Source organism: Solanum stenotomum, chromosome 9 (genome assembly GCF_019186545.1).
Source record: "Solanum stenotomum isolate F172 chromosome 9, ASM1918654v1, whole genome shotgun sequence".
In the NCBI taxonomy this organism is placed as follows: Eukaryota; Viridiplantae; Streptophyta; class Magnoliopsida; order Solanales; family Solanaceae; genus Solanum; species Solanum stenotomum.
In genome coordinates, this window is record NC_064290.1 from 4890353 (window position 1) to 5017964 (window position 127612).

The following is a 127612-nucleotide window of genomic DNA, read 5'->3' on the forward strand; positions in this document are numbered from 1 at the left end:
TTCATGACTGAATAATAACACATTGCTCGCATTCTAACTACACCACTAAACAGTAACACATTACTACAACCAAAACATTGTACATAAGTTTATCAGATTTACTTGGCGGAGTTTCTCCTGCTCTGATACATATATGTAACTCCCCTTCCCCTCCTTCTCTATATCTTTTATATTATTAGGGTCGAGAGGAGATCATATTCATCAAAATATGTAAATAGCATACATTAGTGACTAAATGACCAAATGTCCATTGAAAATATAGTTTGTCTATTTCTAAATGATCAAATGTCCATTGAAATAGTTTGTCTATTTCTTTTATATTATTAGAGTTGAGAGGAGACTATATTCACCAAAATATATAAATAGCACACATTAGTGACTAAATGATCAAATATCCATTGAAATAGTTTATTTATATTATGTGTCAATCTATAGATGCACTGATTCGTGAAACTATTTAGTGATAGAATTAAAATAAGTTAATATTCATCTAAAATCACTTTTAAGGAAGTTGTCTCAAAGACCTACAAATCCCTGAAATCAATACAAATTTAGCTACAGATAGGATATAGTAAAGAAAAAAAGCTTCATAAAAAAATATTTTTAATAATTTGAAATATGTTTTAAACTTGTTAGAAACTTATATTCTTGTTATATTATTGTGTTTTGTGTCTTATTTTTATGATGATACAAATTGAACTTAAATGAAGCAACCCATGATCAATATTCAATACTCCAATTTATTTGTAACTAAAACATTGTACTAATTATTTTCCCACATTTGCAATAAAAAACAATTGATGGAGCAACCCCAATCTCCAGTTTAATCTTGAATCATAAGTATCTAAACTTAAGTAGTCCATTCATTAGGCCCATGACAAGTGATAGACCAACAAAACTGGGCTTATCAAATATACTAAAATACACATGGTTTAATGTATGGGCCAAGCTAGCAATTGGCAAAATTTCCAAGGGAACTTTCAAAAACATCAAACATTAGGCCTTTAACAAGACTCTTTAGCTATAGTTTCACTATTTGCAATTCGTAGCTACACTTTAGTTTGCTACATATTTGTATTCATTGATTATTTTTCCACGGAGTTCGGAGAAAAATACAAATACTAATTGATTTGTCTCAAAATGAATACATATTAGGAGGAGAGAGGCGAGCGAGATCTAGGGAGGAAGGAGACAGGTGAGTGAGATCGAGAGAGGGAGGAGAGAGGATGAATACATGTTGTATTCATTGTATAACGAATATAGTTGATACAAAATACATATAAAGTTGAATACAAATTTAGTTTTTCAAATACAATCGATATAAAATACAAATATCTCACATATATTTGATTGGATAAAATTGATACATAATACATTAGTCAGAGAGGATGAATGCATATTGTATTTGTATGAATACAAATACAGTTGATACAAAGTACAAATACAGTTTTTCGAATATACAAAACGCTCACCTATATTTGATTTGAATACAATAGATACAAATTTAGCTACAGATAGGACTCTATGTATACAATTGATTTGAATACAATTGATACAAATTTCGTTTGGTAGGGAGTATAGGTCGGAGAAATACTCTATGTATTATTTAGTATTGTATTTAGTAGGGATTTTGGACCTATGTATACACCCTACAGGGTCGTTTGGTAGGGAGTATAGGTCGGAGAAATATCTATGTACTTATGTATTGTATTATTTAGTATTGTGTTTGGTAGAAATTTTGGACCTATGTATACACCCTATATGGTCGTTTGGTAGAGAGTATAAGAGAAATAGTCTATTTATTATGAATGGTATCATTTAGTATTCTGTTCGGTAGGAATTTTGGATCTATGTATACACCCTATAGGGTTGTTTGGTAGGGAGTATATGAGAAATGGTTCATGTATTATGTATTGTATATTTGTATTATTTAGTATTATGTTTGTATTATTTAGTTTATGTTTGGTAAGAATTTTGGACCTATGTATACACCCTGCAAGGTTGTTTGGTAGGAAGTATATGAGAAATAATCCATGTATTATGTATGGTATTATTTAGTAGTACTATGATTTGGTAAAAATTTTGGACCTATGTATAACTAATCTATGAATAACTTATACACCAAATGACCAAATGTGGCTTGAACTAGTTTGTTCATGTCATGAAGGTATTTCAATTCATATATGTAAAACTATGGTCAATGATAGAATTAAAATAAGTTAATATTCATCTAAAATCCCGTGGAAGGAAATTATCTTTAAAAACCTGTAAATTTTTGGAATCAATACAAACTTAACTACAAATAGGACATAGTGGGGAAAAAAAGGTCCATAAAGATGATATTTTAAGCTTGTTAGAAACCTATATTCTTATTATATTATTGTGTGTGTCTCATGTTTATGATGATACAAGTTGAACTTAAATGAAACAACATACATAATCATTGTCATGTTGCATTTTTCAAGGATAATTTGACTAATTTTTAAAGATCAATTAGATTACATTAATTTGATATTTTGAAATAAAATTTTAGCTATTCAAAATCTAGACGAAAAGTATTATAAATTGCATTATTTTGCATATCAATATGATTAAAAAAAAAAGTACATCTTAAGATGTTAGTCAAAATTCATATCATTTGACTCTAAAAAAAAACTATGACAGTTAAAAATGAACGGAAGCAAAAATCAATTTATTTGAAAATGAGACATAGTAAATATCTTCCATTATTTGCTATAATGACAACAATTGATGGAGCAACCTCAATCTCCAGTTCAATGTTGGGTCATATGTATCTAAAATAAAGGAGTCCACTCGTTTAGCCCATGACAAGTGAGAGACCAACAAAATTGGGCTTCTCAATCCAAATTGATAGAGATGCTCAATCTAGTAGGTAATTTTATGGGTATTTTATTTATCGCGATAAGATCTCTATTTAAGATCATGTCCTGTTTGGGTAGTTGTAAGATTGCTGCATAATGTAGTAGGGAAGGGTAGTGTGGGTGGTACCTTATGTGGCCAATCATTTTAACCGTGCGTAGGTCAAACATGTGAAACTCATCACTATTTTACAAGGGCATTGAGACCATAACATATTACGCTGAAAGCACCACTTTTTTTTGTAATGTTATCACACAAATGTCCACTTAGAAAAACAATTCGATTTGTAGTATTGTCACACTAGATAAAGCGCACACGTCGCAACCTATAGCAATTAAGTAACAATGACAACAACCAAAAATTCTAGTTCATGAGTTATCTTTGTAGGTTATAATTAGTTGTCATTTCAAATCTCACCTAAGTGCTTTTCCTCATAGAGAACATTAGCTAGCCCTTATAGTAAAAGAGAAAATTTTGTTTAAACAGATATTGAGTTTACATTAAAGCAAATAAAATGTGATATATTCACAAAGAAAATGACTGGCTATTTTTAAAAGTAAAGTGGCTGGCCCCCAAGAAGGCAACTTATCTTGTAAAAGTATTTCTAAGTGGGAATAATATTGGAAAATTCCAAAAGTATCACTCTAACTGTTAAATGATCATAGGGAACCAACATGAGTTTTGTGGTGTAATGGTTCACTCTTAATTAGAGATCTCAAGTTCGAGCCTTGAATATGGAGAAAATCTTTTTGGGAGCGTCGCCCCCGAATGAGCCTTGTAATACGCAATCCAAATTTAATCGGGACTCCAATGTGGGCTCCGAGTGGAAAACAAAAAAAAATAAAATCAAAGGAATAAAGACACATTTCACAAAAAATAATAATAAAAATAATATATCTATATATGGACCTACCTAATGATAACTTTAAAGAATAACAAGCTAAGTCGCTCTGTTTCTTAGTTGAAACCATTTAAGTTTTAGCACAAATGTGAAATGCCATGTTATGCCACTCTGTCAAATGCCATTATTATATGCTTTTCTCATATTATAAAATTTGTATTTTCATCTTTGTAGTTTGTATTGCTACTTTGGTTAATTGGATCTGGTTCTTTTTATTTCTTGCCTACACTTTTTTTTTTAATTCATTATTTTTTTCTATTAAAGTCAAGCTTGATCTTTTAGTGCATTATTACAATGTTAATTTCTGTAATAATCAGCTGACAAAGAGTGATTAGTACCCATTAACTACTACTATTAGCAATTAAAGTGCCTCCCATATTGGTTAACTAGACAATTCTTATCTCTTAAACTAGTTTTTGAGGTTAAGTTCAAATTTCATTTTCTTTACATGATATTAAAGCCAAATCTGTTTATGTTGAACTCACATGTTATTATATTCACGCTCTAGTTGTTCAATCTAGACATGCCAAGAGGTTTCAAAATGTCACGCATTACTTGTCTTGATGTAATGTTATTTCACGCTTTGGACTCGAGTTATCCATGGTGTGAGTTAGTGTTCAAATTGTTCCAAATTAGTTAAAGGATGTGGACAATGCTTATTTCATGAATCTAACTTTTGACATTGAGTTAAACCAGACAGACACAATATCTAACTTTTGACATTGAGTTAGACCAGACCACACACTTTGTTAACATTAATATTGATTGATGGAAAAACAAAGTGTGGTTTTGGGCTTTGGGATTTCTTAACTACTACTATATTTTATTCTTCCTAGTCTTTTCATTGGTTGTTATATTTTCATTTTCTCAAATAATACCTATTTGTCTTGATGCAAGTTCATATACAGCTCATTCCACCAAGGATTAGCCCCAAAACTTATCCCATAAATTACACCACAATCCTCTCTACAACTCCACACACATCATATCACAACTCCACATTTCACATTTCTCTTCCAACAATGGCTCATCAAAAGCCTCTTCCTCTCATTCTTCTATCTATAATCCCACTTTTCTTCATTCTTACTCAAGCTCAATCACCAACAGCACCAGCACCAGCACCCACAGGACCAATTGACATCTTTGCAATCCTCAAAAAAGAAGGACAATACAACACATTCATCAAATTCCTCAATGAATCACAAGTTGGAAACCAAATCAACAACCAAGTCAACAATTCCAACCAAGGCATGACAGTGTTAGCACCATCAGACAATGCATTTAACAACCTCCCAAGTGGCACACTAAACCAACTAAATGACCAACAAAAAGTACAACTCATTTTGAACCATGTCATACCAAAATTCTACACATTTGATGACTTACAAACTGTAAGCAACCCTGTTAGAACACAAGCAACAGGGCCAAAAGGTGAGCCTTTTGGACTTAACTTCACTGGAAATAACAATCAAGTGAATGTCTCATCTGGTTCTGTTGTTACAAATATTTATAATGCTATTAGAAAAGACCCCCCATTGGCTGTTTATCAATTAGACAAAGTTTTAGTGCCTTCTGAGTTTACTGATCCTAAAGCTCCATCTAGTGATGATGCCCCTGCACCTGCTAAAGCCAAGAATGGTACTAGTGGTGACAAAACAACAGCTGATGAGCCATCACCAGCAAGTAGTACTAAGCCAAATGATGCTAAAAGGATTAATGGTGGAATTCTTGGATTGATTTGTGGTGTTTTCTTGATGGGAACACTTTCTTGAAAGGGCAAAAAAAAAAAATTAAATTATGATCTTTTTGCTTATAAAAATTCATTCTTGCTGCCATTTTGTACTACATTATTTTCTTCAAGATTGATTGTTGTTGTGTTCATTTTTATGATTTCATTCTTTTTGTGATGTGATTTCTTTCTTCATATAAGTGTTACAGTTGTACAATCTTGCAAATACAGTTGTGTCTTCTATTGTTATTTCTTGTTGTCTTGCAGACCCCACTCAGTGTCTGGAGTCCTCATGATTAAATTCGGATCGCACATTGCAAAGTTCATTTCTCCATTGGGTGGGGGTTGGGGTGATTAAGGGCGTTCGTTTGACCATGAAAATTACAGAGTATTGAAAAAAATATAGTTTTTGTTTTGAAAGTAAAAAAATGATATTTGAAAATTGGAGTTGTGTTTGGATATGAATAAAACTTCTTTGGTGTTCGAAAATTTTATGACCAAATGTGTTTTTCGGAGTTCAACAGTTCCCTAATGCTTTAGAATATCTTGATGCTTCTCTATGTAATTTTGACAAACATGTTTTGATTCTAATTAAGAGAAGATAACATGCAACCTTGACTTTAGAGGATTAGAAAATGTCTACTTGTGGTTTAGTTGGGATATGAACTTAGAAGTCAATTGTTTAGTCTTACAGATCAAACTCCACTACACAATTTAATTAATTAATAGTACTAAATAGCTTAACTATACAAATGGATATTTAAAACTATGTAATATAAAGTCTTGGCCTTTGGAAGATCAATGAGTCGGCTTAGATGAGATTAGCTCCGCGTGCGACTTCAAGATGGAAACTCATTTATTAGATAGTGAACGAACTGCAAGCACCTATTTTTATCAAAATACAAAAGAACACTAAAAATTATGTGCTCGTCAAATTTAATTTTTTGGATCGATTCTTTTAATTAACGTAACGCAAAATAGAAAAAAGGGTCAATCGACATGATGAGTGCTTATAAAGCCTTTATTTAGAAGGCTCTCATGTGAAAGTAAACATGTTTTACTAACTATAACATAAGGAAGTTCAAGTTCTAAGTTCAAATTTGGTTGAGTATATACTTTGTGTCTAAAGTCTGAACTTGTATATTAGTAGTAAAACACTATCAGTTTGCACAAATAGGTATTAAAAAAGATTTAAGTTATATATTCTAATAATATAAAGAATCTTTTACATCATCGATGAGTTATAACTTATAATAGCAAATTAGGGAATCATTTTTTATCATATTACTAAATAATACTTATGAAATGATTTATCTCTTAAGTTTTCGTTTCATAAAAAAAGACTGACTTATAATATGATCTAATAAAGAACACTCATCATACCGTTAGTGTATAAATCTTAAAACTCATTTATAAATATCTCTTGCAATCTCTCTTCAATAATTATGATATTTTTTTTTCAAATAATCAACATAATAATAATGTTAATGGATTCTTCTGTAAACACAACGGAACAATAATTGTGGCCAAGTGGCCATGTGGTCAAGATTTTCTCAGTGGTATATCATATCTAAATATTTTTTAATTAAAATTCATTTTAATGGATAATTATGTAGACATGACACTTCAAATTAATACATTTGGGAATGTTGATATTCTGAGAGATTATCTCACAGGTTGTCAAATTAATGGTTTTAAAAATCAATTTTCTAAAAGATATTGTTGAGTTAGGTTAAATGTGATTGAAGATATCATGAGTTTTCTATAACNCATTTGGGAATGTTGATAATCTGAGAGATTATCTCACAGGCTGTCAAATTAATGGTTTTAAAAATCAATTTTCTAAAAGATATTGTTGAGTTAGGTTAAATGTGATTGAAGATATCATGAGTTTTCTATAACTTCAGGCAATGTCTTAATTAATTTTTGAAGTTTGGCTTTATCAAGGCTTTAATTTTAGACAAAAATGTTCGAAATCAAATGCGAATTTTCAACTCCAGTTACTTACATTTAAAGTTGTTTCCAAAATGGATAATCTTGAAAATAAAAATAACTTTATATATGGACAAACAACACAAATTCCACTAGTATAGGAGTAAAATAATTACTTCCTTACACGTGAGTTTTCAATATTACAAATCTTACCAGAATTCGGACTTTGTATACATGTATCTTGGATACATAAGGTCGAAATTAGGTGTAGTTTGTTCCAGATACACTGCATCCACGTGGATTCACATGTGTCTGACTCTCTCACTCGCCTCTCTCTTTCATCGTATTTGTTTTTCGATATGTATCTGCTATCCCAGATACATATATCTAGTGTGATTAGCATATATATGGGATATGCTCTCTCTCTCTCTCTCTCTCTCTCTCACCTTTCTCCATATGAATAAGAATTTCAAAGTGTATTTGATAGCAAAAATACACGTATCTAGGTGTATCTGGCTTGAAATCTAATATGAAATTATTAATTAGTGAGAGGATATGTAATCTTCTCAAACTATAAGAAAAATTAGTAAATATGGTATCAATGTCTGTGTAATTAGGTAGTTTTTCCAAAATTCAAAAAATGGCCCAAAAACATATATATGTACAACTTCTTCCGGTTGGTAAAAAAAAGTATTTAGGTGCATAGTAAGGTAGTCCAATAAAACTGGTAAACTAAGCTAATAGCCAGCATTCCAAAAGCTTGGCCCATTCTTTTACAGATAACGGGCTTGAGCTATATTTTACTTTTGTTCATATAGGCCCAATTTTACCGATTTAATTGGTCCAGTCAAATCTGTCTGATGACAAGTTTTTTTTCATAAAATATTTTTTAAAATTTAATTTTTTTTAACTTTTTTAAAAAAAAGTTTTACCTTCAAATACCATTTGAAAATTATTAGTATCGCAACGTTAAAGAATTATGTCTTGAATTTTCGAATATGAAAAGTAACGGGTCATTACCACGAATACCTCTATTTTGAAAAGTGGTCTTTAATTTTTAGTTTATAAAATTTGTAGTTTATATTTTTTGTTATTCAACATTATAATTTATAAGTAACAAAAAGATAATCGAAAATACTTCTGATATCGAAAGAAAATAATTCACAAGGCAATATTCGTAGGACAAAAAGATTTGCAAGACACGCATAACTTAGATCCTATATAAAATGCACGTTCAATTAATGTTATTTTAAATTTCAAAAATTACAATAATTTTAATTATATATAAAAAATATAATTTTTCACCAAAAAATATTCAAATAAACCCCTAATCATAAACTGGCTCCACCGCAGAGTGCATGGCTACACTAAAATGGCGTGTGTAATTGGTCGCCGACCAATTCCAAAAGAAAAATGCAAAGACTACAACTCGTAGTGGAAAAATCAATTATTATTATTCGGCGGCCGTTTACGTTTACTTTGTACCAAATTATGAAATACAAAACATACCACGTTTTTTCTTTCCCTCTACAAATAAATGTGGATAGTATTACTCATGTTCACGCTCAGTTGATTGATTATATGAATTTAACATTTATAATGAAAGATTAATTCCTAATATTATAAATTTCCTCCTTACTCTCACATTTTAGCATAGAATAACATCTTTTAAAATTTAAATAGACATCAAATCACATTTAAATAAAATCAAGATAAAATATAGTAATAACAAAATTATCAATAGTCTATGTTGTTGGACAGCAAAATTCATAGAATTTCTGGTGTGCAACGAGTCACCCTTTTAAGAGGCATAAATATTTTTACAAAAACCTTCCATGTGAAAAACAATGCATGGAGGCTAAAATAGGGCCATCTCCCAGTTTCCATGTGTTATATTTTTTAAAAAAAAATAACACTCTACTACATGTTAACTTTGACTGTACAACTCCACATATTTAAAAATATTATTATTAAATAGATAGGCAATAAGAACTAGTCATGTTTTTTTTTTGTTTTTCAAAAATTATGTTAAAAAAAAATATTCATAGTGGGACTGCTGAATCAATCTTTACGTAGTCAAAAATCCAAATTAAATTTGCCTTCCTTATCTTCTCATTAATTAAAATAAAAAAAAACAACCTGTTTAAAAAGATGACAAAAACATCAGCATTGACTAAATTCTACTATATTAATTTTATTTTTTTATTTTCATGTTTTAATTAGATATACAATGACGTCATTGGTGACTTGTTTAGATTAGATTAATTAGAAAAAAATGGTTTACTTGTGGGAATAAATAATTGAGTCACTGTTTTATAGCACAATGTATAACAGTAAGACAAAAAAATATCCATAGAATTTAAAACTTGTCTTTTACCTATATCTATGTGCCAATTAATGCAAAGAATAGTAATATGTCAATTTACATATAAATAACGTAACCCCACATATTTAATTATATAAATTGCGCTTTACGCTTCATATTTTTAATGATATAATTAAATCGGGGAGAAAATGGAAAAATACCATATATTTCAATATATCTGACAAATCGCACTATAGTTGACGCATGCAAATTGCCAACATACATTTAATATCTTGTACTTACAATAGATTAATATGGTAACTAGCTTCGTGGAAGGAGTAAATAAATTATAATTATAATGCCACGTTTAGAACTTATGGAACTAATTAACTTTTGAAAGAATAATTTATTCATATTAGAAATTATATACACTAGAAATCACATACTTTTTATTTATATATAATTAAACGATTTTAGGAAATGTTAAAACGTAAAATATGTCTATTTCCAAATAGTAATGGTACACTATCTCTCCTCTCACTAATTTTTTTTCCGCAGGACGTTTGTTATTTATATTGGATCTTGATTAAATACGGATTCACACAATATTACATTATCTAGTTTTGAAGGCGACATTCTTAACTTATTTATTTCCATAAGCTCAAACTTTCAAATCTCTAGTTAACGAAGGAAAAATCTCAAACCTTCTACCATAATCCACGTTGATAATGTCATTTTCTTGTACATCAATGGGATTAATGTTGGAGTACAGAAATCACGAGCATCACGAGATGAAGTTCAGTTTATTATACACTTGGCAGAAATTTTGCTTCGTCATAACTTAAATTTTGTCCTCATTATTTTCTCAATTATTATTATTAATTATTCGAGTTTTTTTTTAATTTTCTTTTTTAAAGAGACAATTTAATTAATTCCTGTGACAACTGTAAAGTTAAAGATGAGAACATTAATTTTGTGGTAATCAAGTTACATTAGTTGGCTTAAATAGAATCTTCAGTTAACTAATGCGTGAAGCATGTTAAAGAAAAACAATTGGGAGAAAGTACATTACAATATAACTTGTCAAACTCGTAAACCATTCCAGAGAAATTAAATATATTAGGCAGATCTTGTACGATGAACTCGATCGAGAAAGTATATACAAGATTTCAAACCTGAACGCTTTATTTGAGAGGTCATCTGCTCAACCAATTCGATCACCTTAAGTTTATGTGGATAATTAATCATAAGAAAATTTAAAAAAGCTTAATGGGACATAAAATATTATTGAAACAATAAGAATTCTAATTTGTAACACTATAATTCTAGTTGGTCTATTACATACCACTTGACTATTCAGTTACAAGTTCATGTTTTTAGAAAAGTCTATAAATTTCTAGAAATAGAAATAGTAAGAGAAGCTTTCTAGAGAAGGAGCATTATTGTTAGGGGACTAATGAAATTCCACTTTGATGAAAAAAAATAAGAGGAAAAAAAATTAATTTTATGTTATTGTTTTTATATAGCTTTTCATGTATTTAATTATTTATATTTTTAAATTTCCTTGGGGATTAATTTAAACAAAAAACATAGTTTTCTTAAGTTACTTTTGGCCTTTTATATTTTCTCTTTCAATAAAGAAAGAAGAACACACGCTATTATTCCTTACAAAGACAAACACATCAAAGTATAATTTGAGGTATTTCTATTTATATTTTCAAATAATTACGTATCTTACTACTAATCAATATTTTTCTATCATATATTAAAGGATAAATACACCTAAATACATATATTTTGCTGCTACTAAATACATCAAAATAAGAGAGGCGAGCGAGATAATCATGTACCACATATAATGTGAAATCACACTAGATGCATTTATCTGATATGATTCACACGTATCTGAGATATCAAATATGTAGATGAGAGGCGAGCTAGATAATCATGGATCACATATAATGCTGAATCACATTAAATACATGTATATGATGTGATTCATCATCCACATGTATCTAAGATAGCAGATATACAAGAGAGAGGCAAGCGAGATAATCATGTATCACATATAATGGGGAATCACACTAAATACTTACTAGATACACATATATATTATGATTCACATGTATTTGAGATACATAATACAAATGGATGTCCGCGTTATGTGGCGGGCGTAGTTTTGTCGTTATAGTTACGTCCATGTCAACACCTACGTGGTACGTCACATTATTTTTTAAAATAGTTTTTTGGGACAATATTGTCAATGCCACGTTGTAGGGCCCACTCTACCTCTAGATCCTATCTATTGCTTATGTCATCCCCATTGGTGATGACGTAGACTATTACATTTTGTTTCCGGTATAAACGCTGTCGTTTAGCTGACGTTTTCATTGGCGCACCGTCCGCTTAATCACTCTACTTTGTTTACGTCACTCTACACCTCTTTTTTAATTTTAATTTTTTTAAAAGAAAAAAGATATATTTTTTAATATATAGTCAAAAGACTTAAAAAGGGTAGGATCAATATTCCTTGATTCGTACAAAATCATCATGACTTAATTGATAAAGACTTATTAACAAATCCAAATTATACAAGCATTTAAAGATAAATCCATTTTTCATACTTTTTTTTATTTTTTAAGAATTATTTAAAATAAGTTTTAAAAAATTAAGAGAACTATTTTTTTGGTGTATGTGTGTGTGTCTTGGTCGATTTTTCAAAAATAACCACCCTTTTATCCTACAAGAATAAAGGTAGCGAAGATCTACATATACACTCCATGCCTTTTAGATCATACTTATATGAGATTAAACTGAATATGTTGTTGTTGTTGTGTTGGTTGAAATATAAGCCTAGTTTAATGACTCTTATTTTGGAGGACTGATTTTAGTAATCTTCCTAATCATAAAAAAAATAAAAAAATAAATAAAAAATAATAATAATAATAAAAAAAATATATATATATATATATTATTTTGTTCACATTCAATGTTTGATATTGTTGGAGTTTTAAATAATTCAGATTTTTATTAATGCTCGTCAAAAAAGATAACACTTCTATCAAAAGTTTTTTTAATATTTACATCCTAAAACTTGCAAATGAAATATCTTATAAAAGATAAGAAAGTGTTATATATATCCAATTGTTGATGGTAAGTAAATGATATAAGTGGATACCAAAACAATATCTCGTGCAAGTTGCAACGTAAAATAGGGATCACAATCCAAAATTANATTTTTCAAAAACAACCACCCTTTTGTCCTACAAGAATAAAGGTAGCGAAGATCTACATATACACTCCATACCTTTTAGATCGTACTTATATGAGATTAAACTGAATATGTTGTTATTGTTGTGTTGGTTGAAAAATAAGCCTAGTTTAATGACTCTTATTTTGAAGGACAAATTTTAGTAATCTTCCTAATCATAAAAAAAATTAAAAAAAAATAAAATAAAAAAAAATAATATATATATATATATATTATTTTGTTCACATTCGATGTTTGATATTGTTGGAGTTTTAATAATTCAGATTTTTATTAATGCTCGTCAAAAAAGATAACACTTCTATCAAAAGTTTTTTTAATATTTACATCCTAAAACTTGCAAATGAAATATCTTATAAAAGATAAGAAAGTGTTATATATATCCAATTGTTGATGGTAAGTAAATGATATAAGTGGATACCAAAACAATATCTCGTGCAAGTTGCAACGTAAAATAGGGATCACAATCCAAAATTAGAGAAGTGTTACAAATTGGAATATGTAACAAAATAAGCCAATTAAAGTAATAAAAACGAAATAAATGACGTCGAGGAATGATGAAACATCATCCTTTGTAAAAACTAATAAACCATTTAACAATATTCACGACTCTTATTTCATTTACTTAAATCAAAAGTTTAAAAATAGTTTTTCTATTTTTATAACGTAAAAATTAAAATTACGTACACATTACCTTCATTATCAGATTCCACTTATGAAAGATGTTGTCTACAATTTCTTACACACATTTATTATGTAATTTCAAAAATTTAAATTCTATACTAAAACAAGAAATCAATATCCAAGTTGAATAATTCTTTTTTAAGTGTATTAGCTGTTTTTTTGGTCTTTTTACTCAACCTCTCTTCTCTCATCTGATAGGGAGAGATATATCATCCTTATCTAAAGTTATAATTATATTATTGGGTATCTTGTATGTCACAATTAAATTTGAATGGGGTAAATAAATTGTAAATCAGTAAATATTTACCTAACTTTATACCACCCTTTTTTATTTTTGAGATTAGGCCAACAAGTTTTATTAAGTATAGATTAGACAAATTAGCAAGTCACTCAAAAGTAATTAGTACGTGCACCAAACTTTAGGATAAATAAATCTAACATGGTAATTAATCCCACATAAAACCTTCAATTCTAAGATCGACTGCAAAGAATATATTATAATTCACTCACTCTTTAACCATAAACGAAACTACACGTAATAAAGTTAAATTCCTCATTTATTAAAGTATTTGAAATTGAAGATAGCATTTTTTTATTTAAAAAAAGTAATTGTACTTGGACAAATTAAGTTTCATTTGAAAAAAAAAAACTTGAAAAGTTGCGAGTAAAAACAATTATCTGCTTGAGATATTCCTCAACCAAATCTTTTTTCACTATTTCACCAACATTTGAAATACTAAAGTTCAATACCTATGAATTTACGTTTGTTTATATACATTTTTAGTTTTTTACTTGCTAATAATAAATCAAGAATTTTAGTTTATCAATGATAAACCATAACTTTTATTACTTGATAAAATTTAAACCTAAATTACTGAGTTTTACTCGAAAATTTAAGGTGTGTTTCATTTATATATTTATACATGTTAAAAGTAACAAATATATACTATTTAATTTGCATCACATAGAAAGTTTTTTTTAAAAAAAACTAAAATCCAACCTAGTGGTCATAATCAATATACAATAATGGAACCAATATCATGAATTGTGATAAAATAATTAAGATTTCTTCATCTTTAACTAGATGTTTTAAGTTTAATCTTCTAATAACGGTAAAATATTCTAGTGAGAGTAACACTCCATGAAAATGAACGTTATAATATATGAAATCAAATTTAATTAATCTTAATATAATCTCAACGTACCGAGTGGGAAACCAAATAAATAATGGGACAAAGAACGTAATCAAATGGTACCCACTTAGATACACAAGAGCATAGGCTGGTGATGACATATTTTAACGTAAGCCACAACTTATATTACGCGTAACATATCGTAACTGCCGTTGACACCCCCACCCCCTACTACCCACCCCACCTTTTACCCCCTACCCCTACCTACAACCATTTTACACATATATATATATTTCCTATATGCACAATATCTAAGCTACACAATTCACAAATATAAAAAGAAAAAGAATTTATATAGCTACAATTATTAATTTCATGATGCAACAAGCACTTCCTTACAAGTCATCATGTATACCTATAACACCAAGAGTTCATCCAAATGATCGTCATCATCGTGTAAGTACCAGCAATTCATCATTGTACGTTAAAGGTTCAAAAGAGGAATTGAATAACGTTGTTAAGGATAACGCGGTTATAGTTGTGGGAAGACGAGGTTGTTGTATGAGCCATGTTGTCAAGCGTTTACTTCATTGTCTCGGAGCCAATCCTGCTATTTATGAAATCGAGGAAGAGGACGAAAATGAAGTCGTTGATGAGTTGGAGAATATTATTGTCGCCGGAGGTGGTGATCGGAAAGAGACAGGACGGTTGCAGTTTCCGGCGGTGTTCGTCGGAGGGGAATTGTTTGGTGGATTGGATCGGATCATGGCGGCTCATATTACCGGCGAGTTGACTCCTATATTGAAAAAGGCTGGAGCCTTATGGCTTTGAATTATTTATTTCTCTTTTTTTTTTTTTTTTGGTGTTTTGGGAAATAAATCAAACTTGGTAGATGTGGAAATACAAGATTTTAGTTAAGGGTAGGTTCAATTTTTATAATTTGGGGTTACTATTATGAATGATTTTTCGCTCAGTTCGATATCTACTTTGAAATTTGATTAATTTTAAAATATGAAATACTTCTTACTAAAGACGACTTTATACTCTTGTTAGTTGTTGAACTTGAAAATTTTGAACTTTTGATCATTAAAATTGGCTTGTGGCATATGCTTTGCTTCTGAGAAAATGTCGGTTTCTGGTTGTATTTGATCTAAGTTTCATAATTAGCCACCTGGTTCAAAGCTCGTGTTTGAGTCCCGATTAAATTCAATCATGATTGAGGGTGAAACAGTTTCACCACAACTAAAATTGATTACTATCTCAGTTTCAATTTAGGTAAACCTAATTACTTAATTCGCATTTCACAAAAAAGATAGGCAACTTTTTTCTTAATTTTTTTAAAATAATGTAATTTAAACGTTTCCTTTTTTACTGTCACATAAATATATATTTAAAATTATAAGTTTTTGTACGAAATTAAATAAATTTAAAAGAGATGGACTGTATTTATTTAAGTTGACTAGTACTTGTTCATAGGTCTACTCGAAAATAGTGTCATGGATTACGTTTTCCACAACGCTGTCTGCCAAAACTAAAATAGAATAAGTGGAAAGAAAAGAAAACCTAACAAACACAGATATTTGATCTTCCATCTCTTACCTTTTATTTGTCAAATATACTAATTGTAATTGTTGAGACAATTATTTTTTCTTTCCAAATAATTGAAGTACTAGTTATCAAATTCAAATTTTCAAAGTATCATTAATAATAATAAAATAATTAAACTTAGGGGTAATTTGATAGCTGATTAGAGTTATGCAGGTATTAATAATATGTAGATTAGTTATGAGTGAATTTATATATTATTGAAAAAACTACATAAATGAGCCATAAAATTTAAAATAATTACATGTTCATACCCCAATCCAAAGTAATTCAAGAAATACCCATTCTCTCAAAAAAAATTTACAGCCCATACCCCCATTCATTAAGGCTGATAATTTTTGCTTAAATAATCAGTATCATATACTTTATTGATATTATTAAGACTGATAATTTAGCTTAACTGATACTATATATATATTGTATTGGTATCATTAAGATTTCTTGTTCAGAAATTACTCATTAGTTAATGATACTATAAGAGAATATGTATATGTTGTGGTATCATTAAAGTTTCTTGTTCATGAATTATTCATTAATCAATGACACATAGATTCTCTCATAACTTACACATTTATTAGTTCTGTTGGTTTCTCAATTGTCAACCAAACATCGTATTAATTTTATACATAAATAACTTATTTTATATCTACCTATCAAATGTCTTATAAGTTATACACAAATTAATTCATGAATAGCTAGTTTTTTTTTATCCAGCTACCAAACAACCCCTAATGTTTCTTAACGAGAATGTGATAAGTAAAATGAACAAGGGAGGGTACTATTAACAACGGAAGAAAATGAGCCCCATTCAACTTTAATGGTTGACAATTGAACAAATTATTTTCCAATTTCAAATTAAGTTGGAGTCGATTATATGAATTTTTTCGATTCCAATTGATTGATCAATGTCAAGAGTAAAAATTACAATTGCTTAAGGCTTTTAACTTCTTGTTGGTTAGAGTTATATAGAGTTGAGTACGGCAAGATTTAGTTTTTCCATTTTCTATCGTGCATAAAAAATACATAAATTTCTTCTGTATTAACGCGAGTTGACAAGGTTAGATTTTTAACACGAATGGTAGAAGGCTAACAGCCTAACACGCAGAATTACACAATTTGTGCTTAACATGGAATTTTTTTCCCAATCTGTGGTTCAGTTACAATGTGTCAAACCATGAATCAAAATCATCGATAATTTTGGACTTGGAGACAGGTTGAGAAGCAGAGGGTGTATGACCAGCAATGGAACTTACCTCAGTAGGTAGCGAATGCTCGTTTTTGTTAGTCACAGTGGATGTTTCTTTGAGAAGATCATCCAGTGTATCGTCCAAACTGATATCTGATATTGCAGGTTTGGGTAGTAGATTGTGGCCTCGCCTGGGCAGGGTGGAGACCTCGTGTGTAGATGAAGTTCCTTCTGCTAACGGAGTTGGTGTTCCTGCTTGTGTCACGGGGTAAGGACGAATAGACTGGTCAAGAACATTCGTGGACTCACAAATTTCAATCTCGGTGACTGAATCAAGAAGCATGTCAAGCTCTGCTTCTGCAGCTGCTGCCTTAAATGCAGACGGTTTCTTAGAAACATACATCAGTGTATCATTTTGTCCAGCCTCGTCCTTGAATGCAGTCAAAGGGTTAGAGGATTCATCTGCTAAAGTTGGATGTCTGCTACTGCTGCTTGTGGTGCCCAGATGTGAATGTTGATGCCTGTTTTCGTTGCTTTTGTTAGTGGAGGTTAATGAATTGAAGTCTTTTTCGGCTGTTGAACTCTTGCTTGAAGCTAGATCGCTGTCATGTTTCTCTTTAGCTGCTGATTGCGACTCCTGATCGCTCTGCCAGTTTTGCACATTAAGTACATGTATTAGACTATATTACAAGATAGTACAAAGACATCCTACAGGAGTTCACAAAATAAAATTTTAAACAAATATTGAGCATTCTGAATAAAGGCGAATGCCACTATTTGCAACGAGCACACAGTATTCTTCAGTAAAAGGCAAAAGAATAATTTGCTATGTGCTCATTGTGTGGCTGCATAAGAGGAAATTCTTTAGACCTAAAAGCCTCGCAAAAAAGAATAGCTCGAGAGTCATAGAAGGATTGCTGTTAGACTGTTAGTTAAACCTCACTAAAACTAGATCAGTAATCTGGATTCTCGAATCTCCGCAAAACAATAAAGTGGCTTGACAGTCGAGGATGAAACCTCACAAGTTGAAACTCCAGTTATTTCAGTAAAATTGACTTTCAGACAATTCAGAAGTTTCTCACTATCCTCACCCAATAATGAAACACACATACCTAAATGTACATGCTATATAAAACATGAAATCATTTTCTACCATTTTAGCACACTGAAGCGGCAACATAATAATTTTTGTGGAGTAGCTGGAGAGGAAACCGCCTATTTTATTAGATGATTCATCTGCATCATATATGTTGGTGCGGTTTGATGCTTTTAGGTGCACTACCGTGCGACAGCCAGTGTTATCAAAGGCGCTTTAAACCTTCAAGCGAGGCTCAAAACGTGTTGAGCGCTTCGCCTCGCTTTAGGTGCACTTCAGTGTCGTCATCAAAGTTCTAAGGCAAACTTTTCCTTGCCAATGAGCCTTTTATGAAGAAGTGACACTAAACAATTGATATTTCACTTATCACAAATTTTTTTCAATCTTTTTGGTCATATATTTGCCATTCATGTTTATAATTATTAATCTTGGACTAAACATGTATATTTGTATTTTTTTCTCCCTTTGCGCCTTTTTCATTAAAGCCCACGCTTTATTTGCGCTTAAATCCCCCACGGACCTTAGAGCTTTTTTGCACTTTTCGCCTTTGATAACACTGGCGACAGCTATGGACAGAAGGTCTAAAAATCATTTTAAGCTCAAAGCTCATTTTGCAGGCCTTTTTCTTAAACACACACTCTCGCACCTTAATTAAATGAAAGGCCCCATGTTTCCAGCATATAAGCATTAATCAACATTAAATTTTGGGAGATACGGCATAGGAGGAAATCATAGATACATTACATACCAGTACCAAAGGAAGTAAATCTGGTTCAATGAAAAGTCTCTCTTGTAGACTTGCTCTTTCAAGCTGCTCTGAAAGAGCTTGCAGATCAAGTGAAAGAAATGATGCCTGCAAATACAAGAGTGACATAGTTATTAATGAGTTTGACCATATGGTAGCCTAGCAATCTAGATGGGGCACGTCGGCATTTAAGGAAAATAACAAACCAAATCACAAATCAGAGAAAGCGTAATAAAAAAAAAAATAAAAATGGTGTTCAGCAGGATTTGCAATGAACAGATGCTATTGCTTCCTAGACAAAAAGGGATTAGACGTGCCATTAATATGATTTGCTATCAACACAAGCAATAGTTCACTTCAATAACCATCACTTCATTACCAGAAGAAAGAATAAACATATGATGTTAATTAATACGGAATCATCAAGAATAGCTAGTAAGAAAGCATCTTGCACATCAACACCTTTCTTGCCTTCATCAGCTGGATAATAGTACTGTCAACTGATTGATCCAAAACACATAACGCATGTCTAATTTGACAGTTCACTGAAAGACTGATGAGTTTTTGCAATTATTTATAAGGCAGCTACACTAACTGTAAGTAATTCTAATAACGCATAGTTAACTTAATGCATACAAGAAAATTTCTGATATATATTATCCTTTTGTAAATAAGAGGAGTCATCGTATGGTAAGTTGGAAAATACTAGTATAGCAAAAGGAACATATTATAGAGTCATACAGTAAAGGAGTGGGTTTTATTCAGTCTTAGCTTGATTTAGGAGGCTATGCAAATATACCCCTCCTTCAAATTACAACTTCTGTTTCTATTTGCTTTCGGTGAATCAGCAGGGGCTGAGACTAACCCACCAACTATTAGGTAGATTGGATTCAAAAACAAGTCTTGGTGATTCACATAAATCTTGCTAGGAGTTTGTCTGTATGGTCTGACATGTGTGTGTATTCCATAATCAGGTTTAAAAAGGAAATCAGACCTTGCTGTTCACTGAAAGCAGGTTACTCCTCAATCCACAATGACTAGTAACGATCCAGCACCTCAATCATCCGATACTAAAATAACTAGTAACGATTCGGCTCCTCACTCCACAACAACTATTAACGATTATTCTCTTCAATCGTCCAATATGGACAGAAAGATGTTGAGGTATATATGTTTGTATGGACTAATTCAAGAATCAGGTGTAAAAAGGCATATATGTCGCATGTTGGGTAAGATAGTGAAGTATTTCATATGCCATTAGAGCTTGGGTTCAAATAATATCATCACTCATAAAAAAAATAAAATCTTCATGTGCTTGGCTCAATTACCGAAAAATCTCCTGTGATAGTTGGCCCGACCTCAGTCACTGACGCACAAGAGGAGCCCACCCATCTACCCTTCCTACACTTAGTACCAGGGTCCTGTCAGCAATTCACACATTATGTATAGTGCTTCCTTACTACTGAACCAAATCCCTCATGGCAACAGAGTTTCTGTATGTATATTTTGATAATCTAAAACGAGATGAATCAGAATTATTTCGAAGGACGAGTTCAACCAGTACATAGGCTCAAATAAAAGTTCCTGTATTTTTGGCTTAAAGAGTAAGTCTCACATGTCAAATCTATGAGACTTAGACACTTCACTTGATTCATCCATACCCATTGATTAATGTAAGTCACGTGATAAATGTTGAGCTAAGTTCTAGTAACTATAGATATAATGAAGTGCTGTTTGAGGAATAAAATATTTGCTAACTTATAAGAAAGGGTACGGTTCATTTGTTCCTTCCCATGGTTTTGCTATTAAAACAATAGAATCAAGGGAATCATTTACTTCTTACACAATTTCAAAGAAAAGACTGAATCATCAACTAAAGTCACAGCATGTTTTCTACATGTTGTTAATATTACCGTAGTGTTAGAAGTTTCTAGTCTAATCTTAATGTTTGTGTTATTGAAAGCAGAGATAAATTGTAAATAAATCACTGGTATCAGCATCCCATACTGCTCTCCTTATAATACCAGAAAACAAGAACAGAAAATACGAGCAAAGGAAACAGACAACCCCTTGGATTGAGAGTAGAAAAATCACCTTAGTGGGAGGAGGTGCCTTATCTTCCATTGCAAAATTTTCTTCTGCTATCCACGATAACTTGCTTTGCCCTTTTGCAGAGAGTAATGCTCCTAGGCCCTGATAAAAGTCTAAAAATTATTGAGTCAATACTATAATTTTGGTCAAAATTATCTAGACTGGCATAGCCACAGAAAAACTTGGAAATACAGCAGTCTGCGAAAATTTTGTAGTGTAACAAAAATAAGCAATACGTTTAAGCTGCAATGAACCTGAATCAACACATTTTCTAGCAAGAATCAACAACTTAGACAAAGTACAGAGAATATAATATTTCAATGTTGAATTATTGATGCAATCACTTCTATAACTATTTTTCTGAATCTAAACTTGTGCGAGACTACTCCTAGTCATGCCTCACCCCTAACATTCCCCTACGCTCGGACTAATCTGAATCTAGTAACCAAACAGCAGACAAATAACAGTAAAAAGGCTATGTTCAATATTTCAAAAAACATTTATGGCCAACTTGAGTTTGAGAGAGCAACAGTTTTCTAAAAGCAGAATAATGAGCAAGTTACCAGTTACAATTGTTATACAATTTCGACAGGTTATGAATGATAGCATCAGAAAACAATTCCATATAGCTAAAAGTTCTGGGATAAAAGCATTACCATCTAAAATATCATCACCAAAAGAAACATCCTCTGAAGAATACTGAAGCTGATCCTTAGCCTCCGAAAGCAAGTATGCATAATCTGCCCCTTTACTTTTTGGCTCGACCACATCACTTGCATTACTTGCGCCTGCCGGGGTTGCAGTTTCAGAATCAGAATTTTCTTCTTCATATCGATCCCAATTCGATGGGAGCTTCGGTTTAGGCTTTTCCTTAACTTGCTTGACAGCAGCCTTCTTATCACCGGCAGACGTGCCAGAAACAGCAGAAGAACCCTTAGATGCATGATGTGGATTATGCTTCTTATTAAGATGTAACGAATGAGCTCTCTTCGACTTTGCCAACGCTTTTGCATCCATTTTCTCTGTTCAGAACTCTTGATTAATCACACCTGTAGAACCAAAGAATATCCGATTTCAGTTGATGGGTCAAAAACATTAAATTCGCTAGAAAACTGATCTCCATGTTAACCATAGCATACATCAAATATTTAAACCAGAAGTCCCTATGGATTTGAATCACAGTGGCTGCTTAGTTGGGCCTTAGTATATTTGTATGAATAATTTTATTTATTTTTATAACACTAGTGTCTGAACCAGCTTGCGCACATCTCGACTAATTCCATCCATCCAGTAAAAGTATGCCAATGTCATACCTACTCTTCCTATTCCTACTTGTATTGAATTAGCATGTCAGTCTAATCTAACCTTATAGACTAATTCCACGGAATACCTGTCACCTCCCACCAACAACAAGGATTCTACTCTTTTTGATATTATTAAATGTAACTCCAAAACTTGAAAAAACACCATTTGAATCACAATGTCTGCTTAGTTTGGCCTTTCTATATGTGTATGCATAAAAAATAATAATTGATAATCGTACCAGCTTACGCACAACTGAACTAATTCCACGGATATCACCTCCCATCCATAACAAATATCAGGAACACTATCCACTGAGGCTAAAACATCTAAGAAGAAATTACCAAGTGTGAGCGTAATTGTTGTGTATATGCTAAACAATCACAATCGAATGCAAATATATAGATAGAAAAAATTAACATATACTAGTAGATGAATTTTGTTCATAACAAGGAACGATTAATCTGAAAATATCAACTATAATCTATGTCAGAAATTCATCCCAGTTTTAAATCGAGAACAATTAATCAATATTGACTTACCGCAATCAAGCTCGAAATCAAAATGGTGCTAATGATAAATATAATCGAATTAAGATTTCTGGAACATGAAAGGGAACTCACAGATACTTGAATTCTGGATCGACACTTGAAAAGATTATAATAAAGTGTAGTATAATTGTTGGATTTTGGGGTTTGAAAACTGATGGACTCCCAATTGAGAGAGGTTGGGCCGGGTTGTAGGACTTTGGGTTTCAAAACTAATGGACACTAATTTGCTTGTTTACCAAATTTGGCCATATTTTGTGTGCTGGTCTTTAATTTATATCCATCATAATAAATGATTTTTTCGCGCAATAAATTTAATTTATATTTCTATATCATAATATTTAACAAGTTACCTTGGGGCATCATTTCAATTTTTAGAGAACTTATGTCCTATAAAATATAAGTTCGATTACTAAAGGACAAACATTAAAGATCGATCGATCAATCAATTTGAAGCACAAAGCATGCAATTTTATGTTATGTTATCCGATAGTTATTTGCAGCATCTCTTTGAAATTATAACTTAGTGGTTAGTAGGTCATATTTGGATATGTACATTCAAATTTATAATTTAAAAAATATAATAAATATAATGCTAAGAACCTTAAAGGCTGAATTTATAAAATTTAAATTTTGAATTTCTGTTTAATAGTGTACCAAAAATTCTAATGGATATTGATAGATGAATTGCAACGAGGTCTAACTTTAGAGACACAAGTGCAAAACGTTCACATATGGGAAACTATAAGCAATTGCTGAACGATTTTTTTTTTTAATTATATAAATTCAAAAGTTCTTTGAATCTTACCTCAAGTTTTCTCTATTTCTTTCTTGTTCTTTTTTCTCTCCATCTTCTTTCTTGTTCTCTTTTCTTTCTGTCTATTAAAAATAACTAATTACACACTTATTTATAATATTAAGAAATCAAATTAAATTAGGACTAAAAAACTTATTTCTATATAAATTAGGATAAACAAATCCTAACTAGATAATAATTAAATAAATACCAAAAATAACAAAAAATTCTAAACAACTTAGTATTCCTACTCCAATTTTGAATTACCGTTGCTGAAAATTTTCATTAATTAGGAGTCAAATTATAAATACTTTAACATAATTTTTAAAAAAAAATGAATTCAACAATATATATACGTAAATTTTTATTTATTTTTAACTATCTCTCTTAATTAAAAAGACATTTTTATAGCTAGCTCATAGTGTGAATCTAGATTAGTTGAGCCGTAAAAACAGATATAGATATCAAACATGGAACGCAAAAACCAAAAAAATAAAACTAGATATAGCCCAGGTAGCTAGTCCTTGATGCCTAAAACATGAAGATATATAATTGGAGTATAGGGGTAACAAAGAGGAAGATTTCTGAACAAATTGTCAGCAACCAATTGACAGAAATTAGTGTCCATATTTTTAGCTGAAAAAGGGAGGTAACTAAAACCTCAATCACTAAGAAACTTCTTGAACAATGCACATGATGTTAAGGATTCTGTGCACGAGTAGAGAGACCCCAGCCTTTGCAGTTTTCTTTTGTCATATCAACTCTTTGTACATAATTCATAACATATCCCCACCACTACTTTGCTTTTTCTCAAGCACTAGTCAAAAGGAAAGCATCAACACATTGATATAGAGTACTGCTAGCTTAATAAGAAATTTCGAGTTTGAGCTTCTAGAGATAGATAAAAGTTTGTAGGAAGTGGTATCTTTAAAGATGAACTCTGCAATAAGTGAATCTGAATTTAGTTAATCCTAATGCAGGTGTATACACTAATACTAGGTGGGAAACAAAAAAAGAAAAGAAAAGAAAGATATACTAGCTAGACTAGTAGTATTAATAGCTTACCAATTAAGGTTGTGGTCGAATGGTTCGAGAACTCTATTCACTCTTAATTAGAGATTTCAGGTTTGATTTCCTTGAGATAGAAAAAGTTTTATTGAAAGTGGTGTCCCTAAAATGAAACCTGCAATACATGAATCCGAATTTAGTCGGTCTTAATGCAGGTATACCCGAGACCAAGTGGAAGACAAAAAAATAAAGACCATATACTAGACTAGTGGTAGTAGTTTACTAATATGAGTTATGGTGGGATGGTTCGAGATTTCTTCACCTTTTGACAAGAGATTTCGAGTTCGAGCCCCTGAAAATGGAAAAAATCATATTGGAAGCATTGTTTCTAAAAATGAACTCAACAATGCATAAATTCAAATTTAGTTGAAATTCAATCTGGATATCTGACACCGGATGAGAAAGAAAGAAAAAAGATATAGGAGACTAATATAGTAGCTTTCTTTTTAGCCCCTACTCTGGCATCACTCATACATATTGTCTTTTGAATAATTGTCCCTTTGGCAAATCTCTAGCATATTATAAGGTTTTTTGAATTTTGGAACATTTGGTCGTGTACATATATATGTGGTTCATGAACTAATGTACGTACATTTTTGTTCCAATTATTTTAGATTGCTTACCCTTTTAGATTCTCTTCAATCATGTCATCACAATAATCTAAAAAGTACATAAAATGCTTGAAGCAATAGATCACTTTAATTGTATGATCACTTTAATTAAAGTTGAGAGACCGTTTTATTTACTTAATTAATTATATCATCAGTAGATATAAAAATATTTAAACTTTTGACCTATTAGGAAATTAATTACCAGAATAACTTTCCTTATTTTACTTTCTTTGGTTGGAAAGAAATATTCAGATTTTATGAGTATCAAAGTTAGAATTGAATCACATCACAACATAAAACCCACTATGTCCACCTAACCATTTCAAAAGTGACCTTATTATATAAAATATAAAATATAATCATGCAGGAGAAATTAGGCACAAGGAAAATTAACCAAAGAAAAAAAATGAAAATAAAAAGTTCAAATCCTTTTGTATGTGGGATCAAAGAAAACTTTAATCAACTTCTATTCATTTGCATGCAACTTAATAAGTTATTAATTAAACATAATTTATCTTATTTTAATTAGCTGCTGTAGGCTTTTTGCCATTAATTATAAGTTCTTTCAAAAGCATTTTTGAGAAGATAATAACTAGAACAAATATGAAAGCTATATCAATAATGGAGTTGAAAAAGGGTTATCTTGCTTTGCCCCCACTAAGCACCCCACTTCTATAAAAAAAAATTTTATTAAAATTAAAGCCACCATTTTTATGTTCGGTCCCTATATTGGAGTCTGACTAAATTTGAATTCACATTGAAAAGTTTCATATTGGGGATAAAGTGCTCCTTAACAAAGAGGACTTTATAGTCAAGGGAATTCAAACTCGAAATCTTTGATTAAGGATGAAGTAGTACTTACCATTCCAGCACGTTGATAAAGCCACCATTTTAAAAGTGAACACATCTCAGGGTTCAACAGAATATGCACGGATCTCCTCAAGCGCGCTCTTTTGATCATATTGTAACATTTTATTTTTCAGATCAACTTTTTAACTTTCTTCAAGCACTCAATTGCTACCTTTTCTTCACTGCAAAGTATGCAAATACTAAAATCCCTCCACCCAAAAAAAATAAAATAATCCACTTTATTGCATCTTAGCTTTTAACATTAAAAAGGAAAAATTATTACATGGAGAAAAGAGACCGTGAGAATCAAACTCACATCTATTCTGTAATAGACTCTTATCGATATCACTAGACAGTAAGACCCTGGTGGTTAGACGTAATATTAAATAAAATAAAGTGAAAATACTCAAATTTAATCATATCCATCCATTGATTGATGAAGGGTGACAAATTGATTGTACTCCAACTCCCAAAAAATCCCTAGTTTGTCCTCCTTCTCCTGCTCCTGATCCTGCTCCGCCTCCGACTCCTTTTACACTATCTTCAATGTGAATGTGACGGCGTTTTGAAGGGGGATACATCTGTATCGGGTGAATAGTAGCGGAGAAATCATTTACTGATGAACTCTGATCTACGTCACTTCCGAGACTAGTACTGATTGAGTTATTCGTAGTAGGAGTACTAACATAAAATCCACAAAACTTGTTGCTATTGTCATTGTTCTTGTTGTTGTTGCAATTATTCATGGTGAAATTTCCGAGGAATATCGATGGATCGGTTGCAGTTGTTGTTGTTGTTATTGCTCCGATCTGAGCTGCTTTTTGGAGTAAAGCTGTTGCAGACATATTTGTAGTAGAGGCAGAAAGTGCAATTTGTTGTTGAGCACTGAATAATGACGGAACGCTAATGTTTGCAGATGAGGTGTTTGATAATTGTTCAGCATTGTTAATTGGAGAGATTTTGCTCCCCATGAACTGATCCCAGTTGATATGGTTGTTATTATTATAACTAACTGGTGGAGCATTTGAATTACGTGATGCAAGAAGGGCATTTGCATCATAAACTGTTGTTGGTGCTGGTGAAGTGTGATGAAGAAGGGGACTAATCTGATGGATTTCGCGGAGATTATTGATATTGATACCTATTTGGTCTTGCTCTTGAGCCACGCCTATATTATTCCAAAGCGAGAGCTGATCTCTTCTCAATGGATCCGAGTTCTCATTGTTGTTTGAAACTGGTTTGAAGAGAGAAGAGAAATGTTGTGCCATGTTTGGCCCTAATGGCGCGCCGATGAAATGGTAGTTGATGTTGTTTTCCATGGCCAATGGGTTGTACATGTTAGATGCTGCAGTAACTCTAGCCGTCTCCTCAGCTAATGCATCGCAAAACGCCCTATGAGTCACAAAGCTATCTCTCCTGCTCAATCCAAGGTGAAAATTTAGATAGTCAATCATCTGAACAACTAAGATAACGTTTTTTTTTCAAATACAAAGAGCAAGAAAAACAAAATAAAGACTTTTTAATGAATATGAGAATGGAGGAAAGTGAAAAATAAAAAAGGTGTACTAGTACTACTCTATAAGATCCTAGTAGTAATAGTACCAATTAGGTGAAGAAAAATATTAACCTTATAAGATAAGGAGCTTAAAAAAAATGACTTTGTAGTGATTACAAACAGCTATTTTGTCTTCATTAAACTACCCACTAAAAAAAAAGAAAGTGAAGAAAACAAAGATGAAAAAAGATTAATTTCAACTCTTTTTCAAGTTCATGTGTAAACAGACAAACACATCACAATCACAAATTTAAGCATAAATAGCTAGAGTTCAAGATCATTTAAATGATTTCTACATGTAACACTTCAGGAAAAGATGAGATTTGTAATCTTGAAAACAAGACAAGTTATCTGTTACAACAGATTAATAAATTTACCTTGAGAAAATAGTGCCACAATCACATCTATATTCCCTAGTGCCACAAGTCTTAGAGTGAGCTTTCCAATCTGATTGCACAGCATATCTCTTTGAACACTTCTCACATTTCCACTTCTTTTCTCCATGTTTTCTACAATAGTGTTTCTTGATCCCAGTTAGATCTCCTAAAGCTCTTGAAGGATGATGATGCACACACACCTTTTCCGGGCACACGTAAACTCTCTTTCTCACTTCTTTTGAAGTTCTTTGCTTTAACTTCCATGGAAGATTATGTCCTCTTCTATGAAGTTGTAGATTTTGATCCCTTTGAAAACCTTTCCCACAAATTTCACACAAAAATCTATTTGTTGCCATCAGTGTCTTTGGTGACAAGGCAATCACTTCTGCTTCAGGATCTGGTGATGATGATCATGATAATATATTAGTGCTAAAAAAACGTGAATATTCATATGAACATAAATACATGATGATATATAGCTTGTAAACCTACTGTAGCGACTAGTGACAGAGCCAGAATTTTCACTTAGCAGATTTAGAATATAAACTTGCCTGGATTTCCTGGAAGATTTCTTTTTTTCTTGAGAGGAGGAGGATTAGATCCTTCAATTGAGTTATCATGAGTAAATCCATTTGATATCACTTCATCAGTCATCTTAGATGAGATTTAATTCAATCTACAAAAATATATTTATTAAAATTGTTAGCTTATTGCTAAAACTTGATCTCTAAGCAAAAAATATTTATATATATAGAAGAAAAATTACCGTTGTTTATGATGCCAAGAAAGATATATAGCATAAGTTTGAAAGATTGATTATTTAGATCTGTGTATATGTTGGTTGAATTTATAAGAGGAGATGAAAATGAGACAATATAAGAGTAAGAGTCTATAGGAAGAGAAAATATGAGATCTCTCTCTAATGCACACATTCTCATATACTGCAGTCTTTTAACTGCTTATTGTCGGAATTTTAATATTACTATAGTAATATTAAACATGGGAGGTGGTGAAAATTTAAAAATATATGTGGGGTGGGGGTGGGGTACTAATTAAATGTATATTCTTTTTAAAATAAAAGTAGGTTATGATTCTTTTAATTTGTACTAATTTTGGTGAATAGAGTTATCTGATACATGTTATTGATGAGAGGTGTTAGATATCCTGTGAAATTAGTTGAGGTCTTAACTTTAGGGAATAGAGTTATCTGATACATGTTACTGGTGAGAGGTGACAGATATCCTGTGAAATTAGTTGAGGTGTGCAAAAATTGGCTCGGAGTTATAATTCTTAAAAAAAAAAGTTAAGTAAATTATGTTTATGTAGAAAGGAGGGGGGGGGGGGGGGGGGGGGGGNGGTGGCAAAAAACACAAAACAAGGTGCATGATGACACATATGATGAGGACTGGAGAAAGGTGAAGACTCCATACTTTTCATTGGAATGATTATCCCATAATTGTTTCCTTTTTGTTCTTTTGATATCTCTTATTAATAATTCATAATACTATACTCCAATTACCATAGTTAAATAGTGTATATTAATATGATTAATATATGTTCTTAAATGCTTTAATATTTGCCACAAATCCCACCCACCCCAAATATATATATGGTAGGATCATGAACTTAAGTTATATATTCACCATAGTGTATGATGAATTTTAAAAAACTAGATTTAGCGACGGATAAATTTTATAGCTAAACACAAAATCCATTGTTAATTCTATGTAGCGATTAATTAACAATAAATTTTTGTTAACTACGAATAAAATAGTGACGCACCAGCGACGAAGTTATGTTGGAATGACATCAATTTGAGCAACTTTCACATATAGTAAACACAAAATTCATATTTGTATGTTATAGCAAAGTTTGCATAATTCCACTCCATAGCAAATATAAATATGTATATTTCTCTATACATATACAAAAGAAATCAGTTGTATAATTTGCTTTGGTATACATATACAAAAAGATCAATTGTATAAAGTGAGAGAGGCGAGTGAGTGAACGAGCGAAATCTGGGAGAGGGGAACGAAAATATATGTATATATACAATTTTCTCTCACTTTATACAAACACAAACACACTTTATACACTTGTGTTTGTATAAAAAATGAGAGAGGCGAGGGAGAGAACAGGAGTGGCGAGCGAGATTCACCAGGAGAGAGGTGAAATAACAACAGTTTGCTATGTGGTACAATTAAATCAAACTATATTTATAGCATTTAATTTGAATTAATAGTTTGCTATTATATACAATTTTCCCTTTTTTTAACAGTATATATCAAGTTATTGAGCAAATATATTTATAAGTAAGTTTACTTAAGACAATGTGAGGCTTCTAATTTTGAAAATAAAATATGCTACATGTTATAATAGGTAAAAATGACCTAATTATGTTAAATTTCTTAAGTTCATGGACAGTACTATAACTTAAACTATATTAGGATATGTCTGTCTTCAGTTTGATAGCTAATGTACAAATGTTGGATGTTGTTGTTGTTGTTTTTAACATGGTTAGATTTTGTGGTAAAAGTTGAGTTTCCTTGTTTTTTTTGTCAGAGGAAAATATATATTTATGGTCTTTTTATTTATAAGAATAGTAAGTTTGAAAAATAGGTGACAAAAGTGGTTTTCTCACCTTTTTTGAACTTTTCTTTTGGACACATGGATGCTGGAAAGATATGACTTTTAAGATTCTTCAGACTGCAAACAAAAAACTTCAACTAGTATATCCTCTGAATTTTTGACTTAATTCTATCAATGTGTAACTTATTTATTTACTTAAGAAAGGGGAAATAATATGTTTGAAACAATTGGGGAAGGGATTACAATGTGGGAATCAAATCCTCACCAACAAGATGGGAGTTCAGATAACCAACCACCTAAGCCACTAAAATTCTCGGGAAATAATATGTCTGTTACTCAAAGTGCATATATTCATGAATGAAGGGCTATCTTTTTTGAATAAATTGATAGAAAAGCACCACATCTTAAATGGTACTTGGATTTGGCCATTAATTAATTTAAAGTGTTCATCATGACTCATATATTTTCCTTTCTTGTAGTGTCAATGAAAACCTTTAAAGGTTACTTTCTCTTGTTTATATTAAGTGGTGTAAATTTAAAATAAGCAGTATTACACATAATTCTTATTTAGATTAGTGAATTTTTATGTAATTATAATCCAGAAAATATATTAGATATTACTATTTAATTAAGGACAAATTAGTAAAACCATTTCTTATTTTTAGGAATTGGGTAAATTTATACTAAAATGGAGAGAGTAAATAACTTTTAAAAGCTAAGATATTTTTTTTAAAAGCTTCTTTAATTTGCTATTTTTTGAAAAAGAAAAGTGGTAAGCTTTTCCTAGTCCTAGAAAGATTGCAAGCTAAGTATATAAAAGTCTTAAATAATTTTACCATAACTTAAAACAGTAAATTAAATCTATTAGGAGTATTAGATTAGTTGGCTGGTTAATTAAGTACTAATTAAATCAGATAGAGGTAACTCCAAACTTAACTGATCAAATACTAAACGACACAACATTGACTCTTCCCATAATATACTCTACAAGTAAACAACTTTAAAATCACTAATAAGAAAAAAAATATAGAAGTATTGTAAACCCCCCTAAACTTGACGTGAATTATTAGTTTCATTTCTTAACTATTTGACAGCCTTAAAAACACAATTCTACTTGAACAACTAAACTTAGATACATCCCCAATCTGCCACATGACATATCAAGTGGTCTCAAATTCTTGTTGGAGAGCATAGTGCTCTTAACAAAAAGCCGAGTGAAGTATTGAAAACACCCCTAAACTTGACGAGAATTTAGGGGTGTATTTCACTCATGTTGCAAGATCAGGGGTGTATTTAAGTTCAGTTAATTAGGTATAGCGATATTTTTAATGTTGTTAATAGTTTGAACATGAAACTAATAATTTACACCGAATTTAAGGGTGTTTTCAATACTTATCTTAAAAAAAAATATTAGTTACGAACAATTTAACAGTGAAGTTTAAAGTTAAATTTATTTTTTTAGTGAATTGATTTTGTATCTGTAATAATTGATGAATGTTTAAAAAAAAAAAAAAAAAACCATGCATGTGGTAAATTCCAAAAGAAGAAAAAAAAGATATAAATTCCAAAGGAAACGACGAACACACACACAAACATAAAAGGGAATAACCGTCCTTATAATGAAAAAATTGACCATGACAGTCCAACCATGCGTTATAAACAGTAGCTTGATCTCTCATCAATCGTGTCCGATATCAGAGACAGATTCAAAATTTAAATTTAATGAGACGTTCAAGCATATTTATGAGTTCAAATATATTGTTCGTTGAATTTAACAGATTTTTACGTGTATATATATAAGAGTGAATATAGGGGTGCAAGTGGATTCATCCAAATCCGTTGTTGTTTGGATAATTACGCATAACGGTTAAATTATTTTCTTCTGTGTAAATATATTGAATCTCTTTGATTTTGATGCATTTATTTCTTTATATTAAATTTTCTTTATTAAAAATTTTGATTGCGCCACTGGATCGAATACTAAGGAAATTGAGTCAATACATTTAATTTCTGCTCTCTTTTTTTTCTTTTCAAAGAATTAGTTCAAACTGGATATATCTAGTAGTAGTTTGATTGTTGGATGATTTTGTTGAATGTTAGATGAGTTTAAATAAAGGCAAAAACTTTATGGCTTTTTCTTTTTTATGGATGTGAATTAAAGTGTATATGTCTTTATTCATTTTTTCCTTAAAGGAATATTTGTAATATTGTGGTATTCTATTTCTGACACAAAAAATAATAATATGAGCTCTAAATTCTCAACTCTACTCAAAGCTAAGGTGACACAAATACTTTGGTATCAATTATTCTAACTGTATGTGAAGAGCCTTATTCATATATTCCTTCTGTGTTTTTTTTGGGCAACTTTTCAATTATTTTACTTACATCAGCTTTCAAAATGTACAAATACTTTAGAAACAAAGTTTTTTTTTCATTACTGATAAATGAGAAATTTGTGTTTTACAGTATAATTTATCTATCGAATATCACCGAAAATACACGGTGGAAACAGATTTCATTGAAATATTGGGAAACTTTCTAATATATTTTTTTTAATGATTCAATCAAAATATCTGTGGAAATAATTAAATGAACATTTTTTCGTAAAAAAATATTGTTTTTTAGTAGTATTTTATCATAGCAATTTATTTGTAATTACCTTAAAGCTAAGGCAACTACTTGTATTTTTCTTAGTATCGTTAATTAGTACTATGCATAAAACTTGAATTTATTGATAGTTACATTTTTAAGTTATATACATTGTCATATGCATGTGAATAATTTGTGATAAAGGAATTATTCATTTTGGGAAATGTATAAAAGAAGTTCAATTTTGAATCAACAAAATACCTTTTTAGTAGTTATAATAAGTTTGAATATTGATTAGTCATGTAAAAAGAATTTCATTGACTGGTATATGACTAGTAGTAGGGTTAGGGTTAAATATAATATAATAATAAAAATTAGAAGAAGTTAATAAAAAATTAAAAAAGACAAAGAACTGACAAAAGCAGTGAATTTTTAGAAGTATGAGCAGTCGTCTGGTTGTGGGCTGACTTTTCCTGTTTAATTAAACTCTTAATCATAATCTAATGATGTTTTCACTTTATATGTTTTGTTTAATATTTAATCTTTGGAATTTAGTTCTTGAACTTTCTTGCCTATGGAATATTCTCACACACCTCTCAAAGGCTTCAACTTTCAAGGTCCAGCTAATTAATTACTCCTCTTCTTTATCCCTCAAAAATTAGATTCCTTATTTTGTCGCTCGAACGATAAGAATGACTTTAAGCTCGTAAGTTCGAATTATCAAAAAAGTAAAAAAAGTGGAATATTATAACTATAATTACACTTCTATATAACAATCATCCTATCTATATATATGTAACAATATTTCACTATATGTAACATCCAAATTTCGTTTAATGTGTAATTAATTATTATATTATATGTTTTCAATAATGACATTTTTACTGTAGCAACCCCAAAAAGTATTGAGATAAACAATGTTGTTATATATTGATAGTCCATTTACTTTTACGCTATTAGGTAATCTAGAAGATCATTGACGGTGTTTGCGTATTATCGAGAGGTCAAGAAAGTTGGTGACCTAATGATAAGGAAGACCACGACTAAAAGTCCTGGTGGAAAACAATTACATGAATCATAACAATTTTAACGTAGCAAAATTGCTTGTTGAGTAAGTGTTCGACCTCAACGAAAGGCATAACATGTCTGAGTGTGTTATTTCAGAAAGAGACTCGATGATAAATTCATAAAATGGTGAGATTAGTTATAAAATAATTAATACAAAATAATATGTTACAACAAGTTAAAATATAGTGATATGTATATAATAGTGGTAGTATATAAAATTGAGATTTTTGAAAGAGAAGGGGTGTGGGAAAAAGTAAAACGTTGTCACCAAGGGTATGTTTGTTTCTTTGTTTGTCTTTTACTTTGAAATTGAAGGAAAATCTAGTTATTTTTACTTTTTTATAGCTTAGGTAGATTAATTAAAGTATTTCCTAATTTCAAGAATTAGCTTTGTCTATATGTTCTTAATCAAAAACTCAGTCAAATTTCATGTGAGATTTTCCTCTATTTTTTAAAAATATTTGGTTTCAATGATCGATGAGAATTAGGAATGGAATATATGTCGTTTAGCATAACTATGAAGTAAATCCAAATAGATATGGCACAAGATTTCTTTTTGGTTAAAGGGATACATATGATGTTACGTTATTGTTGGTAATTTAGTTCAACACAATAAGACAAATTGCCTACACAACTTTTATGCAAATAAATGAGTTTGAAAATAGTGAAACTTTAAAAAATATATATATATTTTTTTTATAAGTTGTGAATTCAAAACTAAAAGGGAGTGTCACGCGATGACGGAATCAAAATTTTGATTAATGAGTCTTAAAATATAAAGAAGTAAAATCACATAGAAGTCAAGAGGTGTCAACAGATAATATATACATAAAAGATTTTTTTACCAAGCTACACAATGAAATTTTTCAATGAAGGAACGTCGGCGACAACCCTTATGTATTTGTGGGAGGAAATATAGAGTGAAAGATTTGTCGGATGTGAAATTCCATTGTATTCAAGGAGTTAATGATTTGCTGGGGAAGAGCATCTCAAAGTATTTGCTTTTTGATTTTGTCTCCCAAAATCCACCACATATTGGGTTTGAGAGGTATCGTGCATAGCACCTGATCCACGAGAAATAAGCAATTCTAATTAATCATTTTTTAAAAAAGAAGTTCATTCGGTAGAAAAAAAAGAAGTAAAAAGACCAATCCACTACATAAGAAAAAATGGGAATTCGATCTTAAAAATAATCGACTAACTTATCATAACTTTTTTTGTGACTCGACTCAAGCTCATCCGTAATTGGTGTCACTTATTTTAATTAAGTTATTTATTTTCTTAAAATTTGTTTGACTACTTAATTTTTATTTATTTATTAATAATTATATATTACATATCAAATAAATAAATAAAAAATCTAAAAATATTTTTATAATATTTTTCATGGATCGAATATTTGGACTATGTATTAAACCCAAATCAACTTAATTTTTAGATAAACTAAATTGTATAGATCAAAATGGATTGACTTTAGTAAATATGCAGACCATTAATAACCTGTTAAAACTTAAACAAATTGAACAAATCATGTTTTATAGGCTACTTTACCATCCCTAATCACATCCATTTGAACCTGCTTATTTTCTTAGAGTTGAAACAAGAACCAATTAAATTTGAAAAGTGAACAATTAATAAATAAATACATGATATATAATTTTGCAAATTTATACAGAAATAATTAATTACTAAACTTCCCCGGTAAAAAGAAGATTCAACTTTATTTTACCTTTAAAACTACATACTAGTTAGATAAATAAATAATAATAGATTTGGATCTAGGAATCTAGCTATTAGGGAAACCCAAAAAGTTTTTCACTTATCAAAAGGTGGAGAATATAAACCTTTATAGAACCCCATATTTAATATAATCCTAATTTCTTCATTTTCCTTCACTTTTTATTCCAAGGGATTTCATTAATGAAAAAAATATATGTTTATTTATTTATTTGGCGTTCGATATTGGTAGATGGAGCCAAAAATTTATTAAGATGATCTAAAATATGAAAAGTAAATACATAAATTAGTCAAAAAGGATTCAACATTCACTATATATACATAAAAATTAATTTTAATCATGTATAAATAATGTAATTTCTTTCAAAGAGGATTCGAATGAACTTCTTGATCCTACCTGATTTCGCCTCTGAAACAAACTATCTAGATTAGCGCATTGCAAGCCCATTTATGAAAATCAGTGTTCCTAACCAAAAAATATATATATTCATAAGCTCAAATTTGAAACCTCTGATTAAATAAGGAAAAGAAGTCGTGGTACTTGATGAAGCAAAGTAGCTACGTGGATGAATATTCTTTTGGTCTTTTATCAGTTAATTTATTCAAAGCTAATTAAGTAAAGTTTGAATATGCTGTTTGCAACTCAGCCATCCAGGCCACATTTTGTTGCCCTCTATTTTTGCATATTAATTAATAATTATGATGTTTAAGTTATATATATCGTCAGCATATGATTAATTAGAAAAATGTAACGACTTTACATAATAATGCATATATTTTGTGTAACATTTGTTATTATTAAAATTTTGAACTTTATTATCAAAAATAATTTTTGACTTTGATTTACTTTGATCTATCAAATATTTACTATCTCGTAACTTTATGAAAAAATATTTGATTCCTGATCTTTCATGATTTTCATCCCGCTACACATTAACCGCTAGGCTATAATGCTACACCCTTAGGCGTTTTAATTTGACCTTTAAATTGTACTAACCTTTATAGGCTCTACAAAGTGTATAATTTCGTTTCGATGTCTATTCAATGCATTCATCAAACACAAATTAAATATTTAGATCAATTAAAAGTACTATCTTTTATTTTTTATTTTTTATTTTGGTATAGAATTAAAAGTGTTTTCTGGTGATGAGAACATACACCACTTACAAAATTTCAAATTTACAATTTGCAATATATGAAATTGGAGCATGCACCGTAATAGTTGTAATTTCTTTTCTTTTGTTTTTTGAATAAATAATTGTAATTTCACTTTTTAGTCAAATCCTTTCCTCTAGCAATTTGGCACATTCCTCTCCCAAAAGAAAATAAAAAAGACAAATAAAAATAAAAATATTGGTATTACTTCCATTACATATAATCTTTATTTTAAGGTGATTGCGAAAGTATTTGTCTAAATTATATATGTTTTATTTTTAACACAATTAGTTAACACGTGAAAGATAGATTTAAAGAAAAAAAATATAATAATTGAATTTTTTTTATTAAGAATATTATGAAATAGATGAAATTTTTGAAAACAACTAATATTTGAGACCAGAGGAAAATAAATATCATGTAAAAGACCCTCTTTTAACAAAAGCTATCAAAGTGGTCCACCTAGTAAATTCAACAATAAGGTTCATATTTTATTTTTGTAGATAATATCCACTTATACTTTAATTTAAAGTTTTGGAAAGTGACACCTAACTCCTTGAGGTTTTGAGAAAGTGGTATCGTAATACGCTAAGATATCTTAATACATTACATTAAAACTAAATGAATTAAATGTCTTTTTTTTTGTTTCTGACCTGGTGTCCGGTACTCACATTAGAGCTCAATTAAATTCGGATTCGTGCCGAGAAGTCTTACATTGGGGGCAAAGCGCTCCCTAACAAAGGCGACTCTGTACCCAAGACGACTCGAACCCGAGAGCTCTTGGTTAAGAATGAAAGATTACTTATCACTCCACCACAACCCTTATTGGTAAATGAATAAAATGTCACTTTTCATAATTTAGGCGATTCTCTTGCAAATGAATTAATAGGGTTGGCATAGTCTTAACAGGTCGGAGAATTTGACCTAGCCTTTAACCGAACCATGAGTGGCCATAGGGTTGATTGAGACTGACCTTAGTAATTTCAAGTTTAATACTTACGAGCTAAAACTTCTTAGCGTGCTCAATCCTATTTATTTGGCCGGTTGGGTAGAACTAGTCTCCCGGAGTACTCAGTCCCATTTTGACAGCTCTATATGGACTGTTACTATTGATGCAAATGGCCATAATATCCCTCGACTTTTATCATAGGGCCTTAGTGCCACTTCACAAATCTTAGGGGTCTAATTAAATTTTATGTTTTTTTATTTGTTTCACCTTTGTCACCAGCCAATCATCATTCTATCTGATTGAACTTGTAATAGCGTTCCGTCCCAATTTATGCGACTTACTTTCATTTTTAATCAATCCCAAAAAGAATGATATATTTCTATATAAAGTAACAATTTAACTATAAAATGTCTATTTTACCCTCAGTGAAATGATTTACAACCACATAAATTTATATCTTTCATTTTGGACCACAAGTTTTAAAAGTCTTCATTTCTTTCTTAAACTCCATGCCGAGTCAAACTATCTCACATAAAATGGGACGGAGGGAGTAATAAATATTCCTTATCTATTTCAGAGCTAGCTTTATATGCATATGTCATAGGTAAGATAACTTTATAAACGTTCATATGCCATGACTAATAGTAAGTCCATTTATCAATGATTATAAAGAAGACCTACAAATTGAAGAATTCAAACTTACTTTTTCAAAGATGAAAATGAATTATTGAGAGATAAGATCTGTTAAAACTAGAATACGTTATAGTGTCTTCTTGTATACAATAATGGAATTGTCACTTTGCTTCAAACATTGGCACCTAGCAAACCTAATAATATTTCCCTTTTGTCGAGATAGCTACTGTATAGTCGCTCATCAAAATAATAATTGATTGATATGTGTATATATACATATGTTATACAAGATAATATATATTATTATTTGTATTTTTGACTAGTCGATATAATTATTTTTGGACACTCGATCAAATGTACTGTAACTTCCCATGTATGCTTGATTGCTGCTGGTCAAATATGCAATAGTTTGAAGCATATAATATAAGGTAGGTGTCATATATAATTAGTTGAGTGTGACAAATATGAGTGTAAAGTTTCAATAATGAAAATTCCTCCCACGTACGTCTGATTTTGAATGTGATTTTGTGTGTACTGTTTAATCATATTGGCTAAAAAGTTGTCAAAAGGGTTTTCAATGGCACAAATAATTTTATTGAACTACTTTTTATTTTCTTTCTTTTTGGTAGATAAGAGTTTGTAACAAAGATGCTAAATATTGCTCTTTGGTAATTTCTTTTATGTGATGTAATGTAAATTTCGTAGAGACTTGGGATATATATAGGATTTTCTCGAGAAATCGTAATTAATTAGTACTCTACAACAACAACAAAAAGCAATGATTTCATTGCTAATCCTATTCAATGATGGACTAGAGATGTGTTGCGATTTTCAATTCTAAAATTGCAAGTTTAAATCACTAAAGAAACAAAAGAATAGAGCTAGCTTCGGAGGAGTGGTTATATAAAAAATAAAAATTCCTATTTAATAACAATTAACGACTAACTATATGCTAAAGACTATTTACCTATGTACACTAATGAATATTTAGTGACAAATTAGCGATAAATTTCATAACTAATTCATATTTTTTCTTTTTATAGGATGATATGTCAAGATCTCATAAAAGGTTTATATATTGGTAATATGCTTTAAGTGAGTGCTAGGAATGCAATATATGGCCCAAAAATTAATGATCGGCTCAATTCACTCAAAATTTTATGAGTTGGACACAAAATAATTTCATATTAGATTAATTCTTAATCTGCTCAACATAACTTATTTTTAATGTAATCTCTATTTTACTTCAATTCTAATAACTCAATACATTTTGACTTGTTCAATTTTTCAGACCAACTCGTCCATTTGACACCCCTATCGAGTGCCATGACTAATAAGTAAAGAATCTTTTCCTTAATTAAATTTCTTTCGAAAAGCAAAAGTTAGCTAAAAGTATCCACTCTCACAAATTTTCTATCTCTATTTTTTTCCTTCTCCAGGTGTATTGGATGGTCCCTATATATATATATCCATTGCCTAGTAATCCTATGATTCACTTTTTATAAATAAGACAACATTCATTCAATTTGATAATGAAATCTTTCAATCTTAAACATGATATTAATTAGCTTAATTAGGATTTAGCTCACCTTAACAGGAATTCCACTAGCTAATAATGGATGCTATTATTTTAAGATAAATAAATCTTGACAGATAGATGATAGGAAGAATAAAAGAGAAAAAAGGCTAGTTTGTAGGATCAAAAAAGGGGGTTCAAATGTTCAAAGTAGGGTCCTTATTCCACTTTGTTTGCCACTTTAAAAAGGAAATAAAATAAAAGATATGGGCTTTTTTAAAAAAAAAAAATATTAACCTATAGTGCACAATTAACCTAATTGTGGCCTATTTGCACATTGGATAATCAAAGTTTTATGTTATAACTAACGAAGATATTTTGCTTCATGCATGATTGCGATGTGGACAAAATACTACTCCTACCCTCTCATTTCACGCGGCTTTAAGAAAATTAAAGGCTTGAAAACTTGTAATCACTAAATTAAAAGGATAGATTAAGTTAAATTTGTGTAGATCAAAATAAGTTGAGTTAATAAATCACGGATCAAAAAGTGAGCTAATATGTTATGATTATTGGATTAAAAAGTGGGTCATAATACAAACCGTCCAACTTTTACTAAGTTTCAATATCTTTCTTTGCTCTTTTATAAGATTATGAGTACGAGATAAACTTTTTTCCTTTATTATTACTATACACAACATATAAAACAAAAAAAATTGTCAAAGGATTCACGGGTCAATTGGATTACTTGATTGGTTAAAATAGACTAAGCCAATAGACTAAATCAATTACCCACCCAAAATAGAGCTAATTGGGTGAATCATGTCTTCATGAGCTAATTTTATCATATTTACTTGTAATTTAAAACAAAATATTTTATATATATGGGGGTTTGGGAGTGGGGGGGGGGGGGTACATGCTTTTAAATCATTTCACTAACGATAACATGAGCTTTTTAAAGTTCAATTAACCTTATGCATTTTATAAAGGAAGTGCATATAGTCTTTAAACATTTTTAATTATACATGGGGAAGGAAAAGGAATATGAGAAGTGGGATTAGAATGTTTTAATTATGAAATAAAATCCTCACTAATAAGATAAGAGTTTGTGACTTTGTGTAGTCAATCAAATGAAATAGTAAGATTTTTCAGTGATTTAAATACTAAATATGTATAAATTTAGATACTATTACGTATTCATGAAGATATTAAGCTCCTGCTTAGTCATAGATTTTGAACCGGAAACTTAAAAATTTGAGTATTTTAATTGTAATTTTTTGAAATTTGAAGTTATGTTTGAATATGCATTTTTATACGAAAGATTAGTGGTTATGTAAGCCCAAAATTCAACACTCGGGTCGCGGCCCAAAATTCTTTTGTCTGGACTAGACCTTGCATGTTCTAATCGTTTGGCCCATTAACCCACTCACATTTCAATTAAGTTCCGACTCGCCGCTGCCGTCGCCGGTCATCGACCCTGAAGATATAATGAAGTTCACTGACTCGCCGGTGATCGATCTTAAAGTCCTGGATTCTCAGCTTGCTTTCCATCAAGACAATGGATCCATGCATGTCGGCACCAGCGTATGGCCCTGTTCACTAGTCCTCGTCAAGTTCGCCGAACGGTGGCATCCTCAAACATGCGCCGTCACCCCAAATCCCTATTCCGACATCCTTAACTTTCAGAACAAGCGCGGCGTAGAGCTCGGAGCCGGCTGCGGAGTAGCAGCCATGGGGCTTTTCTTATTAGGTCTGAACAACGTCGTTATCACTGATATTTCTCCGGTTATGCCGGCCCTAAAACACAATCTTAAGCGAAACAAGCCTGTTTTGAAGAAGAGTTTGAAGACGGCGCAGTTGAATTGGTCCAATCAGGATCAGATAAAATCCCTCGGCCCGCCGTTTGATGTCGTCATCGCCGCCGATGTGGTGTACTTGGAGGAGACGGTGGGTCCGTTGCTGTCGGCTATGGATGCTTTGGTGGGAGAAAATGGTGTCGTTTTGTTGGGGTACCAGCTGAGATCTCCTGAGGCGCATGAGAAGTTCTGGGAGCTTTGTGGAGAGATGTTTGATGTCGAGAAGGTTCCACACGAGCATTTACATCCAGAGTACGCCTATGAGGAGACTGACGTTTATATTTTCAGGAAGAAGAAGAAACTATAGGATCCTCCTTCAAATTTTGTAATCTAAACAGGTGATTATTGACAAGTTCCAATATGTGTGTTATTTTTCGTATTCTGCATTGGCGTGAGATCTTTTGTGTTGAAATTGTTGAGTATTGCGATGAAATGGTTGAGATGGAGTGAATTGATAATGAAGATTCATATAGTAGACATCAACTAGCTTGGAATTTGTAGTTGTTGAGGAATCGAACTTCGCACTAGATATGCATACTTCTAGTGATACGAAAGAGCAGTGTTCTCTCTATAAGAGTAACATATATTGTACAATCTTCCACAAGCATTGAGGAGAATAATAATATTGGTTGAAGGATTTAAGCTTTTAGTTGATAAATAAGCAAATGAAGTGTCAGCTTCAACTTTCAAGTCTCAACTATTTTTCCTAAGAACTTCTTTACTGGATGGCGTTCTTGGCGCAAGAGCAATCACTTGTCCAGCTTAGAACACCAAAATAAACTGCTGCTACTACCATGCCTCATCTTGAGATAGTTGGGATCGTTGTATGAATCCTTAATATTATAAATGCATGCTCTGCAACTTTCCATTGTAAACCATTTGCCCCTGTTAAGGATTGGCGGCAGAGCTCTTGCCCTGATACAATTAGATTTCTGTACAAGATCCCTTTCTTGCAACTGTACCTACTCCTATGGTACCTAATCCCCCAACTCCTTATTTCATCATATCTGTTTTACTTGTTTGGAATGGCATTGAAAATAACCTCCAACCGGTATGACTCCACCATATATATATATGAGATTTTAGTTACTAGACCAGAAAATAAGAACCTTATTGATATTGTTTACTAAGAATGTGAGACTGAGAGAACTGTTATCGTGTCCTGTTTAGTTCTTCCTAGTTCCTTGTCTAATGTGACCCTTCTAGCTGTAGATACGACTTACGAGACCAACCTGTGTTGCAGTCTCATTTTCATATAGGTGTTCTTTCTTACCAAAAAAAATAGCTACCTTCATTTGAGGGGTTAGTACCCCAACATGTATTTTCGAATCCAATAGATATATACATGTAGGATGGGAGGGTGGTTCTTAACGTCTATAGTTACAATTTGAGCTGAATTTATTTCAACTCTGCAATGTAAATTTGTGGTGTTATGCATTTTGTTCTCCTATTTTAAAAAAAAATTAAATTCTGATCATAAAGAATAGGTATTGATTTTTTCCAAGTTGGGGATAGCCCGTAGTATCATGCCAGAGCTCCTTACAGTCACCATAGGCTTGACAAGAACTAACTTGATGTCCATAGGGAGGTCTTGATTTCCTCGGTATAATTTTCTGGTCACCAGTTTAAAGTCGTTGTTCCTTTTACTGCTTTGGAGAGTACACCCTTTTCTTTAAAGATCCTCTATTGAGGATTCTTACACCACCATTTCATTTGAAAAGCATGGCTGCACCTTCACATTGAACTAGTACCTCTCTTGAACCGATCAAAAGAAGTAGTACCTCTCCTGAAGTAATACACTATGCCATTAGTAGTTTTCCTTTTGAATATCTTAAGGTTCCTTCCTTGTTGATAGGTTTCTCTAAAGCTTCTTTCTCCTTTAATATGAGAGGTTTCTCCCACGTGAATCTCTTAATTGTTAGTGATGTATCCTAATTCTCCACCCAAATAGTTTCGTCCAATCCGTACAAAAAGGTACATGTGCCAGGGAAATTGCTTGGGAATCGCTCTACCTGCATGATGCATACATGTGCTCAACAAGGCAATTGACTGTTAACTTTTATTTGAGGTTCGCTCCTTTGCATCTTCTCCATTTTTTCACTTTCAACTGGCTTTCCTACTCTCTGAACAGATCAGGGAAGTTCAGCTGAAGTTGCACTTGCTAATATATATCCCCACACATTTAGTGGTAGCAAATGGGCAGGTTGAAAATGGGTCATACCCTAACCCACCCATATTCATGTGGATTGTGGGTTAAAATGGGTTGACCCACATTATACATAAGTGAGAAACTCTTCTATTTTTAGTGAAAAATGTATCACTTAAATAAGAAAGAAGAACTATTTTGGTCAATAGGAAAACTTAGGAAAATGAATTCATGTCAAAAGCCATAGTAGATAATTTGGCTTGCTCAAGTGGTTGAGCAACTCCACAATCAGAACACTATTGATCCTTCTGGGGGTAGGTGGAGGGGAGAGAAGATAATTTGCTTTTGGAATTATATACAATTTAGAGTGAGGTTCAGTCTCTCTTCTTCTTTTTTTCTGTAATAAAAGCAAGCTTGCAGTTTTCTCACAGTGTCTTCGTTTGGAGATGCTTGTTTGCCTATATGAATGAATGTTAGTTTGCTTTTCTATGGGTTCTTCAGTTGGTATACCCTTCAGAACAAGGAGGTTTCTATATATACCATGAACAGGCAATTTGATTTGGTTGTGCCACCAGTGCTGGCTGCTTTGAGACCTTGAGCGTCAAAGAACAATGGAACGGATTAATGAGAGAGAGACGCTGCAGACTGATATACGTACAGTTAACTGAACTTTCTTATTGCGTACATGTAAAAACCTTTTCACATCGATTATTTTTCTTAATGTAAAGAGAGTACAGATTCAATAAGTTTTAACATATAGTTGTGCAGCAGGTGAAACTTGCAATGCATTGTACTCCCTCCATCTAACAAGTCTGATATGTGTTGTTGCAGAAAGGATGGTCTATCTAGTGTCCGGCCAACTGCAGAACACCAGGCAGGAAGATCGTCTCACATCACTGCTGGCTTAGTGGCTTCACAATGAGAAGCTGTTTGCATGCATATATCATTATAGTCGAAGACCTATATATATATATATATATGTATTCTGAGAGATAGCTATTCTGCTGCGACAATAATTGGATAGCTATGGTTATACCATACTTAACGATATCTTGATGCCAAAGGATAGCAAGTACAATCGTCAACTATGTAATATTTCACTCTTATGATGAAAATGCATGTCCCGGAGCTCAGTTTTATACACTATATCAACACAATTGTTCCTGAGTACTATTTTGGGCCTTCAGTTTACTATTTGCAATGTCAGTGTACTTCAACTAGATTAGTACTTTATTTCACCAGTATAATAAATAGAAATAAAGATCAGTACTAGTAAAAAGAAAATAATGAACATGAGTTTATATATAGATATCTTTGTACAGTTGAACTTTGATTAATTAGTTACTCTCCCAGTCAAGAGCCAGTCACTGTACAAAGTAAATACCATTAATAATACATAAAATAGCCACATCAAAAATATAAACATAAAATTAAAACTGAAAAATCACAAGAGAACTCTTCTTTATTCTTCCTAGTCCTCCTGTCCATCCTACTCTTTGTTTCGATAACTTATTCAGTGTGACTGTCTCATCTAAAAGAAAAGGTCAGGGAATAAATGAAGCGTCAGGGAGATTATTGAAGTTCGGAAGACGAGCAGTAGTAGTCATCGTCGGATTATTATGTTCAAAAGATATGAGAGTAGTTGGATTGAAATTACAATGAACAAATTGAGATCCAACTTGACCAATACTTGTTCTAACTTGAGGAAGAGGAGGACAATTATTTTTGATGTTATTGTTACCACCACCACCACATTGTCTTGGTTGAGTTTGATAAAATACTTTTGAGACAACAAGTTCACCTTCTTTTTCATCTTCATTATCACCAAGATGATATTGATGCATTACCCAATTTGTTTTCTCAGGTTTTCTTTGTTTACCATAATTTGTATAGAGAACAAGTATTTTCTTGTGGCCTTTCACTTTGTTTTTTAACACAACTGGCCTAGTTTTGCCTGTTTTGTGCCATCTTGTTTCATTGCCTTGTATATCTGTGTGTACTTTTCTTCTTTTTCTTGTCCCTGTTGTATATGCTTTTGATGGTCTATGAAAGAAATGTCTAACTAAGCCATCTTTTGTCACTCCTGCATGCACCATCCATCAATAATCAACAACGACAACAACAACATATCCAGTGTACGTGATCTTATAATTGTGGTCGACTGAGAAAGGTGGAATTTACGCAAACTTTATCCCTAGAGATATTGGCGATAGACCCTCGTCGTCTCAAGAAAACCATTCATCAATAATAATAATAATCAATATTTAATTAAGTTATATACACATATAATATAATTTTTTTCGTATTATATAATATCAATATAATTTAACATGTGATAGTAAGGTAGTTACTTATCAATTTGAGTTATTATTATATACATCATGAGATTAAGGAATTATTACACCATCAACCTGTCACCTTTACATGTCGTACCAGATAACTTGACTTGTTTTTAAGATTGCCATTCTCATATTTAAAGAAGGCTTATATATAGATATTCTTTGAGTGATCTGATAATATAAATAATTGCTTATATAAATTAAAATTTTTGTCAATTTTACCAAATGACGAATTACTAATACTTATTCTAAAATAATATGTAATTACCTTTTAAATGACCTGATTATGTATATATCTTTTTACTCCTTGATCACATTAAACTTAAACTCATTTGATAATCCAAGTAAGTGAAAGTGCATATCTTAAGGAAAACAAAACTTTATAATAACCTCGTGATCAAAAAACCATGCATGAAAAAATTATATTTGTCTGCTTATAGAAGATTTTGGACATCAAACTAAAAATCAATTCACAATAAATCAGTAGAAAGAAAAAAAAAACTCTCATTATTTGTCTGCTTATAGAAGATTTCATTCACAATAAGATAAATCAGCAGAAAGAAAAGAACTGAAAATTTGCTCTTGTATATTCATAGTGAAACTATCTTATTAATTTGTTATCAACTCAAAATTTCTTGAATTAACTTTGTGATGTTGTATAACACTATCCATGTATTAACTTGTTTTAGTAGATAACTTGTCTTATTTTTTCGGTTATTATCCACTTATATAATAAACAATTACATGCACATATTTATCTTTAATTTTAGACGATCTAATAGTATAAAAGCCAGTTTACGATTTTAGTATATAAAAGTTAAACTCATTCAGAATTATATGTTTTGTTCCATCTTACAAAACACTTGAATTAGCTACGAACTTTAATCCGTAACTAACATAATTTTTAATATCTTGTCGTCAATTTTGTTGTTTAGCTACAAAATTTGTCTGTCGTCAAATGAATTACCTGGTAACTTTTCTGGATGAGTATAGCAAATCCCATTTTCTCCCTCTAATGTTTGAATAAATTCATCAATTAGTGGATGAAGTTTGTGTGCATCCAATTTCACTTTTGCCTCAAGATGTTCAAGAATCTCTTGATCACTTGGATCAAACTTCACCCCAGCTGGTAATCCTGGAAGATTATGAATCCCAGCCTATAATTAAATTAATTTTTTTCACAAAAAATAATAGAAATCATTAATCATGTTATATATATAATATAATAAATAACCAAAATCAAACAATAAATTAAATTAAAAGAAAGAAAAAATTACTAACCTTTTCTTCATATTTGATCAAATGACCACAAGAAGGACAAGTCCTAATTATTTTTGTAACACTAGTAAGAGAGTCAATATTGATACAAGTCATTTCTTGATAATAATTAGAGAAAAATCCTTTTTTTGGCCACTATTGTTGACTAAGTACTATTACAAAAATAACAAAATTTGTAGAAGGAGAGACAAAGGGTTAAAAAGAAAAAAGAGGAAAAAGTAGCAATATCATGTTCTTCCCTCAACCTAATTGTTCATCAAAGTTGGGAAGGTATATTAATATTATTGAAATTCTACTTTTTGTATTCATCTTATAACACTTAAAAGATTAAAATTAGATGTAAAAAGTTGAGTAATATAATTAGCTAGTATTAGTAGTACCAAAGATGGAAAAATAAAATAAAATTCAAAAAAGGAAGTGTTTGCTTGGGATTCACTTCTTCTTTTAGCTCATTTAAGTAAGGATGCTTCATGTGGAATAAATGTATATCTTTGTGAAGAAGAACCAAAAGGGTATATTTTAATTGATTATTTTATTGACAAGGAACATTTTAATAAAGACAGTTTACCATGTATTGGTAAAAATTAAATAATAAAAAAGGAAGAACAAAACTTAAACACTGCTAAAAATTTACTCCCTCCGTCTCAATTTATATAAGTTAGTTTGATTTGACACGGAATTTAAGAAATAAAGAAAACCTTTTGAAACTTCTGGTCTAAAATGAGTTACAAATATTTATGTGGCTATAAATCATTTCATTAAGGGTAAAATGACATTTTGAAGTTGAATTGTTACTAAATATAGAAAGCATCAATATGTCATTCTTGTTGGGATGGGCAAAAAAAGAAAGTAAGTCATATAAATTAGGACAAGGAGGGTATTATTTTCCACAAAAATTTCCCACTGGAAAATATTCGGTGGCTATTTGCATAAATATTTTGATTGAATCGGTGAGAAAGAAAAATTAGTAATGTTTTCATGCGGAAAAATTAGAAAATATTCCACTATTTAAGTGAGTTTTTCATCATGCATTTTTTCAGTGAGCTTGAATGTAAAAAATCATGTTTTATAGCATAAATTTCTCGTTGATTCGTCATAGAAATTTTTTTATGTTTATTGTGAAACTACTTGAGTGCAAATAAGGCAACCTAGTATTACCTCCTTCCCCCNCCCCCCACACACACACACACACACAGAGAGTTAGTTACGGCTCTAATGTCACCCTAGAGTGTACACAAAGACAACAATTTTGGTTAGAAAAGAAACAAAAATAAGAGGAACTTTAACATCCACCAATAATGACATTGCTTCACTTAAACTTCTCATGCAACGCAAGAGATAAAAGACAGAGTTAGAATTTAAATTTTATGAGTTTTAAATTTTAAAATAACGACTAGCGATATTAAGTGTAGGTTAATTGAGTTTGAGTTTTAAAAAAAATTGTACATATCTAATGATCAATTTCTCAACATACAAAATATAGTTTAGATTAAAGCTATTGAGTTCGATCAAATATGTAGGTGGTACATAAGTAACCTTTTAGCTCCGCACCTCCACAGAGAAAGCTTTACGGCAGAAGCAGAAGTGGATTTAGAGTGCGTTCTGATGGGTGCAATTGAATTTATTATATTCATCTCGAGTTTTATACGTATAATACTTATATGATCACACTAACTAGCTAATTAGTTCGTCTCAAAAACACATTATTATTATTTTTTTTAAATGGTTTCTCTACCAAACAAGCTTTTTAATATTTTTTTTGTATTGAAACATTATTTTCATCACTGATAAATAATATATTAAGAGAAACTAATGTTCTGAATTTCCTATCTAGTCAAATATCCTTATATAAAACGAGACAAAAGGAATAATATTTCTGTTTTAGATTCTTAGTGATCAAATTGTATGATATTTCGAACTAGGATAATGGTAGTTTAACCTTATCTTATATATTTCATTCAAAAGTTTTATAAAGAGTTTTGCATTTTCTGGTTGCTGAATTTACTATCCAAATTTGTCAAATCTAAAGTTGTTGGCTTGGTACCAAACGGTCACAATAATTGTCATATCATTTGTGTAGATTATAATAACATTTTACTATAACAACGCTAAGTACATTTTGGAATCGATTTTTTCATGGTATGTAATGTTATATGTTTTATATAATAGCATGTCATTATATAGCAGTCAAAAAACATCTAGATAAATAACGCTATTATATAAAGATTTGAGTGTATAAAAATTAAAGATATCGATCTATGATCGAACCACCGATTTCCTTTTTCTTTTTTTTTTCTTGTAGTTATGGAAAACATAGATTCTTAAAGTGTTCCTCAACACTTGAACTATTATTCAGAACCAAACTTTTGTAATCTTGAAGATTTTGGACATGTGATAATTAAGAACAATAATAATTCTCCACTTATAGCTTCATCAGTCATCACACAATAAGCCAAAAAGAAGTACAAATAAAAATAAAATAAAACCTAAAAAGTCTTCAAGTGAATCTCCAACCCCACCCCACCCCACCTAAAATGAGATTAGGGGCGAAGTCACAATAAAAGTTATGAGTTTGATAAAATTAAATAATTTTAAATTAAATTATATATTTATAGTTAAATCCCATAGTATATATAATAATTCAAAATTCATAAATTAAAAATGTTAAATCCGCCTGCGGACTCAAAAAGAGAGAAGAGAGGGAAAAGAAGCAATTAAGTAGTGATGAATGATTATCTTAAAGGGTTGATGGTGATTTGCAAGAAAGTTTAATTAATAATCAACTTTTAAGCAAGCATGATTACTTAATTATTTTTCATAATCTATTTTTCTTTTTGAACACGAGCAAGTTTTTTATAGCCTGTTATGATAAACTACGAACCTATGTATTTATTTATTTCATATTTAGACATTTTATCAAAATTTTAATATCAATTTAAACCTTTGTTATTGTAAAACTAAAATCTTTACCAACAAATTGATGGCCTAAATATAAAATTCAATAAAAAGACCTTAAAACTCACTCGATGAAATTCATATGTATTCTTTTAATTTATTACTCATTTATAAAATCGCTTCAACCTTTTGATGGCAAAATGAAACTGTTTAAAATCATATTATTATTTTACAGTTCTTATATATTTTCATTTATAGGCCAATAAATTATGCATTATAGCAAATTATTAATTCAAAATAAATGATATAGATACAGTTTAATTTAATTCTGATTCGCAACAAACTTCTTGCTATTCGTCTCTCTTCCCTCTCTCTGGTATTTCGCTCGTCACTCTCCTCTTTTTTAGCCTTCTCTCGCTCGCCTCTTCCACTTTATACAAACACAAATGTATAATTTGTGTTTGTATAAAGCGAGAGAGACTGTATATACAAATATAAATACATGTCTCTCCGTCCTATACACTTATAATTATACAAATACAAATATTTCTCTGTCAAGTTCTTTTTTGCCTTTCTATCTCCCTCGCTTTATACAAACACAAATTATACAAAATACAACGTATAAATTGTGTTTGTATAAAGCGAGAGAGAGATTTCATATACAAATACAAATGTTTTAACTCAATTCAATTATATACGAATTCAAATTTTATGCAGATATATAAACACAATCATTGATACATATACATAGTAGTTACATATATACAATTATCTAACCGATATACATATACAATTCACTTCTCTCCACTCTCTCGCTCGCCTCTCTCCTCTCTCTCCAATCTCGCTCGCCACTCTAGCTTAACACAAAGAACATATACACACACAAACACAATTTTCATACCATCGCCGCAATTTATACAAATCAGATACTCCATAGCAAATATAATTTGGGTATGGAGCACAAATAACAAAACTATAGCTATAGAGCGCTAATATGATTTTTGTGTTTGTTATTCCTAAAATTTACTCTTCTTATAATAAATAACTTTCATGTGAAGTGAACTGAAAGCTAAGCTTCAAGTAACTTGTACAGCCAAAAATGAATTGGGCCGTAACCTACAATTTATTTGGGCCAAAGGAATAGTAAAATTTGCAAAAATAGGATATTATATGCGTGAACTTGAACTTTTGACCCTTACTTACCAATATCGAGTTAGCCATTGTCCCTTATCTATGGAAGTACTGAGTACGTCTGTTTCGATTCCTTAAATATAATTTTGAGCATCGTTAGTCTTTCGCAATTGCTTAAGTGCAGCACATTTGATCCAACTAATAGAATTTGTTTTAATAAAATCAACAAAATTATACAAAGATATTTTATACATTTCACTATATACAGCTTAAATTCTGTCATTATAAACTTTATGGTCCCTCAATATTGCAATCCATGAATATCAAGTCACATAGTCGGAAGTTATTTTCAATGTGTTTCTCAGTTCCCACTAGCTCAGGGCAAAATTCAAACCAAAAATTCCTTTCAGCCAATGATATTAACTTATTTAAACTACTCATGCTGCCTCAATAAATAATCATGTGTTCCTATTTTAATAATTGAACATCCCCACTCACTGTCACCAATTCTAAATATCTTTGAATTCTTCTTCTCAAAACACAATTTAGTCAAACCACATAAGTCCACATAATCTATCAATGTCATTGAAAAACTGGTGCTTTGTCTGTATATTTACTTCTAAAGGCCCCAGCTCAGTGAATGATGGACAGCAAAGTAGGACCTAAGTTTAACAAACTTAATCAAAGGCATTAGTTAAGAATACTTACAACTTTCAGTACCCCATCTGTGTTGCGGTAGGCTGACAGCTAGCGTAAAATTTGTTAATTCAGGATGAATCCTCGTAATATAGATTCATAAAGGGTTGTAGAATTCAAAGAGTACAATATGCTTAATTCTTGAAAAAGACTACTAATTTTTCATTATGCAGCTTCTTCCTTGCCAATTCTTGACAAGAAACACTCCTGCTCTATTACTTGATCTAATATATTAACTAGACTGACTTTGGAAAGTGAGGGGAAAGTTTACCATTCTTGTTTTCCATTTCTGGCACATTATAAGGAACTGATTCTTGGATCATTTTCACCACTCTGTGCATTGAGGGACGATTAGCTGGAGTTTGGTTAAGACAACGTAGACCAACATCAAGAACCTTGCATATATGTTCTTTGAAGCTGGAGTTTAGATTTGGGTCGAGCAACTGATCAACTCCTTTCTCGTTCAACGTAGTGTGTACCCAAGTAGCTAGATCTTTCTCCCCGAATTCTGGACTGACTGGTCTTTTGCCTGTCACCAGCTCCAAAATGACCACTCCAAAGCTATATATGTCACTTTTTTCATTCACATGAAGAGTATATGCATACTCTGCAATCAATGAATTTCACTAATGTTAGTTTTGGCTACTTTAAAATGAAATTGCAATCTTTCCGAAAATATAAGCTAGATGTGCCAATATATCGGTAAAAATGACTAAAGCCAGTGATATAGTTTTGAACAAATCAATACCTGGCGCAATGTAACCACAGGAACCAGCAATTACAGACATGGATTCAACGTCACCTTTGCTGCCTGCTTTAACAATTTTTGCCACACCAAAATCTGAAATTTTGGCTCGAAACTCATCATCCAGCAATATGTTGTTTGACTTAACATCACGGTGAACAATTGGAGGAACACAACCATGGTGCAAATAAGAGAGCCCCTCAGCAGCATCTAAAGCTATCTTGAACCTCAACGGCCAATCCAACAATTTGGCCTTGCAACTGTGCAGCAAATCGCCCAAACTTCCATTTGGCATGTACTCATATACCAAGAGCTTGCTATCCCCAGTATCGCAACAGCACCACAATCTCACAATATTCTTGTGCCTAATTTTACCCAGAGTTTCAACTTCAATTTCAAACTCGTCTTTATCAGACTCAAGAGCACCATAAGGGGTTTCATCTTTAACTGTTCTCTCCCATAGCTTCTTGACAGCTACTGCCTCACCATTGCTTAGGACAGCTTTGTACACTCTTCCTGAAGCTCCATTGCCAATTACATTAGCTTCATCTAGTCCAACGGGTATTTCAAATTCACTAAATCCAAGCTTATGGAATGATGTCCACTTTGTCATAGTGTTTCCTTTCTTAATCTTCTTGAATTTCTGATACTTCCAAATGAACATAGCAATCCCGACAAGGAAAACGAAGCCAGCAACTGTATAGATAGCTCTCAAAGTCCATAAGTATCCTTCATGCTGTCCTCTACCTTTGGTAGGACAAAGACCAGCAACACCTTGACACAAACCTAGATTACCTCGAAAGCTGTCTCTATAAACACCCTTATCAAAAACTGCAGGAATCATCCCTGACAGCTGATTATTAGACAAATTTAGCTTATTAAGCTTCAAGCTTTGCAGACTGAGTGGGATTTCCCCTGAGAAGTAATTCCCAGAAAGATCAAGATAATTAAGCACTGGCAAAGTCCCAATTTCCTCCGGAATTTCCCCAGAAAATCCATTGTTTGCCAAGTCAAGCTCACTGAGTTGCTTCATTGTGTGAATTCCGAAGGGGATTTTCCCTGATAGCTCATTGAAACTAAGATCAAGGGTTCCTAACTGCCCTAGCTGCACTAATGTGTCTGGAAGTTCTCCCGTTAGCTCATTATGACTCGCGGAAAACTCAACTAAGTTCTTCACCTTTCCTACTTCACTAGGTATAACCCCTGAGAATTTGTTTCTTGATATTTGTAGGTTAGACAAATTTTTGGCACCAGAAATCATGTGTGATATATTTCCTGAAAATGCATTGCCAAAAAGGTCTAAGAGATAAACCTGAGGCAAACTCCAAAACTCAGTTGGGACTTCCCCGAATAGCTTATTAGCCCGAAACCTGACCCTAAGTAAACTCCGGCAGTTGCCAAGACTAGCTGGAATACTCCCAGAGAACGAATTATATATCACTATAAGATCCTCTAAAGCTCCCATCTCACACAAACTTTCAGGAATTTTACCAGAAAATGTATTGTATGAAACATCAAGATACTGTAAAGCCGAGTTCTTCCCCAGTTCACTAGGCAATGAACCAGAAAATCTGTTAGAGAATAACTTAAGCTCGTACAGATTCGGAGAGTTAGCTATACTTTCTGGAAGAAACCCCTCAAATTGATTCTCAAATAAATTGAGTGACTCAAGTGGCAACTCACACAACTCATCAGGAATAGTCCCATTTAACTTGTTAGTCGACACATCGAATCTTCTCAACCTGGTCAAGTTAGACCATCCCGAAGGCAATTCTCCGGTGAGGGAATTATTGTAGAGCTCAATTTGAACAATACTATTAAGCTGGAAAATTGCACTTGGTATTGACCCAACCAGTCCATTATTGGACACATCAAAATTAGTCAATCGACTCAATTTCTCAATACTTTTTGGGATTGAACCAACAAGACTACACATGCTTAGCCATAATGTCTCAAGATTAGTCAAGTTACCGAGTTCAGGAGGAAACTGACTCGATGCAAAAGGGTTGTAAGCAAGTTCAAGTGTCTTGAGACTCGTTACATTACCTAATGCAGCAGGAACTTCACCAGTAAGTATGTTCTCAGTCAGAATAAGAGTCTCCAGTTGCCTGAATCTTCCGAAACTTGCCGGAATATTCCCCGAAAAATAGCATCCGCTAAGATCAAGATACCTGCAATAAAAGCTCATAATATATACTAATGAAACAAGAAGAATAACAAAATCTGCAATAAAAGATCATAATAGTCATTTCGTTCCATCTGCATTTTTATTCAAACAATGAATAGTAATTTAGAGTTACTATAACACCAGCAAGCAAATCCGGGCAGGTTATGTGGGTTCAGCTGAATCATTGCTTACAGCCCCTTCCCCGGACCTTGCTAATGCGAGATGTTTATGTTATATACACTAACTATAGATCTTATATTCACCTTAAAACAGACCCAAATACGCATATATGGCAAAATTTTAGTCCCAATTAGTTGATATTTTTCGAAAAACTGAGAGAAAAAGAAAACAGGGGATATGCAAAATTGAGCTTCAAACTGAGTTACCTGAGGTAAGGAAGATCAGAAATAGTGTCGGGGATAGTTCCACCGATGAGATTCTGAGAAAGGTCAAGGTACGTGAGGCTACGGCATTCAGAAATAGAAACTGGAAGAGTAGAATTGATAAGATTATTCGAAAGCGAGAGTGACGAAAGCGAAGTAAGATGGCAGAGGAAAACCGGAAAGGGTCCGGCAAGAGAAGCACCGGAGAGGTTAACAGCGACGACGGAGGGAGAATCTCCGGCGTCATTACAGGTGACACCTGTCCAGTTACATGGGGTAGGATCATTTTCATACCAAGTAGAAAATACCCCTTGATCTGAGCTTGACAAAGAGTGTTTCAGTTTTTGTAGATACAACCCATCTTGATTTAAAGCAAAAATCAAAGGGAATGTACTTAGAAAGAAGAGTAATAGTTTCATTTGCATGGTTTTTCATGCACAAGAAGAAGATACAGAGATTTTTCTGTAATAATGGTGAAATGGGTGTTTGCTGAGCTTGTTAAAATGGTGTAAGCTTTGAAGGATGAAAAATGGCGAGAAAAAAATGGTGTTATGTGGGACGATGAGGGTCGGTTTAATGTGGACAAATAGTCCAACTTGTCTATTTGTGATGTGATATCATCTTTCATTATTTGACTGGGATGAGTGTTTTCCCGCTATTATCGGTGACAGCTCTCGTCGTATTAGTCTGACTTCAAAATGGATATTTTTTTTAACATCATATGTCAAAAGGATCTTCTCTAAAATATAGATCAAAATGGATAATTCGCCCTTCTGATTGAGATTCCTTGTGTCTAGGAGAATCCCTTTTGATATGTGATGCTTAAGAAGTGTCATTTCGAGCTGGACTCACGTAACAGTCAGAGGCGGACCAGACCCACAGTTATATGTAGGATTGTACGTGCACCTTGGTCTCATGAGTGGTTCCTTTAGTATTAATTAACAGTGCACTCATGAGGAGTATAAGAGTGTCCTTGTGCTATAGCTACAAGCTGGAGGAACCAATCATGAGACCAAGATTTAAATTCAGCTAGAGTTCTATTTCTTTATTTTTATTTTAAGTTTATTGATGCACTCAAGTAGAATAGTATTTTTGTGCTTAGTATCCATAAGTCTTTACCCTATAAGTAACTAAAACTTTGTGCTTAGTATCCATAAGTTTGTGCTTAGTACTCATATAGAGAAGCGGAGTTAATGGAGGGAAACTGATTCATCTAAACTTCTCTTTTCAAAAAATTAGGATCTACATAATATGTCGAATCTCTCCAACTTTTTGGTAGGTATATTTTGAATTTTCTTAATAAAAGTATTGACTTCGTCACTATTATATGGTCCAAATAAAAAGGGAAAAAGTTTGAAATATATCTGAACTTTGATCAAAATTTTTGTAATAATCTCAAACTTTGGGCAGAACCTATATTTTAAAGATATATAAATATCTAACTGGACAAGTTACTATTTATAATAATGCAATATTTATAATGTCCACGTGAGCACATATATATTTTTAAAATACACTATTAAACAATGCAAAGAGTAATAGGTCATGCCCAAAGTTTGTAATTATTACAACAATTCGGTCAAAGTTCGAATATATTCGAATCCTTTTCCCAAACAAAAATAAGTAAATTATAGTAAGAGACATAGACCATTACGAATATTGTTTTGAACCTTGAAAGGGATATTTTGAAAATTACAGAAGTTATTAGGCATATAGTTGATTTGGACTTGGTGATTAATTAAAGAAAAAGGACTTATAATAATCTTTTGTGTTTTTTACTAAATAAGCAACAAAACAAGTTACAATTTGGTCAAATAAACTTTATAAATTTATTATACCCAATACCTCTTGGCTCTTACAAATGATATTGACTCAACTTAAGAATATTTAGAAAAAAGCAAAATTCCTTTATTTCGCAAATGGAATTAGATGACATAAGATTCAGTTTCTTTTGGCTTTGGGAATGGGAAGAAATGGAAACATTGTTTTTCCCTATGTCAAAATGAAACATCTCGTTTTTATATAAGGATCAGGTAAAATAAAATGAAAGTAGCAAAAATATGGTTAGTGACTTAAGGGGTATGTTTGATTAGGAACAAGTTATTTCGAAGTAAATTATTTCAGTATGTATATAAGATAATGCATCTCATCACCATGGTATAAATGAGGAGATAGATATAGTCCAAGAACTGACTTACTACCTTTAATCAAACGCAAAATAAATTAATCATGTATTTTATTTCAAAATTACCATACTTTATATCTCATGCCAAACGACGGATATAAGAGCATTAAAATGAGCATGTACGTGTAGTCAAATTTATAGGAAAATAAAGCACAGTATTGTTAGAAGAAATTTGGTGTATATGTGGGGACTCTTTGAACAAAAAAAAAGTGAACTTTGAAATTTCAAAAGGAGAGCAGTCTTCCACAAAGACTCATTAGTTTACTTATGTTTTCCCCATTTGTAGTAAATTTACCAATAATAATTAAACAATATATCTACATTTATTTTTTCAAAAGCAGTCAATTTTAACACAAAGTCCCAAAAATATTTGGTAAACTCTCAGAGTTTAGGGTTTTCCTTACATACACGTCTTTTAACCTGGCTCATCTAATAAATATAAGTAGATATTTAAACTTGTATAAAATTAAATGAATAGATACACGTGTCTTGTATAAGTTGAGTGGATTTTTAAATGACCTTCCATGTTCGTATTACTCAAAAGTCGAATAAATTTGGTAGAGAGGCTGCTAAATTAATTTGAATTTTGAGGTGTAAAAAAAAAAGTTAAAATTGAAAATCGAAGTAATGAAAGACTTAAACCAAACAATATTAATAATTTGAGTCTTGTCACACATGGTCCAGTTTGATAATCCAATTGTTTGGGGATCAGAATATGGACCATATATTAATATGAAAAAAAGTTTATGACTCTCTATCAAAACAAAGCTGCTATATATATGTACTGACTGTTTTTTTAAAAAAAATTATAAGCGTGCAAATATATATTAGGTCAAAGATTCCAAGATAGTGAATTTGTGACTCACTCCGCAGTGGAACAAAGAATATTCAGAACTATAGGTTGCTCGAATTCTTCAAACATATTGACGGGTGAATTGAATATCGAAGGTAGATATTACTATATTTTTATAAAGTTCGAACAATATTTATAGCCAATTGGGATTACGGGCACCACACAAACTCGAGGAGTCAGTCCATGACATTTTCCTAACTAAAATGCTAGACTATATATAGATACATGCGTCTATGCATGGAGCTAATTAATGTATATGTATAATGTATTGTGTGTTTACTATTGAACTTATGGGTTCGACAGAATTCAATAGCTTTAGTTCAAACATTTTGTTTGAAATAAAAATTAGGAGTACTATAAATAAATATTTTTTTATAATTCAATACGTGATGGTTTCAAAAATCATAAACTTATAAATCTTTGATTGTGCCTTCGGAAATGAAAAATAATTGGCGGAGACAAAAAGTTCCAAGCACTAGTTCGTATGTGTTAGCAATCTGTGTTAAAATCAATATTACTGATTCAACAAACTTTGCAGAAACACGAAGTTACCAAAGTTTATCCGAACCAGTGAAGAAACAAATGAACATAAATTAATTCAAAAGAAAACTAAAATATGTAAAACATATCAGAATCTGGAAAAGCAGAACGGAAAAAATCAAGCCCACTGAATGCATAGTGTCCCCTTAAGGAAATTATTCCCCTCTAGTATCCGAGGTTTGATTTGGAATATGTCCTCTCATGATAGAATGATCTCAATCACCAGTGTATTGATACCCAAAACACTGGTGTCAATGAACCACTCAAGTGCAGTACCAGTAAAGTACACGAAGAAATTTGTGCAGAAGAAGAAGAAGAAATCAAAAATTTTCGTAAGTAAAAAATCTGAAGAATAACATGTATTTATAGGCAAGAGGAACTGGTTCCGAAAGGTTGCAGCGGCGAAAAATTTAAATAAAACGGGAAAGTAATTTAAATAAAACGGGTCACTCGGATCCGAGTCAGGTCGGAATGTGTCGGTTAATTAACTAATTAATTGAAATGTTTTTGCCATTTAATTTTATTTAATTAATTAAAAAATTAAATAATTAATTAAAATAAACTTTGTCCAAAAATAATATCTCGATCGATCATTTTTCAAAGCCAAAGCCGAGCAACGACGACAGCGCTAGGGGTTCCTCTTTCAAACCCTTTTAACAATTAATAGAAGTGTTTTTCTATTTAAACTCTTCTATTTTTCTTCCCACCACCGATGAAGGACAAATTCCTTTTTACTAAAGCATAAGAGGACTTTTCAAGTTCCTCTCTTTTCATCTTCCCTCTATTTCCCATTAACTCTTGCTATATACCCACCAGTATGAATTCTAACATAATTGTAATTCATAACATAATTGTAAAACCTTACCTTCAATTATTTATAAATTCTTTTCTTTGTACAAATATTTATAGGCAAAAAGGTTATCATAAATTATCTAAATTTCGATGCTTATTTCTTTTTTTTTTAAAAAAAAAAAAAAACTCCCTCTATTATTGATAGACAAAGTACACTCCCTCTATATGTGTGTATTTATATTTAAGATAATATTAGGGTATAAATTATGTATATACAAGTTACCCAAAAAAAGATACTCCTTATGTCAACTTATGTAGCATAGTTTGAATTTCGAGAGTTAAACAATCTAATTTTGTTCGTGAATTTGAAAATGAAATCTTTAAGTTTTTTAAAAATACAATTTACATACTTAAAAACTATGTACACAGTATCATAAGACAAAATAATTGATAATTCAAGATATGAAAAAATTTACCGTAAAAAAAAAAACTTATTTAAATCTCAAAATTTAAAAGGTGTCACAAGCGCGCATACAATCATTGTGCAACAATCATTGACGCTCCTTTTTATTGACAAAACACATTATATTATAGTCTATTCTCGACCAAAACACTAATTAAATTTGTACCAAATTCAACACATATATACTGTGGGATTGAGGTTAGGTGCTCACTTTACATATATAGACAGCTGAAATATTTGATTTTTGTGGCCGTTTAAACTTATGTTATTTCAAAGTTCAACTCTGTGCCCTCATGCGATGATGACTATTGTCAAATTAAATATAAACGGAATCCATAGTTAATTTCTGTTTGCTGATAATGTAAATTAAACGGAAAAGGGTCAAATTAAAATAACCCTCAACGTATTGAAAATGACTCATAAATGCCTTCAGTTATGAAACTGTAACCTTAGAGTTAGAAGTAGAGAGTATTTACCATCCGAACAACCCTTTCTCGTCGCAAGGAATCAAAATTTTTACTTAAAAAGTGCCATGAAGAAGAAGAAGTAGAGGAGGAGCAGGCAATGTCTTATCTTTAAACTTGTCAACAGTGGCTACAAGTTAAATATTTTGAAAAAATTGATACTATAACTTAAATAGTACCATGAAACTGGCCACCACATGAAACTATTACTTAAAAGTGGCCATTTGGTGCAATTCATCCACTTTCAGGCCCAATGGGTATGCAAGTCTAGGTCGGGCCACTACGATGCTGGATCATTTGTCCTAATTCATACGTACTTCATTAGTCTGGGAAAAATACTTCTCCACACAAGAAAAAGGAAATTACTTAAATAAGTTTTCTATATAGAATTCAATTAAGTTTTTAGAATTACCATAAAATGATGTGGTGCAGTGGATGAAGTTGTTCCTTCCTTAATTAGAAGTCTCAAGTTCGAGCCCTGAGTATGAAAAAATATTGATAGGAAGCGCTACCCCCGAATAGGACTTTGCCCAGCGCAAATTCAAATTAGTTGAACTCCAATGTGACACTGGATGAGAAACCCCCAAAAAGTCGGATGTTCCAAATGTACTTTTTGGCACAAACAATAAACTCAAAGTACTACTTATTAAATGTTTACCAAACATTTGAAATAGTTATTTTAAGTGGTTAATCCCTAATCTATACTACATGTTCAAAACACATATATATAAAATTTCTCATTTTCTTAATATTTTCATTTCATTTATTCTTTTAGATTCTCCTACGTGCTACAGTTCACGTGTGTTTGAGTAATATTTTAGTCTTAAGTGATCGATTATGTAAAACACTTAGAATATAATTAGAGACAATCTAATTTAATATCCTTGATTTGGTCATTTTTAATAAGTTACAAGTAACCTTAAATTCCAATTTTTAATTTGTTAAAGTTTCACAAATTATCAGAACTCATACAAGCCAAAAGTACGATAAGACATATTTTCCTACAAAACAATCTTATGTTTGTTTTTTTCTCTTATCTTTTTGAAAAGGACAAGAAAACTATCTGAAAATATTTCAATAACATAATTATTATATTTGAATAGTCCATCAAGAAAATTTAGCTTTTCCAGACTATCAAATCTTTTTAACTTTATAATATTCATTTGTCAAAAAATATGTACTATATTTGTTCACCTCCTTTTAGATATGCATAATAATAACAGTTTCGATAATTTTCAATAAATATTTATACCTTGAATAATAACTCAAAAAAGAAGAAGAAGAAAATGGTCTGAAATATCCCTCAATTTTACAACTTAGAGTTGATACAATAAAAAATATATCCACTCTAAATCGCAAAATTAAAAAATATATAAAACTTTTTTCTAAAAATAAATAGGAGTATATCATAACTCTTGATAGTCTTGACACAAAGTAGGTGGTATGTACAAATTCCTTTTGTTCTTTTTCCTTTTGTTTCCAAAGTTCTTGAACATTTTAATTTTAATTTTTTTTGGTTAACAACATTTTTATTTTTATTATATACTTGGACTTGTTCTAGTTTTAAGTTTTATATAATTTCATTTTGTTGAAGAGTCTAATGTTGTTGGTGCCATAATTGACTCCTGTTGAAAGTTACATGTATATATAGTTAATTAATTAATAGGCTGTTTGATATTGGGTTTGGGAGCTCATAAACACTTATTTTGAGAAGCAGAAGCAGAAATTTATTTTTTTCACGATTAGAATATTCCTTCCATATATATATATATACACACACATATTTATTAATATATCTCTTATTAGTTAATTAACATATATCTTATGTTAATTTGGTTAAGTTCCATTTAATAATTTTAGTTTTTATTTTTATGTAATAAATTTTATATTTATTTTACGTTTACATATTATTATTTTATTTATTATTTTACCGAATTAAAAAACAAGAAGAATGCAACAACTATATTTTTGTAAGATTAAAAAAAATTAATAACTATAGATTTTGACCCTTCAAAAATATATAATATTGATTGAAAATTTAAATATGCACATTTTAATTTAATAAAAATAAAAATTTAATTTAATTTGTTGTAATAGATGTTTAAACTAGTTTATCTCTATAAATTAATCTTAATATTAAAAGTACATTAATACTTGCCTTTACTCGTAATTTGACTCTCAAAAACACTTTTTTTTAAAAATTAGCCAAACACAACTTACTTATAAAAATCACTTTTCAAATGAATTATCCAAATACAAATTATTATTTTTTCCAAAAATATTTTTCTGAAAAGTTATTTTTCAAAAAGTAATTCTGAAAATAAGCATATTTAGTAGCATTGCCAAACAGGCTCTAATAATTAATGGCTAATGCACTTTCTTTCAAAAACAACTGGAAAAAAAAACACACTCTCTCCGGATAATTGTGAGTTTTCTAAAGAAATAAGATATTTAAAATTGAAAGCGAGTGATTTGATTTTGAGCTTGACACATATTTTTCCTTGAAAATTAAGGATAAAGTTGTGTTATAATATAATGAGAAGAGTATATTTAGATAGAAAATATAACGAGAGGAACATATTTAGATTTAACATATAACGAGGGGTATGTTTAAAATATTTCTAATAGTTTACGAGTATATTTAACTTTTTTTATATATTATATACGTATGTTCATTTTTACTTATACCATTTCAAAAATAAAAAAAATAATTAGTCCTTTTATTTTAAGTATCAATTATTTTCTTAATAAATGAAATAATTTATGATATAGTTAAATTATTATTTTACTTAGGACTTTATAAGAAATATGTCAAGTCAAACACAGACAAAAATAAAAACATCTATGAAAGGAGTATATAGTTAGACCCCTTTGACTAATTAATCAAACCATTATCTACTTAACATTTTATCTAAAACAAGATTAACACGAAACCTTTTTCCATTAACACGCCGTAAAAACTTAATGATAAAAAACGCAAAAATTGACTCCAATTATCTGGGGCCCACATTCATAATGCGGGAAATAAACTGAAACTCCTCCCCTTTTCGCTCTTATCTTCACTCTCCTACACGCGCTCTCAAATAACTCCATCTAACGGCCATCACAGCGAGTGTACAACACTCTCCACCATAGCGATTCACTCACACCTGACATCCTCGACCAGATCGTAGTACAAAAAGTAACGAACAAAATAACAAGAAAAAAAAAAAAACCGGTCGGTCCTTGAATTTGAAGAGAGAGAAAGAAGTTGTGTTTTTTTTTTTTAGAGAGAGAAAGGAAGAAAAAAAAACTCCCAAAGCACAAAAGCACAAACCCATTTGTGAATCAAAACTTTGGGTTTTCAAAGAATCTGACAATACTAACCTTATACTATATATATATATACCCACCAAGAATTTTATACCAAGAAAAAAAAAGATTCTTTTTTTTTTTTTAATTTTTTGCCCCCCTTTTGGTTTCTTTATTATCAGAGAATGACAGAGTCAAATATAAACTATATTCATTTCATATTTTCATCATGTGGGTGTAACAATTTTCAAGAAAAGATTAGATTTTTGATGGGTGGGTATAATAAGATTAGTAGTAGAAAGAGAAAGCTTTGTTTTTGTGTTCATAGTTTTTCTTTCTTCTTTAATTTCATTAGTACTAGTATACTAGTAGAGATGCTGTTGGCAATAATAATTATTACTACTACTATATCAATTTCAAGAAAGAGTTAATTTATTATCAATATTTAGGCAAATCTCACCACACATCTCAATCAGAGAGTCCTTACAGGCTTACAGGGTGCTAGTCTTTATTTTACTTTTGGGGGCAAGAGAGAGAGAGTGTGTGTGTATAGATAATGCTTTCAGTTCAATATACTTTGTGGGTGTGTTTAATTTTCTGTCTTTTCGTCAATACCAAAAGCAACCAACCCCCAATTTCCTCTTTCTCTTTCTATAGCTGCTCTAACCCTAATTTAGAGAGAGAAGTAACAAAAAAAGGGGGGATTTTGATGGATTGTAAGGGTGGCTGCTGCTATTTTGTAGTTGGGTTTTGATTATTTGGGGTGTAATTTATTTGGGGGAAAGTTAAAATTTGTATCTTGTTGCTGAAATGGAGTCTGATGGTGGTGGAAATGGAGAAGCTGGTGTTCCTATGGCTGTTGCTGCTGCTGCTACTAGTGATGCTGGAGTAAATGGAAGTTGTGATGCAGGAAAAAAGAAGGTACCAGAAGGGGAGCCTAAGGTTAAGAGGAAAATGAAGACTGCTTCTCAGTTGGAGATTCTTGAGAAGACTTATGCTAGTGGGTTATCTTGCTCTTTCCAATCTTTTTTTTAGTCTTCCCCATTTTGGTTTTTGATGGATTATTGGGTGTTGTAGTGTTTTTATGTTGTTAATTTTTGATTACTTATAGTGAGGGTGTATCGGAAACAAGGGTAGGGTCTGCATCCATTCAGTCCTTAGGACCCCACTTCACTTGTGGGATTATATTGGATATGTTGTTGTTGTTATAATTGTTGATTAGTTATAGATGTTTATTTGTTGCATTTGGCGTTATAGGCTGCAAATTAATGGGGTTGAGTTAATTTTTTTAATTGTGTAGCTGATACTTATCCTTCAGAAGCATTGAGAGCAGAGTTGTCAGTAAAATTAGGCCTCTCTGATAGGCAACTGCAGATGTGGTTCTGCCATAGGAGGCTCAAGGACAGGAAAGCTACGCCAGTGAAGCGGCAGAAGAAAGAAGAAGCTTCACCTGCAGCAATGATTTCTTCTGGTGGACAAGGGGATGAGATGGCAGTGAGTGGTGAAATTGGGAAGGAGCATGTTTCTTGTTCTGGTTCAAGAGTAAGTCCGATTGGTCTCATGGACTTGCAGGTGCAACAACAGCTCCACCAGCGAGTTGTTCATCGACCTGGAACTGCAGTTCCTAGGTTTAGACCTGAACTGCCAGCTTTGAAGAGATATTATGAGCCACCTCAAGCTATATCCGAGCTTCGGGCAATCGCATTTGTGGAAGCGCAGTTGGGGGAGCCATTAAGGGAAGACGGACCTATTCTCGGAATGGAGTTTGATCCCTTGCCACCCGGTGCATTTGGTGCACCAATTGGTAAATTTACTTCCCATGCTTATTTGTCTCTTTGGAATTTGCATGAAGTTTGATGACTAGTGGGTCAAAGTGTTCTGTGATATTTCTGCTCGTATTGTTACACTGATGATAGTTAAATGTGCTAGGGTGTATTAATTTACTTCCATCCCCTTTGGTATGTTCATGGTATTGGACCTCTATTCCTCAAATTCATACTATATTGCCTATCAAAATGTTTATATTTCTGATTCTATTCTGTCGACTGAAGATACTGATGTGGATGTACGCTATACTCCAGCTGCTGAAATTTCTGTGCCATTGTTTTAAAATTAGTGGCCTGTTTGGATGGGCTTATAATAAGTAACTTATAAGTCAAAAGCTAAAATCCATAAGTAGAGGATACCCTACTTTTAGCTTATTTTTTTTAAAAAAATTAGCCTATAAGTTAGTGCTTAAAAGCACTTTTTAACCTTTCCAAACATCTCCAAAACAAAAAATGTAACCTAAAAGCCAAAAGCACCTAAAAATAAGTTAATCCAAACAGGCACTAAGTGCTGTTGCTTTCGTATTGGCCCGTCTCCAAGTAATTCCTCTTTGCAGATACAAGTAATTTGACTTCGTTCTCCATTTCATTTTTAACCTTTATGCAACTCAAGTGGTTTGTTAAAAATGATTAAACTCCTTGAAACATGCATAAGGACTAATTGGCTTTTTCCCCGGTGAAGTGGTGGTAAGAAAGTGGCACCAAAAGTGGTTTGGCATGCTGTATAGCAGTGTTTTGCATAAACCTACAAAAAATGAAGCCAAAAGTTGTTAAGCAATCTGCACATCATTATCCGTTGCATCAAACAAAATTATACTCCCTCTGTCCCTAATTACTTTCCCTAATTACTTGTCAACTTTTAAATTTACATACCTTTTAAGAAAACAATGATTGACAATAGCGAGTTTACCATTTTACCCCTATTAATTATGAAGTGGATGTATTAAAAATTTAAGATTTTCAAGAAGTTCTACCTTTTTCAAAATTAATTAATTGAGGGTATAATAGGTAAAAATAAATTGTCCTTTCTTGATTTGTCAAAATGGACAAGTAAAAAGGGAAAATTGGACAAGTAATTAGGGACAGAGGGAGTACCTTCTAAGAAAAAATTCTCATGTGCAAATGTTTACTTTCTCAAAAAATAAATAAAAATTCTCCTGTGCTGAATTCAAGTACAGTTTCCACACCTTTCAGTTCAACCATCATAATTTATGGCACAATTTAGGCATCTTAAGCGTTTTTGTTACTTTGTCTTTGCGCCCTTTTTATTATTTATTGCTCTTTAATTGATTTCTTGTAAGGTTTTCTTAATTTGCATTTTTTTTAATCAAGATATTGGACACAACGCCTTGATTTGCATTGTTGAGTTCCTCTTTGTTCTCTGTTCCAGTGAAAGTTGGAACTCCCGAAGATTGCCCATTCTTCTTAAGCTTTCATCTTGAGTTTCCCATTTATGTATTTCCTTCCAATTCTATCAACAGCCTTTGGGTGGTTCTTAGTTGGGGAGGAGTGGAAAATAACATCTTCTCTTATAACTCTTCTTTTTGGCTGTTTGATAGAAAATTACAAGTTGTATTATGACATATAGCTGCAGCGTGTGCTTTTGTGCCTCTCCAAAGTGTTCCTGAATAGTTGTGAAACTGTATAAATAGCTTGTGCAAAACAATGGGGACTGGGGACAAAGTATTACTCCCTCCGTTTCAAAATAAGTGGTGTTTTTAGCTTGGATACACCCCTTAAGGAAACTATTCAGTCCTAGAAAATAAGAAGTGTTTTACTATCTTACCCCTAATTAAATTTCTTGTAGAAAGAAGTGGTTCTTTAATGGTGTAAAACTTAATGTACTAAAATATGGGTAATTTTGGAAGAAAAACTTAATTCTTAGTGTTTTGAAATAAAATGTAAAGGTAAAATCACCACTTATTTTGAAACAGGGAGTACAAACTATGCTACTTCCTTTGTCCCAATTTATGTGATGTAGTTTGACTGGACACGAAGTTTAAGAAGTATGGGGAAGACTTCGCAATGTTCCAAAACTAACCTTAAAAGAGTACAATTTTGTGGACTTGTTGCTAAATTAGTGGGACCCAACATAGCTAAAATGTTGATAGTGTCATTAAATATTTGCCAAATAAGGAAATATATCATTCTTTTCAGGATTGACTAGAAAGGAGAATGTGTCATATAAATTTGGACAGAGGGAGTACAAATCCAGTGCTTGCTTAGATATTGGAAAAAGTGAATACAAAGTAATCATTCGTGTGACCTACTATATGCTAAGGAAAACTAACAAGAACCAGGCTAGGCCCAGTGTTATCAAAGGCAAACCGCATAAAAGCTCTTCTAAGGTCCGTTGGGGATTTAAGCGCAAAGCGCAAATAAAGTGTGGGCTTTAATGCAAAAAGGTGCAAAGGGAGAAAAAATAGAAATATATATGTTTAGTCCAAGACTAATAATTATAAACATGAATGACATATATGTCCAAAGAAATTGAAAAAAATTATGATAAAGTGACATATCAATTGTTTAGTGTCACTTCTTCAGAAGCTCATTGGCAAGGAAAAGTTTGCCCTAGAACCTTGATGACGACACTGAAGCGCACATAAAGCAAGGCGAAGCGCTCAACACGTTTTGAGCGTCGCTTGAGGGCTTGAGCGCACTTAAAGCGCGCCTTTGACTACACTGGCTAGACCTCCCCCTTCTGTGCACCTTCTTGCTATTGAATATCAACATTCAATTAGAAAGTTCAAAAGAAGAAATTAGAGCTTTAGTATCATCCACAATGTGTCCAAAGCTAGTATCATCCACAATGTGTATGAATATCAACATTCAATTAGAAAGTTCAAAAGAAGAAATTAGAGCTTTAGTATCATCCACCATGTGTCCAAAGCTAGGGTCGGGCCTTGTTGTGCATGGACTCTAGTTACAAAACCCGATCAGCCCAGGTCAGGTGACTTGAAAAGACCAAACATGGACCACCCGCTAAGAAAATGGTAAATAATGCAAATGCGGGAGAACTAAGTGCTCCTTTGGCCTCAACCTTGCTGCTGAAACTATGCCCGACTGATTACTTAAAGCATATGATGAAATTATCATTTTAATATACTTATAAAGAAAAAAAGAAAGTGTATAGTTAATTTCTTTGGCTTCCAATTTTCTCATGAGTTTTTTTCACGAGTTTTTTCTTGGTCCTTACTAACTTACCCTTTACCTTCCATCTAAAATACTACGAGCTGTTTTAACTTCTCGTGGTGAGAAGTACTAATAGAAAATTAGTCTTGAGAAAAGAAACCTTGTGTACTCTGTACACGAATCAGTGAGAACAATTATTAGTCGCTTATGTGTTGGTTTTTTAGGATTTGCTGGAAGTATACTTTCTGAAGAATTTGCTGTTGATTTGCCTGTATAACTGTCTGCTTTCCATATTACTTTTGTCAAAACCCAAAAAGAGAGAGAGAGAGAGAGAGGGAGAGAGAGCTGTGATTGCTTTTCAGGCCCTAGCCACTGAGGGAAGTAATTGGAGCCTCCATTGGATGAACACTGATAAACTTAAAAGACATGTGATTTTCTTTGAGGGGCTTAAGTTGGATTGACATACACTGTATATTAAATTTTGTAAATGTATCTGTTCACCAGTGTCATGTATATTTTGGTTTCTGCAAGTTGATATGCTCCTGCTAGTTCTGAAAATGTAAAGAATGTGCTATAGTTGATCTTCCTCGGTCTTCATTTCTGTTGGTTATTTTGCTCAATTGTATATGCTTATACAATGTGGCCCCTATGTTGTGAAGGTATGTTTAAAGTTGATGAGTGTTTTTCTTTCTGCATGCAACAGTGGCAGCCATGCAGCACAAACCCGCCGGACGACCTTTTGAAGCTCAAATCTACGAGAGACCAGATGTTAATGCAATCAAGGTCAGCCTCTTCACTTGCTTATTCCAATCCATATGTGTTAACAATGTTCAGATCTTTTTATGAAACAATTAGTAAGTCTGATTAGAGGTGATGAAGAATGAAGTCATACAACTGATCCAAAAAAATAAAACGAAGTCACTCAACGTTTGTATCAGCTAAAAAACATGGAAGATAAGCACCCGAAGGTTGGGGCCTCAAGCCTAGTGGTCAATGAAGTGCGTTGAGAGCCATGAGGTGTATGTTCAATTCCCACGGGAGGCAAAAACACTAGGTGATTTCTTCTCATCTGCCCAACTTTGGTAGATAGAGTTACCCGGTACCTATGCGGGGTTGAGGTAGCATGTTTGGCAGAATTAGTCGAGGTGCGCGCAGGTTGACCTGGACACCACGGGTATTAGTCAAAAGAATGGAAGATAGTTAGAAATATTCGTTTAGTAGACCACTTGTGGGATTACACAGGGTATGTTGTTGTTGTAGTAGACCACTTGCTCTACCTTATAAATATTATTACGGTATGAAAGATTGCTTTCTCACAAAGTATCCTGTTTTGTCTGGTTAATGGCCAAGGAAGCAGTCCTTACACAAGACAATGTAATGAAGAGGGGGATAACCTTGTGTTCCAGGTGTTTCCTATGTGGTGAAACATCTGAGACTGTTAACCATCTATTTTTACATTACAAGTACACCATCATTTGTGGAGAATATTCCTAAGCCTCAAAGGCATCTCCTGGACAATGTCCAGGAAGGTGGCTGAGGCATTACTATGCTGGGAGGAAGCAGGTGTACATGCTAAGGACAGAGGTCGATGGAGAATTATCCCGGGGGCTATTTGGTGGGATGTTTGGAAAGAAAGGAACTCAAGATGTTTTGTGAGCATAGAGAACAATGTGCAGAAAGTTAAACTAAACTGCATTTTACTTTTAGTCTTTTGGTGTAATCAATTATACTCAAATGACATTGTCTCTATTATTGATGTGCTAGACTCAATCTAGACATAGAGAAGTGAAATCAGGAGTACACTTGTATATAAGGTTACAGTACAATCCATGTACTGTTTTATGATATAATACAAATTTACCAAGTTCAAAAAATATAAAAATAAAAATAAAATATTGTTTTCTTAGTAGAAGCTGATACCTTTTATCCAGTGTGATCAAAGGAAAAAAACATATAAGTTCTAAGGTTTGATGGGGCTTGAAGCACAAAGCTACATTGAAGAACGACCAAATGGAGAAAAAATACAAATATATATGTGTAGTCCAAGACTTAAAATTATAAGCATGAATAACATATATATATATTAAGTCCCCCAAGGCCTAGCTCAAGTGACAAAAGGTGGAGGATTTATGGCTTAGATCGCAGCCCCACACCATGCAAAGCAAAGCCTGGTATTTAAGTGGAGAAGGGTAGAGGGGCGGGCCCATTATCCACCGAGTTTAGAAGGTTGTGATTGGTCCAAAGGGCGGGTCACAAACGGATTTCTCGGTTATAAAAAAAAACAAACATATATTAACAAAGAAATTGATTTTTTTCTTATGATAAAGTGAATATCAATTCTTTAGTGTCGCCTCTTTAGGATTTACGCTCATTTGCAAGGAGCAGTATGCCTTGGGGTCTTGATGACGGTTCCCACTAAGCTAGGCGAAGTGCTCATTGCTCAACATGTTTTGCACCTTCATTTGTTTTTTTCTTCTTCATGGATTTAGATGTTTAATTTTCCACTAGTTTGGTTCATCTTTTATTCAGTACCTTATGACTCTTGTAGTGACACACTGACACCTGTCATTCGTGGGGTCACTGAAAAAATGTGCAAACTTTACTTCTGTTACATATGGTTATGTGATTGGAGTAATAAAAGGTTTCAGGTTCTGCAAACTAATTGGACAATTGTGATTGAAATTTATTTAGCATGATTGATGTAACTATTCTCAATTGCTGATTCCTGGATAATTCATAGCGAAAAGGTGAAAAGAGTCACAAGCTGATGAAGGAAAGAAGACCATATCGTAGTTAAGGGCTAGTTTAAGGCATGTAAAATGCTTGCTGTTGTATATTTCTAAAATAACAAAAATTTGGAGCTAGAGAAATTATAAAGGAAAAGAGGATTTATATGTTTATCAGGTATATTACCCTTCGGGGTGGCCCAGTGGTTTGAGCTTGGGACTTCCATGTTGGAGGTCTCAAGTTCGAAACCCCTTGTCAGCGAAAGCAAGGGGTTTGCCTTCTGGGTCGAGCTCGTCGCACCAGGCTTGCCTAGTGCGGGTTACCTCTCCTATGTGGTTTGCGAGCTATTGCATAGGAGCGGGGGTTTTACCCTGTGCGCACCCAAAGGGTAGCGGCTGCGGGTTTCCCTTGTTATCAAAAAAAATGTTTATCAGGTATATCATCTTTTGTTTCAGATGATGAGGATATTTAGTGATATGTATATATTAGATTAACTCCTACAGTATTGGAGGAGAATTAACAATTCAGAAATTTCATGCCAGGGTACTACAAGGACTTTGCGTGAATACCAGTTTCTTCCAGAGCAACCATCAAATAGAAGCGATAGCTATGAACAATCTGTACCATCTCATCATTACCGTTCAACTGAAGTTCAGAGCACCAGAGCCATCTTATCAACTGGGAGGTCATTTATTCATGGGAGTGAGCAAGTGGCCTCTGGATGCAGTATTCCTGGTCAGATCCCGACTTTAAATCTTCTGCCTCAAGGGAGGCAGGGTCACATATCTCCAACTTCTGCTGAGGCTGAGGCTGTTCCACAAAGATCTCTTGTGAACATTGAAGTGGAGGCTAATTATAGTGGTCAGCCAATGATGGCGTTGGAGAGTCCATTTATGCCTTCTGATAAAAGAGTCATCCATGACGAGGAACGGTTGGAAAGAAAGCGAAAGGTTTCAGCAGATACCTATTCTTCTTCTTCTTCTTTTGGATTTAGTGCTAATATTCTTTGGAAATTTGTACAGGAACACATAAGAACATATGTTACCCCCCTCTGACTAGAGCCCTTTGGTGCTGCGTTTCTGTTTATACACAAGTTGTAACCTGTTAAAAAAATAGCATATGTTACCTTAATCTTGTCTGAATTTGAAAATTTTGTAATTATCTTTTAAAATTTTCCTTAAAGAGGTGAACAAAAATCTTTGAACAAATTTTATCTTTCTTGGTAAGAGAGCTGTTTCTCTGCTTGTGTCTTGGCCTTTATAGTTGTTTACATATGTGTCTTGCAGAGTGAAGAGGCAAGAATCTCAAGGGAAGTGGAGGCCCATGAGAAGAGGATCCGGAAAGAGCTTGAGAAGCAAGACATGTTACAAAGAAAGGTCTCTCCTCCTTTTAATCGCAAAATGTTCTGTTCGAGAGTTGGGATGGATGTGTTATTTACTTGCAATCATTTTGTTCTTTTGGCACATAAAACAACTCATGAATGCTACGCCAATATGGTGCTAATCTACAAAATGTCTAGATTCTGTATACAGTATAAGCATCCCATCAACTAGGCAACTATCTATACTAGTAGGTATGTTTTACTGTGTTGTATACCAGAGGCTAGGATATTCCCTCCTCTGTTTTGTGCATCTACTATATATACAACAGCCGAGGATCTCATCCTGGCTTTAACCCAAAAATAAAGGTATGTTTTGCTTGCATCAGAAATGCAAATGTAACATAAGATAATTTATGACCTTGACCACAGATATTCATTTACTTAGAAATTATCTCCTACCTCTCTCTCCCCCCATAAAAACAAAAAAAAAAAGGTAGTTCTGCATAGCTTCTTTTTTCTAGCTCCCAGATTACCTAATCTCCAACCTGACATTTGAGTCTGCCACTGTTCTAGGCAGTACTCATTGAATGTTAAATTTGAAACCTGAGGCCTACACCTCTGACAAAATTTTAATGTAGCAGAAGGTGGTCCTAATCCTTGAAATCCTAATAATTGCTTATCTGCAGAGAGAAGAGCAAATGAGGAAAGATATGGAAAGACAGGACAGGGAAAGGCGGAAAGAGGAAGAAAGACTGCTCCGCGAAAAGCTGCGTGAGGAAGAGAGGTATCAGCGTGAGCAAAGGCGTGAGATGGAACGAAGAGAGAAGTTTTTGCAGAAAGAGTCTATGAAAGTAATTCATTTTGAAATTTCTTATCAGAGGCATGCCTCTTTTGATAGTTTTAGGCAGAGTATTGAGTTTGTTTCCTCCCTTACCTCCTGTAGGCAGAGAGAATGAGGCTTAAAGAAGAAATGCGCCGAGAGAAGGAGGTTGCAAGGCTTAAAGCGGCTAACGTAAGGGCTACTGCCCGAAGAATAGCGAAAGAATCAACAGAATTAATTGAAGATGAACGTCTGGAATTGATGGAGCTAGCAGCCTCAAAGAAGGGTTTGCCCTCAACATTGTCACTTGACAGTGAAACTCTACAAAATCTAGAAGCATTTAGAGGTAGTTCCCATAACATATACTTAACATGTGGTGGAAGTTTGTTCTTGTATATTGATCAGAAATTTACTTGCTACTACCTGAAAATTAAGCTTGGTAAACAGCCTCTTGAAGAAATGCAAGGTAAGGGAGCATACAAAAGACCCATGTGGTTCAGCCTTTCCCTGGACCCTAGACATAGCGTAGTGCACTTTTTGCCCTTTATCTGCTGTTGAATGTTTCTTTTCAGAGTCATATATGTGGCTTCAAGTCTTTGTTGAGTTCTTCAGTTCTGTTATTTCATGAGAAAAATGCTCTCGTCTTTACTACTGAATACTCCTTCCCATCCCATTTCATATGACACTATTTTACTGGGTGCATAGTTTGAGATGTTATTTCGACTTGTCTATTACATAAGGAGGAGGGGAAGAAAATATTATATGTAGTAATTAGTTGGATACAGTAAACGTGGGATCGAGTTCAAACTAATTGAATTTGATTTCTCTTACTGTAAAAAAAGAATCTTAAACTTGTGTAAGTTTTGTAAATAATACCATCTGGGAAAGTACACCTTGGCATGTCCAACATAAAAGAGTGTCATATAAATGGGACTGGGGGAGGTCAAGGAACATAATTTTTTTTCTCCTCATTTAGTAAAGTGAATCTTTAATTTCCACAGGATTTATGCTTTGTTTTGTTTCTGACATTGCTTTCATTCTTTTCCCTGTGGATGAAAGCATGTTTGTGCCTATTGATAGTCTTTCAACAGAAACTGACTTTCTCTCTCTCTCTCCTTTTAGTTTAATTCTGTATTTCCTTTTTATTTTATGGTTAGAGAGAGTGGATGGTCTTTGAGTATTAGTATCTCATGCCCTTTTCAGATACAGTTGACGGACATGCTCACTGACTTATTATGTACTGAAATGCCCTGTTTGCATTTGCTTGAGCACTCTTAAATCAAAAGTCGAAACCTATGAACCATTCATTTTTCTTTCTTCCATGGTTTATGTTTTGAAAAAATATTTGAGAAGTCCAAATGACCAGGATTTTGCTCCTTCCTTTTGATCGGAAATAAACTTCAAAGAAACCATTCTCTGTTTGGTTAATGATTTGTTATTTTGTGAACATTAAGCCTTGTCTGACTTAAAGTTGATTCTAATGAATTATGCAGTTGTATGGATCTAGTTGATATGATTCTTGTAATGTACACTTACAAATACAGGGGGATATATTATTATATTTTGAAATATCTTGAGAGCAATTGAACGGCATTTTCCCCCCCTTTTCATTTCAGACCAATATTGATTGTTACTTGTGGTTCCTCTATTATAACTGTTCTCTATTCAGGATGCTAAGTATCCTAAATTAATTTATTCTTCAGATTTGCTCAATGAATTTCCACCAAAGAGTGTCTGCCTGAGAAAGCCATTTGAAGTTGAGCCATGGATATGCTCTGAGGAGGACGTGGGTAATCTTCTTATGGTATGACCATTTACCATCTTCTTCTTATTTAAAACACATAGTTCTTTTTTATTTATCATTTTATTTTGAGGAATGGAGCTCTTGTTTGGTCTGTGGTGGTGCTGTGGAGATCTCCACGTAATTTTGAAACAAGTACATCCTAAAATGTCAACATTTTACAATTTTTGAATTGGCTGATAACGTTTTGGAAGGCAAGGGGTATTAAGATCAAAGATAACTATGAACTTATTGTGCTCCCATAGGTAAAAACCTTGAATTTCGTGGACATTACTGTTGATATTCATTGTATTCTGCCCATCAGCAGTAAAGTTTTTGTATTTGGACTGGAGTCAAATGAAAACCATGTAACTCCTACAGGGTTATTTCTCAACCAGATTATATGGTGAAATTAACCCTATAAGCATCTGGGGTTGCTTGGGTTTAATTGGGACATTTTCTAAGTATATCTTTTGTCCTTCCTCTCTTCAGGTTTGGAGATTCTTAATTACTTTTTCGGATGTTCTCCATCTCTGGCCATTCACTCTGGATGAGTTTGTACAAGCATTTCATGATTATGTACGTAAACACTTTTTTTTTGGATCTACAATTTTGAATTTTTCCAGATTAATTGCATAGATATAATATTAGGACACTCTACTTTCAGGATCCAAGGCTGCTCGCAGAAATACATATTGCTCTTCTCAAATTGGTAATAAAAGATATTGAAGATGTTGCTAGAACACCTGCCAGTGCAGTAGGAGCAAACCCAAACACGAATCCTGGAGGCGGACACCCTGATATAGTCGAAGGGGTAGATTTTTCATGTTATTGGTTTTTGCTGCTTGTCTGGTTAGGAATGTGATGTGTTTTGTTGCCCATCATTGTGAAATGTTTTAGTCATGTACTTTGTAACAGGCATATGCATGGGGTTTTGACATAACAAGTTGGCAGAGCCACTTGAATGCCCTGACGTGGCCTGAAATACTGCGGCAATTTGCACTTTCTGCTGGTTTTGGGCCCAAGCTAAAGAAACAAAGTGTTGAACCAGCTTATCCACGTGATGAAAATGAGGTATGATCTTCCTTTTCCTTTTATTCACCTCCACAAGAAATTGGTCTGCCAACCACAACAAGCCCACTGAAATCCCACAAGTGGGGTCGAGTGTATGCAGACCTTACTTCTACCTTGTGAAGGTAGAGAGGCTGGTGCCAAATTCAGATTATTAAATGCCAGTTGATTGCAGTAGTGGCGCAAAAAGCTTGCTCTGCTAGTTAGCTTAGAAGGCTGTTGATGAGCTTTATTTTAGTAATTTTTTTGGATATTCAATAGTTTTAAGCAATTTAGCAAACATTATGATGATTGTCTCAATTGACTGATGCCCTGATTTTGAATGTATCTTATGGGGGGTTACTTATCTCAAAAATATAAAATAAGACAAAATAAAACTATACATATGTTGGGATGTAGTGTTCGGCAAGAAAGTTTTTCCTATTCATCTTATTCTATTTCTAATCATGTAAGAGAAGTGCTCATTGCTCAATACTCTAGTATACTAACAGAGGCGTATCCAGGATTTCCGTAAGATGGGTGCACAGTTACAAAAAAAATGTATCTTAAATAAAAATTTGATCGGTTTTACTTTTAGGTTTTACTTAAATAAAAAAATGCTACTAGTTTTAAATTTTAATATACACATTTGATTTAATTATATAAAAATTACATTTGATTTAATTATATAAAAATTTTACAGTGCTAATTTTTTTAGGAATTTTCGATGTAACACACTTGAAAATTTTGAAAGATTAAAGGAAAAAAACAAAAGAATAATTAGTTGAAACGCCAAAAGTGTAACCAATAACCTCTTAGAGATGTGTTAGTAAAAGAGAAGATAGATATAAGATTTAAATTTCTATCCTCACTTAGGGGGGTGCACCCAATCATCATCGTATTATTATATGATAATTTGAACGTGGGTTCACACATCTATATTTAAATATTTTATAAAAAAATATAACACTACTATATATGATCTAGAGAGGGGAGCATGGGTTCACGTGAACCCACATCACCCCCTCTAGATACGCCCCTGACTAGGTACTGTTTTTTACATATAATGCTGCGTCGGGGTTATCTTGTGCAAACCTCAAGTATTTTCACTAGGTGCCCGCTGCCTCCCACCAGTACAAGTATTGGATAACATGTTCCACCAAGCCCAGGCAATACTAGGTGCTTCTGATGCCCAGTTTATGCATTTTGCCATTGGAGTATAGAACAAGTTGGATCTAACTTGTTAAACTCATTTGTCATGTGATTTGATTCCCTTTTTATTCATGTGGTTTCTCTTATCATGTCACCTCCAACTTGGTTGCTTCTACAGTGTAATAATGGGGCAGATATCATTTCCAACTTACGAAGTGGAGTTGCTGCTGAGAAAGCAGTTGCCAAAATGCAAGAGAGGGGCTTCTCTAATCTGCGGAGATCTAGGCATCGATTGACACCTGGAACAGTCAAATTTGCAGCATTTCACGTTCTTTCACTTGAGGGAAGTAAGGGCCTTAATATCCTTGATGTTGCTGAAAAGATTCAGGTACTTTTGCTGAACCTTATTATCTGGAAGTTGGTGAAGGATTTAGGTAATTTGGGGATCATGTGATGCTGTTTCCTGCTGTTCTTTTAGCTGACTTATCTTTTTCTTTTTTTTTGGGGTGAAGAAATCTGGTCTTCGGGATCTGACAACCAGCAAGACACCTGAAGCATCTATTTCTGCTGCATTATCGAGGGATACAAAGCTTTTCGAGAGAACAGCTCCTTCGACATATTGTGTACGTGATCCTTACAGGAAAGATCCTGGTGATGCTGATGCCATTCTCTCTGCAGCTAGGGAAAAAATTCGAATGTTTAAAAATGAGTACGTGAATGGAGAAGAAGCAGAGGATGTTGAGAAAGAGGTTGAAAGGGATGATGAGTCTGGAAGTGATGCTGCTGACGATCCTGAAGTTGATGATTTAGTCTCCGAGCTAAAATTTCCAGAGACTCCTGAGACCCATAAAATCGACAGAACTGATGGACAGAGTTCTAGTTTTGACTTGACTCAGACACCAGAAGATCTCAGTATGCAGAATTCAACCGCAATAATGCATTCAGTAAACTTCAGGGAGTTAAAAGCAACTTCCGGGGATCAATCAGCTGCAAGTGGTGTTGATGCAGGTAATCTTGATCAAGAAGATACAGTCATTGATGAAAACAATGCTGGTCAAAAATGGGTTCAAGGGCTTATGGAAGGGGAGTACTCTGATCTCACTGTTGAAGAGCGCCTTCATGCGCTTGTTGCCTTGATTGGTATTGCAAATGAGGGGAATTCTGTTCGCCTTATATTAGAGGTTTGTTGATAATGATGTCTTGGATGCTTTCCTTGTCAATTTTTCTATCAGTGAACTTAGTTTGAAATCTTTTCAGGAGCGACTGGAAGCTGCATCTGCATTGAAGAAGCAGATTTGGGCTGAGGCACAGCTCGATAAACGTCGTTTCAAGGAGGAGTTCTTACTGAAGGTACAATATCCATCAGTTAGAAGCAACACTGAACAGCTTTGCTCAGTTACTTCCATGGAGGCAAGGCAAAGTCCATTGCTTGCTGTTGGTCACAATGAGGTGGCAGACATACCTTCACTTCTGCAAGAAGCCTTGCATAAATTGCCAGATGAACCCAATAATCCTAGTAATGTTGCTGTAGAAAAAACTTGCCAAATGCAAGAGACCTATGGAGGTCAGGATAATTCGCAGCTCCAGCATTTTGCATATGTTACCGAAAAGTCGCGTTCCCAGCTGAAAGCTTATATTGGCCATAGGGCTGAAGAGACTTTCGTTTATCGGTCTCTGCCCCTTGGTCAAGATCGCAGACGTAACCGGTACTGGCAGTTTATCACATCACCCTCTCGAAATGATCCAGGTTCTGGCAGGATTTTTGTGGAGTTACGTGATGGTAGATGGAGGCTAATTGATTCTGAAAAGGTAGTAAAATTCAATTTCTATTTCAACCTTCTGCATCAGTAGCTTTTGTGCAACAGTTTTGCCATTAGTTACCATTATTTGTTTTGAGGGGGCTAATTTCACCTTACCTCATCTGGATTTATGTGCATTATCAATAATACCCCTTCCCCCCACCCACACACTTTTTTTTGTGGTAAAACCCAACCCCAAACATCTCTGTCCAGGAGCCAACAAAACCACCATCCTTAATGGTGAGTGGAGGGTCCTTACCACATCCATTTCTCATTTCTGGATTATGTTTACCCTTTTCTTACCCTGTTAGAGGTTGTATTTTTAAGCTACTAGACCTGCTATAGAGGCTAATGATCAAGGTTCATATAATATATATGTATATTTTTTTATGATAAAATTTCTTTCTTCTACGTGTAGGATTTCAATTGTTTAATGGCTTCTTTGGATATTCGTGGTATTAGAGAATCTCATTTGCATTCAATGCTTCAAAATATTGAAGCAACTTTCAAGGGAACTGCTATGAGGCATAAGTACACTGAAGTGAAACTTGATAACTCCGTGAAAGAGCATACTTCTGAAACAGTACCTAGCATTGATTATTGTTCAAACACTGGTAGCTCTAAGAGCACAATCTGTGTATCAAACCATGAAACATCAGAACCTTCAACTTCCTTTCTTATTGGGTTTGGAAGGAACAAAATGGAGGACACTGATGCCTTGAGGAGATATGCTGATCTAGAGAAGTGGATGTGGGAAGAATGTGTTCATCCCCAGTTTCTATGTGCAAGGAAGTATGGAAGGATGAGATGTGAAAATTTGATCAGTACTTGTAATAATTGCCATGACACATACTTCTTGGAAGATAAACACTGTCCTTCTTGTCATAGGACATTCAGTCCGGCAAAGAGTTCATATTTTTTGGAGCATGTTGCTCAATGCAAAGAGAAATTGGAGGATCTATTTTGGCCCCTGTGTATCATGGACTCATTACCTCCTCTTCGAGTTAGATTGCTAAGAGCGCAGTTAGCTTCAGTGGAGGTAACATACTCTTTCCTACATCATTGGATCTAGTCTCTGGCTTCTGTATTGACTTCTGAAAGAACATTATGCTTGTGACTTCTTCTATATGTGCTTTTGATTTCATGGAAGGTGATATTTGTTTTATAGGCCTGTATCCCTCCTGAGGCTCTTCAGCCTGTTTGGTCAGAATTATATCGAAGATCTTGGGGTTCAAAGTTGCATATTGCTTCAGCAGCTGGTGACCTCCTTCAGGTCCTCTTGTTGTCTATAGTTTTTCTAGTTTTTACACATAAGTTTTCTGGTATCTAATCATGCATATCAACTGGAATTATTAGCTTATCAATATTTACTGAGAGATTCATCAAAAATGTTAGAGAAAGACATAATAATTACTCAGTGCTATGTTGCTCGGGATCTCCAAAATTGTTGCCACACCCGTGTTGGATTCTCCAAAATGCACCACTTTTGGAGTATCTGACACACACCCGTTGACATTTTTGAGGAGTCCAAGCAACACAAGACTGAGAGTCACTACTTTAGCATCACAAACGTAAAGCACACCCTATCTGACCTTAGTTGTCTTTTCTTCTGTTAGTTGTTCTTGTTACCCATTTTCTGTAGAAGTATTCTAACTGAATAACTTTGTTAACGGTCTTTTCCTGTGTCTGTCTCTTAGATTCTGACATTATTGGAAGGTGCTATCAAGAGGGAATATTTGATATCAAATTATGAAACTACAAATGAGTTGTTGGGTGCTGTTAGCAACTCCAATCTTGATGGCATGGCAGCGGTGTTACCTTGGGTTCCTCACACAACATCTGCTGTTGCACTTAGGCTTATGGAGCTTGATCGCTCCCTCTGTTATACACAGCAGCAGAAAGCTGATTCTCTGAAAGATGACGAATCTGCAGATTTCATTGTAAGCTTCTCATTCTGTTGTTCTGACCTAATAGATAGCAGTTTCATCAGATTTGAGGAATGTTTGGACTTAAATGTGAGTAATTTTTTTTTTTAAGGATTTCATTCTCTTGCATCACTCCAACATTTCTCCCGCTTGAACCCCAGAATATGATTCATGAAACATTCCCCTCATTGAATCCATGATAATGTTTTAGATTATGCCAGTTTTGTCCCTATTACAGTCAATGATTTGCTGGTTTCAACCTCCAATTTCTTATAAAAAGTGGGTTGTGTGGGGGACTTTGAACATCTGATTTCGCATTTAAGAGGACCACTTTGTTTTTGCACTAAATAACAATTTTGGATTCTTTGCCTGCATGCATCACATATATGTTCTGATGGCTCTTTTTCTGCTCTAGAAATTGATTCTGTAAATTTTTTAAGCTTCTGCTGGGTGACTTCGTGACTTCATATTCATTGAATTTTTCCGTATATGCCTCAGACGTTTAAAACTAATTATGCTGACATGAAGAGAGCTGCGAGGGTTATCTCTGCTGAAGCTCGTGAATATGAAAAGCTAGAGCCAGATTATTCAGTTAAGGTAGGAGGCGGACATGCTAATTCAGGACAGGGGCGTAATCGTGTAAGAGGAGGAGCTCATTGTCGTGTCCGTGGAGGCAAATCTCAGAGAAAAGTCAATGCATCCAGATCTGACTCTGCCCAGAGAAGTTCAACAAAGAACAGCGACAGACTAGACCACCTTCCTGCCTGGAAAGGTCGAGACCGAGGCAAAGGAAGACGTAAAAGAGGTCGTCGCTCAGTTCGTAATAGACAAAAGCCAGTCAAGAATGTGGAAGAAGTTACACCCGAAGAAGTGCCCATCACCAGTCAGCAAGATTGGAACGAAGTTGAAGATGAAGAAACACCTCAATTTGAGGCGCCTGATAATGACTGTGATTCTGGAACATCAGGAAGTGAAGATTATAAAGGCCAAACAACCGTCAATGATTATGAAGACTTAACAGTTGTTGACTACGGTTCTTTCAGTGGTAGAAATGATCATGCACCAACCAGTGTGAGTTACAGCATTGGCCAACGTTATACTGAAACTGCTGTAGATGGAGATGGTATTGGTGATTACGAGGATGACCATGATGAAGAGGATGAGGAAGATGGATTGGCCAATAAAAATGTCCAAAGATACTTTGATGGCGAGTCTGATGAAGAGGGGGATAGATATATGGATGAAGATCTTGTTGAAACCCCAAATAAAGATTCAGAATCATCTTCCGAGTATAGTGATTGACAACAGTTCTTGAACACTGCAGTGGAACCCAAAGGGTATTTTCTCCTCATGAGCGCGAAAGAGAGGAAGATTGATGGATATATTCTCTACGCGTCTTACGCTCATCAAGAAGCGATAATGTTGTGAAAGAATCATTAGTTCTAATTCTAACTGTTTATAGTTAGCATCCAACTTGAAAATAGTACAGTGCTCCTCTTTACACTAACATATGTATTAGTATTACATCTCATGTAATCTAATGTGGTTATATATTTGGCGTTCTTTTCCTGTCCATATGTTGTCAATGCTCACACAAATAATGCTATCGGTTTACATGTGCATACTAGCATTTTGCTGCTGATCCCGGCACCTTGGGTCGGAAGCTGGTTGCAAAGTAAAGAAGGGTGGAACACTTGGTCTCGGCACCTTGGGTCGTGTTACAAAATGTACATAGTCATATCTACTCATAGCATAATTATAGGTAGAGATCTTTAGGAATCTTAGAGATATTTAGGGATATTTTCTGATTTTATTTCCTCAGATAGATTTACATGTACACCTATAAATAGCTCTTATTCTTGGATAATACAACAAGGAAATTGGTCCATTGTGTCTATATTTTATATGGTATCAGAGGATTATATGTTCTTTGTCAGTCAAAAAGCTCATCGGAGCTTGTCGGAATCCGGTCAATGTCCATGAATGAAATTAGTGAGCTTGAATTTAGTTTTTGCTACGTGTGAGTGGACCAAGCTTGGTCCGGCTTTCTTTTCCAGCATCGGCTTATCATTTCTGGATGATTGGCGGTGATCCCCTAATTATAGGACCAATTTTTCCGAGAAGAAAACCCTCCAAACAGAATCTGTGGACCCTCTTTGGTCAGGTTTGAGACTTCTCTGTTTGCTGCTAATTATACTTGATTATGGAAATTGTGTATGAGTGCAGTAGTGGAATTGTTGCTTGACCAACTTGTGAGTTGATATTGTTTGTTGGAGGCTATTTGAAGCTTATTTGGGAAATTATTTCTAGAGGGTCATCGAGTTTGGCTACTGTCAGTTTCTTTTTTATTGTGTTATTATGTTGTTGTTTGTTTGTTTGGGGATTTTGAAACACTTTCAAATATAGTTGGTAAAATGACAGATCGATTAAAAGTTGTTGCTTCACGTTTATTATCCGACAAAATGGTTTTGGTTTCGGTTGAGGAGTTTGCCAAATTTTCTCAATATTAGAAATCTTTGAAGGAATCCGCTTTTGTTAATTCCTTTGTTAGGTCAGATAAAACATGTCTTATCAACTCTTCTAATAAATAAGTAATCGATTCAGGTGCTACAAATCATATGACAGGGAATCCTAATATTTTCTCTAGCTTTAGATCACACAAAGCAGCATCTCCTGTTACTGTAGCTGATGGATCAACTTGTAATAGTGTTGGATTCGGTACTGTTCAACCAACCTCGTCTATTGCTCTGTCATCCGTACTAAGTCTACCAAAATTGGCATTTAATCTGATTTTTGTTAGTAAAGTTATGAGAGAACTTAATTGTTAGATCTCGTTCTTTTCCAATTATTGTTTGTTTCGTGATCTTATAACAAATCAGGTTATTGGTAAAGGACATGTTTATGATGATCTTTATATCCTTGATGAGTGGGAGTCTCCATCTATTGCCTGCTCTAGTGTCGTGTCTCCATTTGATGCACACTGTCGACTGAGACATCCTTCATTACCTTTGTTGAAAAAGATTTGCCCTCAATTTCAAAATATTTCCTCATTGGAATGTGAGTCATGTCAATTTGCAAAACACCATCGCATCTCATTAGGTCCAAGGGTTAATAAAAGAGTCGAGTCAGCTTTTGAGTTAGCTCATTCTGATGTTTGGGGACCATTCCTGTTGTTTTCAAAACTGGGCATAAATATTTTGTCACTTTTATAGACGATTTTTCTTGAATGACTTGGATATACTTTATGAAGAGCAGATCTGAAGTGTTCACTCACTTTTTTGCCTTTTGTGCTGAAGTCAAAACTCATTTTAATGTCAAAGTGCGTATTCTAAGGAGTGATAATGCTAAAGAATATATGTCAGAATTATTTAGGTCTTACATGAGACAATATGGTATTCTCCATCAATCTTCATGTGTTGATACACCCTCTCAAAATGGAGTTGCCGAAAAAAAGAATATACATCTACTTGAGACAACTCGGGCACTGCTGTTCCAAATGAAGGTTCCTAAGCAATTTTGGGTTGATGCCATCTCTACTACTTGTTTTCTGATCAATCGTATGCCATCAACTGTATTGGTCGGTAGTATGTCGTATAATATTCTTTTTCCAAACAAATCATTATTTCCAGTGGAACCTAAGGTGTTTGGAAGCACATGTTATGTTCGAGATGTTCGACCATTTATTACCAAGTTGGATCCTAAAGCATTAAAGTGTGTTTTCTTGGGTTATTCTCGCCTTCAGAAGGGGTATCAATGTTATTCTACTGAACTCGGCAAATATTTAGTATCAACTGATGTGGTATTTTCAGAGACTACACCATTCTTTTATGCACTTTCAAACTCTACAAGTTAGGAGGAGGAAGATGAGTGGTTAGCTTATCAGGTTACTCGTGTAGTAACAAAACAATCAACTGATATTGTTCCTCTATCTCCTAATTCTTTTATTGAGCATCAATCGACCATTGTGCCGTCACAACCTACTCAATTTGCACCAGCAAGACCACCGATTGCTCAAGTTTACTCAAGGAGGCGAGAGATTAACAATACATACCCTACATCAACTCCATCATCAGATCCTTCTCTATTTGATCCTTCAGAAAATTTGGACCTTCCTATTGCTCTTCGGAAAGGTCCACGTTAGTGCAAATCCGCATATTTCATAGCTAATTTTGTTTCTTATGATCACTTATCTCTTGCATCTAGTTGTTTGATTGGCTCTCTTGACTTTGTGACTATCCCTAAAACAGTAAAAAAAAGCCTTGAATCATTCTGGATGGCATAATGCAATGTTTGAAGAGATACATGCTCTAGACGAAAATCATACGTTGGATTTGGTGAATTTACCCAAAGAAAAGAAAGCAGTAGGATGCAAATGGGGTTTTACCGTCAAAGTCAATCCTGATGGTTCTATTACAAGACTTAAGGCTAAACTTGTGGCGAAAGGCTATGCTCAGATTTATGGGGTAGATTATTCTGACACTTTCTCCCATGTAGCTAAGTTCACCTCTGTTCGTTTGTTTATTTCCTTCGCTTCTTCTCAATATTGGCCTTTACATCAACTGGATATCAAGATTGCTTTCCTTCATGGTGATCTGCATGAAGAGGTGTATATGGAGCAACCACCTGGGTTTGTTGCTCAAGGGGAGTATGGAAAAGTTTGTCATCTAAGAAACTCTCTATATGGTTTAAAGCAGAGTCCTCGTGTATGGTTTAGAAAATTTAGAGATGTAGTTCAAGAATTTGGGTTGAAGAAGAGCAAGTGTGATCACTCAGTCTTTTACAGACAATTAATGACGGGTATTATTCTTCTAGTTGTCTATGTTGATGATATTGTGATTATAGGAGATGATTGTACTGGAATTTCTTCTCTCAAGCAGTTTTTACATGCCAAGTTTCATACCAAAGACTTGGGATTTTCTTATCTAAAAAAAAGTATGTACTTGACCTACTTGCAGAAACTGGTAAGTTGGGAGCGAAACTGTGTGGCACACTAATGGCTCCTAATGCATATCTTACTAAGGATGATGCTGAACCTTTTGATGATTCAGAAAGATACAGAAGGTTGGTTGGGAAACTAAACTACTTTACTGTGACTCGTCCAGATATTGCCTATGCAGTCATTCTTGTTAGTCAATTTATGTCTATACCAACCGTCAAACATTGGGCTGCCTTGGAACAAATTCTATGTTATTTGAAAGGAGCCCCTGGCCTTGACATATTGTATAGCGACCACAGACATACTCGTGTTGAATATTTTGCAGATGTAGATTGGGCAGGATCAAGAATTGATAGAAGATCGACTACTGGCTATTGCGTCTTTGTTGGTGGAAATCTAGTATCTTGGAGGAGTAAGAAACAAAATGTTGTATCTCGATCTAGTGCAGAGTCTGAGTATAGAGCTATGGCTCAGTCCACATGAAATACTATGGATACAACAGCTTTAGCTGAGGTTGATTTGAATCCTTTTTTTCCAGCAAAACTTTGGTGTGATAATCAAGCTGCTCTACACATTGCCTCAAATCTAGTGTATCATGAACGGACAAAACATATTGAGGTCGATTGAGCAATTGAGTGATATATTCACGAAGGCTTTGAATGGAACTCGGGTGGAATGTCTTTGTAATAAGTTGCGCATGATTAACATCTATGCTCCAACTTGAGGGGAGTGTTACAAAATGTACATAGTCATCATATCTACTCATAGCATAATTATAGATAGATATTTTTAGGGATCTTGGAGATATTTTCTGATTTTATTTCCTTAGATAGATTTACATGTACACCTACAAATAGCTCTTATTCTTGGAATAATACAAGAAGGAAATTGGTCCATTGTCTCTATATTTTACAGGTCGGAAGCTGGTTGCAAAGTAATGAAGGGTGGAACACTTGCGAATTCAATTTCATCTTAAAATAATTCACTCATGCAGTTAACTTAAACCCAACCTCTCTATTTCTGAAAACATTCATAACAGACAATGCAAGAAAACACTAATGATTCAACAGCTGCGGCCTGCGAGGCCTGTGAATTTTTAAGACTTATTCCAAAAAAAGAAGAGGTGTATTGCCTGTTGTTGAATTGGACACATTGACCAATACCCATAAAAAACAAGAACAAAACTCTACTTTGCTAAGGAAGAGACTCGCCTACGAGCCTAAACCAACGCCCCACTCCATAGCTTCAAATGGTTTTACGATAATATTTACACAGAACAAAACCAGCACCAAAGCTGTGCATAAAGCTCAAGAACCCAACAGCTCTTTGATACCAGATTTCTGAGCCATAGTGAGACGAACAGGGAACTTGATGTCAAATTTGATCCTCAAATTCCCTTTCTTTGACGGGTCTTTTGGAAGCGGCATGCCTTCACCTGGGACGACATGTTCATAATTTGGTTGAATCACGTTGTTGATTGGAATTGTTAAGTTCCTTCCATCCAGAGTAGTGAGATGGACTGTAGTACCGGTTAGCGCTTCAGCCAAAGAAATCTTTTGAGAGACAATCAAGTCATTTCCATCACGCGAGAAAACCTTATGAGGTTTCTCATCTATTATGAAGACCAGATCAGCTGGTATAACACCTGGCTGCTCATTCCCTTTTTCTTGGAAGGTGATCTTTGTACCTTTCTTCCAACCAGGTTTAATTTCGATTGTCAGAATCTCTTGCACAATTCTCTTGCTGCACCCAACACAAGGAAACGGTATAAGTTCAGTAGACAAATAGATATCAAAAGCACAAAGGGAGTAAATCTAGTAAAGGCACTGGCGAAACAACCATTTGAAATGAGGGCCTCAAATGGAATTCAGAGCGCAAATGATTAAATCGGAAATGCATCCTGATACGATAAATAACTAGTGCAAAGACACAGGAAATAAGTCAGCTTAGCTTAATGACACTGACAAACAACAATGTGTATTCAGACTCTCAAGAAATAGACCTCAAAATTTTCCTTACAAAGATTTCATATTCACTTACAGCTTTCAATATAAATGAGTTTGAAGGACCCAACTCGACCTAAAAATGCAATATCACTACAGCTAGGCTTAATAGATCATAGCTCAAACTGAAATCATACATGATAGTTCTCTTATTTCAACTAGACAAGATTTGACAGTCTAAATAGTCACAAAATGCATAACACAAGGGTAGTAATTTATCAATGACTTCATGTTCTAAAAGAATAAATCACCGCAATTTGCAATTAACAAGGTAATAATTGACAGGTTTATCCTCGGCAGCCCAGCACACAATGCCTCCCGCATCCACGCAGAGTCTGGAGAAGGGCCGCACCTCAAGGGTGTGATGCAGACAGCCTACCCAAATGCAAGCATTAGTGGCTGCCTATCCTAATCTTTCAAAAATTAATGATGTAAGAAAACTACTACCCCAACCACTCCATTATCCTCAATAATTCCCACACTTGCTGAAGAAATTGAAAGGGCACCCAAGGGTGTGGACTAGTGGCCAATGAAGTGGTTGAGAGCCATGAGATCTCATGTTCAAATCCCAGTAATTCGAAATGATCATTCATCCAACAGTGCAACATTGCCGGCAGACAATTGAAGTTCCACATTTAATGAACAAGCAAGGCAAGACACTAACTAGACTGTATGAACACCCCCATTACTTGCCCAATGCAATTTCATAAGTAGAAAATTGAAGTTCAACATAAAAAGTGATTAACCTTGACCAGTAAAACGAAGTGTAAGAACCTGATACTTACCCACTCGAATCGGCAATTTCTCTAGAAATTTTCATCTTTTTGGTGGTACCCTTGTAGAGATCCTCAAGATTACAAGGCAAGTTCTGTTGTACCGGAGCCTCTTTCCTTGGGACTGATGGATGCATGGGAACACCACCACCACCTCCTCCTTCAGCAAAGGATGCTGCGAATATATCATCAGTGAACATATTACCAAACCTTGAACCCCTACCCCCTCCAGGTCCATATGGAGTAGAAAAGCCGAAAAATTCAGCAAATATGTCATCAGCATTTCTACTGTTGAATCTGAATGAAGTAGGGCCATCCCCAGTAGAAAAGTAGGTTGAACCGGCACCGGGACCACCAGCTCCAGGCGGTGGCACCCCACCCTTCAGCCCTTCTTCACCATACTGGTCATACACAGCTTTTTTCTGGGAGTCGCTAAGCACCTAGTAAATTTAATGCAGAATCAGTAATAATTGATAGTTACACAATTCAAACACATTGAATGTACACCAAGTTAAAAATCAATAAACCCTTAATTCGATTCAAACCTCAACAAAACTTCCAAATTATGAAAATTGGTTCGGATCTAAAAGAATGAGATCATTTGCTTGGTGAATTCAGAATTCAAACAAGTGATTGATTAAGAACAAAGCATTCCAACAATTAGTTTACCCTATACAAGTTCATTTCAACAAAAATACACAAATTAGGTTTCAAGAAAACACAAAACCCATCATTCTTTTTGCAAGATTATAAACACTGGACGTTTTAAACCCTCAATTTATCAACATTTAGACAAAGATTTAGAACCCCATTAGACTATAAACGAAAAAAGATTGAAACTTTAAGCAAAACCCACAAGGAAAATTGGAAAACATACATCATAAGCTTCAGAGATCTGTTTGAACTTAGCTTCAGCTTCTTTTTTGTTTTGTGGGTTCTTATCAGGATGCCATTTCATGGCAAGTTTTCTATAAGCTTTCTTCAAATCATCATCTGTAGCATTCTTATCAACACCCAATACTTTGTAATAATCAACCCCCATCTTCTCTTCTACTGCTTCGTTTCTCTTCCTTTTCTTCACTTTGAGAAATTTGGGTTTTTCAAAAGAAGAAGAAAAATGGTTCTTGAAGTTTGCTTCTTCAATATGAATTTGTGGAGAGAAAAAAGAATTTGAAAGAGAGAAGGAAAGTGCAGGAGAAGACCGGAAAATGCAAAACTAACAGAGTCGAGAAAACTGTGGAAGATTCCAGAAGCAGTTCATAATTAGAACTAGGGTTAGTGGACACTATTTTAGCCACGTCATTATAAGTTCAGGTTTTTCAAAATCAAATCCAAATTAAATATTATTAATTTATTGATAATGAATTATTGATTTATATTTTTTATATATACTGTGTACTTTTAATAATTCTAAATGGGTAGCATCTATCTAATTTAATGGAATTTGATTTTTAAACCTAAATTACCTGATGAATTTAGGAATATTTTATTAGGTTTTGTTTGTCACGTTGTTTGTAAGTGATTTTTAAGGGCAGGGGAAATCATGTGAATTTTTAATGGTTAATTCATAATTGATTAATTAATATTTTAATTATTCATTAAATATTTAACATATCTATAAATCGACAATCTTCAAAATCAAAATGAAAAGATTGATAACCCTACTTTCATGTTTTTTAAAAAAGAATTTGAAAAAGGATCAAAAATATTTTTAAACTATGCGAAATTGAGTAAAAAATACTTTCAGTTAATAATTTGATCTAACTATACTTTTATTGTCCATAGTTTGGTTAAAAAAAACACCCTTTCACTCATAATTTGGTTTTAAAATATCTATTGTTATAGGTCAAAGATATCATTGTTCTAATAGATGTATTGTTTCTTTACTTTTAAACACATTTTATTCCTAATAAAAAAAATAGCTAAATTTAAAAGACTACTCTCCAAAAGAATTTTAGTTTTAATTCTTTTAGAAAAAATAGAGCTATTTACAACACAATTTTTAAAATAAACAATTATTAGAAAGTTTGATCGAACAATATTTATTAAACTCTCTTTTCTCTCTGCTTGAGGATCCAACTTCAGCCCTTGATTCGTCCTTCGGTTACTTGAGACTATGATCTATGGTGCGCGGTTAATAGGAAAATATCAAAAATTACAGCTCAATATGAGTAATATTTTGCACCACAATCATATTTTTCAATTATAACAACATAATTAATACCTAATAACAATATTATAAAACCTTATTGATTGTTATATAATATTTATCTATTTCGTATAAAATACAGTATCTGTTATCTTATATAAATGTGTATAACACATCTCTAACAATACAAACGAAACTTTTATGTGATTTTCAGTTGCAGATCTTGTTTAAAATTAACTTAATTCTTCGTTTAATAATTTCAAATTTCGTCAACGATCTTTTTTAAGACTATTTCCAATACGTATAAACAACATTTATTCCCAATTCAAATCGATAACATCTATGAATATTGTTTATTTATAGAGATATTGACATTTATAAATTAATTAAAAAAAATAAACAAATAACCTAGCTTCCTCTTATTGACTTTGTTGGATAATTTAAACTCAAAAAATTTACTTTTTATTGACAATAACAGATTTGCTACTAAAAATTCATTAACTGAGATTTAAATTTATTTTCTCTTGTTAAACTCTCAAATATTTAACCAACAAGTTAATGTTGCTAATTCGTATTTAAATTCCTTTTTTTATTTAATAACGATAGTGCCTGAGCCGGCTTACACGTATCTTGATTAATAACTGTCACCTTCCACTAACAACATGTATTAGATAACTCTATCTACTAAGATTAAACATATGAGAATAAATCACCTAGTGTTGATTTTTTTTCATGCCAACTTGCAACTAAATGAACAAATATGTGATGAAAGAAATGTACTTGGAAAAAATGAACTTAAAGAAGGACCTTAAATGTACCAGCAAAAATGCTTAAATGATCAGAAAATACTACTCCATCCATCTAACAATAGATGTCTACAATACTATTTTGGGATGCCCAACAATACTTGTGCACTCTATGAAACCAATGGATAATTTTACACTTAGTTCTTAATTTACCGTTATCATTAATTATAGTTATTTCTGTATAACAGTTTTCAAGACATTGTATTTATTATATTCAAAGAGTGATATGATAAAATTAACCTTCTATTTATAGTTTCTTAAGAAGTGTGCAAAGTCAATAGTAGACAGCTATTGTTGGACAGGGTAATATTAAAGACCATTGAAACTTGGTTCAAATTTTTCGATATGCATATTTATGATTTGTTCCGGTCAGGTAATATATTAGTTTGTTTTAAGCATATCAAGGAGCTTTAAATCATTTTGAGAAGTGTGATTTGAGCTTTATTTAATCAAAAATAAAAAACTCGAGGTTGAAGACAAAATTCTTGTATTTCCTTGTATATCCATGTATATACCTATGAATATTATTTTTACTTTTGGACCATGAAAGATAGCGGAAATTGGAATATTCCTAAAAGATTCAATGGGCTTTGAATAGAAATGTTTCTAAGGCCCACAAAGCAACAGTCTATCTCATTTGGGCTTTTTCCTAGGCCCATTGGATCTTTATGTGGATGTGCTAGTGAGCAATATCGATATTATTGTTGTTAGTGCAAGAATTATTTTAAGGAAAAATTATAGAAATCCCACCTTTTAATTTACTTATTACCATTATCCCCTATAAGTTTTACAAATTTCCAAAATTCCTCATTTTCGCGCGTCAGATTAGTGTATCTCGCTCATCAGATCAATGTATCAGTGTTTATATTATTGTATCTCGCGCATTAGATTAGTGTATCATGTATAAAATGTACATCAGATTAGTGTATCGTGTATAAAATGTACTGTATCTTACTTAACGATTAGTGTATCTCGCGCATCAGATTAGTGTATCATGTATAAAATGTAATGTATCTTACTTAACGATTAATGTATCTCGCGCATCAGATTAATGTATCAGCGCTTATATTATTGTATCCGTTTGAGGGATTTTTGTAATTATAAACTTTTAAGGGATAAATTGTAATTTTACTTTAAAAGTGTGTGATTTCTGTAATTTGTCCTTATTTTAATGATAAATAATTATGGATCCTTGTAGGATATCAAACTATCNCTCACGCATCAGATTAATGTATCAGCGCTTATATTATTGTACCCGTTTAAGGGATTTTTGTAATTATAAACTTTTAATGGATAAATTGTCATTTTACTTTTAAAGTATGTGATTTCTGTAATTTGTCCTTATTTTAATGATAAATAATTATGGATCCTTGTAGGATATCAAACTATCAAAAAGAAAAGAACCAAGCAGGTCCAAACAAATGAGGCACAATCCGTGGAAATCAAATCATGTAATTGCGGCAATTAGGATCTCACTCAAGAAAACTGAAACGGCTACAACAAGTAGATTTTCAGTCAAAGGACATGTAAAATGGCTATGTAACAACTGACCTCAATCAAATCTTGAGAAAAGATAAATAATCATCAAGTAATAAATACAGAGATCAATCTCGCTCAAGAAAATAAAGCTGAAGATTAGCCTTTGCTTTGTTCTTGAAAAGAAGTGTTCCCAATTACCTCTTTCCAAGGATCAATTCTCTTGGGTAGCTATCTCTTCACAAAAAGATGATTCAAGTCTTGACAGCCTATAAAAGGTCGGGGAATGCCAAGGAGACACTCATACATGGAGTCTGAATCTTCACACATTCTCTAATCTACTTTTAATTAGGATTGTATTACTTAGTTTTTACATCGTAAACAAAAAAATGAGGAGAGAAAAACATTGTTGGTAAGACTGTGTATCAAAAGAAAAAAAGAAAGAAAAAGATTGAGTGTATACATAGAAACTATACTCTATAGTTGTAGTCATCACAAAGATTCAAAAAGTTAGAAGAGAACACCTTTGCAACCAAAGGGGACTGGATGTAAGATCCACACTGGATCTCAAACAGTATAAAAACATCATGTGTCAATCTTATTTTTCTTATTTTCCGCACTTTCATTTTGAATATTTATTTCTGAATCTAATAGTCAACCAGTAAATCTCACAGGTCGACTATTCAAAGAAAGAAAAACGAAAAAAAAAAAGAAGCAATTCACCCATTCTTGCACCTTTAGTTATTTTATATGTTTTTATGTAAAAGGAAAAATTGTAGTTTAATATCTCTGGATATTCTAGTTTACAAAATATATACGCAGTATATACATTGTGCATACAAATATAAAAAAACATGCATATATTATACACATTTACACAAATACTATCTACACATATATTGTGTAAACTTTGACCATTTAGACATTACTAATTAACCTAACTGTATATATTATTAATCAGACATATCCTAAAATTAGTAATCAATTAATCTATAACCTAAAAATCCAACTCCCGCCCTTCCTAGAGTAGATTTCTTTGACTTAGGCCGGAGAAAGCGGTCCTTATGGCTCGAAGTAAAAGTAAAGATCAAGACATTGAAAACGCGAGGCGGGGTAGAGACCAGGCCAGACCCGCCAGCGTGGTAGTGATTACAGTGTTTGGGTCGGTGTTGGGTCATTTTCGAAGCTTTCAAATGTTGGACATATCGGTACTTCCAACAGTACTATAGGTGTGGTCACAACATAAAAACAAAATAAAGGCATCCAGTCTCACATTTGCCTAACATTAGTTCCAATGTCTTTTCGATCAGGGCGGAGCTAAAAGTTTGAATATAGATGGATATATTTAGTTGAACACAGTAATTGTTGTTTAAATAATATATTTATATTAAGAAGTTTATTAAATATGTACATATATTAAATTTAGAACTCAGTTAATAACATTTGAAATCATCATTATAAAATTCAAAACCTATAAACGCATCTACTTACCATGTTTCAGAAATTAGGTCAAGTAATGGAAGTAATCATTTACTAGTACCAGTAGCGTCATGTCTCAAAAGTTGTTGAAAAATAATAATATAATATATACTTTTTTTTCTTCTTCTATATTTGAAAGAATGGTAATTAGACACAATGTTATTTAGATTTTAGACAGAGATAATATAACTGTTCATAAAAAGATCATTGTTGTATTTTTTTTTTCTTGGTGATAAAATGCAATTATAAAATTTGATCGGCTTACTTACTATAATATATTTGCAATATATACAATTTACATGCACAAACAATAATTATATAGAGAATTATAATAGTTAACAAGAGATTAACCACGTACTGTGTTACTATTTTGGCTTAAAATTCTTTGCCCCTCATCAAATTTTGAATTGAAAAATGGAAGTTTTCGAGGAGATTCTAGGACATTATATTTTATGGGATCAGTGGCATTTGCACCCTCTTGAAATGCCACACTACATAACATGAGATATCTAAAATGAAAAAAATCTAATTAAAATATTTAAATAAAAGTTAATATCCAATTTAAGAGATTATCGATAAATTTAAACTTATATCTGTTCATAGTGGTGACGTGCTAACAGAATCTTCATGTGGCCTACAAAAACTCCAAGGCCGGGCAGACAAGGTAACTGAACAGGAAAAAGATATATATATATATATATATATATATATTAATCATTTAAACTCAAAGTCATTTAATCATTTAAACTCAAATCAGTTTATTTAAAAATAATGTGTGCGTTACAATTTTTATATTTTAAAATATGAATTGGTGGCTTCTTTTGACCCACGCCAACATATTCTTTTTCATCCATCCCTATATCATTATTTGTATTTTTTTTTTACTTTTTTGTTTTTTTGTGTGATTTCAAATGATTGCATCCACAAGTATATCTAATTACTATAAATTAAAATTATTTATTGATGTAGATAGACTCGAGATTTCTTCGAGAAACATGGCCTCTATGCTCATCATCATATATAAATAATTTTCCAACCAAATATGCCCTTAGTATCCACTCCACAGTAGTTACCATGTTTTCCTTCCAAATGTCAATTTAACTAATTTTTAGAGCTAAATTGAATTATATTAATTTAATATTTTGAAATTAATATTTAGATATTCAGAAAAATTATAAAAAAAATTACTATTAGTTGCAATATTTTATCATATTAATACAATGGACAAATGCATTTTAAAATATTAGTCAAAACTCAAATAAGTTGATTATCGAAAAACGAAACGTGATAATTATTTAAATAGACAGAGAGTGATAAGTCAAATAATCCTATTATGCCATAGTATGAGATAATGTCTATATATTGGTTTTTTATTTGGTGTTTGGAGTTCATAATGAAATCTTGCCTAAGTTTGAATCGTTGTAGAGCTCACTCAAGATGGCACTCCCAACAATTCTTTTGTATATTTAAAACTTGAACCTAAGACCTCCGAATAATAATGAAATAGTTCCACCTTTATATATACGACTTTATAATTTATTACTGAAAAAATGTCAGTTTTTTTATGAACCGTGGAATAGTACATTTAGATTTTAGTTGGTCGAATAATCGTCAATAATCTCTGCCACGTTTGTTATATACTCCCTCCGTCCCTATTTACTTGTCCATATTTCCTTTTTTAGTTGTCCCTATTTAGTTGTCCCTATTTAGTTGTCCATTTTGACAAATCAAGAAAGGACAACAAATTTTTTCCTATTATACCCTTATTTACACTTCTTNAGTATGAGATAATGTCTATATATATTGGTTTTTTATTTGGTGTTTGGAGTTCATAATAAAATCTTGCCTAAATTTGAATCGTTATAGAGCTCACTCAAGATGGCACTCTCAACAATTCTTTTGTTTATCTAAAACTTGAATCTAAGACCTCCGAATAAAAATAAAGCAGTTTCACCTATATACGACTTTATAATTTATTACTGAATAATGTCAGTTTTTTTATGAACCGTGGAATAGTACATTTAGATTTTTGTTGGTTGAATTATCGTCAATAATCTCTGCCCCGTTTGTTATATATTATGAATTATTGATTGAGATGATAACATGGTGATGATAACGCAGTCCTTTTTGTCTTTTTGTTATTGTAATCTTTTGGATTTTGATAGAAAGATTTTATCTCACCTAATTAATAATAATAACAATATGACACATATCTAGTTTTATGATTCATATACAGATTTCTATGTTTATTCCTTTCTTGGCATTTTGGCAAAACTGTATGTATATATTTCTATCATAAATTTTTCCAAATAAAGTTGAAAGATAGTAAAGCACAATCCAATTCTCTGATTTAATTTGTTTGGTTCGATACAAAATATATGGATCAAAATAATTAATTTTCCTTGTGAATTTGAATATAGACTTTTATTATTTTTTTAGATAAATCTATACAAAAAGTACTAGGTCATAATAGTTATTAATAATTCAAATACTTAAAAATAATTATGATCAAAGAAAATATATTTTAATTATCCAAATAATAACTAAAGCAAACAAATTGACACGTATATATGTGTCAATTTTAATTATATTTCCTCTCTCCAATAATACTTGTCCATTATTGACTTTGCACATTCCTTAAGAAACTATAAATATAAAGGTAATTTTACTATATTATCCTTTGAATATAATAAATACAATATCTTGAAAAACGTAGTAGGAAAATGATTGTAACTAATTATGAGGATAAATTAGGATCAAAGTGTATAATTATTGTTGATTTCATAAAGTCGACAAGTATTATTACTGGACGGAAGGAATAATTAACTGGAGGATCATCATCTTAGAACCACAATTTCTATGAAATCTCTTGCTTATATTATTAATAATAAAATCAAAATCCTTTGCTGTGAGAGGGAAAAAAACAAAAATACTATGGTGGTCATATGCAGTTCTTGTTTTTTCTAAGGCTCCTTTTTATTTTCTATGCAACTATAATCATAATTATTAATAGTTCCATGTGAATGAGAATGACTCTAAAAAGTTGGTTAATTAAGGGTGCTTAATAATTTGAAGGACTTTATGAACTAAAATTAATTACTCCATATATGTATTCATGCATGGAAACTTAAACATATCAACTAATTGTGTGTTCTTTTAACTTTTTTTTCTTGAATAATTATTCGTAAGATTGATGGAGAACTTTTTTTTTTCACCAAGCTGCATCTTTCGTTCATTGTATGCTTGCCTCTTTCATGAGGTTGATTTCTCGTATGATCACTCAATTAATAGTTATTATATATCTCTGGAAGTTGTCATTTTCTTGATTCTAATTTTCTTTAACAAAGAAAAGAAAGTTACTATTAATTGAGTGACTAATAGCTGTCAAGATAAAGTAAGGAATTAATTAAAGAAGAGAATCTTGGAGATAACAAGTTTAATTACAAGAAGCTCTTGCTATTATTATCATGATATTTCTCAAACCGGTGATAACATCATCACAAAAACCCCAACGGTTAAGTTAAAACATGTTCTTGTACATAGCAAAACAAGAACAAATTAATTAAAAGTTTTCTTATATATATATATTTGAGGTAAAAAAAAAACTGCATTAATTTAGACGATGATGTTGATGATGATATACGATCCATATCGAATTGATCATCTTCATGCATCTAAATAAGTGCAGGAAATGTCGTCGAATTGAAGGGCTACGTACTTAGTTACGTACCCTAAGTGAACCCCAAAAAATCCACCCGCGTTTTGCTAGCTGCCTCATTAAAAACGACTATGCACAAGTTGGTGGTATTTTAGGTACCCCTTGACGTTGTAATTCACCGAGCACGCTATCGACGGCCGGAGGTTTGAGTCCGAGGGGAAGTGGAAGCCATGGCTTTGATAAAACATCTCCAATGGCTGCATCTATGCTCTCCTTTGACTGTCCATAAATAAGTTGTCAATAAAACTTGAACAAATATTGAAGAAAAACTAAATTGAACATGAGCACTAATAATACAATGACACCTAGTTCAACAATGACCTAAATGGGAAAATAAAGATCTTGAGTGTATATATATATACACAGTAAAGATTTAAGTTATATATACTGACAAGTAATGCAAACAGTTTTCATACTATAAATATGTTGAACAAGTAGACACACATCGTGTGAGATACACTCAAACTGATTTTGTAGGACGTGTGTCTACTTGTGGACATCCAAAATTAGAGGACATAAATGTATGCTGAAGTCTGAAGCAGAATTAAAGAGCATGTTTATATATTACGTTAAAAAATAAAATTATTGAGAGAGGGGCATACAGGATGAAAGTCGCATGGAGGCTTAGGTAGAGCTTGTGCTGGAGGAGTAGCGGTACTTCGAACTCCAATATTAGAGTGGTCTACTTTGTACATGCCATGCGACGATACGGGTGGTATGCCCGGTACGGGATGATGAACAGCCTGATATCTCTGCACCACAATTATTTTGTTCAGACTATATAAAGCCAAAAAAACCTTGCAAAAAATATATATGCCAAAAAAAACACCACATGGTCTCTATTTACATAATTCCAAAAGTAATCAGTAAAATATATATATTTAAACTTTAAAATATCACTTTTTTTTTCACGTTTCAACTAAATCTATATATGATCAAACATTAGCTTCAGATTCGAACCTTAAGATTATAAAAATTCCTAATAGGAAGCAACTTTCTATTTTAATAAGTCTTGTACATTACTTTGAATTAGCTGAGGTCCCAAACTGAGTACCGTATACCGAGTGAAAAATAAAAAACGAAATTCAAAAGAGAAATGATTAATTGATTGAACATATAGTTACCGTTGGTGCTATGGGTGCTGGAAAGTAAGGAGTTCCTGGTGTAAGAGAATTTTGCACCTGCACAATAATACAAAAGGAGAATTTATCATTTAATCATACATACAATCAAACACAATTATTAATTTTCTGTATACTGTCTAAACGTTTTTTATGCCAAACTCGTTGTAACTAAAAAAACTATTTTCACTATGGTTTGTTCAAGTTATTTGTTTAAATTATTTCCAAGTTATATTGGCAAGATTTAAACAATTCACATCGTTGTAGTTCAATATCTTAGTTGATTATTGAATGTCATATATGGAGCTCCAAATATACGTTATCGAGATGGGATGGTTGTTGAAGTGTGCGACCATTTCATCTAAAAACTTAAGCTCTTAGAGAGAGGAAATGTGTCTGCTCTGATATCATGTTGAAGTATGCGATCATCTCATCTAAAAGTTTAAGTTATTGGAGGAAGCATACTTTTATTAATAATATTCTCAACAATGGCTTCCTATAGCATTCTCTCTCTCTCTCCGAGCTACGTAAATAAAAGGGAGCTAGATCTATCTAGTACTTATATCTTTTAGATATGATGCTCACACAATTCAGAAACACTCCAGAACCAAAGCAGACAAAAGGCTTGGATTCGAGTCTCCTATCAGTCATTACTAAAAGAATATAATCAAGTTAGAAAACGTGTCAAGAATATTGTTAAATAAAAAAAACTCACCCGTTGAAGGTGTGGATGCCAAAAAGAAGGATCTGAAGGAGGTGGAGGATGAAGATGAGGAGGAGAAGCCCATGCTGGTGATGGATGTTGTGGAGACGGCGAAGGTGCTAGATGTTTAGGCCATATGTGCATATATGATTGGTCGACAGATGGATGACCCCATACATGTAAGGGTCTAAAATGATGAGGCATTGGAGGTGCCATAGGGGGCGGAAGAGGAGGAGGAGGTGGAAAGCCAATTGTTGGTGCAGGCCACGGATTCATCTCTCTCTTTCCTCCGCCCCCTCCAACCACGGGTGCACCTCCATAGAGTTGCCTTCTGTGGCTCCAACTCGCCGCCTCCGCTTCTCTTGCAAGCAAATGTTTCCTATGGGACCGATATTTCTGCACATTTTTCATCAATTAGTTCATATGTTTGACATGTTTTATTCAAATCTAAAGATAATTAAGACTACTGATAATTTAGAAGAATCTGAATAAAACGCGTTAAATTTAGAATTCAAATATGCTCTTTTTGGTGCCCTAAAATGTTTCTCCTTTTAAGTAAAGTAAAAAAACTTTCCAATATTCAAATCATCAGATCTGTTTTTCGTTTTTTAAAAACTATATAATATACCATTTGGGGTAGTGAGAACAAGGCAAAAAAAACTAACAAATTCTAGTAGTACTACTTTTTCAGTTTTCATCACTGTCTAATATTATTCTTTTTCCCAAATGCAATGGAACAACTATAAGGACCATTTCATTTGGCATCAATACTAAACCAAATCTACAGAATCATATAGTAAAAAATTCGAAAATTAATAAAAAAGTAAGAATATAGTTTTCATACTTGAAGATGACTTGCAATATTATGACGAGTGAGACAATCAATTCCCATAATCTCCAAAATTCTTGATGGGACTGCCTTATCTACACCTAGTTGCTCTACTGCTTGTACAAATCTTCTGTGCAATTCTGGCGTCCAGTCCACCTTCACACAATTCAATAAAAAAAAATTTAATTTCGTCGATTTGACACTTAGTTAATTCATCTAAGTCATTGAAACATTAGACATCCACGATTCTCGTGATTCAACTGATAATGTAAAAATTATTTATACTGACCTTCACTTTCCTCTTGCCTGGAAGATTATTATTCTTGGATGACTTTTTACCTTTATCACTTTCTTTTGGGGTAATTATATTCTGATTCACTTGTTGCGTAGATTCTTCACTTTTTTGAGTACTTACAATTTCTTCTCCTTGATTTAGGCTCGTTGTTAAACCCGAACCTACATCCGATGCTGAAAACGAGCCTGTTTTTTCTATTTCTTCTTTTCTTTCTACATTTTTTATAGCAGTAGTAATAAAAGTGTTATTACTGCTGCTATAATTGTTCACATCAGACTCATCGCCACTGCTTACTGAAAATTCTGCGAGGATTTCAGTATCCATTTCCAAATCGGGAAGTATATCTCCATCATTGATCCCAACAAAAAGGTCATCAAAATCAATGCTATCAAGTAAATTCTCCCCCATGAAATCGGGGAAATCGTCTCCTCCACCTCCACCTCCACCTCCTCCTATCCCGAAACTTTCCATCTCATTACCTCTTGCCGTTGTGTTACTAAAAGGTGACACAGCTAGCATTATAAAAAAAATATGTATATCGAACTTTTGCCTTGTAAAATTAGCTTTGCATGCCCTAAATCAGAGCACGAAAAGAGGTAAGAGGAAAGAATTATTATAAAAACGCGAAGCTAGGGAAATGGTTGAATTTTTTGCTAGTGGAATAGAGAGTAATATACCCAAAATGGTTTTTTTTATATATATTTGATTTAGAGAAATGTCATTTTATTTCCTTTTTGTTGTTGTTGTAAGTGGGGGGAGCGTGGAGAGTGAGAGATTTATTCTACACCACAATTTGTGTAAAGAGTTTGTAATTTTCTTTTTGTTTTGTCTTATACTTTGTATATAGAAAGAGAAAATAAAAATAAAAATATATAGTATTAAAGGGGTTTGTGGATGGTCTTTTTTTGAACATAGGAAAGAAAAAATCTATTTTGAAAAGTGCTCGTGAGCTGTTTTAATAGCTAGATTTCTTTTAGTATTTAATTGAGAGAGGCCTAAAGGGGTATGAAAGGTTGCAAGTTGAAATCAGACATGGTAGGGTTATGTTGGAAGTGGATTTATATGTATTATGAGCTTATCTATATCTGTTGTTATAGTTGAAAAAGAAAAGGATATTGTCATTTATTTGATTATTTTGTATACTCAGCATGTGTTTGCTTTAATTAGATTTTAACATTATTCTAACCTATAGTCTCTCTGATTCATTTCAATTATCGTGCTTACTAAAAATAATTGATGTGCAATAATTGTTATGATAGAATATTAAGAGATATAATTAATGATTACTGTAGTTTTCATCTTTACATTAAAAAAATGATCTTTTGCGATAATTAATTAATGATAAAAGTTTATTTACTGCTATATATGAATTTTTAGTGGCAATTTAGCATTCTTTGTAAATATTTCTAAAATGTATAACAACATTGAATCCAACGACAATTAACTAATGTCGATAAAGACTTTAGCATGCTTTGTTAATATGCATATTTATTGCTGCTAAAAGTATTTTTTGTTGTAATGAGAAAGATCAATGTGGTAAAAAAATAAATTAATATTTAATTGAGGTTAATACTTCTTTCCATTCATATTAAGTGAATTGTTGAGGTTTGACACACTCCTTAAAAAAAATATCTAATGACATAAATTAAAAGATTACTTTTCACTATTATTTTTTTTTTATTATTCTCAGTCTATTCTTTAAAAAATGTAACGTTAGTTAAGAATCTTATTTTTAAAATGGTAAAAAAAATTTAAAAAAAATTGCCTTTTGAGTTGTCTTTGAGAGTGAAATTACAATAGGTCCTAAACTATGATGAATAGTAAAGTGGTCATGACATGTATGAATACACACAATTCTCAATATAGCCAAATGAGAAAGACATAAAGCCACTATTGAAGTTGTTTCAAAATTTCAAAAAGATATCTAAATTATGCTGGTGTTCTATTACTCCACAAAAATAGTAAATATCGTCGTAAAGAGACTATTTTGACCCATTTTCTCACCAACCCAAGAATTCTAATAGGAGAGTGATGCACACCTCATTTTAATAAATTAATTTAAATATTAATAAAATGTAGACCAAAAACTAATATATTGGCACATCTTTGCTCGTAAAGGACACTTTCATTGCTTTCAATTTATGGGTTTCTTCAGAACCTTTTCAATTGATGATTTCAATTTCTTGGGAGGTGATTTGCCTCCGGATGCTAAAGCAAGCTTTCGCCTTTTGAAGTCGTCCATTTTTTCCGCTATTGTTATGAAGAGTTGAGCTTCTTTAATTTTTGGGGGTTGGAATTTTGCTAGGATTTAATTTGTGGCATTTTTTCATAATGAAATATAGACTCAATCATCTCATGGAACAAAATTCTAAAAAAAAATAGAAGCTTTTAAAAATGAGAAAAAACATAAAAAAAAATTTGCTTTGACCACTAAATTTGGGACCCCTAAATTTGCACTAAAAAAGTAAGTTTTCATGTTTGCATCGCATCACACACAACATCGAATCATTCTCGCCATTACAAATATGATTCAAGATTTGTATTTGACGTTAAAGGAATGTTTTTCCTCAAAATCTAATCACAAAAGATAACTTGATTTCTCAATTTTTAAAGAAATTAAATCTTGACGACTGGAAATTAATAAGAAGATAGAAAGTTCTTATCTTTTTGGGTTGATTTTATTCAAGAGAGAAGATGGTTTTATATTTTTTTTTGAGGTTAAACCTTCAACCATGGATCTTTTTGAAAGAATTGGGGAAGATGAAGTATTTAAAAAAGATGTAATTAAATAATAGAGAAGGAAATGACACGTGGAGCCTTGTTATTCGTTTTTGGACAAAAAAAATCACATCTGCGTGAATGTAAGCATAGGGAGAAAATGGGTTAAAATGTCTCTTTACAACGATATTTAATACTTTTGTGGGGTAATAGGACGCCCGCATAGTTAAAGTGTTTTTTTGAAATTCGAGACAACTTCAGGTGTCACTTTATGTCTTTTCTCTAGCCAAATTAATGTTTACTCAACATGCACAAATTGAGGAGATTGTTTGTGGCTTCTCGTTTGTCACTATGAAGCAGAGTTTACACGATATCGATATCAGTGACAAAGTCAAAATTTTAATTAAATAAATTATATTATACATTTTGTTAGAAAGAAGATTTCAAGAGTTATTTATTAAATTTTAAATTTAAGCTAATAAACTTATATTAACATAAATATATTATTTGAACATAAATCATTAAATTCTATCCAAAACATAATATAAATTTTTAGCACCACCCCTAAAATTTACAGTCTTTTTAATGATGTTGTCTTGATGTCAAAAAATGGTAATATATGCTAGGGTTATTCATCGGTTGATTTTGAAATTTGCTTTCTTAAAATGTTATGTCAAAATTAAACCTAATTAAACTTAGTATGATTGAGATTTTTCTTTGCAATTTTGATTTTTTAATTACAGCTTGAGATTTTTCTCAATTTATCTGACATTTTTTTTAATTGTATTTTTAAAAAATAAGGTTTTGCAAATAGTTATAAACTTATACAACTTAAAAACTTGATTCTTTGTTGATTGTCAATATGATAATTCAAAAGAATAACAAGAGCTTCAAACTCAAAGGGATCTTAAGTACCTTATATCTCATGTTGGAACATTCCAATTATGTTTGTCAATATTACTATTTAGAAGTTAATTAAGTGATAAATGATTAATTAGCTTTCCATCTTGAGTCGTTTGATCATGAGAACTATTTATTTTTCTGAAGAATAATTTTTTTATTTTATTTCAAAATCAGTGTTTGATCATTAAATAACTTGAACTTGGATTCCAAATAGAAAATTGGTCCAACTTTGTTTTCCAATCCTGGTTTCATAAATTTCTCATGATTACAGTTTTATTTGCAACTCCAACTTTATAAATTCTAAATAAAGTGAAAAATATTTAAACTCTAGAGCTAAACGCCTACTAAAATTGGAATATCATCAACTTGCCAAACAGATGTAGTGAGATATGTTGACCTACCCATTCTAAAAGAAAATGGTTAATACCATAAAGTTTCTGGCATTTAAGATGGCCATAAGCCATAATAACTGAACAGTCTCAATCAATTTTACGATATAACACCGGATAATAATTATAGCATCATTTTCTATTGAGTCATTTTCTTTTGCAGTCATATCCTTTTCTCCTTTTTAATTTTTTTTTTCACCCTTTATATATAAGCACCAGCAATTTAAATTTTCTCAAGTGTGGAAATACTTTTTGATGTGGGTGGCGATGAAATTCAATTATAAAATTGCAATCTGATATCATGTTGAAGTGTGTGATGTGGCGGAATTAGAATTTTTATTAAGGGGTGTCAAAATATAAAGTAAAAATATAAAAGCGTTATTATCGGGAAATGAACACACAACCTCAAGCAATTTTTACAACCCCATAACCACTACACTAAACCTTCAAGGGGTGTGGCTAGACCCCTTGCCCTAGGATAGCTCCGCCCCTGAGTGTGTGATCATCTCATTTTTGTCTGCTCTGCTATTATGTTGAAGTGTATGATCATCTCATCTAAAAATTTAAGTTGTCAGAGAAAATATATTTTTATTATTTAATAATATTCTCAACAATTATAATTTTTTGTTAGAATAAGATTTATACAACTGATGACAGTATAACAAAAAAAAATTAATTAGATCATGTTATAATCGATTAAGATTGCGTTGATGGTATAAAAGTTATTTATGAATTATGAAAAAAATCTGTGATTCTATTATATAGTTTTTTGATAGATGTTGTAATAGTGGTCCTGCCAATTCAAGACCTCACGCCAGTTGTTTTTTCCACCGTTTGAACGAATACGCTACCCATCAATTTTGACTTCTTTATTACAGTCTCTGCTTGTGGTCTGGTAACAGTTGTTCGAGATGATAAAATTAGTTCATAAAAATATGAATCGATTACTTTTTAAGTTTAGTGGATTAATTTTTGATAATCAAGGTGAGTTTGTTCTACGGAATGATGCACTAGCCAATATCAGCAGTACCAACTACCAAGTACCTGGCACCATCCTGCTTTTTATGGGACACTATTTATTATATTTAGTTTTTGCTAGTTTATCAAGATATATATACATCATGATTTTTTTGAAGTTAATGAGTGCACGTGCACCCCTATCTATATACGTTGGGTCTGCCGTTGTTTGGTGGAGTACATTTTTTCAACTATTGTATAACTAATGTTCACATTAGTTATACACTTTATTTGGTATTGAGATATCATATATGTATAACTAATAAATGAAAATTCCTGGTATTAGTAATGCAAGGGTTTTAATGCACGCATTAGCATATGATTAAAGACACAATTATTCATCAAGACCTTTTCCACATTCTTTTCACTATATTTGTGGAGGGTATTTTTGTCGATAAATTTTAAAACAACACGCAATATATGTTATTTTCAATATGCTGAATCAAACACTACAAAAGAAATAATTTTAGCACAACTAATGCAAGTATAATTAACACAATTATTATTGATACAACATATTCAACACTATTCTTATACACCCTATCAAAATAGTCATCGATAATATTGGTTGAATTCCTAATGAGAAGGACATTATTATTGCTTAAGAATTCAAACAAAATTAAAGATGTGTTTTGGGATAGTGAAATAGTTCAATTTTGTATTATCATCCACACTGTGACCTTAATCTTATCTAATCATCTTTAACGATTTTTTCTTATTTTTTTTAAAAAAACTAAACTTCACGATCGAGAAATGTCAAATTAGGGGGTTCCATCGTGAAAGAAAAAATATTTATTTGTATTTACTTGAGAAAAATTGACAAGAAAGGTCCATTTATATTTGCAAATAGGTTTGAGATGGTACCCTGAGATGTCCCTATGAGCAATTTTTATCTTTAAATATGCGAAAAATGAATATTTTTTGTCACATAAATAATAAAAAATTAAAAAAAAAATTGACGAGTAATTTTTTTAGAGAAATAAAAATATTTTATTGGTAAATAGTGCGGATATGATTTTGTTCCTTTCTTGATTCTTCTTTATAAATCTCTTTCTTTATAAATCTCTCTATAATTCGAAGATCATTAATGACGTATTTTTTAAACTAGGATAATTTGAATTTAATCTCCATGAAAGGATATTTGACGAGTAATCACATTTGGCGGTGTAGGCTTTTGCAGTTGCATCTAATTTTGGTCTATTTCTGGTCTTTAATAGCTTTTTTTAAGGTTGTGATTTTGTTGTTTTTGTTGTGAGGCGGGGATTAAAGATTCTCACTTATAACAATTTTGAGGGATCAAAACATCTCATAGAAATAGTTGAAGGACCATTCTGATCTTTTTCCGAACATAAGGGACCAGTTTGTTATTCTTTTTGTATTTATATCAAGCAAATGAAGGTAAAATATCTCTCACACATAAACTATTTCATTAAACTACAGATTAAGTACTTTTCTCATTTCAGAATAAGTGGTCATCATAGCAAAAATCACATCTATTAAAAGAACAATAAATATAATATATAGTTTACAAAATTACATCAGTTTAATAAATATTTTTTGAAAATTGAACATTATTAAAAAGATAGAGTATAAGAGTATATAAAGTTGAACAAACATACTAATTTTTTACTTGAATTTCTAAACCGATACATATTTTGAACAATTTCTTTTTTTGCTAAGATGATACTTATTTTGGATGAAAGGAATATATGTTTTAATTTTTATTTTGTAAGTTATAAACAAATGAAATGGTTATCCAATTGCATTCTTTCTTTGTAAACTTTTAGCAGGGCCGTCTCGATTATGAGATCACTAAAGCAATTGATTGATATCTTAAATTATATATATATATATATATATAATTGAAAATAATTTTCTTGGTAGAAAACATAATAGTAACTATTTATTTAATTTAATTGGGAGGTCGTTGTAATAATTGAGAAATGAAATCGTATTTAGCTGATTGTAGCATCCTTTCTTACATTACTATCAATTTTGGTGACTTATTTATATCTTGACGATTATCATGAACTTACATTACTATTCTTATAATTATCGTTTTTATTTCCCTTCCTATTTTTATTCTCTTATTTTGAATATTCTAAATTTCACTAAACGGTTAGAACTTTTGCATTGTGCAAAATCTGTTGGGTGCTTATAAAAATATCAAATTTATTTTTGGTGTACTCTTTAATTTTCAAGCACTTCAACACATTAGTACTATTTAAATCTCATTATATATCAACTTATCAAATCTAACCCAACTATTTCAATGTTATTATATAAACTTCTTAAAATTTTTAAGCCATGTTTTATTATTACTATAGCTTTATATTATATTTTTTTTATTATTTACATTTGTACTTCATAAGTTCTGTATATATCTTACCTTCTCGTCCTTGAAACTTCAATTCTAGGATTATATTGAGTATTTTATAGTTATTCAATTTATATATGACAATTTAAAAAATAAAATCTTTTTATGATATTTGACTTTAGGTCCCCAAACTTTTTAAACTGGTAACATTATAGAACTAGATGGTTGTTGCAATTATGTCTAACGACAGGCAATAAAAGGAAAAAACAAAAGAGAAATTTAAACAATGGACAAATGTACTGAATAAGAAGAGATTTTCAATATGATATTTAATATTTGTATTGAGTATTGATTAAATTGAAATTTACATATTACTTGGCCTATATCTAGAACAACACTATCGATATAAAAAAATATATTTCTCAAAGACTTGAACCCGAGACCTCAAAATTAAGAATAAAAAATTCCCATTAATCATGTTAATGAAAAATATTTTACTACTAACAAACAAGAAGTGAATATTAATTTGAACCACATAATAAGATATATATTTTTTATAGGAGAAGTTTTCCATCCACTCGAGTTAGATTTTCTGGAGAGTTTTTTTGTCTGATACTTAAACCGACATAAACATTATTATATTATTTATTTATATGTTTGTATCAAGAAGTTGAAAAAATGAGTAATATTCCTAATTTTTTTGTCTACCGTATGTATTTTCCTTTTCAGAAATCTTCTCCAAATCAAAATTTCAATATCAATGATTAACAATGAAATGAAGAAAAAAAATAGAACAAATTTTTCGCTACTAATTTTGAAATTTTCCGTGTAATCAAACTATATCATATAAATTAAATTTAAAATAAGATAACAAGGAAAAATAGCTAAACTAATGCTTAAACTATGACGATTTATAGTAACACATGTTTTATACTTTAGAGGGACTTAGTACCTTTAATGATATTTTATAAAACATTTTTTAAAATATTTATGCAACGTGGCACAAACCAAATATCGATTATGAAAGGATATAGTTATTTACGAAATTTAATTTCAAGAGATTCAACTTTTTTTTTCCAATGAAAAAATTGAAGGGTAAAGGAAAGGGTTTTCGTATTTTTTTTATTCGAAGAGTATAAATGATTGATAATAGGTCAAATTTCTTTTAAGCTATATGTACAAATGAAATAGCAAATCTTTAATTTGTTACTCAACTTATTGGATAAATATATATAAAAAAAATACTCTAAAAAATATTCAAAAATCATATACAGAACCTCTGTAAAGTATTAATATGTTACTGTAAATTCGATCATATTATAGATTTCATTCTAATCATTTTTTATTAACAATATAATGGGATGTAGATATTGGATTTAAAATATAAAACGCTTATTTATAATTGAGTCATATCATTATATATAGTGTTTAGTGTAATTAATATTTTTTTTAATCAAAGGGTGTCTAACTGTATTTTAACTTGTACAATCACATCTACAATGTGATCTTCTTAAAGAGATTCTTGTTTAGGAGAAAATTTTATTATTTTGACACTTTCATCCTTTTTTTTTTATACTATATTAAGTAGATTGTTTATCTTCGCTTTTATAAAAATACAAGTCATCAACATTTAGGAGCAAAATGTTTCCTAACAAAAGTAACTCTGTATTAAGAGGTAAAGCGATTCCTAACAAAGTTGACTCTATAATTAGGAGTAAAACACTCTCTAACAAAGACTACTTCATACCCAGGAGACTCAAATTTGAAATCTCTCATTAAGAATAAAGAAATACTTACCACTCTATCACAACCATTGTTGCTCCCTCCATCTATTTGTTTATTAGAGATATTTATTTTACTCTCTTCATCCATATTTTACTTGTCTATTTTTATTAAAAATACATATTTATTTTTACTTTTCTAATTTACCAAATGAAAACAAAATTTATCACTACTTTTCCTAATTTACCTTTTATAATTAATTGTAGTCATTTTCAATGTACTTTCAAAGATAATGAATTTATTCAACGGGTTATATAGTAACAAACTTATTATTTTATTAATTCTCCATTTATTTATTTATTTTAGTTACCGTATTTAAAAATTACGTAAAAAATACTATAAATTGAAAAGAAGAAAGTATTTTATTTCTTTATTTTTAAAGACGTGTCAAGTCAAAATGGACAGAGGAGGAGTAACTTTCATGAGCCAAATTTATTTTTAAAGATGTGTCAAGTCAAACATGGACGGAGGAGGATTAACTTTCATCAGCCAAATTTATTTTTAAAGACGTGTCAAGTCAAACATGAACAACTAAACATGGACGGGGGAGGAGTGACTTTCATGAGCCAATTTATTTTTAAAGATGTGTCAAGTCAAACATGAACGACTAAACATGGACGGAGGAGGAGTAACTTTCATCAACCAAATTTATTTTTAAAGATGTGTCAAGTCAAACATGAACAACTAAACATGGACTGAGGAGGAGTAACGTTCATCGGCCAAATTTATTTTTAAAGATGTGTCAAGTTAAACATGAACAATTAAACACGGACACGGTGAGTTACTTTCATGGGCCAAATTTATTTTTAGAAAAAATTATCCAAGTAAATGGTGGGGATCCTTAAGAAAAGGGGACCATATAATAGGAGAAAACTCTAAGGCAAGCAGCAACTGAGTTTTGTTAGTACTTCTAAAATAAGACATACATGTCTCTGTTATTAGTCATGTTAGAAAATGAAATGCATTTAACAAAATGGGACCTTTTTTTATTTTTATTTTTTTAAGACAACAAAAATGGGACCTATTTAACAACAATTATTGCTCTTCTTATATCTTGTTTATTTGTCTAGGATTCCACAGTTCATTTGGGTCATTTTTATAAGAGGTCCCCTTCTTTTTTTTCCTTATGAAAAAATCCAAAAATGCTAGACTTGACCCACCTAACTATTTAATAATTCAAACGTACGATAATTTAATTGTTTTAAATCTTAATCATTTCCCAATTGGAGATTCAACATGTAACATCTTGTTAGGTTAGTTTATTTCCTTTTTGGTGAATAACTGATATTGTTGCCTACCTTTTGGAAACTCCAAAAAAGTGTATGTTGATTTATGTCTTGAATTTTAGTGGATTCGAATTACGTTTTGATCAAAATATTTATGAGAATTTGTATTGCGTTAAGTTTGTACTGCTAAGTTAAGCACCAAAAAAGTGTATGTTGATTTGTGTCTTGAATATTGGTGAATTCGAATTACGATTCGATCAAAATATATATGAGAATTTGTATTGCGTTACAGCTAAGTTAGCACCAAAAATGTGTGTTTATTTGTGTCTAGAATTCTGGTGGATTCGAATTACAATTTGATCAAAATAAAAATGAGAGTTTGTATATATTGCGCTAAGTTTGTACTGCTAAGTTAGCACAAAAAAAATGTATGTTTATTTGTGTTTTGAATTCTAGTGGATTCAAATTACGATTCGATCAAAATATATATGAGAATTCGTATTGCGTTAAATTTGTACTGCTAAGTTAGCACCAAAGGTGCGACAGGATTTTTGTCAAGGGAATTCAATTTTTCTTTAGAAAACAGACATGTGAAGAGTTGAAAACATTAGAAATTATGGCTAGTAAGAATTGAAACTACAAACACTATAACAAAAGAGATATTTAGTAGTAATATATTTTCTTTTTAGCGACATATTTATTGTTGCAAAAATATTTAGCAGTAATTGAGTTTACATTCAAAGTTGCTAAAGTTTTAGCGACTTTTATATAGAATATTGACTATAAATACACATAGTTATTATTGTTACTATATATGATATAATAGTAATTATATTATCACCGCTAAATAATTAATGCAAAAACCTTTAATGGTATAGTGATAGGAATTCGTAATCTTTTGGAATATTTCTTGGTATATTTTACTATTCCTTTACTGTTGTGGTTTCTAGATTGAAGACACTGTTGTCGCATTTTACGTACTTATTAATTAAGGGGTGGTTTCGTTACTTATTATAAAGTGAATTATTAATGTATTAACATAAATATTATACTAGTTACTTAATATGTTTGCCAGCATCTTAATTTCTGTGGACTAAATTTAGCATATTGAATATAGTGATTGGTTATCCGTTTATAATGCTACATAACTAATAAATTTTGTATAAGTTGATTATGAGTCAATTCATATACTATTTTATTCACATTAAAGAATAGAATGACTTATTTTTGTATTGTTAATATTTGGATAACTCTAATCAGCTGCCAAACGACTTCTTAAGGTGCTAAACTTTTAAGTTGATACCAAAATGATCATTACTCTCTCAATCTCAAATTATACATCGTGATTTCTAAAAAATAGTGATCTCTAATTATTTATCATTTTAAAGACTCAAGACAAACCTAATTACTTTTTTTCCATTTTCTTGTGTTAGCTATAATTGTTCTGAAAAACTACAAACATTTTAATAGAAAAATATTTGATTTAAGCGTAACTTTTATATAGTAATTTTTTTAGCCAAGTTGAGAAAAGATGAATCATGTTACATCAATATTAAATGGTTGAAACATCATATTTACTCAGTATAAAAAATTATCTGCCAAAATCACATGTATTTTGGAACGAAAAAAGTAATATTAACGCAAAAAGAGCAGCATATAAACATAGTACATGAATTTAGTTTCAACTAACCAAAGTGGGACATAGATTCTTTGGTTAACAAACCGAACTCATGATATTTACAATACCTTTAGATATAAATAATTTAAAGTTAATCGAAATTGGGGGCAAACCTAGGTGGGGTTTGTGGGGTCGGACGAACCCACTAACTTTTCTGTAGACTCTGTATTTATATTAGAAAATTAAATAAATATACATGTATATTAACTTGTGAACCCCTAACAAAATTGATTGACCACTCAGTGGTAAGAAAGGGACGGGGAAAATACTTTTCACACTAGTGTTGTGGATTTTCAAACCCTACACGTAACATTTTTTTTAAAAAAGTATGTTTTACAATATTTTTCTCTTTTGTCTTAAAATTTTGAACCCCGAAATTTCTAATTCTGACTTCGCCGTTGATCGAAATTATGAATCCGTACGTAGATCCGCCTCTTGAGAAGGAAAACACAATATTAATAGTCTCGTGAAGATCATATATAGGCACAGTAACTAACACTGGGCTCTATTAATAGATTGTTGGTGTATAAATGGGGTCCTTGTGTTGATGGGAGAGTACAATCTTCATTTAAACTGCTGGCCACCAGTTTTAAGTCATATTTATTTTATAGTACCAAATGAAAGATATATATGAGTGTGTCAAACACAAAGCATTTACTATTTGTTTGATGCTATTCACAAAACATCTTCTCAACTCTCAAGGTTTGTCTCTGTTTGACACCCCCCACCCCCACCCTCCAAAGAGGTTGATGCTTCATTTTCACATTAATTTTTTATTTTTCTTGCAACCTATATATTGACGAGACTATTGATCAATATCATGGAGTGGGGAGTGGGATTTTTAAAAAAAAAAAAAATGAGGAGGAGGGGGGACTCTTTGTTTGAATGGTTGTTACGTATTGTAACGGTCCAATCTCCTAGAGATATTGTCCATTTTGGGCCTAGGTCTGCACGACTTTAAAACGCGTTATTAATTTGTAAAGCCTGCTTATTTGTATACCCTACATCTCTCATATGTTTTTGCCGATTTGAGACTTTTTCTCTTAAGCTGGGGAGTCACATATATACTGCCCCTCTATGGACTCAGTGTCCTCGTTGAGGTTTGCCCCCATTGCATGGGATTTACCTAGACTCAACATTGAGGTTTGTCCCACCTAACTAGAATTTGCCTAAACTCAGTTGAACTCTGACTCACATCGATAAGGCTGACACAAGAGTGCTTTGATACCATTTGTAACGACCCAACTCACTAGTGATATTGTCCGATTTGGGCCTAGGCCCACACGACTTTAAAATGTGTCACTAGTTGGTAATTAAGGTTTGCTTACTTGTATACCCAACATCTCTCCTATTTTTTTGCCGATGTGAAACTTTTTTTTTAAGCTGGGGTGTCACACATATATAACGTATCGTATTATATTATATTATATTATGTTATGTTATGTTATGTTGTGTTATGTTATGTTATGTTGTATTGTATTGTATTGTATTATATTGATTTGATGAACACATTGCTCAAATAGATTGTATCATTTTTTGTCGTTGCATAATGCCACATAACCAATTTGAAGGACAAACTTACGAGAGAAGTAAGGTACGAGGTACGTAGAACTATTATGAAAAAATAGGGTTAAGGATTAAATAAGATTATTTGATATTAATAAGCAAAATGGAAACAAGAAGAAACAATAGCTAGCGTAATAATATGATCACACCAAATCAATTGTAATATTAAATGAGATTTTTCATCATTACGTAAAAATAGAAATTAATGAAACGATACAACAAAATTAGAAGATCACTTATGAAGCTTATTTTCGAGATTTTTTAAATTTACTTTTGTTGGTTTTGCCTTCATGAGTTCTCTTGATTGGTTCCGCTTCAAAATATATATACTTTTAGAATAATATTTTGTACTTAATTACATACTAAAAGAAGAGGTAAAAAAAACTCACTTATTTTCCTTCGTACTAAAACACACCCAATATTTACAAACTTACAATACCCAAAAGTAGGTGAAGTTGACATTGTAAACACAATAATTAATAATCTTAAGAAAACCTGTTACAGAAGATGTTGTTGTGCAATTATTTTTCAATGGGGGTCCTTTGTGTTTAATTGCTTTGAGGTGATAGTAAGTATGTTTGCAATTTTATAAAGTAATTGAAAGATATATATAATCAGATCAATCCAAAGTATTCGTTTGTTTGATGCTATTCACATCAGGATTACATTCAAATTGTAAATTTTATGAGTTCAATGAGGGGTCGCTTGGATATTCAACAGGATAAACAAAGCTATTTTATGAATAAGAGAATATCCAATAGGATTATATTAGTTATCTCGTTATACATTTTATTTCAGGACTAATATTCTTTATCCTTCATACTAACGACCCCTAAGATTCTTAATTAACATTTGAATTTATTTTTTGCGTAAATCCGATATCGATATTCTACATCCGTCTCTGATATATAATTGATATATTCACATCTTTTTCAACTTTTAAGGTTTGTCTTTACTCCATGAACCAACAAGAGACTTGATGTTTCATTTTCACTTCCAAATTTGATTTTGTAGAAATTATTGATGATACTAATAATTCACTCTCTAAAATCTCCTTTTTTTTTTCATTAATTTTCAATGGGGACCCGTCATAAATCATGATGGTACGTTTTATCAAGTAAAAAATTATTTGAACGGGTCTTTACATTAATTTATGGAGTACTAATTAAGTTATTCTAAGTCATAAATTTAAATGAAAATATGTAGTATTAATTAGTTGCTTTGTGATAAGAATTAATACGGATATAAATTTATGTAAACACTCGATGCAAATATATTTTCTATTCATAAATTTCTCTCATTTTTTTTCTCAAATATCGACAATCAATGTCATGCTTATTTATTTAGTTATAAATAATTTTTGTATTTTTCTTTTTTCAAAACATTAATTCTTGTATTGAGACAGTAGAGTGAGATAAGGATACTTTCGATTTTCCACAAATCTTTTGTTTTCATGTTGGAGGATTCTTAACAATATTTATATTAGAATCACAATATTTTGATTTTAATTTCCATAATTTTATGAAATTGAAACGAAGAACATAATTGCATGATAGAAAGGCCAATATATGATAAGTCCTTTTCTTTTATTGATTGACGTTAAATGGCTACCATTCACTAATTAACAAGTGTCAAGAATATGCTTTGTGGTTTTTCTTCTGTTTTTTATGTTTTTTTCTTCTTCACTTTATTGTTTGGCAATTAAAAAAAAAATAGTAGTAGTAATTTTGTTACCCTTCCAAATTATTCAAGTTTTGTCAATTTAATATTTAAATTATATATGGATATTGTTGTTACCTTTCTGAACTATTACATTTTCTATTTAAAACCTTTTGCACTGTCAAGTGACATGAAGAAAGGCCTCGTGACTCTCTTTATAATAATGTGTGAAAAATAAAAAAAAAGACCAAAATAATATGAGCAACTTTTACCTATAGCAAACATAAAAATCATATTTGTATGTTATAGCTATAGTTTGTATAATTGCGCTTCAAAGCAAATTTTATGTTTGCTATGGAGCTTTTGATTTGTATAATTCGCTAGATACATTCAATTTTATACAAATTGTTCAGTTTTGTATAAATTCATTTATACATTGTAATTTGTATAATAAGATCTGTATTTGTATAATTATAAGTGTATAGGACAAAAATATATGTATTTGTATTTGTATTTGTATATACACTTTTCTCTCACTTTATACAAACACAAACACATTTTATACATTTATAACCGAAATGTATAAAATGGCTAATTGTATACCGAAAATGACTAATTGTATACCGAATCAGATGGCAAAAAAATGGGATGTTTGCTGCGAATTACAAATAAAATAAACTATGGTTATAACATTTAATTTAAATTAATAGTTTGTTATTTCATACAATATTCCCATGTAACTAGAAATATTTAAATTGTAGACTCTTGAAAACTAAGCTATCCAAACCTAGTTTCATTTTTTGAAGAATGTTATTAAATATATGTTCGATGTAAAATAGTCAGCTTATGTATTAAGAAATAGTAAACGTGTGTTAATGTCACTTTTAATAAGGTTAGATGTGTGATAGGATGTTGTCGCAATAGTTTGAGTATGCATTCGATTTTTTGGGACAAGTTCTGAATGAGTTTCTATGTTTTTTTTCCCTTTATATAGTAAGAATGTTCATGTATAAGATGTGTATAGCCTTATATAATGTATGTATACTAGTTAGGAAAAGTAAACAGTGAATTCAATCGCCTAACTATGTAAAAATCGCCTAATTTTAGCTCCTTGATAGCATGCTATGGTGTTTTGAAGGCCTAGAACATAATCGGATAACAGGCCCAAAGGCAAAAAAATTAAATAAAATTTGTTGGACCAATCAAGGCCCCAATTAGGAAATATGGACTATCCAAAAAGGCCCAGTATGTTAAGTGAAAGATAATAAGAATATTTGATTGCGAGTTCAACTACGTAGCTTGGGTTCATAACTCTGTATTTGTCTTAAAAAAAATACAAATTATTAATTTAAAATTAAGTAACTTAAACATATTAGAATTCATAATTCATAATTTTCAAATCGTGACTCCGTCTGAAACACCTATATACCCTTGCCCTCACCAACCCCATAGCAACCATCTCCCCACACCTACACCTTATCATTCAATCTCACTCCTATGGTGTTCGCTTAAATTATATACTATAAATTTTTTATCTTGCATATGTATTAAAAAAATATTAATTATTTTTTGGTGAAATATTTTTCCTTCGTACAACACAAAAGGCATGTTCAAGGAAACCGCAAAAACACACCAAATGGATAAACTAAATTATATTAATTAGCGGTTTGATTTGACTTGATTTGGTATTGAAACTCCACTCTACCCCATCCCTTGAGAGTTGAGTATAATTAATTTATTTTGGATTTAATTAAAACAAGTCATGATTGAAACCAAAACAATCTACACTATGTTTATGTATATATATATATATATAGATATATATTTTAAAGGGAAAAGGGTTAAAAATGCCTTTAACGTATCCCAAATGGTTCAAAAATGCCCTCCTTTCACCTTTTGGTTTAAAAATGCCCTCAACGTTTTTTTAAGGTTTAAAATTGCCCTTTTTTAACAGTCAGCTGACATGGCAAATGCTGAGTCATTAAATTAGACAAATGGCTTCATCTTCTTGGTCCACCTATTTTTTAAAAATCCAGCCCAATGACCCGACCCATCTATGCTACAAAAACTCAAACCCACCCACAAACCCGTTTACACATTAACCTAACATATCCTTGAACTCCATTTTAGCATGATTTTCAGCCTTTTTTTGTAGCAGCCGCCGAGGATGGAGGTTTAGGGTTGCAAATCACAACACCTTCAATTTGTTCTTCAGTTGGCAAAAGGTAATGTTTTGCCCTTTTACATTACAGAGCATCTGAGTATATGTTAAAAATCATGTATTTTGAATCTTTTTATGCTTTGTTTATATTGTGTTAGTTGCAGTGGTCCATGTCCCTCTTTTTTTATTTGTCTCCGTCTTCATTAATTTAGAGTTTTTAACTGCTAGTGGAGGTCCATGTCTTTTCTCGATGATATGCTTTATTTATACATATTATATTTTATATTTTATTACACTGAGTATTGTCTGATATGGGCTCTCTTCTTTTTTTGTTATGTTGCATATTGACTCGATTCAAGAATGGTTGAACATGTTGATCTGATTTTTAATTATGGGGGACAATGGTTCCGAAAACCACAACTGGTATACCATAAAAAATTGATTCACGCATGGAGAGGTTACAAAGTTGACTTGTTGTCTTACATTGATGTATGTTGAGAATTTAAAGAAAAATTAGCTTTTAGTGAAGTACGACAGCTTCTATTTACAGCCCATCTGGTGGTTTCTATGTGATCGAAGGGGATGAAGGCATTAGAACTCTTCAGAATTTATTATCTGACAATTTCAAGGTAGTGAACTTTTTTGCAGTAGATAACTATGAAGAGGAGCTTGGGTTAGTTCCAAACATCATTCATTACCATAAATGTGACAATGTTATAGAAGTTGGAACAGATTGTGATAGTAGTGAGGAAAAGGAAAATAGTGAAACTGTGTCTAGCGAATACGATAGTGAAGAGTTGGAGAGTTATAAAAAGCAAAAAGAACTTGATATCAATGAAAAGTTAGACAAGTACAAGGATTTGGAGTATGGTATGACCTTTAGCAATCTCAAGGAAGCTAAACAAGTTATAGACTTCTATGTTGTTGCAAATAAGAGGGATATTAGAGTAAAGAAAAGCGACAAAGGTAGAGTTACTTATTGTTGTGTTCTTGATTGTCCCTTTCGATGCTTGATTTACAAGGATGGAAGAGATCAAGGTTTTAAGATCAAGACCTTAAATCAAGAACACACATGTTATGAGACTTCTGAGAACAGGAGAGCTAAAGCTGGGATTTTATCTCAATATTTTAAGAAGAAAGTTCAAAATAATCCTGCATTAAAGATTAAAGACATGAAGGAGCACTTGGATCCTGTTTCGGATCTTGATGTGAATGAGTCAAAATTGAAAAGAGTAAAGCGGCTTGTCTTAGACAAATTAGATGGTAGTTTCGCAGATGATTATAACAAGTTGAAGGCATACACACAAGAATTGAGGATGAGTAATCCAGGAACTGATGTAGTGATCAATTTGTCAAGAGATGCTATGGAAGAAGGCAAAAGAAGATTTTTAAGGCTGTATATATGCTTTCAGGCATTAAAGGAAGGCTGGAAAGGAGGTTTGCGACCTTTTATAGGGCTAGATGGCACATTTTTAAAAGAAAAAAGTAAGGGAATAATGTTGGTCGCAATGGGACAAGATTCGAGTAACCATTTTTATCCACTTGCTTGGGCCGTAGTAGATAAAGAAACTAAAAGAACTTGGAACTGGTTTATAGAGCTGCTGAAACATTCTTTGGATTTAAAGTCGGGTGAAAATCTCACTTTTATATCAGATATGCAAAAAGTATCTTTACTTTAAGTTCATTTCATCTTTTCTTAGCTAGTTTTCATGTACATTATTCTGCAACTAATCTGAATTTATGTTTTTGAAGGGTTTATTGAATGCTGTTACTAATGTATGCCCACAAGCAAATCATCGATGGTGTGTTAGGCATATTGAAGCTAATTGGAGAAAAAATTACAGAAGTGGGGAGTTGAAAAAACTTCTTTGGTGGTGTGCTTGGAGTACATATGAGGAGGAGTTCAAAGATCAGCTGACAAAAATGGGTGAGTTGAATAAGAAGGCTGCCAAGTCCTTGGTGAGCTATCCACCAGAAAAATGGTGTAGAGCATATTTTGACACCAAATGCAAAAATTTCATGATTGACAACAACTTCACGGAGTCCTTCAACTCATGAATTGTAGAGGCAAGACAAAAACCAATCATAAAGATGCTTGAAGAAATAAGGGTGAAGGTTAGAAAATCTTACCTTTTTAAATTCCATAATATTTGATATGAACAAGTGTTAATTCTTTTAGATTTATGTATTAAGCTATTGGAATAAGTTCTAACTTGAAGAGGAAAAAGTGTTTTAAGCTACTGAAAAAGTTTTTAACTTGAGTTATAACAAGTGTTAAAAGTGTTATCATTTTGATTCCAGTAGCGTTTATGATGAAAAATTAATCCATTTTTATTTTTTCAGTTCGTGCAACATTAGTTGGGTCATTTTGTTGTTTTCGATTATTGTTGTATAGGTAATAAACATGTTAAGGAAGCATGAGGCTGAAGTTAAAAGTTGGAAGAATGAGTTTTCACCACATGAAATGCATTTCTTTAATGACTACAGGGTCATTGCCCAACGATGTAAGGTTGAGTTTAATGGGGGTTGTGGATATGAAGTGACCGAGGGTGTGGATAGGCATACAATCAATATAGAACTTAAAAGATGCTCATGCAGAGTATGAGACTTATCTGGAATATCATGTCCTCATGTCATCAAAGCATTTATCCATGAAAAAATTGACCCTATTGGTGAAATACACTGGTGGTATTCTAAGGAAGCGTATTTGATGGTATATAAGCACAAGATCAAACCTGTTAGAGGTGAAAATTTTTGGAAGATGGAGCCGCACCATACCATGGAGCCTCCTACTTTAGCTAAGATGGTTGGTAGACCGAAGATGAAGAGAACAAGAGAGAAGGATGAGGCTAAAAATAGGCAGGGGGTTTGGTCAGCTTCTAGAAAATGAATGTTAATGACTTGTGGTTATTGTGGTGAACCAAATCATAACAGAAGAAAATGTCCATTGGTAACAATCGTAACTTCATAAATGTGTTCCCCTTTTGTATCTAACGATCATCATTTAATTTTTTTTCTTTATGCAGCTCAATGATAAACACAAGGATGTCTTCCAAGATGAAGAAAACTCTCAAGAATCTCATAATGTGCCCTTGACAGAATCACACTCAAGAAAGTGTATGTTTTTTCATTCCTGTTCCTGGTTCAAGTCAGATCTCTAGCCAGACCTCTATTGTAGCAGGGCATGATTCAGACCCTACTTTATATTCTAAAGTAGTGTCTGAAAGTAATTTTAGACTTCATGAAAGACTGAAGAAGATAAATACTGGGCCAAGAAAGATAACTTTCCAGGGAGATCACGATGGTATATCAATACCGACCAACCTTCCATATTCACCAAAAAAAGTAACTTGGAAAGGGAAAGAAGCAATGACTTCAAACCAGTTACAAGCTACAAGGGAGAGAAAAATTGGCAAACTTAAGCCTATAGGGGGCAAGGGGATGTATGATTTGTTTAGTATTTACTGTCTTAAGTGTTATGTAAGGAGAAAATGAAACAATGACTCCAAACAATTAGTGTTTTTGCTGATTTTTGTACTCTTAATGATTGTTACACAACTATCGTAATGACTCCAAACAACTAGTCCTTTTGTTGATTTTTGTACTTTTAATAGTTGTTAGACAACAATCGTAACGACTCCAAAGCGTTACCTTTCTAATATCAATATTGTTTAATTGTGACAGTTGTAAATTTGGTTTAGTTGTGTGTATTATTGACTTGGTTTACTTGTCAAAAGTTTATTTTAGTATTATTGTGTTATATCGTTGAAAGTTGCGGAGAATTTAAACAATTAGGCAGCCATCACTTTGTTCTTTGTTCTCCTTGTAATTCTCCTTTTATGGCTGCTCGGTGATAGAAGGTGCATCAGTCAGCTGATAATACATCACGTAAGCCATATAACGTTGATCAAGACTTTGAGGCTCCATTGGTAATAGTATGACCCAAGAACGAATCTGTCAGCATTAGATGAAATCAAGATTTTACCAATGAAGCATCTCCTCATCTGTCAAAGTTTAAGCTATTATAAAAGCTTGCAATGTAAAGATGAACATTATTCAACAAAACTATACAGTCAATCTTTTCACCCCAAAAACATTTGTTTAACAACAATTTGCCTATTACTCACAGCTTTATCGAATTCTAGCATGAATCATCTTTTCACATCTTCCTTTGTAGGTTTACATCCATAACGATCTTGTTCTAAATGCTTCAAGAAGATGGAGAGGCTCTTTGACATGGTTGTAACTCATTTCCCCTTTTTGTTCATATTCACCAAAAAGGGTGAAATTCAAGAACATCTCAAGCAATTCATCTCCTTCATCTTTGTCATATTGTAAGCTGATCAAGAGCTTCATTATCCAAAATGAGATTTGATTCTCAAGCAAAAACATACCACGAACTGCTGTTGATAACGCCAACATTTTAGTTTTCTTCTTCTTGATATTTCCCATATTGCGGCTGTGAACTAACACCCTTGAAAGATTTACTTATGCATAACTTTTCGGTTAATTGCTATCTTTTTGAATGCACTATTTCTTAGAGTTACTGTATGAATTTTAATCCTAAGAATGTCCAGGATGGTTTAAAATCCTAAGTTTCAAGATAGTTTCTGCCAAGCAAATTGAATTCAAGAACTTGCTTACAACAGAACTAAGAAAACCTGCAGAAATTCACGTCATAATCAAGTTTGTAGTGCAGCCATGTGCAAAAACATCAACTTGACAAATCTTGATGTAGTTCTTCCATCTTTTTCTTCCTGCAATTAACTAGAGAATGGAGAACATATGAATTGAAGGAGAAGAAAGAAGAGAACTAGAGCTAGTGGAAACAAAAGACCCATAAACGATCGGGTCAAATTTTTTGAAATGGATTTTTAGATTAAGTGGGTCATATATTTTGAAATGGGTAAAGAAAATCCATGTCACATTTGCCATGTCAGCCGGCTATTAAAAAGGGGCAATTTTAAACCTTAAAAAAACGTTGAGGACATTTTTAAACCAAAAGGTGGAAAGAGGGCATTTTTGAACCATTTAAGATACGTTAAGGGCATTTTTAACCTTTTTCCCTATTTTAAATGTATATTTTATACTTCGTGATATGTATTATAATGTAATTTGTAAGTACTTAGAAGGTTTTGCCATAATTCATGTGTCGTAACATGTTATTTTAAGTTTGAACTTACAATTTTCGATGGTATAAATTACAATAAGTCTTTGTAAGATTATATCTCATAAATATCTAGTAACTTAAATCTAACCCAAATCAAATCATGTTTTTATTATCTTTCATTAATAATTTTTTTTTTATGAATTTTCATCTTCTTCAAAAACACCGTATAATAATTATATTCTACTATAATTAAAGGAATTTCCAAGCATTGGTTACATATTTTATATTGTGAAGACTTTACTGAAAGAAAAAATGAACCGAATCAAAAAATTAAAATCTTATAATTTTAATTTTATTTGATTTATAAATTTTAAAAAGACGACATAGCACATTTAATTTGGTAATAAAAAATCGAACCAAACCACCATACACAGGCCTTAATAAACACAATGTGTCTTACAAATTACAGAAAAATGTTTTTTTTTTTATTTCGATATCACACTGAAGACATGATTTATTTATTTATTTATTTTTTAAAAAAGTAAAAAGGGAGGAATCCATTAAAAATAAGATGTCCTGCTCAAAAGCTAGGTACTCAATATATTTCCGTAATTCTGACGCCGTTGGCCGATTCACTAAAAAATAATAAATTTATTTATTATCGAGATATATGAATTGATTTCTTATATGAACATTCAATTAATAGTTATTATTTTAATTATTTTTTTATTCAAGAAAATTGAAATCAAGAAAAAAAAATAACTTTTTAAGTGACAATTTGAGATATCATCTCGAGATATAAGTTTCCTTTTTCTCTTTATTTTAGCTTATATGCAATGCAGCATATATTATGCTATTCTTTTTCTTTCTTTTCAAAAGATGGTATAAATAAATTTGAAGAAAATGAAATCTTATGTATATTATTCTCATGCCAATTTTGTGATTATGATACATGCAGCACAAGGTCCTCTAGGTATATCAGCATAATTATCGGCTAGTTAAACTGCTTATATTCAGCCTGATTGTTGAAAGTCATTCAAATAAGAAATTGACAATTGTTAGCTTTATTTTCTTTTTAAATAAGGGAGAAGGCATAAGTACCCCTAGACTATGATCGAAATTCCAGAAACACGTCTTAATTAAACTAAGGTCCTATAACCCCTGAACTCATTTTATATATAATTTTGTGCACCTTTTGGCCTAAGTGGCACACTCCGTGACTCCACACAATTGAGGCGCGTGGGAGATACTTGGATGCCACATAAGCCAAAAAGATGTATAAAATTACAAAAAAAAAAAGGAGTTCAAGAAGGTAATAGGATCTTAGTTTAATTAAGGTGTGTGTCCCTGAGATATGAGTCATAATCTAAGGGGGTACTCGTACCTTTTCCCTTTAAATAAAGTCTTATGTTAGTATTGAAAAGAAAAAAAAGTTAATAATAAGGTATTGAATATGTTTGATGATGTATAGTGTTTCGGAGAAAACCAAGTGAAATTAATCTAAAGTGGGCTGACATTATCACACCACAATATTAAGAATATTTTTGAATCGTTTTAAGCCAAGTATGGCTGGTTTATGAAAATGAAATGAAACCATAAAACATGTGAAAGTGGTCCATGTAATTACATTAAATCCAGGGATGTGATTATCAATCCTTGTCGCCAAAACCCAAAAAAAAAAAAAATCCACTCGGTATTCAGTATCCGCATAGTGACTGTCCATTCTGAATTCGCTCCCCATTTGAAGGAAAGAATTTTCTATCAAGAATTTTTCATACACAAGACTCTAACCCAAGACCTCAATTTAACAAAAGTACTTTTATTTGCCTCAAAAAATGAAAAATACTACTGTATATTTCTAACGGAAAACATAAAAAATTAGTTTACCCTTTTTTGCCTTACCATTATGTTCTTAGAAAGCTGCTACTTAGGAGCAAATTACGATTTCAGTATATTAATAAAAGCCGAAAAATATATGGTACGCGCTAAAGATAAAATATATTACGCAGGATAAATGTTTTGCATTCAAACTTTAAGTGAAAATAAGTTTTATTATCAAGTAGAGGACTGTGATTCGAAATTAACCAAGTTTAGAGAGAAGTGGGAAAAAAGTCTGAAATATATCCGAACTTTGACTGAAAT

General features: G+C 32.1%; 10 protein-coding genes and 1 non-coding gene across 11 annotated transcripts; 4 read left to right on the top strand and 7 right to left on the bottom strand.

The window, feature by feature from the left end:
• Positions 1-4733: 4733 nt before the first annotated feature.
• On the top strand, positions 4734-5704 carry LOC125877055 (fasciclin-like arabinogalactan protein 9). Its single transcript, XM_049558362.1, has one exon. It carries the CDS (start codon positions 4804-4806, stop codon positions 5551-5553), a length of 750 nt encoding a protein of 249 aa, XP_049414319.1. The 5' UTR covers positions 4734-4803; the 3' UTR covers positions 5554-5704.
• Positions 5705-15164: 9460 nt separating this feature from the next.
• LOC125876394 (glutaredoxin-C9-like) lies at positions 15165-15806 on the top strand. The gene has a single exon (XM_049557577.1). It carries the CDS (start codon positions 15208-15210, stop codon positions 15661-15663), a length of 456 nt encoding a protein of 151 aa, XP_049413534.1. The 5' UTR covers positions 15165-15207; the 3' UTR covers positions 15664-15806.
• Positions 15807-17440: 1634 nt separating this feature from the next.
• LOC125876220 (protein ECERIFERUM 16) lies at positions 17441-23497 on the bottom strand. Its single transcript, XM_049557342.1, has 5 exons — positions 23400-23497; positions 22212-22604; positions 21559-21668; positions 19468-19572; positions 17441-18269 (listed from the first exon to the last, which is right to left on the bottom strand). The coding sequence occupies exons 2-5, from the start codon at positions 22570-22572 to the stop codon at positions 17595-17597; spliced, it is 1251 nt and encodes a 416-aa protein (XP_049413299.1). The 5' UTR covers positions 22573-22604; positions 23400-23497; the 3' UTR covers positions 17441-17594.
• On the bottom strand, positions 18354-18470 carry LOC125878092 (U5 spliceosomal RNA). The gene has a single exon (XR_007447708.1). It is a non-coding gene; the product is annotated as a U5 spliceosomal RNA (small nuclear RNA).
• Positions 23498-26954: 3457 nt separating the features above from the next.
• On the bottom strand, positions 26955-29515 carry LOC125877853 (zinc finger protein NUTCRACKER). Its single transcript, XM_049559130.1, has 4 exons — positions 29428-29515; positions 29213-29337; positions 28662-29058; positions 26955-28145 (listed from the first exon to the last, which is right to left on the bottom strand). Exons 2-4 carry the CDS (start codon positions 29313-29315, stop codon positions 27146-27148), a joined length of 1500 nt encoding a protein of 499 aa, XP_049415087.1. The 5' UTR covers positions 29316-29337; positions 29428-29515; the 3' UTR covers positions 26955-27145.
• Positions 29516-42279: 12764 nt separating this feature from the next.
• On the top strand, positions 42280-46072 carry LOC125877028 (uncharacterized). The gene is made up of 2 exons (XM_049558333.1): positions 42280-43094; positions 45734-46072. Exon 1 carries the CDS (start codon positions 42389-42391, stop codon positions 43061-43063), a length of 675 nt encoding a protein of 224 aa, XP_049414290.1. The 5' UTR covers positions 42280-42388; the 3' UTR covers positions 43064-43094; positions 45734-46072.
• A 170-nt stretch (positions 46073-46242) lies between these two features.
• LOC125877027 (NAC domain-containing protein 73) lies at positions 46243-48838 on the bottom strand. Its single transcript, XM_049558332.1, has 3 exons — positions 48523-48838; positions 48209-48398; positions 46243-46985 (listed from the first exon to the last, which is right to left on the bottom strand). Exons 1-3 carry the CDS (start codon positions 48613-48615, stop codon positions 46447-46449), a joined length of 822 nt encoding a protein of 273 aa, XP_049414289.1. The 5' UTR covers positions 48616-48838; the 3' UTR covers positions 46243-46446.
• Positions 48839-53316: 4478 nt separating this feature from the next.
• Positions 53317-57072, bottom strand: LOC125877024 (receptor-like protein kinase HSL1). The gene is made up of 3 exons (XM_049558328.1): positions 56540-57072; positions 53990-56157; positions 53317-53848 (listed from the first exon to the last, which is right to left on the bottom strand). The coding sequence occupies exons 1-3, from the start codon at positions 56959-56961 to the stop codon at positions 53478-53480; spliced, it is 2961 nt and encodes a 986-aa protein (XP_049414285.1). The 5' UTR covers positions 56962-57072; the 3' UTR covers positions 53317-53477.
• An 8213-nt stretch (positions 57073-65285) lies between these two features.
• LOC125877023 (homeobox-DDT domain protein RLT2) lies at positions 65286-84228 on the top strand. Its single transcript, XM_049558327.1, has 18 exons — positions 65286-66124; positions 66425-66928; positions 70786-70865; positions 73352-73759; positions 74096-74185; positions 74817-74981; positions 75074-75296; positions 76654-76754; positions 77223-77309; positions 77398-77544; positions 77649-77804; positions 79111-79320; positions 79445-80113; positions 80190-80741; positions 81150-81770; positions 81900-82004; positions 82429-82671; positions 83155-84228. Exons 1-18 carry the CDS (start codon positions 65935-65937, stop codon positions 83956-83958), a joined length of 5355 nt encoding a protein of 1784 aa, XP_049414284.1. The 5' UTR covers positions 65286-65934; the 3' UTR covers positions 83959-84228.
• A 4358-nt stretch (positions 84229-88586) lies between these two features.
• On the bottom strand, positions 88587-91613 carry LOC125877025 (uncharacterized). Its single transcript, XM_049558330.1, has 3 exons — positions 91246-91613; positions 90381-90808; positions 88587-89335 (listed from the first exon to the last, which is right to left on the bottom strand). The coding sequence occupies exons 1-3, from the start codon at positions 91408-91410 to the stop codon at positions 88900-88902; spliced, it is 1029 nt and encodes a 342-aa protein (XP_049414287.1). The 5' UTR covers positions 91411-91613; the 3' UTR covers positions 88587-88899.
• An 8061-nt stretch (positions 91614-99674) lies between these two features.
• On the bottom strand, positions 99675-103670 carry LOC125876951 (transcription activator GLK1). Its single transcript, XM_049558243.1, has 6 exons — positions 102939-103670; positions 102665-102805; positions 101833-102216; positions 101121-101177; positions 100599-100748; positions 99675-100215 (listed from the first exon to the last, which is right to left on the bottom strand). Exons 1-6 carry the CDS (start codon positions 103461-103463, stop codon positions 100066-100068), a joined length of 1407 nt encoding a protein of 468 aa, XP_049414200.1. The 5' UTR covers positions 103464-103670; the 3' UTR covers positions 99675-100065.
• Positions 103671-127612: the final 23942 nt, after the last annotated feature.

What these genes read in the sequence shown, in the direction of transcription:
- LOC125877853 (XM_049559130.1), bottom strand. Translation starts at nt 29,315, where the DNA reads ATGACTGATGAAGTGATATCAAATGGATTTACTCATGATAACTCAATT. An exon ending in AAATCTTCCAGGAAATCCAG is followed by an intron (nt 29,059 to 29,212) that starts GCAAGTTTATAT and finishes CATCATCACCAG; the next exon opens with ATCCTGAAGCAGAAGTGATT. An exon ending in TGTGGCACTATTTTCTCAAG is followed by an intron (nt 28,146 to 28,661) that starts GTAAATTTATTA and finishes TGGATTGAGCAG; the next exon opens with GAGAGATAGCTTTGTGACTC.
- LOC125877023 (XM_049558327.1), top strand. Translation starts at nt 65,935, where the DNA reads ATGGAGTCTGATGGTGGTGGAAATGGAGAAGCTGGTGTTCCTATGGCT. An exon ending in ACCCTGATATAGTCGAAGGG is followed by an intron (nt 77,545 to 77,648) that starts GTAGATTTTTCA and finishes ACTTTGTAACAG; the next exon opens with GCATATGCATGGGGTTTTGA. An exon ending in ATCCACGTGATGAAAATGAG is followed by an intron (nt 77,805 to 79,110) that starts GTATGATCTTCC and finishes TTGCTTCTACAG; the next exon opens with TGTAATAATGGGGCAGATAT.
- LOC125876951 (XM_049558243.1), bottom strand. Translation starts at nt 103,463, where the DNA reads ATGCTAGCTGTGTCACCTTTTAGTAACACAACGGCAAGAGGTAATGAG. An exon ending in GGCATCCACACCTTCAACGG is followed by an intron (nt 101,178 to 101,832) that starts GTGAGTTTTTTT and finishes ATTATTGTGCAG; the next exon opens with GTGCAAAATTCTCTTACACC. An exon ending in CTCCATGCGACTTTCATCCT is followed by an intron (nt 100,216 to 100,598) that starts GTATGCCCCTCT and finishes ATTTATGGACAG; the next exon opens with TCAAAGGAGAGCATAGATGC.
- LOC125877027 (XM_049558332.1), bottom strand. Translation starts at nt 48,615, where the DNA reads ATGACTTGTATCAATATTGACTCTCTTACTAGTGTTACAAAAATAATT. An exon ending in TGATCAAATATGAAGAAAAG is followed by an intron (nt 48,399 to 48,522) that starts GTTAGTAATTTT and finishes ATTTAATTATAG; the next exon opens with GCTGGGATTCATAATCTTCC. An exon ending in TCATCCAGAAAAGTTACCAG is followed by an intron (nt 46,986 to 48,208) that starts GTAATTCATTTG and finishes TGGTGCATGCAG; the next exon opens with GAGTGACAAAAGATGGCTTA.
- LOC125877028 (XM_049558333.1), top strand. Translation starts at nt 42,389, where the DNA reads ATGAAGTTCACTGACTCGCCGGTGATCGATCTTAAAGTCCTGGATTCT.
- LOC125877025 (XM_049558330.1), bottom strand. Translation starts at nt 91,410, where the DNA reads ATGGGGGTTGATTATTACAAAGTATTGGGTGTTGATAAGAATGCTACA. An exon ending in AGATCTCTGAAGCTTATGAT is followed by an intron (nt 90,809 to 91,245) that starts GTATGTTTTCCA and finishes TAAATTTACTAG; the next exon opens with GTGCTTAGCGACTCCCAGAA. An exon ending in GAAATTGCCGATTCGAGTGG is followed by an intron (nt 89,336 to 90,380) that starts GTAAGTATCAGG and finishes TGTTGGGTGCAG; the next exon opens with CAAGAGAATTGTGCAAGAGA.
- LOC125876220 (XM_049557342.1), bottom strand. Translation starts at nt 22,572, where the DNA reads ATGGATGCAAAAGCGTTGGCAAAGTCGAAGAGAGCTCATTCGTTACAT. An exon ending in TGGTGATGATATTTTAGATG is followed by an intron (nt 21,669 to 22,211) that starts GTAATGCTTTTA and finishes AATAATTTTTAG; the next exon opens with ACTTTTATCAGGGCCTAGGA. An exon ending in AGGCACCTCCTCCCACTAAG is followed by an intron (nt 19,573 to 21,558) that starts GTGATTTTTCTA and finishes TTGTATTTGCAG; the next exon opens with GCATCATTTCTTTCACTTGA.
- LOC125877024 (XM_049558328.1), bottom strand. Translation starts at nt 56,961, where the DNA reads ATGCAAATGAAACTATTACTCTTCTTTCTAAGTACATTCCCTTTGATT. An exon ending in TCTGATCTTCCTTACCTCAG is followed by an intron (nt 56,158 to 56,539) that starts GTAACTCAGTTT and finishes CTTTTATTGCAG; the next exon opens with GTATCTTGATCTTAGCGGAT. An exon ending in CTGTGGTTACATTGCGCCAG is followed by an intron (nt 53,849 to 53,989) that starts GTATTGATTTGT and finishes CATTGATTGCAG; the next exon opens with AGTATGCATATACTCTTCAT.
- LOC125876394 (XM_049557577.1), top strand. Translation starts at nt 15,208, where the DNA reads ATGATGCAACAAGCACTTCCTTACAAGTCATCATGTATACCTATAACA.
- LOC125877055 (XM_049558362.1), top strand. Translation starts at nt 4,804, where the DNA reads ATGGCTCATCAAAAGCCTCTTCCTCTCATTCTTCTATCTATAATCCCA.